This window comes from Plectropomus leopardus, chromosome 2 (assembly GCF_008729295.1).
Source record: "Plectropomus leopardus isolate mb chromosome 2, YSFRI_Pleo_2.0, whole genome shotgun sequence".
Classification (NCBI taxonomy): domain Eukaryota; kingdom Metazoa; phylum Chordata; class Actinopteri; order Perciformes; family Serranidae; genus Plectropomus; species Plectropomus leopardus.
In genome coordinates this window covers 18,548,350-18,664,542 of record NC_056464.1, presented here as the reverse complement: position 1 = coordinate 18,664,542, position 116,193 = coordinate 18,548,350, and the positions used below count along the sequence as shown (strand labels likewise).

The 116,193-nt window shown below is 40.0% G+C and overlaps 2 protein-coding genes across 2 annotated transcripts; one reads left to right on the top strand and one right to left on the bottom strand.

Moving 5' to 3' along the window:
* Positions 1–30,040: 30,040 nt before the first annotated feature.
* pfkmb (phosphofructokinase, muscle b) lies at positions 30,041–41,797 on the top strand. The gene is given in 24 exon segments (XM_042503714.1): positions 30,041–30,124; positions 30,126–30,177; positions 30,180–30,317; positions 31,653–31,726; positions 32,914–32,991; positions 34,228–34,417; positions 34,593–34,758; positions 34,842–34,886; positions 35,973–36,081; positions 36,184–36,279; positions 36,362–36,454; positions 36,568–36,693; positions 36,876–36,940; positions 37,043–37,106; positions 37,206–37,352; positions 37,434–37,504; positions 38,454–38,541; positions 38,643–38,795; positions 38,887–39,051; positions 39,128–39,189; positions 39,291–39,402; positions 40,393–40,492; positions 40,582–40,687; positions 41,557–41,797. Coding segments are annotated over 24 exon segments (2,511 nt in total). The 5' UTR covers positions 30,041–30,055; the 3' UTR covers positions 41,699–41,797.
* Positions 41,798–50,649: 8,852 nt separating this feature from the next.
* Positions 50,650–101,774, bottom strand: LOC121949076 (caM kinase-like vesicle-associated protein). The gene is made up of 11 exons (XM_042494678.1): positions 101,421–101,774; positions 63,652–63,759; positions 63,431–63,562; positions 60,806–60,880; positions 60,001–60,139; positions 57,047–57,167; positions 56,856–56,931; positions 56,517–56,653; positions 56,266–56,344; positions 52,958–53,045; positions 50,650–52,767 (listed from the first exon to the last, which is right to left on the bottom strand). Exons 2-11 carry the CDS (start codon positions 63,744–63,746, stop codon positions 52,417–52,419), a joined length of 1,293 nt encoding a protein of 430 aa, XP_042350612.1. The 5' UTR covers positions 63,747–63,759; positions 101,421–101,774; the 3' UTR covers positions 50,650–52,416.
* Between the last annotated feature and the right edge of the window lie 14,419 nt (positions 101,775–116,193).

Sequence of the window (116,193 nt, the reverse complement as noted above, 5' to 3'; positions counted from 1 at the left end):
TAAGCTTTGTGCTGCTTTTCTGTGTATGTTAATCTATAGTAAGTATTAAAACAGTGTCAAACAGAATTAAATTACATTTTGATGTTTATTTAACTCTGAGATATAATACAAAGATTATAGTGCTACCCTGCAAAACAAGAACAATGCTGTTTCTTTGTTTCTATATTTTTAATATCTATTAAATTTATACAATATATTCATATAAATATATCTATATATTTTTATGTCTATATTATATATTTAATATTTTATATCTATATTCAATACATAGACCATTAACTCATTTAGGCTGTTCTCATGTGCCATTTGTATGAAGGCTATACCTTTGAAAAGCAAAGCACCATATTTGTACATAATCCATACAATCACGAGCCAGTTAGTTGTGTATAATCCACTTAATCAGGAAGGTTGCAATCGTTTGACCTCACAGGAAAAAGAATTAGGTGGTACAAAGACCGAAAGTCTATATAAGGGGGGAGGTTGGGGTGGTCGACTGGTCAAACAAACACAGGACTTTCCCCAGGAGCCCTGTGTCTGGACTCGTGTGAGACCAAGTGAACTTTTAGTTATTTTAAGCTATGTTTTCTCCATGTTTCTTTCCCTAAACCCAATACATGTGGCTTTACATTAAGTATTTAGCTTTACATTAAGTACATAACATCATTTGGTGGGCACTAATTCATTAGATATCATATAAATGTGCATTTTTTGAAGATGTCTTATGAACCTTCACATGAGGATGCACTGACAGGTTAGGATGCAGTATTTTTGCTAGTTAGCTTTAGCATGTCTTTAAGCAAATTATGGATGTAGATATAAAGCGCTTATTTAGGAATCTTTTCGAACAAATTGGCTGGGGGTAGAAAATTAAAGGTCAGCCAGGAACGAAGTTGTCTGAATCAAATCAGGAAGTGTAAACATGTAGACACACTCTCAAGTACAATGTGTGTGGGGTTTTTTTTTGTTTGTTTGTTTGTTTTTTGTCTGTAGATAAGAATCCACATTACATACTGACGTTAACTAGCCATCTATCTTCCACCATTTGGCTTAAGTGTTCAATCCAACTGTGAAAAGCTATCCATCTCATAATCTGTCTCTCTCACACTGATCTATCCATCTGAGTCCTTAACCTGAAGCCTCTACCTGTCTTCACTGCTGGGTAAACAACTGCTCCAGACACAATTTCAGTAACAAATCCCCCCCCCCCTGCACTATTTCTATTTTCTTCCCACACAGTCTCAACCCTTCTCCCTCTTTTCAAGCTTTACCTTGAGCTCTCGCTCCCTTTCTCTCGCCACAAACGGCAGTGGCCTCATTTGTTTTTATCTTGTGGTTAACGATGTTTCATTTAGCCTGTGCCTGGGTGGGTTGGTAAACTGACACTCTTCATCTTTCTCTGCTAGAAAAACTTGTGCAGGGTATGATCATTGCTGGAGCTTATGTTATTCTGATTTCTTTGCAAAGAAGTTTTATTTTTTCCACTACTCTCTGCTTAATTGTGCGTCTTCATGTCAAAGCTTTAAGGATGAATGGCTCATGACTGGTTACTGATCTTTTCAGAAGATCAGTGGATAACGCCAACTGTTCATCGTGGTGCATTTCACTGAAGATAATGCTTTTCTGAGACTAATTTCATGGACGGATTGATGCCTGGTTTAAATGTGCCAATTTTTTCCAAGTTGCGTCCCCGACATGGACCATCTCTGGATTTGGGTAATGCACGTCTGACTGCCGCATAATGGGTTGCAGTAATGCCATCATTTAGTGACAATTCAGCGACAGAAAGGATCTAGTAGATCTCTCCCTGAATCGTCACTAAACATTGTCATCTCGTCTATGTTTCCTAAGCCATTCGACAGACAAAAGGACTCAACATTGAGAGACAGTTTAAAAACAAAAAACAAAACACTTGGTTAACCGTTGAGTGATGGGGAGTTTGTGCGGGACAGCTTGGTGAAAGTGGCCTTTCCTAAACCGGACCCCATCCACTCTAAGCCTGAGTGTAACTCCTTTTGTTGTCACCGTCGTAGCTAAATAAAGCAATCTTCATCACAATGTAAGGTATAAATACAACAGCAAACTTTGGGCCATATTTCCCTCTCTGCAGCTGAATGAGTAACTGTTGTAACTTTTCATGATCACGGCGAAAAAATAAAGCTTAATCCTATTTTATGGTTTTGTAGAACTTATACATAAAATCAGCACATACATATCAAATATATTACACTTTTTTAATTAAAAGAAATTATTAAATAAATGGATATAAACAGAAATTAATAGAAATTAAAAAAACCTTTGTTCCTTTTTAGCATTTGTTTTTCTTTTTTCTGTTAACAACTTCTCATTTTTCACTGATATTTATAAGTTGCTTGTTTTTTGCAAGAGTCCCTGTAAATACACAGCAGTTCACAATCAAATGGATTTGACTATTTTTAAGAGTCTAGAGAAGGGTATATTTTATCTTAAACTTGGAAAGTGAAAACGGAGTGTAAGTGAGTAGGCGGTGGTTTTGGAAAGGCCCTTTGCCCTGCACCTGTGCGGCCCTCAGTGATATGCATGGCTCCCTAAACTGGTACTCAGTCATCAAAACTTTGAGCACCCCTGATATAAAGAATCTGCCACCTTTTGCTTTACTAATGATCAAACGTATATTTTATCTGGCACGGTGTTATAAGGTATCACAAGCGATTTCAGGACACAGCCTCACACACTTACATCCACATAAACATAAAGACCCCTCTATGTCGGCACCGACACTATCGGTTTCTCTCTCTAAACACAGCCATCGTTTATTTTCTGATTCACTGATGTACTTTGTGCTCTGTAGGCATGTAAACATGAATTAAAATCTCTCCTTTGTTGGTTGACTGATTCATCTTCCTCAGACCTGCAACTACAGAATCTGCCTTTCACTCCGCCCCCTGACTCATTGGATGCTGTTGAACCTTACCATGCCTTGAAACATTTTCACTGAAGACCTTTTTCTTTCTGTGGGCCGTGGCGTACTTTGTCTTCGGTGTGAACAGGAGGTTGAATGATGTGTTGAAAAAGCAGAGACAAGACGGCCATGGATTTTAAGAATATATCGAAGCTGCTAAGCCGGTGACTTATTATTTGCTGCATTCACAGTCGAGAGAGTAAATCTCAGCTGACCAAACTTACTCCCTCTCTCTTTTTCTGTTCATCTATCTTTTTCAGAGGCAACAACATTTCTCTTGTGTTCCTCTTTGTCTTTGTCTCCTTATGCCGAATAATGACTTTGCATCACGATTTCAGGAAATTGCCACAGTCATTATCTCTTTAACCCCTCTCTCTGCGTTTGTCAGATTTTGCCATCTATTGCGAAACATTAATTGTTTGCTTTCTATCAACAGGCTAGTGAAATGCTGGCAGGCTGAAATTCAGCTCTGTCTTTGCTCAGTGTGAGTGAAAAGTGGCGCTGGGTACCAAAGGACCTGAATAATTCATGCTCGCTCCAGCTCCGTCCATGTGTTTTAAATACTGACTATAGACCAAGAAGCTATGAATCATTCATCAGAGGCGATTAAAGTCTGCTGTTAATTAACCCTTATCCTTTCACAGTAGTTCGGAGGGGGTCAGTGACTGGTCCCTGCCCTGACCTCTCAGACCACCTGCTCCCTCCCTCAGTCTCTCACTCCTGAATTTGTCTCCATCTCTCATGTCGTACTGTGAGGCAGCGTGCGAGTGTTCACCTTTTGAGGTACGAGGAGTTTTTCCCGCTCCGAATCATCACAAAAAAGGTAATTCTTGTGTGAGTGATGAGCACTTGCTGTATTGTTCAATATAAAAGACAGTTTGGAACATGTTTTGAGTGTACTGAGTATGTTAAATGTGTGTATGTGTGTGCGAGTGTATGTGTGTCTGTGTAATTGCCGTGACGAGACAAGATGTTGAGAACTCAGTGGTGCATGTCGTCAGAGCGCTTGAACGCTCCACGGATGGCCCACAGAGAGGAGGAATGAAGGAGAGACAGAAGGGGGTAGAAGAATGAGAGGAAGAGAGAAGGAGAGACAGACAGATAAATGAATAAACAATGTTTACTGTTTAAACAACACAGAACTTCACAGAGATATCAGAGGGAGCAGCTGCGATACTGTGTGTGATTTGTGTGCGAGGTTGTGTATGTGAGGTCAGAATAGTTTCATTATTCCCAATTCAAAATATCATAGACTGGTTGATTACTATACAAGAAAGTGAAATTATACACAAAATATATAAGCTGCGACTGTGGGTGTGTGTATTTGTGTAATATGTGTGCAGATTCTGTATTTAGACTCAGATGCATTCATTGGCCTGTGAATGTGGAAAGAGCATTTCTACTTTATATTTCTTCTCCAGTTTCTAAATACATAATATTCGCCCTAGCTGGGAAACAAAAAAAAAAACAGTGAAGCCAAGATTGTGACAAGATGAACTGAGACAATGAGTGAGGCAAAGGGAGAAAAAAGGTTTCTAAAATACAACAAAGTGAGTTAACTTCTTTTATCACTTATTATTAAGGAGTTTATAGAAAGCTGACGTTGTTAACATGATGCCGGTCAAACATAAACAAGAATATACAGAGAAAAATATGAGGCTGCACTTTGGCATTGCAATATTTTAAGCTAAATGCTTAAATCACCATGCTAACATCCTCCAATATATTCTCATAGAACAGCTTGTATGATGTCCTATGAAAATGCACGCTGTCTGTACAGTTTGTATGATATCATCCGAATTAGAGCCCCACGAATTACATTACGTCCTTAACACACACACTTATGTAATGAATGTACAGTTACAGACGTTAGGTTTAAGCAATAATAGTTACTATGGTTAGGTTTAGAAAAAGAAACATAGTGAGGATGTACAATGAAACTTAGAGTACACACAGTTCTAAACACATATCTCCAGGGGAAAGTCTGGTACTTTATGACCCATCAGACCCCATCCTGCCTCCTAAAAAAAGAGCTGATTATTGATTTTAGAAAGAAGGAGGCAAAGACATACACATCTGCCTACACCAGTGGAGCTGAGGTGGAGCAAGTGAGCAGCTATAGGTTCCTTGGAATTACTATCGCTATTACTATCTTCATCATCGCACATCACCGGCCAGGTTAAAGAAGCACAGAAAAGGCTTCACTTCCTACGGAAACTTAGGAAGCGGAGACACTTGGCCATACATTGGCCATCTTTTTTTTTGTTTTTTTTTTAACAGTTAATGGTTTAGTGCAGGAGTCTTTGACGTTTCTCAAACCAAGGACCCATTACATCAAAGAGAGACAGAGAATAGACCCCCTACTATATGTATATTGTATAAGATTAAGTAACACTTGAGAGAAGATACAGAAATAGCCAGAGAATGATCTCGTTCGCACTTGCTTGTAGCTGCTAATGCAGCAGGAGCTGTGGCATGGATAGCTGCATTAGCCTCAGCCTCTGCGGTTTTGCTGGTGGTTTCTGAGGTGGACGGTGTGTCACAGTCATTTGCTTGAAAAGGTACAAGTATTTATCTCTACTAATAACATGTTGGATTCATGTTAATGTGTATTTTCAGACGTATACTTGTATCAGCCTCTGGGTTGTCCAAGTCCGAGTCTGACAGGGATATCATCTCTCCTGTTTGTATCTGATTTCAGTTGTTAACAAACTATTCCAAATAAATAACTCTGGTTTAAATAAGCAGCAAATTTAATCTGCAGTGTATTTAAATGTGGCCACTGTGAGACTAGCAGTGACAGTAACCATCTTTGAATCAATTGATTTCCAAACTGGAATAGCAGGAGGTTTTTTGTTCTTCCTATTCTGCACACGTTGTGTGAATGCAGCATTCAAGTACAGCAGTGAGTCTCTCAGGAACTGAGGACGAGCTGTGGAAGACTCTTCAGGATATAAGCCAATAGAGCGGGAGTGGCTCAAACAGTGTTAACAATTTCAGTAAGAGAACAGCGACGGCATCAAAACACACCGTCGACATATGTCCTGTCACCAGTCTTACAGATGAAACGAGCGTGTTGTTTATTTTATTCCAACTGACTATTGTAAGACGATCTTCCCTTTCCCGTCTTACCCCCTTTTTCCTCAACAGACACTCCCTTTTGCTCATTTTGCAGAGGATTCATCTTTGAAAAAGAAAGGGGGGAGTAATGTCGGAAGAGGGAGGCAGGAGGAAGATGAGGCCTCTGAGGACCCCGCTGATTTCTGTCAAGTGAGCCGCATTTTAATTCAACGTGCCAAGGCCAGTAGACTGCAGATGGACAGACACACACAAGCGTGCTCTCATATTTTCATATGCACATTCCTTCGGTCTCTCTGTACAGTGTGTCTGTCTGATACTCTGAATACAACAACAAACACTGCACCACCACCAGAGCTGTTAACCTGTAACCTGTCTAACTGTATTCACCGTAACGTCCTCTTTGCAAAGGCACACGGTAGGTAGGTTGCTGATTCTATGGACAGTATATCGCTGACAGGCCCTGGGACTGATGGAGCCTGTGTGTGTATGCGTGTGTGTGTGAGTGTGTGTGTGGCTGGTGGTGGTGGGGGAGTGACAGGCAGTGACGGTGGGTACACAGCGTAACCTTTAGAGTGGAGCCACAGGAGCATGACGGCCAGACTCCAAGGTAACAGAGAGAGAGACAGCGCGAGGTGTGCGGGGTTGTTGGGAGGAGAAGGAGAAAGTCGACAGGTAGGGGAGATAGAAACTTCAATGTATTTGTGTCATCTGCTCTTCTGTCTGTTTGCTTTGCCACGTCCCACTGCGAAACTGCCAGCAGCCATGAGGTCACATTAAAAAAAAAGTTCAACACTTTAGAAAACCTGTGACACACATCTCGTCTGTGCACTAAAGATAGATTCTGATTCTTTTCGAGTCTGTCTTAATACACTGCTGGTATATGATAATAGAGTTATTGGTTGCTGTAATCATCACATACTGAATTCTGACCATGAATTGATCACTTCCTAAAGCTGAACATTAAAATGCCTTTTTACACAGAACAAGACTGTGGAATAATTGTCCCCCTTTTTCTAACTGTGAATGTGGACAGGAGGAATAATCACAATGAACTGGCTGTACAACTGAAGGCCAGTTCAACTGAACACTGGCTCGGCATGTGAGTACTGTAAAATAATTTTTTTTTAAAAAGTACCCTTTAAAGGTCCAGTGTGTAAGATATTTAGTGACATGTCTTAATGAGGACTGCAGATTTTTACCAGCTGAAACTTCTCGTCCTCTCCAAAACGAATGAACAATGTTTAAAAATGGTAAAAACACTAAATAAAGCATTTTCACGTTACAAATCAGCATTTCTCTGACATTCAGCACATCCCAGACTGGCCACTAGCCCAGCACCTGCAAATGTGTGCTCATCTTTATTCTCTGATAACTTAAGATCCAGATTTTCAGGAGGTTTTTTACATAGAGGAGAAATATAAATACGCAGGGGCCTTCAGTGTGCTGTTGTTAGCCAAAAGATAGTATATTCCCCCAAAACCACACATTTTGTGAGTGAAACAATCTGTTACCTTCTGAACTTTAGAGTTGTTAGAAGATGTACTTTTGAACTTAAGAGAGAGCCATGCTAGCCTTTTTCTACTGCTTTCTCCATAGCTTTAAGCATGCTAGAACCTGTTTGCATGTAATAAGTAGTTAAAATTAGCATATATGAGTGTCAAAGAAAGTTTGCCCACTCGTACGCATCAGTGTGATCTAATCTACCCTGTTAAAGACTGTAAGTGTTAAAGATCTGAGTGAAGTTCTCCTATTCCACCATGACTTAATTACTCAGAGACTTAATCATTCCTCTTGTCCGGCAGCACTGATGCTAATTAGTTTCTCTGTACGCAGCCCGCACACACGTACTTTTCAGGCACACTCTCTCTACATATGTGATGACATGGTGCCTATTTACACTTTACACACGCTCACGTGCACGCACTGACACGGCCGAGTGTCTCCCTGCAACATGTTTCTCATTAGGATCTCTGCCCCGTCAATCGAGGCTTGGTGAATAATTTATAGATATTGGAGAGAAGATAGTTGGCAGAGGATGTGTGCGTCCAGCCCAAAGTCCCTGGTGTGAGTTTTTGAGCTTTCTCAAGTCACAGGGGTCTTTCTGACAATACTGTCCGCTGTGCAGCTAAGATCTCCTGTTCATTCACACTGACAGGCCACACACACACACACACACACACACACACACACACAGAGTGTACACATAATGAGACACAGACTAAGTCACACACATGAAATAAATAGACATCTACTTCTCTATAACAACCCTGTTTTTTTTATATATATTTTTTATATACAACTATTTCTTCTGCTAAAGACCTTTTGAGAAAAACAGAATTGTGAAACTGCTGCTTGGATTTTGTTATGTTTTTCTTTTCAATGAAACAAGTCTTTTTTTCAAACATGGTTTATGTTACATATTAATACAATGAATACAGTGCTCATGGATAAGGACAAAAACAGTACCAAGGGAAATTGCTGGGGAATTGTAGTTTAGTTCAAGAGAGATACGACCACAGGACATGACAAAGCCATAAAAAAAAAATGGCAGAACGTAATGAATTAATAATATTATGAAAAGGATTCTCTGTCCAAATGTTTGGAAATAATGGCCTAACAGAGCACTATGTTAAAAGGTACATTATAACAAGCTCCACCGTCAACTTCTTAGCTGTTATCAGAAACTTTTGCGTCTGCTCTCTAGTGCCATCTATTGGCTGTATTTATGCTAGGGCTTTACTTTAAGCCCTACTTACTTTAAAACTGAACATGTGGTTTTTTGTAGAGACTTTCGCTTTTGTTTTAGATGCTGCGTCAAAACCGTCTTACTCGCGTGCCATGCTGTGTCACTTCTGCTGACACACTTCCACGCATAACGTGAAGTGCTCCCAAACTTTTGAAGTTTGGTATGAAATGTCCTCTCTGCTTCCGCCATGCCTCTTCAAAGCACCGGCTTCTCCTGTCTGCATGTGACGTAAACAGTCCCGCGACACAGCGAGTGACGTAATAATCGCGCGAGACAACAAATTGATTTGAATTGTATTTGTTGCCAACACATTTAGTATTCAATTATAATCAGTTTTATTGATTCGTTGTTGCAGCCCTAATTTATGCCATCAAAAAGGACGCATATGTATATGAGGACAGTTACATTTACGTTTAATTAAGGAATACCAGTGAGATCTGCCTTCAGGCTGGCATGCATAAAGACGCACATTACACATGCACACATACAAATGTTCAAACACATTTATATACAATACAGACTTATATGCACCCACACACACACACACACACACACACACACACACACACACACACACACAGCTTGGACCCAGGCCTGTGACTATGACAAGCCCTGCTGTCTGCCTCAGTCCTCTCCCAGGCTTTGGGCGAGGATGGGGAGGAATGCTAAAGAAACCGGGAGAAGCCAAGCATACAGTTCCACTGTGGGGGTGGAGGGAGGTGCAGGCTTGAAGTGAGGGAGGAGGGGGGTGGATGCTGCTCGCCACACCACACAGCTCTCTTTCTCTCTTTCCCCTTCCTTTCCTAGCATCCTCTCAGTCTGCAGAGACCCCATGTGTGTCAGCCAAGCAGCGGAGCATCCCTTCTGTCTATTTTACCTATTTTTGTTGTTCCTCCTGCTGTCTCTTTCTCATCCCCATTTTACCATTTTTCTCCTTTATGTTTTTTATACTTTCTGTTTTATTTGATCATTTCTAAGCATTTCTTGTTAAGGGTGGTGTAGAAAAAGACCTTAAGAGAAAGGAAAAATTAATGTCCACAGTTGGCAGTGCTTGGAGATAGGAGGGGGCAGAAATGGAGAACCAAGTGGTGAAGGGTGTGGCAGACTCCAGGGAATTGAAAGTACAGTGTGTTTTGTGCATGTGTTTACCACCCCCTGTCCTCTAAGAAATAGTGATAAACTATAATTAAAAACTATTATTGATTTGCTTGTTATTGTTTTAAGAGTAACGTAAAGAAAGAACAAAATTGTAAAGAAAGAAAGAAAGAAAAAATGGTCAAAGAGAAGCAGCTCCTGTCACTGTGTGTGTGTGTGTGTGTGTGTGTGTGTGTGTGTGTGTGTGTGTGTGTGTGTGTGTGTGTGTGTGTGTGTGTGGACTTGTTTCCTGCTAAACTTCTCCACAGCAGGTGTCAGCTGAAGAAGAAGGCTTGGAGGCGGAGACATGGAGGAAGAAGGCAATTACTGTTGTGGAGCGTTTTGTTTTGTTTGTGGAAGAAGCATTGTTTGGCCTGCTGCTAATGAGGCCCAGCGAGCTTGATAATAATGAATTGGAGAAAAAGGTAACACAGGGACTGTGCGTGCATGCGTGTGTGCGTGCATGCGTGCGTGTGTTTGGTGGCAATGGTTGGTGGGATCATCTCACCAGAGAGTGCTGACATTCTCTCTGATAGGCCCCCAGGCTGAATGTGGTATCACTGCACTGTTTGATATTGATCCGGCCGCACACACCGCACACATACACACACACACTTTTCTTAGAATTTCCTTTTTTTCTGGCTCAACCTCGCAGCTTTTTTTTTAAGAATCTACGTCCATGTCACTGTGCTCGGATCTACCTTTTATTGACTAACTTGGAAGGAGCTGTATACAACATATAAGTATATCTATGATTCCTGAAATGATTCTGCAAAGCACGGATATGTTATGTTTATATTTTATTTGTATCATATCAACGTTTCTAAAGCGATGACTATGGCATCAAAAGCAGGTATTTTAAGCCAAAACAAGATCTTTCCCAACCTCAATTAAGTGGCTTTTGTGGCTAAACAAAACCACAAGTTAACCACAGAGTTGTTGAAGCAGACACGTGTAGTGTAGTTTTAACATATCCATATAATGTATAGATGTTACATATCCACGATTTGCAAAAATGTACAATGCCAATATTTATGAGGTGAAAGCACTATGTAAACCTTTTTAAAAGGTGCATATAAATAAAATTATTATCTAAGTTATAGGGAAGCATGGATTTTGGACATAAATGCACCTTTATTGATTAGTAATTAACTGACCTATCAAAATGTATAAAATGTGAAAAAAGTGAAATTGTCTGAATACTTTTCAAAATTCATGTACATTGTCTATATCCCCATGCAGATGGTATTAACAGGGGGAGGTGGTGAACAAAATATTCACCTGTAATTTAACTTTAACTTTTAAACTTTTTTTTTTTTTTTACCATTTCAGGATATGGCCTGCAATAGACATGGACATTTCACAGGACAAACCAAATGAGAAAGCCGAAAGACTGCGTGAAGTAAATTTGAGTCAAAAATAATACTCGGTCTCCATCTCCTCAATCGGGGCTAAGCGGGGCATCAGTTGTGACTGTAACTATTTCTGGAGCAGGGGCAAAAAAATTACCCATTTCAGACAAGAAAAAAAAATCCCTATGCCCAGACAGTATGAGAATTAACCCCCTTGGTTACTCACTCTGGTTTCCTTGGCTACACACATGTTGATCAGTTCATGTGAAGCACCTTCTCTTCTCCTAATTGATCGTTGCTGTTTGTCTGAAAGCCTACTTTTGTCTCTAGAATTACATTTTCTGTAAATTGTGACAGTGCTTTTTCTCACACTGTTTTACCTTTACCTTTGACAGCTGAACTAATTTGATTCTTTTTGCATTTTTCTAAAGAGCTATTTCTATTTTTATGTCTGACACTGAGTGCAGGCACAGTTCATTATGGCTATATGAACCTGACACTAGCATTCAGGAATGAAGACTGAAGAAAAGAAATTAAGAACTGCTCTAATGAATTTAATTGAAGTAAGGAAGATCTAAGACAATGTCTGAAATCAAAAGACAAATATTGACTTTATCTTTGTCATTGTGACCACGTTAGCATGCTGAAGTTAGCCTGCTGAAGTTAGCCTGTAACTCAAACCGCTCACAGTCTTGTTATTTTTCCTCACTAAGTTTTGTGATGATGTTTACTCCTGTCTCCTGGCTGCCATGTACCAAACTTTTTGTTAAAATCAATACTTAAATGTCTTTTTTTCTTTTTTAAACCTTTTTCTAAGTGACCTCTAATTTGTCCTTGTTTTTGCAGCCTTCCTCCTCATAGCAGTGTTGTTTGTCAGCTCTGGGTTTGGTGACGAGCAGAGGGATTTGGGCTGGATCTGATATGAGAGATGACCACCGTGATAACAACACTCATTGCTACACACTCACCTGTGCTATATTGAATCTAACTGTCACCTCTGCCTGTGTGGCTCGATGTGTGTGTGTGTACATGTGTGTGTTTTGGCTGGAAGGGTGTGTCTATGTTGAGTGCAAGGGGGGGAATTATAACTGCCCTCACTTTGGTGTCCAAAGGAAGCCCCTTAGATTCCTCTAGACTAACACCTCCCTGAGGAGAGAGGATCAGACAGTCTGTGAGAGGAATGAATCGTGTGTGTGTGTGTGTGTGTGTGTGTGTGTGTGTGTGTGTGTGTGTGTGTGTGTGTGTGTGTGTGTGTGTGTGTGTGTGGGTGCGTGACCAGCAGCTATGTTGGAGGGTTTGGTTAGCATGGACCAAAGACCACTGACAGCTTGGCTTCCTCTTGTCCTCTCCTACATTTCCTCACTTCTCTTTCTACATTTCCTCGCCTCTCTCTTTGCACTCCAGCTCCTCTTTGTCGCTCTCCATTTTCATCCTGAATACGGCCCTAACGCTTCATTTCTCCTTTGAGTCTTTCAGTGTACCGTCCAACTGTTAATAGCCTCTGTCAACACCAGCGGTCTTTTCTCAGACTGTTTGCTTTTTTCCCCTCCTTACCCTTATAAAGGTGAATACTTTCAGCATCCTGCTTTTGTCTATGTAGCTGTCTGTTTTTGACACTTTCTCCCGCTGCTTTATAAACCCTCTCTCCTCTCTTGTCTCTCTTCTTTTCGCCTCCACTGAGACGGTGACCAAAATATACAGTCTTATGTAAAAAAAAAACAACAAAAAAACAGCACACTTGTACACCTCCCTCCAGCCATTTAGCTTTTCTCTTCTCTCATGTCTCCTTTCATTTCTCTCCATTTCTTTTACTCATTTATATCTGCTGGCAAGAGCGGGGACGTGATGTGCATTCTCTTCCTAACTTATTACTTAATGTATTTGTCTCTTTATTATCTTCCTCCCCTTCTCCGTCTTCTATCCATCCCACTAATGGACAGACATATATTTTAGAGACCTTTAAATCTGAGTTTTCTTATGCCATGCTTCTGAGTCATGCGTCTGCATTCGTACACATCTGAAGCTGTGACTGTCTGCTGTGGTCTCTTATAAAACATGTAGTAACCCGAATGGCTTCTTAATGTCTCTCTCTCTCTCCGTCTCTTTGTGTGATTCTCCATCTCTCTCTCCCCCTGACCAGCCTGTCCCTCTGGGGTGGGGCAGAGGTGAGCCCAGTGGACCAAGACAGACCTTGTCTATTTCCATCCCCCTCTCACCCGGTCCCTCTCTGACGACACGCCTGACGACGGCCCCCTGGTACCATGACTGACCCCTTCAGTCAGCTCTCATCAGCCGGATTGGCAGCTGTCAATCAACTGTCTGGGCTGCGTTGTGACAGGATGAAGCATTGATAGACAGTCGCTATGTTTGTGCGTGTGCTTGTGTGTTTGCACTCGCCACTAATACACTTCTATAATATCAGAGCTGTTCAAAGTTAATTACTTATTTATTTATTTGTTTTGATTTTTTTTTTTTTTTTTGCAAGGAGGATAATGGGGGCTTCCAGGGATTCAGCCTTTTTAGCATTTCTGTTAAAAAAATCAAAATATTCATTATTTGGATTGCTTGCATGTGTGTAAATGTGATATAAAATATCTATTCAGCTGAATTAGTTGTGTTTGATTAACATCCAAATGACTAAGAAGTCATTAAAGTCCATCAGGTGAGATTCGGCTCAGGCGCTGCATTTATTTAAACATGCCTCCTGTGTTGTGTTATCAAGTAAGACAAACATTTCCAGACATTTGAATGTTTTGTAGCCAGTGGCAAAAGAGAAAAGCAGCAAGGATTTCTCAGCTCGCCTGTCTTTGTTGTGTGGGAGCAGACACATCCATTGTTTATGGGCATTATTATTCTCCATTGCCACCAAACCGCTAATGACATGGCATTCAGATCAAACCCCTCTATTTATGGCAGTCAGGTTGGAACTTGAGCCATGTTCTGCAACTGTGTGGACGAATTAATGGTTGAACTGTGTGACACTATTGTATAAGGCAGGAAGAAAAAAATCCCTTAGCCCTTCCTTATTACAATATTTCTCTATGAAAGTATCACAGCTTACAAACATGTAGATGACTTAAGATTTAGCGTTAAAACTACACTTGACATGAGCAATATGTTCTATAAATAACAGTGTAAAAGAGGCCCTTTACAGTAGTTAAATGCATGAAGAAGTATCAATACCACAATATTAAAACTAGAGCCGGAAGAAGGATTTAGATCTTTGATTTCAGTAAAAGAAGTAATACTTTATATAGTAGTAACACTATGTATTCACCACTAATAATAGAGTAAAAATACTCTGTTACAAGTAAAATTGCATCAAATCTTCACTTAAGTAAAAGTACAAACCTATTGGCATTAAAATATACTTAAAGTACCAAAATGTTAAGTATGTATTATGCAGAATGCCCCATATCTGTATTATCCACACATTATGTTATTTGATTTGAATTATTGATGCAGTATTCATCATTTTAATGATATAGCTGGAAAAGGTGAAGCTCATTTGAATTATTTATATTTTGCTGCATTGCTTAATCTACAATAATATATCAGAATGTATTATTTGTTTAAAAAATTGTATAAATTATCTAAATGCAAAGTAATTAGTAACTAAAGCTGTCAGATAAATTAAGTGGAGTAAAAAGTACAATATTTACCTCTGAAATTTGAGTAAAAGTATTAAGTATAATAAAACGAACCTGGTTATATTACACCCCGATTTAAAACTCCATATTGGTTCCATAAAAATTAAAAGTCCAACTTTAAAATTTTCCCTTACTTACAGCTTTCTAATATTCTGAACATGTACTCAAAAGTATCAAAAGCAAAGTACTCATATTGTAAAATGGGCCCCATCATAGCATTATCATTATCATAAATATATTTAAAATATATTATGAATGATTAAAATGACAGCAGCATTCTCCTGTCAAGATAAAGCTAAAACTGATCATATTTTTGTTTTATAAAATTATTTATCTGAAAATTAACTAATAATGACTGTTATATTAATGTTGTAAAATGTAATAAAAAGTACAATATTTCCCTTTGAAATGCACTGAAGTAGAGGTTTAAAGTATCTTAAAATAAACATACTCAAGTGAAGTACTCAAGAACTATAATTAAATGTATTTGAGAAAATGTACTCGTTTCATTCCACTGCTGGTAAAAAAAAAAAGGCCATTATCCTGCCTTAAGCCTGATTTTTAATCTAAAAACAAAAAGAAAAAAAAATCCTAATATTTTAACTCTTATGCTTCAATGAACTCTATGTGGTAGCTACTTATATAGCAAATTACATCCAATTTGACCTTGTCTTTGCCCCTCACCATGCATCACATAGCAGAGGACTGAAGAAAGAAATTAAGAACTGCTCTAATGAATTTAATTGAAGTAAAGAAGATCTAAGACAATGTTTGTATTACGAGTATGCTGCATGTGTTACTGACACACAGCTGTCACCCTCAAGCTATTGTCCTCACATGCCAAAACCTGCAGCTTTAAGGAAGCCGTCAAAGTTATAGACGCAAACACGTAATGAGAAAGTTCCCAGTTTGATTTCCTGGATCATGTGGAAAAATGAAAATAGGAAAATGATGGCCTTCCCCCTCTTGACAGCTACTGTGGGGATGCACTTTAACCGAAACACCAAAATGAAGCAGCAGAAACACAATGTTCAACCTGGGAACCACACTGGTGTGAATAAATGTAAGGGAAATTGTAGGAGTGGCTTAACAGTCAGTTTAGTCTTAAAATTTGCACAAATAATAGAACATATCTGAAATCTGAATTCTTAGATTAAAAAAATATATATTAAAAAATGATTTCAATATTGTCATGTAGGGTTGCTGTTTTCTCAAAAAGAAAAAACAAAAAAAAACAAAAAATAATAAAAACTGGTGAATCACCCACTCGGCTGGCTTAACAATTCATCATTATGTGTAATGAAAATCTTATAATCCGAAGGCAGTACAATTAAGACTGTGATTTATATGACTGCAAATTAACATATCAATAAGCCTTATAGGAAATGTCTCATTAATTAGTCATCCCTTAATTGGCCCTGAATGCCATTAGCGCGTTGTGTGTGTTAACCATGCGTTCATTAATAACATTACTGTGCGACCCGGATCTGCATGACCAAGCTAAGATTAGTTTAACTGTTGTTGCCTCTTCAGCTGTTGCACGCCGCTGTTTGTGTGTGTGTTTGGCTGTTACAGTGCGAGTGTGAGAGAGAATGATATGACACCCATGCCCATGCTGATGTTGGTTCTGCTTTGATCAATGGTGCCTGGCATTGGGAGGGGGTGGCGGCTGGAGGTGAGCTGAGGGGTAAGGGGGGTCCGAACCTCCCACTGGTGCTGATGAAGACGAATGAGCTAACAAGACATGACGGAATTGCTTTTGCAAAGAGGGGGGCTGGATGGTGTGTCGTGATATTGTGTTGAGGGCGGCTAAAGGGGCAGGTTGATTTATTGTTCGAGCAGCAGAAAGCCACCGTTTTACCTCCCCTCCCTCCCTCCCTACTTATTCACAGAGACCCTTCGGTCTTTAATTACAGCCCCCAGCCTACTCCATTCTCTCATCCATGTCCTTATTAAAAGAGTCATACCACACATCATACATCCAGGCTGGCAGAGGACAACAGTATATATGAGACAACGCCTGAGGAGGGGGGCGAGGATCGGAGCCCAAAATGTCACATCCATGTTGATTTTGCATTCCATTACCACCTTATGGTCAGGGAAAAACAGGGAAAAAAGACAGAAATTGCAGGAAGAGTAATGAAGCCAGGGAACTGAAGGTCAAACGAAGACCTAGAAAAAAAACATGAAACAGGGAATAGATGAAATCCAGGAGAGGAGGAAAATGGGGCGATTAAGATATGTACATAATGGGAAAGGGGGATAGGGGGATGACAAATGAAGAAATAGAGCAATCCTCAGAGAGAGGAGGAGGGGTAAAGACATGTTAAATGGTTTGGGAGGCCTGTGAGTAAGGTGGAGCACGGCGGTCCAACCTGATGAATTCATAAAAGGCCTTTGGAGGAAACGAGGAGGAAAGGTAAACAATAAGAAAATGCAAAATTTCAGCTGGAAAAAGGGAAAAGTTGGAGCATAATCGGTGAGAAAAAGCTGCACCAGCAGCACTTATAGCATTGCTGGCCAATTAAAGATTATTCTGTTTGTTGTAAAATGAATATGAATAATCTAATTATATCGCACAAGACTCCCCTGCACCAGTAAGTGGACAAATAGCTGAGCAGGTCTACATTAGTGATTCTCTGCAGCGAAAAGGCGAGAGAGGGGGAGAGGTAAGGCACCCCACACAATTAATCACTGCATTGCCATTCGCTCTCTGAAATATCAGCCTATTAAAACATTCATTGAGATGATTAAACTGCAATAAAATCTAACAAAATTTGCACTGACACTTTCAGTGCTTGATTTATTACGGCCAAGGCTTTGCATGTGCTTCTCCATCCCCCGATAAACAGAGACGGGAAAGATCAGATGCTGCTGCCACCTGCTGGCTGACAGCGAGCTGATGGGAGCTCAGTCTGACTCGGTAATAAAGATTCTGATTTCTCTTTAGCAACACTTTTAATTCCATGCAAGCAATGCCAAGTCAGTACAAACTTGATTTGAAACCAAGCACTTTTTGTTCTTGTAATTTTAATATATATTTGATATTTTGAATCAAGATCTACAGCCAAAAAATGATTTCATGACTGTAATTCAGATTCTAATGACACAATGTCATTTTATGTTGTAGTCTGTAGGTAATATTATTAATAGTTGAAAGAAAATGAGACATTTTGGCTTTGTAATATAGTTCATCACAAAGAGAACCAACAAATCACTATTATTTTCATTATGGATTTGGCCAGCAATAGGGTTCACAATAAAAAAAGAATTTATTCACACTGGTATTTTTTATTATTATTATTTTTACTTGAATGTAAATAAAGTGTTGTTTGTATAAAAAAAAAGTACCAGGGGAGAATCGCCTGGACCCTCTGACAAAGGTCCAGGCTAATTATAATGTATTAATTATTGATGTTTGTTTATTAACTGGCCCCTGGCCTCCTGTCATTTTGTAAAAGTGGCCTCTGGGAAAAGCAAGTTGAGTGTCCGTGTACTAGACTGAATGTGGGCACAAGGGTGCAGTATGATAATTCTGTCACAGTGAGATTTTATTTATTTATTATTTTTTTTTTAAGAGAGCAAGACTAAGTTTCAACTATCCTCTAGAGCTACAGTATGTGACTCTACCATGCTGCAGTATGTGGAAAAAAACATGAATAAACAGTAAAGGAACTTGGAGCACTCCTTGAATAAGGCGGGCCGAATCAGTATGGCTCATTTGTAGGTGTGAAATTTCAGAAGAAATCAGTTATAATAAAGTCATAAAACCATCTAGTCTTCTGATTACAGTTGTGTGAGAGTGCAAGTGCATGTGTGAGGAGGACAGATAAGGAATGATGGGGATAGATAGAGAAAGAAAGAAAGAAAGAAAGAAAGAAAGAAAGAAAGAAAGAAAGAAAGGTCTCAATGTAATGTTAAACATGCAGCTTCATGTTTCTAAATGTCACAGCGGTTTCTTTATGCAAATTTGAATTACACGCACCCATTTGTAAACCATTTTTGCAATCATTGAGAGCTGTATTGCTGTAAGTGATTATCCTACATCATTCTCTTTCACACAGCAGGATGTTACTACTGTATGTTACACATAAGTGGAGATAGCGAGGGCTCAGACTGTAACAACATCCAGTCCACATTTCACTGCATTAGCTGAAATGGAAGTGTTTTGTGTTGAACTGGTGTTGTATTGATCCGTATGGTTTATTACAGGCTGTGCGAGTGTTACTTGATACTGTCTGGGAAGACAGGACGGGGGGATTACCTGGAAATTGTGCTATTGATCGGGGTTTGCCTCCAGAGAGGGCTGCACGTCGCTCAACCCACCGGGGGCGCACAGTATTGGAAAGATGCTGCACAAACAAACTGAGACGTGTGTTTATGACACGCTGCCCTTTGTCCAGGTGATGGATCTGCTTTCGAGGTCATTGTGCTGGTGGGAAAGTGGGGTGTTAAAGGAGAGTCATGACATGAGCTGATGACTCACATCAATATTACATTATGCCATTTAAAGCCTTTTTAACTTTAATGATGCTGGTGCTTGGTTAGGTGTAAGCAGTGGAAGTACATTTGTAAATACTCTGTACTTGTGCACATTCAAGGTACTTTTACTTGAAGTATTTCAATTTAATCCAATTTTATTCCTTTACTCCACTACGTCTCAGAGGCAAATATACTTTTTACTGCAATGCGTTTCTCTGACAAATTTAGTTACTTCTCCTGTTTCAGTTTTTCTTACCCTCCCTGTACAGTGAAAATCACATATCTCCCAAAATTGTAATTTTGAAGTTAATTTAGTTATTTTTATTTAAAGGAGCAGTGTGTATGATTGAGGGAGAATAAATGGCAAGGTGAGGATTGCAGATTGCAACCAGCTGAAATTGTTGTCAATTGGAATTCCCTCAGTGTTTGTTGTTTAGGAAGTTTTCACCAGGAGCCAAATTATCTGCAGTCTCTCCCTCTCAAAACAAATGAACCTGCACATTTGCACCAGTAAAAACGCTTAATAAAGCAGTTCCACAGTAGAAATAAGCATTTCTTTGTATGTCGGTGCCAGGTCATTAGCCTGGCTCAAATTTGTCTCAGAGTACTAAAGATTTGACTGCACAGTTTCTACTTTTCATACTTTGAATAGCTACATTTTGCTGATAATGCTTATACATTTTATTTAAATTTGGTATGAAGGACTTTTACTTATAGTGGAGTATTTTTACAGTGTGGCAGTGTTAACCTTGTCATTGATTTGGAACCTGTCCAGGGTGAAGCCTACCAAGCTTCTCGCCTAATGTCAGCTGGGATCGGCTCTGTAAAGGACAGGCGGTTACAGATAATGGATGGTTGAGTGGTGTTAGTCCTTTTATTTAGGTAAAGGATCTGAGTACTTCTTCCACTACTGGGTGTATCTGCTCTTACACTTTTTTCTCTGAGGACCAAATTGAAATTTAGACTTGGTAAGTAATGACGTGTTGGCCAATTCTCACCTTTTCAAAGGGCAGTTTGGGGGTTCAGATTTGGTGATAGTTATGACACTGTTAGTCATGGCATTGTAATGGCACAGGTCCAAGTTTAGATAATAGTTACTTTTTTATAGAGAACAATGCGCAAACATGTCTCAGCACTAGATTTAAAATAATGAAAATTAGTCAACCAATTATTTAATCAAGTGAACAAAATAAAAAAGGAAAAACATTACAGGATTAGGAAGGCATTAGCGGTTGCAATTTCCGAGCAGGTTAAAATTAGAAAAGAGGTCCAGAATCTGACGAGAGCCCTAACACCCAATAACTGCCATCTTTTAACAGGTTAAGATTATTAAAAAAGGTCTATGATCAGGTTGGAATAAAAGAGCTTTTACAAGCAACTATTATGCTCTCAAAAATGGTTAAAAAAAAGAGATCTCTGGGCACGTTAAGAGTGAAAGAGCTCCAACAGGCAACTACTGCAATCTCCAAACAGGTTAAGACTGGGGAAGAGGTGCGAGGTCATATTATGGTAGAGGACCTAACAATCAATTATTTCCAACTCCAAACAGGTCAAGGTAGGAAAAAGAGATCTAAACATTATATAACCCTATTACCATTTTACTTTATTTGTGGCTCAGTGCCTAATATGCCTTATTGATATGATATTGTCATTTAAACAGACAGGATGTACTGCAGAGTGCCGATCCATTTTTCTCCTTACTCTGCCATTGCGTTCCAGTCCATGTCATGTCACTTACATGTCCCATAAAAATTAGATATTTGTACAGGTCTGTAGATTTATTTCCTTTATGTAGATGGTACCTATGTTGACACATTCAGGTCACTGGTTAAGATAAGGGCCTCAGGCATTAAGTCAATGGGGTCCTCACAAATAGATATACAGTAAGCGTGTGTACCTGGCATGCATGGTGTGTGTGTGTGTGTGTGTGTGTGTGTGTGTGGTCACATTGTCAGGCTGCCTGTGCTTCAGTATTGTAATCTCAGTCTTCTCTGGTATGAATCACTCTAGTGTGTCAGCCACATTGCTACATAGCTGACCGTCTGAGTGGCTGCAGTGTCACTCAGCAGTGATTTAAATAACACTGACCCTGTATTACCTCGCACTACCGTTACATGTAAACTGTCACGTATAACATATGTGGAGACGACAGATTAGATTAGATAGACTGATGAAGTTTTTTTTTCAACTTAAATTTGACACTTGAGTCCTGTGAGACAAAACTGTAGTAAAGGGCATCACAGATGAATGAACACTGCTGAGTGCTAAAGGAATACTTCACCTCCCAAGTGACCGTTACTGTATGAGTATCATGTGTCATTGTGTCACTTTGCTGAATTAACCATTTCTACAAACAAAATCACATAAATCCAAAACATACACAAACTAACTGAAGCAGTGGTCGATCAATATCTTCCATGTTCAGCAAGGTAAATTACTGTTTTTAATCAATGGAGTCTAGTTTTGATGAGCACAGAAATAGGTTTTTTCACTTTTAGTTTACTTCCCTGTTGGAAAGGACTGAGCATACAACTGTATAAATAAGATGTGGTTTATACTGTACGAGAGTGGGACAGTTTATAAGCTTATGCTTTGATATGGCTTTGCTGTTCTTAAACATGGTCACTTTTTACGGCAATTCATCAAGAATTTATTCCATTTTAGGTTTCTGCGTTCACTGTGGAGGCAGCGGACCGATAATAACCGATGACGAAATGGCCATTTGGGAGGGATATTCCCTAAATATGTCAAACTAATATGAGAATGATACAAAGACAAACACTTATTAGATGTAATTGGTGTTAATAACAAATAGAACCATTAATAAATGAATATAAAGCTATCTATATTCTTGTACTATAGATACATTTATAGTATACATAATAATATAACAAAGTATATTATATCATCTATCTGCAATTTATACAATGTACACACACTAAAGGCTACCATAGTGTAGTAGAGAAAAATATAAAAGCACAATGGCAATATATCATTGCTACTTAATGTAATAAGTAAAACAATGGAAAATAAAATAGTGTTTAATACGTTACTATGTTTTATAATACTAATCCCATCACAATAATAACACTGACGATGTGTAATTTTGGATAAGGGCAGGTGTGTTTTTGTTACATTGTGCCAAATTAAGCCAAATCTTAACACCAGCCATCATACTGTACACTGCAGCACTAAAAATATGTGACAGGAGATTAAAAATGTCACAGGCTACACTCTATTGTGTCTACTACTCACTCTATTGGGCAGTGTGTGGACGACACCACGATCATCAGCCGTATTACAAACAACGATGAGTTCATACTTGAACCTACTGCTTAACGTCAGTAAAACTAAGGAGCTTATTGTTGATTTTAGAAAGAAGGAGGCATAGACACACACCCCTGTCTACATCAGTGGAGCTGAGGTGGAGCAGGTGAACAGCTGTAGGTTCCTTGGAATCACTATCACTGAGAACCTGTCCTGGTCATCATCACCACCCAGGTTAAAAAAGCACAGAGAAGGCTCTACTTCCTACGGAAACTTAGGAAGGCTAAATCCCAGAGCAAGATCCTGGTTAACTTCTACAGAGGAGTGACAGAAAGCACACCGACTAGAAACATCACTAACTGGCATGGTTCATGCACGGCCCAGGACAGGAAGGCACGGCCCAGGACAGCGGGTGATTAAAACCGCCCAGAACGTCACTGGTTCTCATCTACAGAGCACCAGTGACCTTGGTGAAGTGAGGTGTCTGCACAGAGCCTAAAGGGTACTGAAAGACAGCAGTGAGACTCCGCAACTCCTCCTTCGACGCCAAAAAGATGTAGCAGGATTTAGGGTCAGCTTTAATTTCAGTTCTTCTTAAACCACATGTAAGAAAAATTACAATAAATCTACCTTGTACCTTGTAATATTACACAATAGTGTGTTGTGTTATTTGTGTCACACCCCTCAGCACTATTGCCCTGTGATTTACAGACCCTGGTGGATTGTATCCAGTTACCCGCCATGCTTTAGCGATGCACAATAAAATAGAGATATCAAAGCTATTAATACAGATCAGATGCAGAATGGTTGCTACAGAGGAGAGATGTGGTACCCGGGCGTCCTCGCAGCCCAGTGGATCCTCTCTGTCACACTGCTGGCCTGCCTGCTTCTCTGGCTCAGAAAGAAAAGTAAAGGTACAAATTCAGTGTAGATATCTGCTTGTTTGTTTGTGACGGGTCATTTCAGTCTGTGCCCTTATTATATTTGAATGTAATTCTGCCTAAAGTCCACAAAATGCATTTACCAGAACATTTCTTGTGGAAACTTTTACTGAACCATGTCATTTTTTGTGAACTATCATATTCTGTATATTTGCCACTTCATAAATACACAAGTATAACACTTTTCACAAGTTCAGTTATTGGGATGACTGTGCAGTTTAACAGTAATGGCGGTAAAAAGAGGGAGGGGTTCCTGAGTGTTTTATAGATAGCAGCAGTGTGTCTGCATTCAGACATCTTGTATCTATTTTGAGACAACTCCAGTAAGCTGCCTGCAACTGACATGCCTCCCACTCTCACTGTTGTCCCATTGATTCTTTTTCTTTAGTCTTTAATCCATTTATACAGTCATACTATCAATGACTGACCACATTCTGCTGTAATTTAACACTGTTCATGTTGAGCTTTTCCTTTAATATGCACTGATATACTTATTTAAGAGACAGAAAATAAAGTCAACATTTCAGCATTGCTCATAGTTAAATTAAATCAGCTTCATTTGCATTAACTGAACACTTTAATAATCAGAAAACTCTCCACACACACACACACACACACACACACACACAGGTCCACATTGAGGTGTAATACTGCTGTATCAAATTTCTCATCTGATTCATAATTCCAGACATGAATAGCGGACTAACACAATATAATGTGTCTGCTGGTGGAAGGGGAGTAAATTAAGAAGTGTCTGACAGTCGTGTCATGAGGGTTGAATTTTTCTTCATATAGACATTACTCACACTAAGAAATTACAAACAAGTACAAAATAGTCATGTGAATTATAAGCTTTGTGAGTGGGAGCAATCCATTTACCATAAAATACCCAGAGGCCTTGCTTGTGTGCAACCAATTTCACCTTCTAGTTACAAATACATTAATCTTTATTGAACTGGACGTATGTGACCTGCTGGATCTAGAGAGGATGATTTATTTTAGAAAGTTTTGCAAAACATGTTTTTGTGGTTTATCCCCAGTCCGCATCCCTACATAACCGGCCTTTCAGCTGTAGCTCACATAAAGACACAATAAGGCTAGTGGGAGTAAAGTAGCCTGCAATGCACACATAGGGGATGTTACATGGTGATCACAAATGCTTGAAATGAGAGAAAACAAAGAGGAATAATGCTTTTGAGCATGCTGTGTTTTGTAGAACAGGTCTATCATGTGGGTGAGCTGCTACCTTGTGCTGTGCAGTGCCTTACGGAGAGGTTGTCTATAATAAACGCTGTTGTATCAGATGCAAAGCACAGTCCAAACAGAACAGTTGCGTGTGGATTACATTCTGGGTAATGTGTTACGGTTCTCCCTCCTCAGGGCGTGATGACCTCTCAGCATCTGAATGTGAAAGCAAGATGACCTCAAGCTCTGATCCACCGGGGGATGCTGGTAGGCTGGACTGCAGTGAAAGGACTATCACTAACAGCTGCAAAATGCAGTGTCACTAATACAGCAGTGGTAGAGACAGATCTAAAACTCAGTTTTAGAGACCACCAGGACCACAACTAACTTGATTGATTTGATGTACCACAGACCAAATACTTAAAATGCAGAAGCCGACACTTAGCTGAACATGCCGTGGTAAAACACAGCATACAACATTAAATCAACAAATGAATTATCCTGCATGTACCAAAACAAAGGTAATATCACAAAAGGTAAATAAAACGGACTTTTCCCTCTTTTAGGCTCTTAAAGCCATGTGAGAGATAATTAAGTGTAGACCAGTCAAGTCCAAACTCCTGCCTGGGGGCCAATTGTAGCCCGCAGACCAATTTTAAATGGCCCTTGGCTTATCTCTCAAAATGTTCTATATGAATAACAAAATATTGGCTAATGAAGCAAAATTACTTCTTATTCACCTCACAATGGCAGGACTATCACACAGTTTGTAGACATGCACTAATTAGAAACCACGCAGACAGAACTTATGCGCTCTCAAAAACAGATGTTACACACACAAATGAACTGTTACCAGCAGACATAGCCTGCTCCAGCATCTGATCTGTTTTTTTAAACACACTAACTACTCTATTATGAATGATATAAGGGGTACAGTAGATATATACATGATCTGATCATGATAAATGATCAAATATGCTCTCAGTGCTTCCACAATGCTTGTCAGTTTCGTCTAAACAGAGAGGAGGGAGACATGCAGACACAGAGACAGACAAGCACACTGAGACGCACATACACACACTCACAGACACATACACACAGCCAGAGACACAGAAGCAAGCAGGGACAGAGAGACAAGGACAGACTTTGCTGTGTGATTAGAAAGGAGCAGAGAAGGAGAATCACTGCTGGCCATCGCGGTTAACTGTGGTCCTGGTGTGAATGGCTAGGAGACTGCTTGCAGGCAGCTGCATGACAAATAACCTATCGGGGTGCTTCTGAGTCCAGTGTGAATCAGGGGCCAAATAGGAAACATGGCCACCACAAAAAAGCTTAAAGTCAAGAGCAGCAGCTGCCCCTTTCAGGGGAGGTGAAAATTTGAATTCTTTTTCACTTAAAGCTGAAACAGTTGTGTTTGTATGTTTTCAAAAAAGTTTGGACACTTCTGGTTTAGTCTGTCCATCCTGGAGGGACGGTCCCTTAAAACTGGTTAACCGCTGTTATTTTAGGTTAGAGCAGTTTTTAAGTAACTATCTTAACTTAGGTTTACAGTTTGTCTTTTACATTTACATTGTTAGTCTATTTATTTGAGTTTACTCTTTTTCTCTCTTTCACAGGTAAGAGAACAATAAATACAAATCCAAACTTAAATTATGTGAAACAGTATATACCATATCATAACACTGACAACTATGAAGGAATACAGTAAACAACATATAACACTTAAAATCCAGTTCAAGTCATTTTCAAACATTCGACTTCAGTCCCAGCTATTGTTTCAAACTCATTTCAAATTCAATGCAAGAAATCCAGTTCTGTTTCCAGGTCGCTTCAGTTAAAAAATAAAGTAGTGTATCAAAATCACTTTAGTTCAGAGGAAATAAAAAAGGTTCAACACTCTTACCGTCTGCCAGCGAGTTTACCAACAGTCCATCTGTGAGCAGCGGATCCTCTCACCGGCACGATGAAGAAGGATCTGTACAAACGTGGTCCATGGGTTTTGCTCACCATGTTGTTTTCCGCTGTGTGTGTTTGTCGTCCCACACACACACCATGGAAAGATCTTCACTCAGAGTCCAAACTCCAAACCGATACATCAAAAAAGACCTGACCTGTATGACAGGTTATAAAGAAAATAAATTACTTTTCCATTTAAATCATCTTAATCATCATTTCCCAGATGCACAATAATTTTTTTTTGCTACTGACAAAATGAACACGTACAAAAAAAAAACAAACAAAAAAAGTATTTTTCTTATTTTGCACAATGAATGAATATTACATACACTAAAAAGCATTGTATTTGATGTCTCCATCTGCTGGTCGACCATCACCATAAGAGTATGCATAATATGACTTGAGACTTGATCATCACTAAAATTACATGGGATATATCAATATCTCTGTGTTATTGGCAAAATGAGCCGTTATATATCAGCATATAGGATATCAGCAAAAAAATACATACATGTTGTGCATCCCCAATAAAATTAAAAGATCGCTAACAGAAAAATGAATGTAAATATAAAATAATGACATGAATTGTATCACTTAAAAGTAATTTAAGATAACTTTATACATGCGCCTTTGACTGACATGTTACAGAACGCCGTGTAAGCTGCAAAATAAATTAATAAAACAAGTGCAGTTGGCAAACAAAAACATTGTTTTCTATCTAGTTATATTCAACAATGTTTCCAAACATTTTCATGGACACAATTCCCAAACTTTTTCATTACTTTTAAAGAAATCATAAGAAAAGTTTTTTTTTTCTTTGCCCACTTTTTGGCATTTTTCAAACATTTCAAACTCTATTCAAAAATAATTTCAAGTAGCCTTCAAACAGGAAGGGAGAGACAAACCCAGAAAGAAAATAATGAAACGTACATAATCACATCACACGCGGAGGCAAATTAAAGCTACAGAAAATTAGTTTGCTGTTGTGCTGCATAAGGTGGGATGTCATCCAGGAAAGATAGCTGTAGCAATTGCACTACACAATAAAATTCCACGTCTTTTCCAACATTTAGAATTATCTTTATTTATCCCATGTCTTTTCCAGGCATGGAAAAAAAGTGATTGTGAAATTTCTTGACTTTTCATGTATTTTCGTGACCGTGGGAATCTTGATTTAATGTCCTTCTTATCATATTACCTGTCGCTGTATCAGCTAAAACTGTGTGAACGCCTGCTCTGAAGAATGCGTAAAGTATGCGCATTCTCGCCGCACATTCACACAGTTTATGTTGGGGGGGGGGGCGTGTGCATGCTGTTTGCGCGCACACATTACTTATGAATCAGGCCCCTGGTGTTTCAAATGTAACAAAGCTCAGTAACCCCCCCCCTTACAAATGTACATTTACACAAGGCCTCTTAATAAACCGACGGTATTATGTGCTGAGTTTGTGGTGTTATTTCCTTTTGCACACAGTTACATGCTCTTTGCTAGCGTTCAGTCACTCAGGTGTAAACATTACAGGCAAAGTGAGCAAAGTTTCAATTAAAGGAGTTCAAACTCACCAGAATCGTCGTGGTTCGTTAAGTGAAGGTCCTCATGAATCACCGACCAGGAAAAATGGTTTTAGAGGTTCTATATCAAGTTTTTATTCGCTAATTTCTGTGCTACTCCCCTGCCTTTGGCTCCGAGCTAAAGCTAAGATAGCACACAGGTAACGAGGTGCACCGCGGCTCTTAAAGGGGAAGCGTCACTACCATTTTTTGTAGGCAGACTTTTAATTGTTCCCATTAAAGGGCTATTACGGTGCGTTTTTTTTTTTAAACCGACCATAAACCCTGCGAAACCTTGATCTTTATCTCTTTTCTCGCACTAGTCTTTTTAAGGTCATTTCCTTGCTTGGTTTTGTTTTTACTTTTCTTCCAGTCATTTTCATGCTACTTACTTACTCAATTTGTTTGCAAAGTTTTGGGTAATGTCTTTTTGAGTTGCTTGTTGCCTTCTCTCCAATTTTTGAAAAAAAAAAAAATCAAAAAAGAAATCAAAACAAATGTTCTGTTTTTTTGAGGGTTAATCAATGAAATGTACACATTTGAACTATTTAAACGTATTTATGCATTTTAATGGCTTATTTATATAATGGTTTTCAATGTGGACTACATGTTACAGAGGAGTAAAGAAATCAAAAAGTGCCAAACATGTGCCAAAAAAACACATATTTGATTTGTACCTGCAGTTGCTTCAACAGTGGATGTCCATACATTTTTTTTAAATCAGATCAAAAAAGGAACAGAAATACAGGTAGAAAACAAAATGAACTGCGTACACATTTGCCCCCTTAACTATGGCACATCTTCATTTATTTATTGTTTTTAGTTCACAAAATAGAGACAGGCATCCACCACACGCACCAAACATACAGTACACACACCACCACCATTTGGTGTTCCTGAATAGAGGTGAAATCAAGGTTTCAAACAAACCTGAGGTGTAATTATCCAAAAAAGGTCATAAAGATAAAAAAAAAAAGGATGTATGCAGGGTATTGAATACTTTGCTACTATCTACTATGCAGATATAAAACAACTTATTTGACTGATAACTGATACCAATATTGATACATTCCCACCTAATTTTAGTGATCATCATGTCTTTTCTGTAGTGGACTTAACATCATATTATGCATTAAACCTTCCATGGCCATTCAAGGAACTGCAGGTTTCGGCAATTAAGGCCTCAGAGGTTGCAGCTTGCTAAGAATACACTTTCTTAATATAAGAAAATATGGCAAAGCTTGAAATGTCCTTCCATGGCAATGGCCTGTCAAGAGCATGCAATTTTCATGAAACAAATCCAAAAAAAATCCATGAGGGATATCTCCTGCAGTCTGCAAGAGAAGTTCAACCAAGAAGACTAATTTTCCTGCAACACCCAGTCCCCAAACATAATGCTTATAAACTTAACAGGAATGGGTTAAAAACAGCACATTAATGATCTGCAGTGGTCACTCACAGCGTCCATGCATCTTGAAACTGGAATAATTGACCAAATGTGCAAAGCCAATACCACCCATTATTGTAATGTATTTGAACTAAATTTAGATACTTTTCCAGTTAATTATATTTTTGAGGTTTTACATCCAAAGATTAGTGTGAAAAGACGTAGGATATCCACACTGATTCAATGCTGCAAAACAATAAAATATGAAAAATGACTAGGGGGTGTGACATGATGAGGGCCGTTAAATACTTTTAATAGGCCCCGTGTGTGTGTGTGTGTGTGTGTGTGTGTGTGTGCGTGCGTGTCTAAATGCGTAAGTGCAACTATGTGTGTCTCCATGTCTGCCAAGTGGACAGTTATGCTACACACTCTTGCAACTGGTATTACTTTCCATTAACAGGAAGGCTGAGTTAGAGGTGAGACGCTGCTTGTACTCCAGACAGTACAGCAGGATTTTTACACTCTCGGCCTCTTTCCCTCAGTCGGCTTCAGCTCCAGGACCATGGCACAAACGGCTTCCATCGACCCCACCAAGATGGGAAAGGGTCGGGCGATTGCCGTGCTGACCTCAGGAGGCGATGCACAGGGTATGTTAAGGGTTTCTAGAGTGGTATGTGAGTGCAGAGTGCCAAGACAGAGCATGTTTGCTGTTTGTTTGCCTCAGCAGGTGGTTGAGAGGATCTGGTGTGTGGGAGGTCATTACTTAATTCAGCAGCAGGGTTTAATGACGTAAAGTGAGTCAGAAACCTTGAAATATAGATTTCTTTTTTTTTTTCAGTGTTGGGCTTTTATGCCTTTATTGCATGGGAGAGCCTCAGAGTAAAAGGGGGAGAGAGAAGGGATGACATGCAGCAAAGGGCCATAGGTTACAATTAAACTCATGGCTGCTTTAGCAAGGACAGTCTTTGTGCACGGGGCTAGTTGAGCTGCTGGAATCTGAAATCCCTTTGGGTGGCTATAGTACCAGAAAAAACTCTGCTTTTTGCCTAAATTTTAGCCCTTTTTTACTCATATTCAATTTTGATTGCAGCTACCAATTATGAAAAAAATATGACAACTCATAATTTTTATTTTATTAGTGATAATAGTTAATGACTTCTCAATTGCAACAGAGCTATCTCAGCTATCTATCTCATTGAGCTAACCTGTGGAAAAGGGCAGCATGAATTCCTTCAGCTGAAGCTGCTGCGACCAAAGAGTGAGACAGCTTCTCCCTGACCTTTAACTTGATGAGGAATATCTCAACCATGACCTTTCGGTGACCTCACACAGCTCTGCAGTTTGTGCATGTGAAAGAGTGAGCTATCTGTCTGTCTGTTTTTCTGCCTCTCTGAACCATATAAGACTCTGGGGCAAGTGTGTAAATGCAAAACTGCACAGCTTGCTGACTGTTCTTTTTTAACTCACTTAAATACATAATCCTCATTAAACCTTACCTTTTTAGTCTTCATGATATCCTTTGGTCCAATTTTCTACCTCTGTTCCTTATTCCTCTCCCTCTAACACTGCTATTAGGGCTAATTTTAGAGGCATGACCTTTCTGTCATGAGTTTATAAAGTAGTGAGGTAGAGTGAGAGGGCCGTCCTTTACTTCGTCTCTCTCCTCTCTCCGTCTTTACCCTGTAAGTTGAGATGCTCTTGGCACCCTAAGCGCTAACCTATCCACAACTTGTCCTTTAAGCTACCCCCTGACTGTTGAGACTGCAGGCAGAGGCCCAGTTGCCTCTCCAGCAATACAAGCGTCCCACTATCACTGACAACTGAACTGTACAGTCAATTGAAATGCTATTATATTTTTGTTTAACAGGTGTTATTTTTGTACCACCAGACTCTCGTTATTCCACTCAATCAATTTTTCTGTCCCTAACAAATGGCCCTCATATAATTAAAAAGGCTAATATGCACACACACTGTGCCCACAGGTATGAATGCAGCTGTGAGGGCCACAGTTCGAGTGGGACTTTACACTGGAGCCAAGGTGTATTTTGTCCATGAGGTAAATGATATTCTAAATTTTCTGTTTTTATTATTTGATGAATCATGTTATCCGTACAATGTCAAAATTCACTCACGCATACACATACAAAAACTGGTCAAAATGCCCACCATAAAGTTCCCACAGCTCTATCTTGCTAAGCTGGTCTCACTTCCAACTCATCAAATACAGACGATTGGTCAGTGGCCCTCTATGTCAGATACCGATGCACAGAGGCCTCCTTGAGTGTCAGAATCAAATGCACCTGTTGTTGTGGCCTTTTTTGACACCCCAAGCAACTGCTCTGGTATAAAGAGAGAAAAGTCCCTCTATAGTTGATGGGAGGGTTGGTGGAGGGGTCAAACAAACAACAAACTGCTGTTTGTGTCCTATATAAAACCAGAAATCAGCTGAGTTATTATCAATATTATGTGCTTGTTCACCTATGTGTAGCACTCTATGTTGGTAACTTTGTGACATGATGTATGTGACACATGTCACATGATGTTACATTACGTTAGTAACAAGCAAACTTAATTAAAGCTAAATCGTGATGTATTTTTCTGACCCAAACCATGTGCTTTTATTGCCTAAACCTGGGGAAGTAATCCTTAAGTTTTCTTAACCTACATTCTAATTGTATTTTGAAAAGAGACTGCATGTATTTAATGAGCAGAAACTGAAAAGACACAACACGTGCAAAAAGCGTAAATTGACATGCCTTTCCTGACCATCCAAAACCATCGCTGGAGGGGTATCTAACAAGTCTGTGTTGTGCCAGAGACAAAGCATCGGCATTTGACGAGTTGGGAGTGACAAAGTGTTGCCATGTCTTTCCAACAATCCAAAAACCCCAAATTATTCAATCAACAAAATGAACAGAAAAAGTGATAACAAACACAAGTGAAAGGCTGGAGCAAGCAAATGTTTGCGTTTTTACACAAGAAATTTTTTAAACTATTAACTGATTGCAAGATGTTGCTTGCTTTTGATCAAGTAAGAGTTTTCAGCAGTATTGCACTGCCTATCACACATGATGAACCTTGCCTATAAATAATCTGTAAATCCCAATATAGTTAACGCACCACTTGCTAGACTGAAATAGCTGCACATGGCAGAGTAAAAATATGCCTGTATCATTAGGCCTGAAGCTTTCTCCCCAGCAATGACCCCTGTTCAAGGAGGTGTTATTTTGTTTTTGTTGACAGGGTTACCAGGGTCTGGTGGATGGAGGAGACCACATACGTCCTGCTACTTGGGAGAGTGTGTCTATGATGCTACAGCTGGTGAGAACAAGCACGAGGATGCAAAAGCAAATTAATCTTCATGTTGCTCATCTCCACTCTGGTTTTAACCTGTGATCAGTGAGGTTATGATCCGTGTAACTCTAGCAACTCTTTAGCCTTTACAGTGCAGCTCTGTAGGTCAAATGAAGGTCATTAAAAGTCAATTGAATGCCAAAGTTCATTTAAATATCTTAAGACTTAAAGGATCCGAGTGCTTAGGTTTCAGCAGAGCTGGACTGAGGCAAAAAATGACCCTGGCTTTTTGGCCCAGACTGGCCCACCACAGTCAATTACACATGACAAGTAAGTTATATATTTGTATTGGTATACAGTGAATTTTTATGCACCAGTTTGTGCCTTTTTTAGATGAATTTATGGGAAATGTCATAATACTTCTTGATTAAACTGTGCATAGTTGCTTTACCTTCTTTCCATTTTATGGCAGATTGTAGCCATTATTTTTGAGGTTACACACTGCCACCATCTACTTAACTGGAGACGCTGTTTCTATAAATTCAATGTTTTTATCAGGGGGACAAGTGTTTAAAAAATATTAGGCATCTGTCATGCTTCATAAAAGCTTACATTATGGCACACGTATGACAAAATATCAGGTGACACAGATTCCTGTAACTACGGTATATTAACCCACTACCTATAAGTGCACAATGAGAGAGGAGAGATTCTCTGCTGCGACCAAAACAGCCACCAAGAGCTGGCATGCAATCTAAAATCACACACTGGAGCGGAATAAATCAGCCAATGTTTGGTTCTGTGTAAAGCGATCATAAAGAAGGGACTTGACAGAGGTCAGTCTGAGCAGCAAGTTGCTTAAAGGGTCTAAAAGGCCCGAGGCTATTCATGAACCATCTGGGGTTGTAGCCTCAGACACCTGGCAATGCCATTCTGCCTGAAGGGCTATCTTGCTTCAACCTGACATTTTTGCACCTCTGTTTTGTTTTGTCTTATCCATTTTGGCACTCTTTTTTTGTGCTTTAGGCACTGAAACCAAAGGAGGGGGGATTGGGCCAGTCCAGTCTCAATAAAAAAAAAAATCAATATTACAAAATACACGTTTTATGGGACAGTCAGACAAAAGAGGAACTTTGGCCCACCGGAAAAGTCCCTTGTCTGCCATGTGTGTAGTCGAACCCTGGGTTTCAGATAATGTTACCCCGCCTCCTTATCTGCTTCATTGTGATCCTTGTTTTAAACCTTCTTATTGTCTGATTCCAGGGTGGCACTGTGATTGGAAGCGCCCGCTGTCAGGACTTCCGCACAAAGGAGGGACGCACCAAGGCCGCCTGTAACTTGGTCAAGCTGGGCATCACCAACCTGTGTGTGATTGGAGGTGATGGCAGTCTGACGGGTGCAAACCAGTTCAGAACAGAGTGGAGTGGGCTGCTGGCAGATCTGGTCAAAGCAGGTGAGACACGTTTCGATTTTCTAAGCAACACAACTTCAAATTAAATATCAGCCCTTTTGTGCTGATGTAAGGGAAAGTTGCGGATGGTTTTTATCATCTGGATACTTCAGGCTCCAGCCACTATTTAAGAATTACCGGTATCTGAGTGTGTTGTCATTGTAATCTGTGAACTCAGGTAAGATCACGGATAAGGAGGCCAAGGGTTCCTCCCATCTCAACATTGTCGGCATGGTGGGCTCCATCGACAATGACTTCTGTGGCACCGACATGACCATCGGCACAGACTCTGCACTGCATCGCATCATCGAGATAGTAGATGCTATCACCACCACCGCACAGAGGTATACTTGACACTGTTGATGCACTGATGTGATGGACAGAACTGCCTTGTCAGAGTCTTGACATGATACGTGTTGTTCTGCAGTCACCAGAGGACCTTCATCCTGGAGGTAATGGGCAGGCACTGTGGGTGAGTACAGTCTGTGTGTGTCTTTAAAGGAGCGGCATGGGGGTTTATTCATCTGTTAGGTTGTAAAACAATTTATAGAGTCACTGGTTATAGTCTACTTTGCCCCTCCTTTTAACTACATTTACATCTCAAGTATTAAAGAGAGTCTACAGCCACATTTGCAGGTATAGCTGTACTTGGGCTCAGTGGTGATTTGGGCTAAATGCTAACATGCTCACACAGATCATGCCATGGTATAAAAGGAGTTTATTCGGCATGGGTAAAGAGGTTTGGTAAAGAATGAGTGAGATCAAGTTTGGTGGGATATAGGGATCAAGGAGAGATAAGGAGAGGGATGAACTGTTTTTCAGGTTCATGTACAGTGCGATGCAGGGGTCATAGTGTGGAGATGAACGGGGCCAAACAGAGTCACAGTGTGGCCGGAGCATCTAGGAGCCCAGAGGTGGAGACTCAGGATCTGGTCACGTCTCGGTGAGGTCCTTGCATCGTCATCCTACTGGGGTTCAAATCCAGGACCTTCTTGTTTTGAGGCAATAATGCTAACACTGAGCTGTTGTGCCGAAGGGAGCGAGGACATGAAACAGGGTTTTGGAGGGTAGAGTCCTGAAGAAAGGATGGGATGAAAAAGAGGTGGTTGAATTAGTTCCTTAACCTTAATTATAATAACTTCATAGAAGTTTACCATGCTGACCATCTCGCATGTTAGCATTCTATCCATTGCTAATTAGCATTTAACACAAAGCACAGCTGAGTCTGTTAAGAGTGACATTGGTTTTTCAGGTTTTAATTTTGGTGTTAAAAACCAAAGCACTGGACAAAGTGTGACCTGATGCTGTTGCCTGAATGGGGGTAAGAATGGGATTGAGGGTTTACTAGATAAACTGACCTTACTGGTCTTTTCCCAATTTTTAACATACTCCCCATCTCCAATACGCTGTCTGATGAAATATTTACTGTGTTTTTGTTTAAATGTTGTTTCAGAGGCTTCTCCATTCTAACAAACATTAATAGCGTGAAAAAACAGAAATTTATCATATGAAAGGTTTGGATACTGACTTTTCAGTTCATGTGACTCTTCACCTGCAGTTACCTGGCTCTGGTGACAGCTCTGGCCTGTGGCGCTGACTGGGTGTTCATCCCAGAGATGCCCCCAGATGAGGGATGGGAGGAACATCTGTGCAGAAGACTGATGGATGTAAATGTCTTTTCTCTCATTGGCCTCAATGACTTATTCAAATCTAGCTTTTTAAAAATGAGTCTGCCTGTTCATCCTGACAGTTTTCTCTGTCCTTCTCAGCAACGAGGCCGCGGCTCCCGTTTGAATATCATCATTGTTGCAGAGGGAGCAATAGACAAGCAAGGCAAAGCTATCACATGTGAAGACGTCAAACTGGTCAGTAATGGTAGGAATCCAGTACACCAGCACACAGATAGGCTCTTCATATGACAAATAAAATCCCAATCTCTGTGTACAGCTGGTATCAAAGAAGCTCGGCTTTGACACACGCACCACCATATTGGGTCATGTGCAGAGAGGAGGAACCCCTTCTGCCTTTGACAGAATCCTGGTAATATGAGCACTGTCTGATATATAAATATTAAAATATTCAATACTATGTATCAGTCGTATACAAGTCTACCCTTTTCTCTCAGTGTCTGCTCTTTGATTGTCATGATTCAGGCCAGCAGGATGGGTGTGGAGGCTGTGATGGCCCTGCTGGAGGCCACACCAGACACTCCCGCATGTGTGGTCAGCTTGTCTGGAAACATGGCTGTCAGGCTCCCTCTCATGGAGTGTGTGCAAGTGGTGAGTTGAATTTTTCCCATAAACAAATCATTGTTCTTCAGGGCGACTCCAACAAGCAGTTTTTTTTTCTAAACTCTACCAATGAACTAGATGAGCAGCACTAATAAGCTGTGTGTTTGATGTGCATAATATTCTGATTCCATTCTCAGTTTCTGTTCTGTCTTTTCCGTCTTTCACACCAGACCAAAGATGTCACCACAGCCATGGGGGAAGGGAGGTTTGACGATGCAGTGAAGCTCAGGGGAAAGTGAGACGTGCACTTTTGCATTATCCATTTGAAATTATCCAAATGAAAGTTTTCTGTTCAGTTTCACATATTTGCACATATCTGCTTATTTCTGGACAATAGGAGCTTTGAGAACAACTGGAACACTTACAAAATGCTGGCTCATGTGCACCTCCCAGACAAAAAGGTCAGGAACTAGAGTTGAACCATCTAATAAATTAACTGTTTCATAGTCCCACTGAAAATGTTATCCTGACAAATGTTTCTGTGATTGTTCCTGTGCCAGAGTAATATCAACATCGCTATACTGAACGTGGGAGCTCCGTGTGCTGGAATGAATGCTGCAGTTCGTGCGGCTGTCAGGATCGGCATTCTCCAGGGCCACCAGATGCTGGCAGTGCACGACGGCTTTGATGGCTTGGCTCATGGAATGGTAAGTTCTACTTACGTGCACGGAGACAAGAAGGCTTTTACTTTCAGAGCATGAAAGAGTATGCACTCTGTCCCTGCACAGATTGAACCCATCGGCTGGTCTGGAGTGGCAGGATGGACTGGAAAGGGGGGCTCCATCCTGGGCACAAAGAGGTGAGATATTTCAATAAACCACTCTGTTAACTGGTACAGTAATAATAACATTGTATTTGTTGCAATCCAAGCCTCTCTGTGTGTTGTTGTGGTAGTGGTGCTGGCCATGTATGCATGTGAGTCCTATGTGTATCCCATTGTCTGGCCTTTGCTGCTGTTCAGTACTGCACTCATACAATGGTTACTGCTATTATTGGGACAATGACATTACAGAGGTGTAACATCCACCCTCAAATTTCCTGTCAGGTAACACTGTTGGCTCTGTCAGCACTGTTGCTGTTTGTTAACGCTGTTTATTGAGTTAGCACTGTTAGCTGCTCACTGCCAGTTCAACAACCTCCATACTGAGAACCTTGATTAGAAAATACTGCCCCAGACAGTGAGTCTTAGATATTCCCTGAATGCCATATACTGCCCCTGTAAGGGCCCTTACACACTAAGCCAACAGTTGGCTTTTGGTCAGTCTCAGGTTGTCGGTGGGCGTCTGTTGCTTAGTTTTGGCCTTATCATGCTGAATTGGCAGTGGGGCTGGTGGATCCCATCAATGAATGAAATAGTTCTGATTGGCAGTTCAGCTCAGCGCATGAGAAGAGAAACAGAGGTGTTATTGTTCACTAGCACATGGAAAATATTCTTTCTTCCTTCAACATTGGATTGTGTTGTCAATGTGCTAATTGGCTAACTAGCATCTTGATTCTGTCCTGTCAGTCTTTCTGTTCTCCTTTTTAATGATAAATATAGTCTACCACCGCCTGCTGGTACGGAGAGTTACTTTCTCTCACGCAGGCACAGAATGCACATGCTTGATGGATGTTGGCTGCAGTCTCTGCTATGTGTTCAGGTGCATCTTTTTGGCCAAGACATGGGCAAATAATGCTGATAGTGTTGCTTTTATTTTAACAGTGAGTATGTGGACGTAACTATAATTCTATATCCTTCCTGTTTAAAGGTCCTTGCCAAGCGTGTTTATGGAGGAAATCAGTCTGAACATTGCTAAGTTCAACATTCATGCAATAATCATTATTGGAGGCTTTGAGGTGAGCAGCTGAATTATAGAGGTTTTGTTAGTGCATAACACTAAAACACAACATGTACATGACATTTTACTAATTCCCTCCTTCCTTCTTGTCTTTAATAGGCATTTGTTGGGGGTCTGGAGATGGTGCAGGCTAGAGAGAAGTATGAGGAACTTTGTGTTCCACTTGTCGTTATTCCTGCTACTGTTTCCAACAATGTTCCCGGATCTGACTTCAGTGTTGGCACAGACACTGCACTTAACACTATAACCATGGTAAAATTCTTATAGAACATGAAACCAACACCAGAGGATTGAGAACCTAAATCTCACTCACTGTATTCTTTTACTCTCTCTCCTTTTCCAGACATGCGACAGGATCAAGCAATCTTCTGCCGGCACCAAGAGACGAGTGTTCATTGTTGAGACTATGGGAGGATACTGTGGCTACCTGGCAACCATGGCAGGCTTGGCATCTGGAGCTGATGCCGCTTACATTTACGAGGAGCATTTCAACATTCACGACCTCGAGGTCTGTCCCTATGAAAGTACAAAAAGGGAGGAAGTGATGACATAGATCAGTGGTCTGATAGCTGATTTGTTTGCAGGTGAATGTGGAACATCTGGTGGAGAAGATGAAGACAACAGTGAAGAGAGGACTGATTCTGAGGTTTGTGATACTTGGCATAATTTCTACTCTGAGAAGAATAAACTTTACACTCTGCAGTTCACTATGGCTTCATCTCACCTAATGTCCTATGTCTGTTTTAGAAATGAGAAATGCAATGCCAACTACACCACAGACTTTATCTTCAACCTCTACTCAGAGGAGGGCAAGGGTGTGTTTGACTGCAGGAAGAATGTACTTGGACACATGCAGCAGGTGAGCCATTAAATGAAAAAAATGACTGACCCGAATCCTAATGGACACAGGGAATTTGTTACGTATGTTTGAACCCAATAGGTAGAGTAACATGACTCATATCAGGTCTCTGGTCTGTTTTATAGACAAACCTGGTAATTAAAATCTCTACTAAAATTGTTGTTCTACAGCTAAAAACATTTTTCATCTCGAATTGTTTGAGATGTGTATTTTTATAAAATTCTGTCACTTTATTATTGTAGTTGTTGAACTATTATAAACTGGTCACATGCTGGTGACCAGTGTAAGATAATTCTAAGCTGCTTAAATCGAGCATTCAAATGTAGACGTTTAAACTTTGTAAGTATGGACATGCTCCACATCGTTCAGTCGTTTAGTTCATTTTACAGAGTCCATGAACACTTACGTGTAATTCAGATTTACTGACATAGTAAAAACATTAGAGACAAAAAAGTGCAGCCTTACTTTGTCTAAAGTGGTCGTACAATCAGAACATATGTTGAGTTCTTAAATCCAGAGTTTTTTTTGTTTTGTTTTTTTTTTCAGAAAATCAGTCCAGGTTGTGGATATTGTGGTGCTCACTATTAGTTTATCCTCTGCTCTGCCTCCAACTTACTGGTGCTGCTCCTAGACATTTTTTTCACATTATTTTCACTCATGTGATCTGATCCTAAATCCGCCTCATCATTAACCAAGTTAAACACACAGCACTTATGCCTCATGATCAGCAGTGATCATGGGCCTTCTCTGATCCACTCAGGTATGACGCATTCTGAAAGACAAACTCGGGTATCGCAGTAATAGAATGGGACCCCACACAGAACAAGTTGACCATAATAAAACCTGGACCCAAACCCATACAGGTCCCAAGTAGGGTCTTGGGCTCTAGGGTCAAGGTTGACCTGTGAAGAACTTCAGTGCAGACTGCACATTATTTTTGCCTCCAGTTTCAATTTCACAAACATGATGAAATCTATCCTCTGTTATTAGGGGGGAACACCAAGTCCCTTTGACAGGAATTTTGGCACGAAGATGGGGCTCAAGTCTGTGTTATGGTTGACTGACAAGCTGAAGGAATGCTACAGACATGGTGAGGACATGTTGTATACAGTTGTGATGTAATGAATCCTTTTGCTTCCCGTGCTAATGTATACTATATCTTTAATCCCTGACCTCCAGGTCGGATCTTTGCCAACTCTCCAGATTCAGCCTGTGTGCTGGGCATGAAGAAGAGGTCTTTGGTCTTTCAGCCTCTGGCAGAGCTTAAAGATCAGACTGACTTTGAGTAAGACAATTGATTTTTTTGTTACTTATTCTGTTTTGTGTTTAATGACATTTCACAGTTAGACACAGTGGGCCAAACCAGGGTTAGAACTTGAGTAAATCTTGTACTTGAGTTGACAGCTTGCTAAGGAAAGGGACTGTAATCTAATGCCCATGTAGACGTACTTGTGCTACATATGTATGTATGCAGTTGTTAGCTATAAAGCCTAAACCCCCTAGTTTACTTTGGACTCTCTCTGCCCCCTAGTGGTCAAAATTCACTTAATCCATCTTTATTCTAAGTATTTTACAGAAATTACTTGACTCCCTAGTAGGGGTGTAACGATGCTGTACATACATACATAAAGTGGGCCAGAAAAGCTTCTGCTCCCCAATTGCATAGAAATTACGTGTGTCTTATGTATTATAGCAATCCACATAAAGAAGGAAAACAACAGGGAAGTGGGCTTTATAAAAAACAAAACACTTTTAGTGGCAAAGGCACACCCTGGCACACCTGTGGCTATGCGCATGATTCGCACAAGTGCTATTAAATACATTTTACAGTTCCCACACATCTATTTCTATATGCAAATGTAAGTGAAATACTTTTGCTGTCAAGCCCTTACATAACAATGTTTGACGTGCAAAATACAAGGCACAAATTCTTAGTATCAATACAGTAGATTTATGCCTTGAAAAGTGATTTTAGATTGATAAAAGTCACACTAGAAGGACGACTTGCCATTTACCTATTGATGTGGTATGATCGCAGGAATATAAATTGATGCATCGATACAAGGAAGGTATCATTCAACCCCTACTGCCTAGGCTTTGAGAGAGTTGTTCCTTTTGTTTCCTCTTTGCACTGACAAATATTGTCCTCCACAGACACCGTATCCCAAAGATTCAGTGGTGGCTAAAGCTGAGGCCAATCCTGAAAATCCTGGCCAAGTACGAGATAAACCTGGACACCTCCGAAAAGACTGCGATGGAACATGTCATCAAGAAGAGAGGCTTAGTTCCACAGTAGCGTTTCTATGTCTGACCGTCTTCTGTTAACAGCACTAACTCAAACTTTATCTCTAAAAAGTGCAATATTAATAAAGATCATCACTGTATCACCAAAAAACAGGAGATATATGTATCTTTTTTTTTTACAGAAACACTCTGTCACAACAAAAACCGAATAGTCTAATTTATTGCAACTATCAAAATTAGTCTGCAGCTTTGTTTCGAACCCATAATAAATCACAAGAAAAGTGTAGGGTTTTTTGCATGTGGTTGCATGAGGCGAGTCAGGCTCACAGCACACAATGGGAAACAGGCTGTTGTCAATCCAACAATCCAGTTCAGGATCAAAGAGGCAGAGAAGAAGAGAGAAAGAGAGAGAATATGAAAGATCACAGGAGATGGGTATATGAAGCACAAGAATCTAAGAAGATTATGTCAGCACTTTATCCAGCGCTAAGGGGTTAAGACGCAAACCATCCTTACGTTGCTAAAGTGCATATTCAAACCTATTCTAAAAGTTGCTGATGTGCAGCATTTATTAAGATACCTTGGCGTAATTAACATATCAAAGAAATGTGAGAATATATAAGACACACAACTAAAGGTTGGGACACAGCCAAGAGAATCTAAAGGCCAGTGTATGCTTGAAGCTAACTGACATATAAGGAAGAAATGTTTCCACTTGTTCCAAATAGTCACATTTACAGCCTGCCATCACAAAGAGAAGTGAATGCAATGAATTGTTACAATTGGTGCATGGAGCCCAATTTCCATCAGTGTGTCCGCGAAGGCATTCATGGTGTTGCATTTAGGGATATAAAGGAAAATGAAGATACAACAGTATAAACACTTCTAGCACACTCAGTGGTGTTAAGATTTTAGGGCTGTACCCTACTCAGAATTATGCCAATTGAATCAGATTTGACTGTTTGATACGAATATTCGGCTATTTGTTTTGTTTTCCATACAGAGTTTAAAAAGTTTGAGCTCCGTGGGATGATCAGTGTGACATTGACATTCATGTAATATAGTAAACAAGCTAGCAGCACTAACAACAGGTCGTTAATGTGCATTTTTCGCCAACATCAGATATCAAACAAAAGCCAGAGACTGTACCATATTAAGTTGCAGTGAGCTATAAATGCAGCACTTCTAAACAGAAGATCTCTCTTCTCTCCTCCTTTGTGCCGTTGCCTGCATGTCTGCAGCTCTCTATTCGAGAGAGTAGCATGAAAGTCAAGAGCACCCACTCCACAGCAAAATCTGGGGAACAAATGTCCCCAGAAGTGCAATGCACAAAAACATGACTGCTCGACTTCAGGCAGTCTCAGTCGACTGAGGGTCTCCAACTGATGATTTAAATCTTCGACTTTCATGGGGCAGCCCTTTAGGATTTCCCTAAATCTATCAATTTATCGGTTTAGAAATCATATAAATAGCCTGCTCTTGAAAAAAGGAAGACGGCGTAGAATCAGTTTTTGGGGTCTCTATTCCCAGATTGAACCCAATGAGAACTGCATTCAATATCAAGATTTTGAGTGTTCAGTTTGGGATGTAAGACACCATGACAATCACTGATCACCTTTAACATCAATAAGGCCATCAATGTTTTCTGTATGAACCAAGTTCACTTTAAACACTGTGAACGTAACGCTAAATTAAATCTTATTTCTCTGCACCGAAATAGCAAATTCATTTTTCATAGAAACAATGAAATAGGCAGCTAACAAAGTCTCACATACTTGTTGACATCTGTCAGGTTTCCCAGCTACAAAATCCCTCTCAAAGAAAACAGGAAATCAGTAAACTGCACGTATATAACAGTAAAGCCTTTCTTAGGTGATAACTGGAATGAAATTAGGCCATACATTAACTCATTATTTCACATTAAAATGCATCAATTTCCAGGATAATGTGCATTCACACAAACTTGAGCATTCGTTTACCATCTTTACAAAAATCAAACTCTTCAATTCAGAGAGAAATCATTGACGCAAAAAAACACGCGTGGGATACGCGTACCGACGCACACCTCTACCACCCAACACATTTCCATAAAGGCAGGGAAACATTTCCGACCTCAGTGTTTATCTGTATAATATCAGTCTATCGTCACTTACACTGCTCAGTGTCAAACATTGCCCAAGAAAAATCTCTAAAATTACACACTGGAACAGACATCTGACACAAATCTGCACACATCGAACAAAAACACGCAACCATTTCTAAACAGTTTCAGCCTACGAGCTCAGTAACCATTTCTGTGTTTTATCAGTTATTTTGATGGTATTTACCTGAGCCTCTGGCTGTGTGGTTACAATTTAACTCCTCACAACTTCCGCTAACGAGCTGCAGCGTTCCTGCGCGTGACGTCGTGTGAGCGCGGCGCATTTTTAGTGAATTTCTGGATGTAAACAAACCTCTTAAAGTGACAGTGTCACAAATGCAAGCAAGTGACTAAAATACTTAAGTAATAGTAATAATAATAGTAGCAGTAGTAATTAGTAAAACTTAAACGACATAATGCCTCTGTTTCCATTTCCACCTGGTTACACACAAAAAAAATCTTGGCTTATAGTTATTACATTCTGATGTTTTCTGCTGTGTCAAAATAGCCTAACCCAGGTGATTAAAACAACTCCTGCACTTGGCTGAGCACATGCAACAACAGTTAAATTTATGAAGAAATTATGTGAAGAATGAATACTCAAAATATGATTTAACGTGCTGTGTACTTGAACTCTGCTTAAACTACGCTCATACGCACCTGCTTGCGTAGGGCGAGCTATTCATTGGTAAGAATGTTTTAAATCTCAGTAGGGCATGTGCTTGGGGTACTGAGCATTGTTTTCATATTGTTTTACTGTTATTATATGTGAACCCCATTTGCTTCAATTCATGTTTGGCTTTTTTTGGATACTTTTGGATACTGCAAGAAACGTAGTTTCACAAATTCAACATAACACACGGTGAGTAATTGATGTAGGCCTACAAGTGGTCATTTTTCAGTTTTCTTTTCAGAGGTTGTGAAATGAAAACAAGAAAATCAAAATCTAGCTAAACTCAACTAAATTGTATCCCCCCCAAAAAACCTCTCTTATTTGCTTTTTTCTGTGTATAATTTTACCTTGTTCAGGCCTCAAAATATAACATAACTCCTCCCAATGTATAAACATCCTCTCCATAAGAACAGAAGGGGTCCCAATAGACATGATCTCAAATTAATGCAAAAAAGCGAGTATCTGAGCCAGTGCCCCTTGGTACATCTGTGGTAGTGTTTGTGTCTCTTTTGTGCCACAAAATAAATTAAAAAATTTAACAATTCTTAACTCAGTGAGCACATTGCTGTCAGACAAGCTTAGGTGCTTCATAATTTATCTAAGTTCAAAATAAGCAAAGCAAAGGAAGCACTGATGCACAACTTGTTTCATTATTGATTCAACTTGCATAAATACATGCCTTACATGGACAACATGTAGATCCTTGTTTGGGGATCTGAATATGCTCTACATTTAATATCTGCATCACAAAGGTCATCCCACAAAAACAACATCATCTGCTCTACTTAACACCTGTCGCATGCTGTAAAAGATGAAGATGAGAAGATGTCTGCAGACACCTTTTCGTCTGAATGTGGGTTTGTTTCAGGACAAAGCAAATAGAGGCCAGATGGTTTGGAAAATCATCACAGGGCTTTCCAGGCATCAGATGACATCTGGGCTTTAGAGACCTGTTGTCCCCCTTTTTATTCCTCCCTACTGAGGGAGCTTTGTTCCCCTTGCTTGTCTAATGCCAAGGAGCAGCAGGGCAGATGAGGAGAGTCAGGGTTTGACACCAATATTCAGGGTCAGCTTACCTCTGCATAAAATGTTGAATTATATCTGCATCATCATCATCAGATCACTTTATATCCAACCACCTCCACATCACAAAATGGTTTAAAACCAAGAGGCTGATCCACATTTTAGAAACTCACAACAAAGGTTGACCCCTCAAATCTGATCAGACCTTTCTGGGCACTATTCTTCACAGCACAAAAGAGGTGTATTTCTGTCACATTTTATCTCTACTATGGCACATTGCATGACATAATGTCGAGCAATGGCATCAGTATCATCATGTTTTTCTGCTTTGTCTCCCTCACATTCAGAGCTGTCTGACACTTTCTGCATTGTCTGAGCAGAGAATCAAAAGTTGGATAGTGAGAGGCAGAAGTTTGGCAAGTCCTGAAACTTGTTCACAGACATCCTTATGAAGATCTACAGACTTGGCCGCTGTTATAGTAAACTCAGTCCACTAAATACATGATGAGCTGACATAAGTTTTTGTCACAAACAGGGTTACAGAATGTAGCTCTTACTGGCTGTTTTTTGTTTGTTTGTTTGTTTGTTTGTTTGTTTGTTTGTTTGTTTGTTTGTTTTTTTTGCATCACACCATATTCTGGCCTTGATTAATTCCCAGTTCTCATGTTGTTTCTCGTGCACATTCTTGTGCAGTAACCGTTTGCATAAGAGATTCTCGGAAAGCGTGAATAACCATTGTTGACCACAGTGCTTTCCAATAAACTGAGGCAGAGAAAGGAGGGAGCAACACTGCTCTCTGTTGCCTCTACGCAGTCACAACAGGAGTCCTGCTTACAGCAGTAATTCATGTTGTCAACCAGCAGGTGGCAGGATGCGACTGTGTGTACCGGCTGTTCATTTGAAATGATCAGCTTTGTCTGCTGAGAATTATTCTACTGTAAATACAAAATCTCACTTTAAATGTGCACAATAAACAAGCCCATTAGTTTGAAATTATGAGAATGTGTGCTATGATGTTGTATTGCTTGCAATATGTCTGCTGAATAATATATGGAAGCAGTCAGGATTTAGGGACATCTATTGGCAGAAATGGTATATAATATTCATAACTATGTTTTCATTGGTTTATTATCACTTGAAACTAAGAACTGTTGTGTTTTTGATACCTTAGAATGAGCTGTTTAGTCTACATACAGAGTGGGTCCTCTCCAACAAAGCTCACCATGTTGTTTGTAAAGTGGCCCAGAGTGGACAAAGCAAATAACAGCACCAGATATGGCCATTCGCTTTTGTGCGTCAGCCAGTGTGATTCTCCTACAGGCTCGGCACACGAACGAAGTTTCAGTTCTGAAACCTCACTGCAAGATGCTAAAATCACAGTGGTATTCTCAGGAAAATGTACTTCCTGTTTTTATGTGGAAGTACATCTGTGACTGATGTATTATTATGTATGCCATTATTAGATTAATGCTGACGCAAAAATGTTAATAACATTTTACTGTTTTAACTACCGGTACTAACTGTTTTATGTTCATTTGATTACTTTCCCTTATCTTATAATTATAATTATGATTTTGAAGATGCTTTTTCCTCTTAAGTCATTGGAGAGTTATACAAAAACCATCTGAGCAGTTTAGAAAGGAAATGTTTTTTTTTAATGTAATATCTTAATATGAAAGGTGACCTGTAATTAGAGCTGTCAAATAAATGTAGTATGGTGAAAAGTAAAGTATTTCCCTCTGAACTGTAGCAGACTATACATATAATTGCCTAAAATGAATATGTTCATGTACAGGAATCTCAAATGTGTACTTTAGTGCCTATGTTTGACTTTGACATACATGGAGGTGTATTATATTTATTATTTTGCGCTCACTAATTTTATTAACTTTGTTTGTCATATTTGTATTGTTGTAAACCCATGCAGCATGGGCACCATTTGGTTCAGGACCCTTTGAAAAACATTACCTTAGTAATTAGTTAATTTCCATTGGAATGATACAGTAATTTAAATTTCTTTGAATTTTTAATTTAAATTTTTAAATAAAGTGTTAGCCATCAATACTGAAATAGGTTCTGTTGTTTTTTGTTTTCATGTTGCACACATTTTGAAAGGCTTCATTACCACAGTTTAATGACACTATATATGTGAAAAAGGTTTTCCAGCATTCTTATGCACACTGTGTTTCCTGTAACTGACCTCATAAAACCTCATTTAACCTCCTCTCTAACAATACAAAACTTAATTACTGTTGGTTTTACCTCTATTGATGCTTTTGGATTTTTTGACATTTTTCAATATTGGTAAAGCTCTCTTCTACACAGCCATTGACCCTGACATTGATTACAGTTAATTACTGACTGCAACATTACAGGCATGTGTTTTTCTGCAGGGCCTCCTGGCATCATGCAGTAAGCTGAGGCGGTAAACTGATAAGGCGACTTTCTGTGATTGATTGCTACATGCCATTAAATCAATGCCACACACCACACATCCATTCATCACTGTCATAATTCTTCTCTTGGAATATTGTCATCGGCTTGCAACCGATGCCTGATCCGGTTATAAACATCAATAGATGTGCAGGGAAACACTTATTACGAGCAGAGCTCTGTCAAACTCAGTGAGTTCTGGAAGTAGATTCATTCTTGCTTGCTGTTACTCAAGTATTTCTGTATCGATTGCACTACATAACTCAGTCCACAATGTAGCTATTTTAGTTCACTTAGTGTGTGAGTTTGGTTTTGCTGGGGGGATGTGATATTTTGTAAAACTCTCTTTTCCTCCCGGCAAGGACAGACTCTGATCAGTAGCCTTTCATCTTGAGATTGCCGGCTGAGAGAAACAGGAAACTGACACTCCTCCAACCCAACTATTCTTAATGAAGTCATCCAACAACCGAGTTAAGATCCCCCTGAGCCCCAAAGAGTGTATGGATGGCTGCATACTATTGTACGAAGGGCATAAAAAAGAGAAAATCTCCTGAGAGGAGAGGCTATTGAAACCCCCAGAGAGCCCAGAAAGTGAGCTCTCTGCATTAGTATTCCAACAAGACGCAATTCAAGTATCTTCGAAAGTGTCACCAAATGGCACTGCTGGGATTTTTCCAGCACAAGTTCACACCCCAACAGGATGGTTGGTAAGCTTGTGCTAATTGAGAGTGTGTAACACAGATGCTCTCCTCCAGGTTAGGGGGAAAGCAGAGTGTGATGACGCAGGCTGTTTTTCACATTTTCCCTAAATAATCCTGCAGATCTTTCATCATTTTTCAAAGACCCTAAACACCCTCTGTCCACTGACTGTCTACGACGAAAAGAAATGATGAGGATTACAGATTAATTAGAATTTTATTACCATCAAAGTCATCAACTCAGTCAAGGAGAACGGTACAGAGCTCACAAATGCGAGACAGGACCCACAGGTGACCACTGGTCCTGGCAAACATCACATCTACAAATACACCTGGAAGTGCGTGGCAAAATGAACAGACATGGAAAACTACTAAATACAGTGAGAAATGTCTTGGAAAAAGCATTGCTTTAAAACTGTGTAACAGTGTTTCAAACAGTATTTATTTGCCATCTAAACAAAGAGAACGAACAACATGAAATAATCTATTCACATAAAAATCTGATACTCTGTTCAAGCCTCTCGTTAAAATATGCACCCTAAACAACGTAAGAAATGATAGAGTGGTATCGTCATAATGATTGGTGTGTCTACCAATCGAGCTTTGCACAAATTAAAAGGAGAAAAGACTCTGCGACGACAAAGTCAAACTTGAGATTCCACAGATTATAAATCAGTTTTCTCCAAAGCCCCTTTTTATCTGAAATGCACATTTTCATATAAATCGACAGGTGTTCACAGTTGACAACAGATTTGGTAGTCAGACGAACTGGCCGTGCACGAGCCATAACATGTTACACTTTTATTGTATCATCTAATAATCATATCAGCAATGTGGCTGCTGTCAATATGCAGCCCTGTCTCCTAAAAGTTACGCTAATTCACAACTAATGACAGTTTCTGTTAAAATAACAAGGAAATGTTGCTAATTAACATATCATATCTACCAAGGGCCCCTGTGGCTCCGACACCACTCACTGAAGGGCGTGTAGGATACCCAGGTAGGCACGTCCTGATTGGCTGGCTACATTAATGCAAATTTCGATACGTAAATGTGTAAAGTATAATCCATGAGTCCAGTAGAGGGCTCCACCTGTGCTAACAGAACTAGGTTTACATTGTCATAACCCTCGATATTTAATGTATCAGCAAAATGTTCACTTTTTCAGTTATTTTCCGTTGAAATAGGCAATGCTGCAACACAGTATTCTCTCATAGTGACTGCAATATATATATTTTTTCATTAACGTTTAACCAAAATCACAATCTTGCCCTAAACTTAACCAAAGTGCATTTGTTGCTTAAACCAAAGACAGGAGCCTGGACGTGAACCCAAAGTTCAATAAGGTGCTGCACTTTGTCAGGCTGTGGTCATGCACCATTCTCATATTTTCCTACTTAAAGAAATGCTCCAAAGTTTGTTAATATCCCACATAATCATGAGCCAGTAATTTGCATGTAACTAACATATTTTGGAAGGCTGTAATCAAATGAGCAGTGCACCGACGAACAAGAGGGGAGTGGTCCTGAGCGGTCCAGAAAAGGAGGAAAGTTGGTAGATGGGTCACAAACACCCCCCGGGACTTTCCCCAGAGGACCGGTGCTTGGAACAGTGAGAGACTTTAAATGGATTTTTAAGTTAAATCTAAAGATATGTCCTCACCATATTTCTTCTTCTACACCTAACCTTGGTGTCTTTACATTTGTTATGTTGCTGTATGATAAGGATGAAACGCCATACACTGAGTGCATATTTATAGGATATCGTATGAGGATGCAATGAGTTTGTACACTTGCCATCCTGTGCAAACACCTCCTTCTGAAGTCTGCTCACTACATGAATGTAGTGTTTGGTTACCTGAAAGAAACATTGTCTCTGAACATAATCCAGGCTGAGATTACGTTACGATGTAATATACAAACGCACTTTCTAGGAGACAGGGTTGCTTTATGTGACCAGGGAGTCGTGTGAGGATCTGCTGGCCAGAAGAGCAAATATGGTCTAATTCACTCTCCTCCCAACACACACACACACACACACACAGACACACACACACGTGCACACACTTATCTGACAGCAGCCGTGTGTTTGTTAAGTGGCCCTGATGGGACTGACAGCTGGCAAGGACTCGAGACTTCTACTTACAGGTACATGGACTGTATCGAAAGGACACCAGGAATCACAGTTTCTGCAGCCATTCGAATATTGCTCAATTTCCTCTAGATTGATTACAGAGAACTCTGTCTGTAGCTCATTATTAATGCTTGAGGGGACCAGACACAACAAAGGAAATATTGGTATTATTGTTTATCAAGTATAAGGAGAAAAATCTATGGAGTAAACATCTGTAAATCATACATCAGTAAACAACTGAAAGAGTTGAAAAAAAGTAAGCAAAAAATAAGATGACAATAAAAATATAAATAAATAAGTTAAGAAATGTGAAATAAATGCTTCCTACATTTTGTTTCAGTTCAATGCGGGTTAACAAAGCTGAGTTGTTGACTCTAGTTAGCACAAAGTCAAAATGTCTTCCCTTGAAAGCCGCATGTGGTCAGTTAATGCACATTTTGTTTTACAATTACAACAACTTATTAAGACATATGTGGCATTTCGAGTCAATATCTAACACAAGGAACATGATTAAACCAAAGCAGATACGAGTAGACTGAGATCTAGCAAAAAATTAATTTAAAAAAAATGACGCATAAAGATGAAGTTTCTAAAAAAAGAAAAGCTACAAATTAATTTGGATGCATAGAACTGCTATGAAGATGTTTTTTTTCCTTTTTTTTTCCTATTCGTATAACTTACATTGACGGCAGGGGTACCAAATGAACAGTGGTACTAGACGACATCATGTACAGTGTGCTTTTGAAAAGAACATTAGCCTCGGCATGGCTTGTGGCAAGAGGCGAGGCCGCTGTGGCCCGCAGTTAGACGAATTTTGGCGGTAGCGCATCTTTATCCACCAAGTGGCTGCAAATGAACAGCAAAAAGTGAGAACGCATGCTGTTTCGGCTACTTCTACAAAGGTCTCTATGTACAGAATCTTTACACTTACAGCTATGAGGTTCTTTCCTGAGCAGGAAGTTAGCAAAGGAACGTCGTGTTGGTGTGTGTGCTTATGTGAGAAGCTGCCTAGTTCAAAATACAGCACTGGGCATAACAGCTCCCAGTCACCATTCTCAGCATCGTTTGACGCACAATAACTGGTTAGTGAAGACAAAAACAGATAAGGACCATATTTCCTCTGTGACAGGAATAAAATGATCTTCTCGATGTGTGAGGACCAGCACTTACTGAGTATCACGGTACAAGGTCAAAATTTCAGAAGCGAAACTTTTCTACTGATTCTAAGAACAAATACTTTTAATTGCGAGACGGGCAGAGAGAAGTTTCCCTCGTCGGCTCATTAAAAAGGAATCAAAGCCATTTTCAGCACAATTATGTCCTCCTATATTCTCTTATCGCTAAAAGAAGAATAAGAAAGACGACTTTAGCTGTAAGCCACAGCTTGATAGCAAATCTGTTTTTGCCCCTAAAACTCAAGTGTGCGGAGACAGACAGGGTTTCTATAATCTAACAAAAAAACGCCGGAGGGTCAGTGAAAAAAGACACAATACATGTAAAAAGAAAGCCAACACAGCACTCAGGAAAGGTAGCACACAGCCTCCATGAGATGATACTAATGCTGCAAGTGAGAGAGAAGCAGAGTCAGTGTCACCATGCTAGCAGCTAATGTACAGTGTGCAGGAGGTGGTGGGGACTGCAGAGGTCACACAGGAAGGGGTGGTGGCGGTCTAACCCTGCTCGTCCCCGGCCTCGGCGGCTGCGTGAAGGGCAGACGAAGCCTCTCCGTTACAACGCGATGCGGGCTCGGCCTCCTGCGGCGCCGGGCTCGGTTGCTGTGGCTCCCCGGCTGAGGCTGCCGCCCCGGCTTCAGCCTCCGGCGCCGGTTGGCTTATCTCCACTCCAGCAGGGAGCTCTGTGACGGCAGCGGGCGCTCCCTCGGGTGTTGCGGCAGAGGCGTCGGTGGCAGCCTGGGGAGCTGCGGCGTCCGCTGGGGCACCGGCTGTGGGGCTCGTAGCCCTCGAGTCCTTCTGTTCAGGTGCTCTCAGTCTCTTCATGATGGTGGTGACCCGCACAGCTTTCTGTGGGAGGAGGAGGAACAAACTGAGGGTGCTGTAACCTGAAAACTCGCTCAGCGAACATCAACTCTTATCGAGCTGCCTTAGCTGTTACGCAATGCTGCACTACTACACTTCCCTGCTCAAGAACCGTACAACTACTGCTGAACGCTGTGAAGACGACTTTCCTGGAAGAGAGAACAAAAGGGCTTACCTTCCATTTAGCTCTGGCAAAGTTCTTCTCTATTTGTGCACACACATTTTCCTTGATGTTCTTATCTGAAGCTGCACCTCCAGAGATCCTGTTGCAAAAAAACAGAGGAAAAATATGACTTCACAACAGAGCTTTATGCTTGTCCTCTCTTTGGATGCCACGGGCTGCTGCACACAGTATTACTCAATTTGTTGTTCATTTTATTGACTGGCAAACTTTTGCAGGAACTGTTTAACCTTTAAGGATTATTCTGATTCTTTTTCAGCATGGGCCTTTTTCTCCTAGTTTTCGTCCCTGTGAGAATTGATTTGTGGTCAAAATGTACACCATAGTTTGCTGGAAGTACCTCTGTCAAATGTCTCTAAGCAGAGCCGACAATCAGACTGAGAAAGCCATTAATACATGCCTCTTTAACAGCGGCATCACCAAGGGATGATCAGGGGAGCCATGGCCACCCCGATACAAACGCTGGCAGATTGTGAAAATAATCGAAAAATAATTAGAGGCCTCTGTGTGATGTTTTTAAACTTCAGTGGGTGCCCTAGGCGTCTAACTTTGTTGCCTGTAAGAAGATCTGGTACTGATGAACTACCTACTCAGCAGCAAACAGCTGGTGAAGTTAGTGGAGTATTTAGCAGCTGAAGAGCCAGGGGCCATATTCACAAACATCCTGAGAAAACTCTCACAGAACTAATTTAGCCCAAAAACTTCGAGCGAGAAGTCCTATCATAGAGGCGATTTAGGAAAATTCTCAGTGCAACTGGTGGCAGAGAGGGGACAGAAACTTTGACCTCAGTGAGTCCAAACACAAAGCGAGTGTCTAACTGTCGCGTAGCATTGTGTATCACGAGAGCTCTCTGTCCAAGCTGACTCAGTTAAATATGCACCTCTGTTACTTTGTTTAAACTAACTTCAGAGCTTTCAGCTGTTAGCTGGAGATCAGACCAGAGATGTAAATACTTGAAAAGATGTGTGAGTAGCCTACTTGCCATCATCCTATGTTTGTAATGTTTATTTTTAAATCAGAAAACAAGTTTTATATTATGACATTTACTGGAAATTAAAGTAAAAAAAAAAGCCAACAGAAAGTAATGTTAGCTTGTTTTTAGCGATGTCATTTACCATGGTCGAAACTTTCAGCTTCCTGGCGATATCCTTCCAGCCAGCTGACTCTGTGTTTAGGTTTTTTTGCGTATAAAAACTCCTCATTCAACTTCATTAATCAGAGAGTCGTCTTCCACTGCAGCGCTTTCAAATCCAACGACAGAAATAGACAACATTCGACGGAAGATAAGAAGATTTTAGAATAACTCATCGCCATGTCTCCTCTTGTCACCTCAAAAAGAAAAAAACAGCGTGCACTGCTCTCGCCGCGCCATCCGAATTTTGATCAGTAAATGACACACAGCCTAAAGACACTAGTTGTACCATTAGTAACTTTGAAAACATGGTTTTAAAGTAATTATGCTACAGTAAATTTCTCGTGCCTCTTTGTCTTCCCACCATTTTGTCCTCTGCTTAAGAAACTCTTAAGTCTCTCATGAGTCCTCCTGCCTACTTCAGTTTTTCACCCTAGAAGCTCTCTTAACTGCTAAAATGCTTTGTGAATAACTTTTACCTTTATCAGGATCTAGTCTTACTTTTAAGGTGAATTTCTTAGAAAATGTGATAATTCTAACAATGTTCTTAAAATGTGTTTGTTTGTTTGTTAATATGGCCCCAGATATTTACCTCAGGAGACCAAAAACAGAGCAAAAAGAGCGTGAATATTGGATCATTCATCTCGGTGGTAAACATAACTCCTTATGAAAGCTTAAGTTTCTCCATAACTGCTGGATGTTTAAATACAAAACTGTTTGCTAACAAGTTAACAATATCAACTTAAGGTTGATGATATGTTGAAATTGTGTTCACAGTTTATTTCTGCTGCTCCAAAGTGACTAAACAGTATGCTAGTACAGGTTTAGGTGTGTGTGTGTGTGTGTGTGTGTGTCTGTGTGTGTGCATATTAGCACCAAACACTAAATTTCACCAGAATGTCATTTCTTTTTTACATATCTGGTCATAAATTAAAGGATTGGACAAATAATTTCAATTTTGACCTTATGGTAGCACTAGATAAAAACTCAAGGGATAATTTTTAATGATCATATCAGTAAAAACAAATTGCTGGTGGTAAACATGATTGCCTATCCAATAATTGTCAGGACAGTTCAATAGTATTTATAAAATGCTAACCAAAATAAAAGTCACTAAGTCGCCACAGTCAGTGGAATAACCTACAAATGGTTTGGGACATAAGTCTGTAATAACTTACAGACTTATAATATCCGAGCGCCCATTAAAAGCAGCAATTAGCCGTTCAAGGTGAACTATTACGTTTCTCTAGGGCTGTACCTGACTCAGATTTACGCAAGTCGAATAGGATTTGGCTGTTCAATGAGAATATTCAACGATTCATTTCAATTTCCATACAAAGTTTTAAAGTTTGAATGGGCGCTGCAGGGTGTTCAGTGTGTCTGTCCAGAAGTACATTGCACAGAAAAAAATGACTGCTCGACTTGAAGCAATCTCAGTCAACTGAGGGTCTCCGACTGTTGATTTGAGTGAATGCAGCATTTTCAGATTAAGACGTGGAATATGCCAGTATTTTTTAATTCTTTGGACATCATTCAGAATATGTGTCTCCATTTGGGTTTTTACTGCAATTTGCAAAACACAACCTCTTGCCTGTTTACAGTCGCCTCTCTCTGATTCAGATTCATGCCCAAAAGAAAAGCCCTCACTTCATGCAAACACACCTTTTATACATAATAAAAGCTTTTTATATCAACATGTTTTTGGATATGCGGTGATATCTTAACGCGGACCTTTTCATGGTGGTTAAAAAATGAAAGAGAGAGGCTGTGTTTGCACAGTCAAACAAGTCTGCCACTTGTGAACAACATTGAAAAAATCCTCTTTTATAACACAAAGACAAAATGACAAGTGTTTCCAGCTGATCCACTTTTCCAAATTCTGGCAGGCATTTTACGTTGATCGGAGTATGTGCAGCTGCATATCAACAAGATTATTAGTGCAATATTAATTTTCATTAGCCTTGTAAACAGTTAGTTTAGTTTTTTCAAAATAAGGGCAGTAACCTGAATTTCCTGTGCATGTAAACAAAGTCACTGTGGTTTTAAAGGATGCATCAAACAAGAAAGAAAGTCTGCTCTTTTGCAGTTGTTTTGATCACATGGATACAGTCTGATCATACTGCTCTTGTTTTAATAGTCTGCACAATATATCAAAGCTCTGCGGCTTACCATTCATGGTTTATCGCCTCCTGGGCTGTCAGTCTCTGGTCTTGATCCACCTCCATCAGACGAGCAACCAGACTCTTAGCTGTCAGAGAAAAATCACAGAGGAAACTCAACAAAAAAGGTTTTTTTCCCCTGTTATAAATATGACGTGTGTGGCCACTCTACGGGTACGAAAGGAGAAAACCTTGATTTGAAATGTTTACCCAGCAAGCTGTCATTGTGTTCATTCAGTGTTGACTTTATCCTGAAAGTACCTGAATCTGAGATTTCATCCCAGTATGGAGAGTCAAACTCATAATCGCCTGCCAGGATCTTTCGGAACAGGTTCTTGTCATGGTTTTCATAATCATCGTCGTCGGTTTCATCGTAGAAAGGAGGATTGCCTGACAGCCTGCGGTGGCAAAGGAGAAAAGAACACAAGGAGTCAAAAACAGCTACATATAATAAACAAGGCTTGTTTTGTAATATAACATGATGTATAGCATTTACCAATATCACCCAGTGAGTTTACATAGGGTGCAGAGCCTTCAAAAATGTCTGTCTTATGTTTAGAATAATAATCTTCTGTCTGTATGTCTCATGTCAGGACTCACAGTATGTACATGATGACACCTGTTGCCCAGCAGTCCACAGGCCGGCCATACCGCTGTCTGCCAACCACCTCTGGAGCTGCACAAGAGCACAGAAACATCATCGAAATCTCTGAGATTTAAAGCCACCACAAGCTGCCACATCACATTCTCCACAATGTCTTACTTGCTACTTGGCAAATTAATATTCTCACCCAGGTACTCTGGTGTCCCACAGGGGTCTTTGATTAGTCCGTTCTCCAGCTTGGCAAGATGGAAGTCGCTGATGACGATTTTAGAGTGCTTCAGGCGATTGTAGTAAACCAAGTTCTCCAGCTAAAAGGTAGCATATTACAATGACAACACTTGATATAATATTCATGATTAAGGTCTTTAATTCTCATAGTTAATCATCTGGTGAACGTTCAGGAGGTCAAATTTCAGTTGTGAGGTCATTTTCTGACAGAAATATAATGAGGAGACTGAAAACATCAAAAAGTTTAATTATCCAGTGAAGAATGAAAGAAACCACGAGCCACATTCAGTTTAGTTTTGTCATTTCATTGTGATGGGACGAAAGCTAAATACCTCAACCAAGTTTGACGTATTGCATTTATTTTCATTTATGCTGAAATTTCCATACAGGGAGAGAAGTAGCAAGATGAAGAAGTTAATCCACTTTTGCCATGAAAAATAATCATACGGCAACCGCCTTTTCCTCTATTAGTTGTTTATCATCCTAAATCTGTATATGTATATATGTATATGTATGACTAAGGGCTGTATTTACGTGAACCCTGTGGCGCAGATTGCAAACACGTATGTCCTGCTCTGTGTGTCGTGGTGTGCTGAGGTATTTCCGTGGCTAGGCTCCTGTGGCGCTCATGAGTACAGGGATCAGAAAGAATATATCATCTGCATCACAGGTTGTTGTATCAGAGGGTGCGACACTCACAACCAATCACATTAACTACTTCTACACATGGGCAGATTATGAGACAATATGATATGACAGATATGCAAAGGGCCCCACCATCTCTCCTGCATAGGAGCGAGACACAGACTTTGTGGGGGTTTTGTGTCTCTTTGTAGTCATTATGCATCTTTTTGTGCTTTTGTCTCTCTTTGTTGTCATTTTGTGTCTCCTTGTCGTTCTTTTGTGTCTCTTTGTAGTTATTTTGTGGCTCTTTGCAGATCCTCTACATCTCTCTGAGGACATTTTGAATCTCCTCCTGAGCAGTATGTGTTTATTTCAGGGACATTTTCCAAGTGAAGGCCTGGAGGCCCCCAGGCACTTTGAGCCCCTGGGCCCATGTCTAATAGGCCTGTTCAGTAATTTATCCACGCTTCTTCACTACCACTACGGAGCTCTACAAATCACGACGCACTGCCAGTTTGGGAATCTTGTGGAGAGTTCTCAGAGAAACGTATTATTTCGTTATTTGCAGAATTTCAAATAAGAGTACAGCAGCTGCATGATGTCCCCTTTGAAGTGAATTCACTTTTTTGGACATTTGAAGTCATATGGTCATCAGGTTTTCAGTGTGTGATAGTAAGTGATTTTATTTTTTTAACAATGGTCTGTAAAATAACCATCTAAATACAATCACGGTGCCATCTATAGTCCCAATGATGAAAATGTAAAAAATGTGGTCTAGTTCCTTTACGTTGTATTTCTTTTGTCTCTGTAATATTTTTTTTCATTCGGTTAGTTATCAGGGTTTTACTCGCAAAAATAATTTCTGTGGGAACAAAGTATCTGATCCTTTAATCTTCATATTAAACGCGACATGAAAGTGATTCTGGTAATGATCCACAAATAAATGAGGTTTTTTAAAAAAAACACAATTGGTTTTTGTTTCTGTGCATGAGGAAAAGTGAGGATGTCTGTATAAACTTTCAAAGCAATTTATCCTGTAGATGTTGAGACATTTAAGTCTGGACCAAAGATGTGGACCGACAAACAGACATCACAATCCCTAAAAATGAAAATCAGCCCAGACAGATTGTGGCCAAACACAATATTAACATAACACTTCTGTATGAGCTTTTGTGAGCGTGCTGTGTAAGTCACGGCCGACATTATCTGCTAGTTTATGATCTTAAGTTATTTTTTCCCCCCCAAACTGAGGTTTATTGTTGAAGCAGCTGATCACAGCACAGAACAGTAAGAGTAGTTTTGGGTTTCTGGTGAAAAGACATTTATAGCTGTCTAACAGCTTAAATTTCACTGTCAAGCTTTTCAGATTCTAAAGTTTCTTTTAATGACATTTTGAACACTACAGTTGCAGCATATAACCTTTTCTTGTTGACATTTTTTTTAAAAAATAAAAGTGGCTAAATAAATTGAACTCCTCTACATAGAGATCAGCTTTTTTGCTTAGGTTGAAGCTGTGTTTTATGAAAATGACTTTGGTCAAAAACTGCTCAAACTGTAACTATATCCACACAGAATTGCATGAGACAAATGATCTGTTAATAAGACCCGCATGTGAACGAAAACAACCATTACGAGCCTAAGAGTCTTTGACACAGCTGTCAATCACTGCTCATGAACTGTAGTCAGACTGTCAAACCAAGCAGCACTGATCAATTATTGATCAAGATTCAGTTGCTGCGTTGCCTAGTCCTATCTCAAATGTTTTTAGAAATCTATTTTAGTGCACTGTTCAGCTGTAAAATAAGAATGTTTGTGACCTAGATGCTGTCGGCTCACCTGCCAGAGCAAATGTTCTCTTTTAATAGCTTAACAGAGCAATAAATTATATCTCTGAAAACATTTGAGGTGAGAAATAGGCAATGCAGTAACAGAAAATTAATTCAGAATTATAAAGCACTACCTTCAGTCTGACCACAGTTCGCAAGCAGTGAATGACATAATTGACAGCTGCACTAGACTCCTTGACTCTGATTGGTTGTTTCCCGTAACCACAGTAGATAGTGAATGCCGTCAGAATTACAAGTGTGGGAAAAGGAACCTGATTTTTTTCCCACAGAAAAGTCTCGTGCATTTCTGTGTTGAAATAGTGACAACTGAAACTGACACTGTGTTCTCAACAGAGTAGTGACAATTTCAGCATATATGACAAAAATTAACCAACTATATATTTAGCAGTGAGGCGTCTTGTGTACTTCTGCCTGCTAATCCTGCACCGCTGTAGCGCGTTACCTTGAGGTTTCTGTGGACGATATGCAGGGAGTGAAGATAGGCAACAGCCTCCAACACCTGGCGCACCACGTTGCTGGTGTCTCGCTCCGAGTAGTAACCTTGGTCCAGGATCCAGTCAAATACCTCTCTCCCTGTTGCGCTGTGGTAAAGGAAGACCAATAATGTGTTATGTGTCTAAGTGTGTGAAGGCACACACAGTGAAACTGCACTGTTATCAGTTTAAATCTGAGAACTTTCTGTCATACCCTATTCTCTCCACGCGTCCATCTGCTTTCTACTGTCAACTACTCAGGCAAGGGCAAAAGAAAAGAGGTATAATAGACACCTCGAATTGTAATTTCACATGCATGTTTATGGTGAAATGTTAATGTTCCACGAAAAAAAAACCAACGTTTTTTTACGAGACTACACAACACACCCCACCTGTCAAAAGGAAATGGTTTTAATCATTTCCCCAGAGATGTTTCGCTTGTGTTTCATCATTTTCTTCCCAACCAGAATTCCTAAACCCACAAATCAAGTGTCCTCGAAGGACGAGAACAAGTATCGCACATTTAGCATATCCATGGAAATGGATCAAATTCCCCAAGAACACATGCTGATGAGAATGGAGCAGCTAGCAGGCAATGATATCTGAATACCAAATGAGTAGAGTTCAGAGCCGTTCTCATATCTGCAGGGCCTCAGGCTACAACAGCTCATTCCCCACGAGTGTATAATCAACACATACAGTTCAGCAGGCCTGAGCTACTGCAGAGACAGGCAGAGAGCCTTTTCCCCCGGCTCATCAGACATCTGAACTCACAGTTCAAGGAAGAGGAAGTACTCTTTTTTGGTCTCGAAGACATCCACCAGTTGAAGAATATTGGGATGCTTCACCCTGAGGAGATGTGGCACAAAGCACAAGACAGAGAGAGAAACAAAAACAGAGTCAGGAGTCATACAGGAGGTGACGTCAGCATCATGCATTCAGTTAGGGAAATAATGTAAAGACCTGCTTCAGTGCTCATGAGTAACACACTGCTGTCGTCACGGAGACGGAGAGAGGACGCACGATCAGTTACCTTTATTTCACAACACTGAGATCTGCATGTTCAACTGGCCATCCATAAATAACCAGATGTGTGTAATCTGATGCATCCATGTGGGCATAAAAACAACCATACAGCAGCAGGAACATACATGAACATTCACGGAGTAGCTCAACAATCACAGCATCAGCTGGGAAACTGAAATGTGAATTTGGTCCATTAAGGTACATTATGTGAGTGTTGTTTTTGCCTTTAAAAAAAACAACAAAAAACATCCTGCTTTCATGACTGTTCTTACAAAAAAAAAAAAAAACTGTACCGGACATGTAAAAATGTCCAAAAGGACTAAATCTGTGTCTGAAAATGTCTCTTCATTCATAAAAGGCTCAATAAGTCACTTAATGACTAGAAAATTGAGATTTGGGCATTTATTTGTTATCATTTTGCGTCACCGCTGACAGGTACAGTGTTGCATAACTATAATTTACATGTGTGTTACATCAGGAGCCAAGGACGAGCATTGCACTACGGGGCTTTTAGCAAAAAAATAGTGCACATTCTTTCAAGAAAATTCAGACCTTGAAATAAAATGGCAGAATGTAAATGTTGCAAAGCAGGAAGCAAATTCAGAGATTTTGGACACACAGTAGCGTTGTTTACCACAGCTACATGTGACAATGGTATTATTTCTCTACAATCAATCTGGTGTTTTCTGCTGCAATCACATATAGATGAGCAGAGCACAATGTCATTTTTTGCAATCTCACAAGTGTGAGTGCACTTCTGATAAACACATTTTTTTTCTTTCTTTCCCAAGGGATTGAACTGTTAATTTAAGTATTGCCTGTGTAAAAAAATCTTGCACACTATTAAAGACTCCCCTCAAGACATATTTTAAAGGAATAATTTAAGATTTTTAAGACCCACAAAATGACAATCTATTAGTAATGCTGTGTTACCATGAATTTATGTTTTTCTCAAGCGCCAGCAAAACTATATCAAAACATCCGTTTACAAACTCTCACACAAATTCTGCAGCACAATCAGTCTCACTTATCCAGTCGCATGCTCAGTACTTCCCAAACACAAGCACTTTCTCTAAAAACGTACTTTTTAAAACTGAACTGAAAGTTCAACTTATCTACGCTTTCCTAAAAGCCAGACTACAGTACTAAGATTTTTGTTTTTTGAACAAAAAATGCACGTGAAAATCAGCCCAGATACTGCGGGATAAATGAAACTTGGCTGATGCTGCAGAATTTGTGTGAGAGTTTGTCAAAGGATGTTTCGATAGAGCTTTGCTAAATTTTCTTCATAAATTCATGGTAACATGGTTTGACTAATTGATATATAAATGGTCATTTTGTGGGCGAAGTATTCTTCTGAGATGTAGGAAGCCTCTGCTTGGGAAAAAAAAAATAGTGTCTCACATTTTTACATCATAAGAAATTCTTAAAATAACGCACTTTACTGTGAATATCTTTGCATTCAACTGAGATTTTAATAGATCTCAGGTAAACTTTTGCCTTCAGCAGAGGACTGTGAAAACAGCCTTCTAGTGTTAAACTCAGCACATAAACAACATCCAAGTTAATGAAAAGAAAAACACATTTAGAAGTTGGGGGGGGGGTCTTTAGATCAATGGTAAGAAAAACTCTTGACTGCAAAGAAACTAAATTGTCTGTACAAATGATTGACAGTGAGCAGGATTTTTTTTGGTTCATTCCAAGTAACAGCCATCAAAAATGTATGGAGATTAATACTTGAATAAGCATCTCTTTTTTAATGGCTGCATCCAAGCATTTTATATTCAAGACTGCATTTGATGTTTTTGCCCGCAATTATTCACAGCCTTTGACATGTCATCATATCTGATTATTCACTCACACCCCCCACTGATGATTAAACCATTAAAAACAGGAGCAGTGCACATCCCTGTTACTGAGGTGTCTGAAGTGTAATTTTCAGAGGATTATGAGTTCATGTTTTGAAAGGCTTCTTATAAAGAAATCACACTTTCATATTCATCTTGCTCCCCTGCCTTTGCTGTCAGCCACAAATTGTTTGATAAGGGCCACGTTATGCTAATGTGCATTTTACCTGAAAGTTAGATCATCACAGAGAAGTTGAGATAAACACAGTTCTTAGAAATAGTGGCTGTGTGTGATCGCTCAGCAAAATGAGGTTTGCTCGCTTATTAAAGCAAGCATCACCATTTGTTTCCTCTTCTGTTTTTTTGTTTTTGTTTCAAATACTGTTGTTGTCTGTGAAATTAGTATTTAAGACGATGAAATAGGGAAAACAAAAAAGAACTTGACAGTCTCATCACAAAACTGATCGTGCACTATTTTACCAGAGATTTAGACTCCAGAGAACATGAACCACAATAAACAACTTACATCTTTAAGATGAGGATCTCATTTTTCGCAGCCTTGCGGACTTTCCGTCCATCCTTTTTCAGGAACTTTTTACACGTGTACATTTTCATCGTAGTTTTGTCCTTGGCCCTGAATATCTCACAGAACTCCTCCCTGAAAAAAAAAGCATTTTATGGCAATTAAGGTTTATTTACAACAACACAAACACAGATCAAATGTCAGGAAGCTGTTGAGATACTCACGATTTAACAATCTGACCCAGGTCATATTTATCTGTCACATCCGAAGGATTGTTATAATCCTTCTTCTCCCCGATTGTTAAACAGCCAAATGGCATGGCCACGACTGACCTGCGGAGACAGACAAGGAGAGAGTGGATGAATAATAACACTTTCATTAATCTATCAGGGTGTGATGTCCTGGCGTCACACCTAGCTGATGATTTCTCTTCAATATGGCGTCACACTGTGCCATAATATTACACTCGATGATGACTTGGCAAAAAAACACGGCCCTCCCTCAGACATAAAGAATAGCTCCAGTTGTGCTGAGGAAGCCTTTCAAAAGTTAAAGAGCCACCAGAGGCTGTATCATTGCAGTGGATTGTTTCACTTACTGTAACTCAGCCTTTCATGGTCTTGCGTTAATAAAGGGTAGAGCCAAAGAGGGATCTGCTGCAGCGGCTCAGCTTCATGCTAATATCTAACTTATATAAGTAAGAAAACAGTGAGGGGATGTTTTTGCTGTGAAGCAGAAGTTTGGCCTGGATGTGTCAGTGCTTCTCTGCGGGGTGAAAGTTGCAAACCATTAGGGTCAAGGAGCAAAAGGAGAAGCAGCTAATGTGGTCCGAGAGCCCAGCGAGGCGACCGCAGCAACATGTGAAGCATTTCCAATCAAGAGCAGGAGCCAGTAATTACAGGCACAACACCCCAGCACTCTGAGAGGATTTAGAGTGCTTCACAAGCTCTGCAACAACACTCGAACACCTAATTGTGCTCTCTGTGTGTCTCTCAAATATATCATGGAGTGAAATTTCAGACCAGCCTTTACTGCAGTTTTTTTTTTTTTGTACTCGGAATTAAAGGTATTTTTATTCAGCTTAGTTAGAGTCATTGTTATTGTGTTTCAAGGGAAGTGAAGAGTTTCTTTTTTTCCCCTGTCCCCGTGCTGTCAAGTCAAAAAACAGAGACATCAAAACATGTAGAAAACGAACAGCTTTTGGAGCGTGCAACAAGGCAGCATTCATAGTCACCTGCAGCGTGTTTGTGTGTGAGTGCACTGTGTGAATGATTCGTGTCTAACAGTACAGTCTGTACAATGCTGATGGAGAAATCCACACGCTTAATGTCTCCGCGGCTTATTTATATGTTTGAGTTGGAAAATCTAATAACAGTATATCAGCTGATTTCTTTTGTTATTTTTATTTTTTATGAAATTTCTTAAAGATCCACTCAAAATATGTTTCTCATGTTTACATCCCCCCAAATGTCTGACCTGAACATATTGACTTGTTTCTTTGCAAAGTTTGTCACTATGGGGTTTTCACACAAAGTCCCAAAGATGGTTTCTGTCAGTTTAGGTAGTTCCTATCACCGTGATTGTGTTCACGTGTTTGTTTTCCTTGTGTTTTGTTTTAATCAGTTATTTGAGTGCTATAAAAAGGGGATCTAACATACTGATTGGCAGCTGTGTGTGCCAATCGATGTGCTCACGGTGAATTGCATTTCTCTTGACTGGAAGCTCCATTTTTGATTGTTACAAGTGTCTTAATATTGGCAAAAAAAAAATTGAATGTGGAGGCTCATGCACACCTTAAAAAACATGTAGACAGGTGCATAGGTGAAGAAAAGAGAATTCCTGCACACTGTCCTATTACTTTCAATAAACTTTGTTAACCAAAAAACGTTTTGTTCTTCAGACCTTCATCTGGTTAAGTAACAAAACAAAGAACACTTGAAAACACGTATAGATAACGCCTACTCAGGCGACAGCAATCAGAGGTCATGAGCTGAAATAGCAATCAGTCTGAGAGTCTGCATGCTTTTAGCCTAATAGAAGCAAATGAATATTGGCCAACTACTGATATCATCAGATTCAACACTAAACAACAAGGTGTAACAACTGCCTTCTCAATGTGAGTAAATTTGTTTTGGAAGAAAATCACTTGCAAAACAAACAAACAAACAAACAAAAAAAGCAAGTAAAAGGCAAGTGGGATCTGATACAACAAGTAAGTGTGTGATCAAATGTTCTGTTTCAAATCCCTGGACAGATTTGGGAAATCTGGAAGGAAAACAGTTGTTGCATCTCTCAACAACTACTGATGTGTCCCTGTATAAGGCACTAAGCCAATAACACTGCTCAGGCGGGTACAGTAAACACTGCAGCCTCACTGACTCGTTCTGAAATGTGAAGCTGCTTTAAAGGTAAAGCAGGGCAGAGTGCTAAACGACGACTGCACAGCAAAATTTCTCCAGATGAATAAAGGGTAAAAAAATATTTATTTCCCAGCCACACAGCATCCATCTGCGCCAACAGTCTGGGTGATAGATGTCAACACGTAAATGAGAGCAGCATGCATAAGAAGTATAGCATTATGTGTAAGAAGGGCAATCTGTTCACTGTAGCTCCACAAACGGACTCGTAATCCAATCTAAGTGGACGTGGCTCTGCGCTGAGGCGTCTCAAATTGCCGAGAGAAAACTGTGCTCGCTCTGAACTTCTTTTCTCATCTGAGTCTGTGTTGTGTAGTCAGTGTGAGGAGAGGGGCTGACCTTTCCTGGCTGTGCTCTCACTCTCAATATACTTTACATGTCTCTCTGTGGTAAGTACTTTGGCTCAGTGAAGTTATGCTGCAAAGAAGAAAGGAAGGTTCTGCAGGGCCAGTGGCTTAAATGGAGGTAATTCTGTCTGGCAGAGGCAAGGCATTAGGAAGCATGTCAAGAAAAATCTATATCACACTCGAAAACATTCATATTCTGGAAGTAGCTATAACAGTCCACAAGAGAGTCGTTGCATTGTGAAGAGGGGAAATAGACCAGAGGAGAAGAAAGTGAAAGAGCAGCTCCGATAATGATGAAATCTAATAAATCTGATGAAGAAATCCATCTGATAACAGAGCCTTTGTGGTTTTGGAGAAACTCTCTGAGCCCAGTCAGTTGAGATCTTTTTTTTTTTTTTACAGGATCATGATGAACCTATAAAATAAAAGGCAGAATACGGAGAGAGGAATATTCACAAAGAGATCCAAAGCCAGATCAGTTCAGAAAAATCTGAAGGTGCGAAATATCTGTCTGCTGCTATATTAAAAAAAAAAAAAAACTAAACAAAAACGTGTGACATCCTGTAATGGATGAAGAATTTGTGAAGCATTTCAAGTGGAAAGAGCAGGATGCAGGCAGGATCATATAACGGAGGCTGCATAATGGGCCCATTTGGACCCGACCACCATTAGCAACATTCAGGCATTATCACTCCATATTCTGACTGTTATCTGCCCTTCCAGAGCACCGATCGATGGCCCTCGGTGCTTTATGGCCCACTGTGTGACCTGGGTCTGCCAGTCGGGCCACCCTGCCGTATCATCACTGATTTAATGCAGACGTAGTGAAGATTTACAGGACAGAAGATGGATAGTGATAAAGATCTTGGGCTTAGGCGAGTGCAGCGCCTCCCCCAACCGGGCGAACCGATGAGCAAATTAGGTTTTCCTTGTGCTGGTTAAAATCGATGAGACACTCTTGTAGTGCTTGTGTCTGGGTGAAGCTTACGATAAGGCTAAATGCACTGTGTCAAGACTTTTTAACGTAGCAATAAGGGGGATTACTTTAGCAGGTATAATGTTGGGCTACAGCTCGGGGAGATGACTGGATTCTGTTTGGTTTGGTAAGCTTTTACGTACGTGAGTGAGCAGCCGTTTGCACTAATCCCACCATGAAATTCCTCAGTGACAGAGAAGTGATTCCTTTTTTTTTAGAATCTTTCATTCACTCTTTAGTTTTAGACTCTAGTAATGACACTCTTTTAGCCCCTGTCGCCCCCCCCCGCCCCCAAGTGCCCCCCCCCCCCCCCCAGCTTGGCAGACATTAAATAAGGATGCACAGTGAAGATCAGGCCCCATGCATCACACTTGTGCTGACTGTAGGCCATTACAGATTTACTGAGGTGAACCTAAGCAGTGCTGAGCCTCAACAATTATGTACAAACTATATTTTACATGGACAACATCAGCAAGATATAAAATATGATGAAATAAAATATGCCTTATTAAATGTGCAGTACATCATTTTGATGGATGATCAGTTTTCACTACATGCTCTTCATCCTAAGGTACCATTAAAGCTCGAGTGCGAGACAGCCCTCGCCAAACAAGTTCACACGATGCTGATCAAGGCTATCGTTGCAGGGAGAGCTCTCTGTGTTAGCAACAGCAGTGTGATGGAGTTTTGGCGTTTGGTGTCTACGGCGACTTTCTCGTGCAGGCGCACCGAATGTGGTGTGTTTTATATCAACCAGACAAAGCAAGTGGGAAGAGGGATTTTATTGTCTTTGTCTTTTTACTTGATTTAAATGTCTTTTTACTATATCTTAGTTAGGAATCTGGCAATATGAAAGTTACTTATCTTGAGCCCGTATAAATTATCCATTGCAGCGTTTACAGAGTTAATGTTCAACTGGCAAATTTTCTGTATTTGAGTCCAAGCCACAGTAATATGGGCTGCTCTAATTACAAATCAGAAATCCTAAATGTGGCCTTCTACAATCTGAAATGAATATTAGGCCAACGGATGAACACTGAAATGATTATTAGGGTTTGTGATGGTGCACAGAATTCACAGTTCAGTTTGATGCAACATTGTGGTGAAAAAAAGTAGAAATGCCAGAGAAACGTCCATATTTTTTTAATTGTTTATTGTAGTGTAGTTTAATTCATTTATATATGAAAACTAACATCATAAGGTATGATCTTTTATTACTTTGAATAAAGACTGAGTCTTTTTAGCAGCATACAAAACAAAAACAGCTCCTTTAACAATATAAGTGGTGTACTGTAGTTATAAACAAATACAAAAAAAGAAGCAATTCTTTTTTCTTCTATTATACCAGAGAATGTTTTTTTTGTTGTTTTTTTTTAAAATCTAAATATTTTAAAACTAGCATCATAATTTGTCCTTTAGGTTTGGGTTTTTTTTTGTTTAAACAAAGAATTATAGTCTAGCTGACATGGGTCCAAGAGGGGAAGTTGTAACTGGGCTCTAATACATTAAGCAGGTTCGTAAAACCTGTGTTTTCCACAACAGAGTTGGGTTTCATTTCTGCGCCTCTAAATGTACCAATCGTCTGAATCAGTTGGGATTGAAAGTATTTTTCCTTTAGAATAATCAACATCACAACTCAAGAGGCTGGAAAAAAGAAAAAGAGAGTCACAAAGGAGAAAAAAAAACAACTAACAAACCAAGACCCAAAAGAAAAATAAAATAAAGAAATGAATAAATAAATAAGTGAAGTAGATAAGGGGAGAATTGGGAGACTTGTCAGGGAGTTTAACATTGTTATTTATTGGAGTAAATGTACTGATTACAGAGGAAAACATTATTTTAAACACAATTTAAGCTGTATGTTTTATTTTCCAAATATAATAGGACAGTTCAACGCATGGTGCAGTTTGTAAAGCGTGCCTGTTCAACATAAATAAGTAATACTGTTACACTCCTAATAATTATCTTGGATTTCTTTAGCTAATAGCAAAGATTTGGGGATTTTAAGAAACATTCAGGGCTGAAGTCCCAGAGGTCATGCCGCTGCTCTGCCTATGCTTTACTGTTTTGGTTTAGGCAGTTATTAAAAGCTCTGACTGTATGTATTAATTGGTAAAGTAATACTAATAATCATAATAATAATAATAATAATTGTACTTTAAATTTGATGTGAGCATTTTGTCACACTGCAGCTCTGTGTTGACTCCCCTGAGCACTCTCCATTCTGGAGTGTTTTGAACAAACTAGTAATTTTGTTTTGACAAGGCTCAGCTGAGACATCTAAAACACCATCTCTCCCTCTCTGTACAGCTCAGGTCTGGGGATTGGTTGGAGCCTCAGACCCACAAGGACAAACTCACCAGCTATTAGGAAATAAACATCTTTGACATTCATCTTCTTTCATCCCCGCTGATCTCCTGGAATTGCTCAAGAGACTGCGATAGCACTTTGCCTTGAGCTGAAAGGAGGAGATAAGGTCAACCAAGATGGGCATGGTGACAATTCTGAAAGTCTTAACAGAGATCAGTGCGAGAAAGATGCTCAAATGGTTGCCTCTTGCTATCACTGCCTGCAAGGAAAGTTGCGAGGAAACAGTGCAGGGATGCTTATTAAAGTGGAAGCCAACATGAGGACTGCAGGATGATAGAAAACAAGAAAACAAGTTCCTGCTGGGCTTGTGCACATCAGCTCTGTCTTGACTTGAAAGCCTTTAACTTAGGCGACGCTGAAAGCAAACTAGGGTCAAGTAATAGAGCTTTTAAATAATACATGGTCTACAGTCACACTTTGAGTTTCAGTAAGGTTTCAATCGCACCAGGATGTTTATGTAACAGGCTCGACCAGGCTCTGCAATCTGATTGTGATTCTGACCGTGAATGCAGAGCTGACACTATGTTCAGACAGCAGACAGCTTCCACCTGTGTTTTGAAATATGATTTATTAAGATGTATTTTAAATTCCAGCCACATGGAGGACTGTTTGTGGCATTTTCTGGCTGTTCACAAGATGTTTGTCCAACAAGATTTCAGTTTATTGGGGAGGAATGAAACTCTATCATTAACTCTGTCTTTAGTATTTGCTTGTAGCGTCTCCTCAGTTCTAATTTATTTATTTTTTTATGATGACATCAATTTGTAGCGTAAAAGGTGAACATTTGACCCTGATCTGCGAGGTTAGACTGAGCTGCAATGTTAGCGCTTTGTGTATTGAGACACAAAAATGTACCAAAATGATGTGAATCTCATTTAGCATGACTTAATTTGATGTGAAATATCGAAAGAGGTGCAGGTATGAACATGGCATTTTGGAGGCGTGATTTTAAAGACACCATGATTTTTGAACAAATCACTTTGAGGTCAAATGTTAACACATCAGAGAAGTGCAAGGTGTAAAAGATGTGCAGGCTTTGGGAATGAAGCCACAGTCCAATAAGTCATTTAAATGACATAGAGGCAGCACAGCATACAACTGCAACACAACTATGGAGCCATTATCGCAGCAGACTATTTGCACGTGTGTGAAGAGTTGTATAATTATATCTCAATCCAGGAGTGCATTATCAGATTTTTAAATGTGTAAAAGTCTCTAAATGCAAAATGAACTTTGTGAATGTGTACAGGAATCTGCAAATGTGTATTCAGAATCTGTGTGTACATAATCAGATTTAGAAATGTGTTAAAAAAAAAATATTTAAAAAACTCCAAATCAGATTTGCAAGTGTACTGAGATTTGTAAATCAGCGCCAGATGAGAGACAGACATCGTGCACCCCAAAGCTTCTCCACTTACAGGCTGGTACCAAAAACAGTTTTGGTCTCTATAGCTAATTTCTCCATTCTTGACAACTGTATGGGGGTAAAATTTTTTTATAACTCACCTGTTTACATTTTATAAAAGCCTCAAGTTATGCAAAAATAAGGGTGTGGCCTCTTTGAGTGACAGATGTCTGCTGATTTTGATCTCAGCTTCTCAGTCAGACCCCGCCGTGCTCTTCAACAGCTCCAGCCTATTGTTTAAATATGGTCATTTCTAACTCCAACATTCAAGATGGGAGCGGCCAAATGCCAAACATTAGGCTTCAAATCCAGAGTCCACATCGCAGTAAGCTATATCCATTTTTATGCAGTCTATGTTGTCCCCACATGGACTGAGATAAAGTTAGAAAACCCTGCTACAGTTCTGCTACAATAATGGCCCCATACACATCTGTGTAACTGATTTAGATATATGTAATTCTGCATTTGTAGCTATTCTGCTCAGAAAGTACAACAAGCAAATAATATGAATGTGCTAATGAATGTTATTGCTTTCCACACAGTAACAGTAAAACCCCATTAATCTCAAAGCTGTCCAACTCTGAGTGAACTTTTATGGATGAAGGGCTGAACCAAGGGCCAAAGGAATCCATTAGTGCCGAGATTTGCTCTATGAAACGGTACACTCAAGGTGCTATATTGATGTTATGCAATAAATCTAAATCTGTCTGTGCATGACCCTGGCAGTGCCTCTGACAACAGAGCACTGTTCCCTGAATATTTCTGTGTAATCAGTAGAAACTGGCACTCAGGAAGACCGAATCAGAGTGCTTTATATGTATATTATTTCACAGTATATGGCATAAACTGCATTAATTCAGTGATGATTCAGTGTATTCATGAAAGCACCTCTCAGGAACTCACTGGGGAAGAAGAAACATTCTGCAACATCACCGCATCGCCTCATTACTACAACTCACAAGAATTACGTCTTCTTCCATTTGACTTTAAGGGGAAATGGCTTCTTGGAAATGTTGACATAAAAGTTTGCACATGCTGTCTCAGAGGGGTTTTACCACACTAATTAAAGTTGCATTGCAGCATATTAGGCTTGCTGTTTCAACCTTTGCAGGGCCAGCAGAGGAGCGGGGAGCTGAGAGGTCTATAACAAGAGGAGACGAGCGGGAAGACAACAGCAGTATGGAATTAAATGAAGAGAGAGGGAAAGTTGCACCAATCGGCAGCATGTGAATGGTGGCAAAGGTTTTTTAAAAATGGGTGCATAGACAATTCAATTAATTATTCATGGCTGACAGTCTCCTTTTCCACAGTGTGTCTCACTGGGCCTGCGGTTCGTGTCTTTCTTGTATCGAGGAATCGCTGTGTCCCCGGGCGCTTTCTTAACAGTGTGCTAGGAGCAGAAGCATGCCAGCTCTGGCACTACTGTAATAAATACCAGCCATCTCTCCTCAGCCCTCCTCTAATCCCAGTTCAGTGCACTGCACTGCTTGTCCACGTCAGCCTCACACACAGTGAATCTCTCAAGAATCCATTACATTTGATTGCCAGACATCGCTGAGAATTGGAGGCTTTGCAAACTACCTTTTTCGTGCAGACTTATTCAAGGCCAAGGTCCCTAATCATTCAGCCTCCTTTGGAGAATGATCACAATCACGCTCTATGGGCCGTCATTCATTCAAACAAAGCTCTGTAACTGACTCATTGCCGCATTCGTCACTGAGTGAGAAAACACTGCAGTGGCTTCTTCAGCAGCTGAAGTGAGCTTGAGAAAATCCTCTTCTCAGCTCCGCTTCCTTCCCAATTCTTTCCGTCTTCTAGTGCCATCACTCTCTCACAGTCACACTCGGAGCCCCTTGATGGCGAATCACTTGCCACAACAGCACCAAAGGCTTCACCTTGCTCTTTGCAACAATCACAGGGAAAATGACAGCCCCGTCTTACAACAGCTTCTAAAGTGGAGGCGACACTGCAGGATCATGTCACACATATTGTACAGTCTCAGTTCCCCTCGCTGGTATTTCACCCGCCCTCCAAGGACTAGCAGACTGGCCTTTCTACACCTGCTGCCCATTATTTCTCTGCTCCAGAGCGGGGGACACAAAAAGCACAGCCTTAATTAGGCAGGGCAGTACACAGGAACTTTTGTTATCAACTATACTCGTGTGATTACAAAGCCAGTGAACAGCTGCTCAGAGCCTGTGCGCATTACGACCCCAGGAAGCATTGTCTGAGAACTAACTAACAGGACAGCAACACGCAGTAGCTGCTCGTAGTGCCTTTGCTCAGTATATTTTGGCAAAAATTACAGATTAAGTACAGCTGACAAGAACTGACTTTAAAACTTGAAACACAATTGTCCACTATATGCCTATGACTGCAAAGAAACAACAATATTTCTCCACATTTAGCTCTAAAACGTGATTAAAAAGAGGTGTGGATTTTTCAAAGTACCTTTTTAATCACTTTGTCAGATTTATTCTTTTGTGAAAAATATGTTCAAGAATATGTCACTGTAAAATAAAAATGTTCAAATCTAGATATTAAATGTTAAATCTAAATGTTGGATATCAAATTTAAATGTTGAAAGTTAAATGTAAATGGTATATTTTATATCTAAATGGGTCTGTGTATCATCCGTTCATTCAATTCTGTCTAGCAGTAAAGCAGTTAAAGTTTTTGTTTTTCTGTAGAAACCAAATATTGAAAAATAAATAAATAAACTAAAACTAAAAATAACTATTCAAATTTAAGTTATCCTTTTTTATTTATTTTTTTTCTTAATTCTGATTGTGTCATTCTGCTGCGACTCTGCACTTCGTGCACGGGCCGTTAGAAGAGTGATGCTTTAAGGATTAAGGAAATGATTATTGAGAAGATTTAAGAAATATTTACAGTATTACCAGACCGAGGTCACCAACTTTGCGTACGCCTGGGTGTAACTTTTATGCACAGTTTGGAGCAGCCGTAAGCTGTAAAGTGAAACAAGTATCCATGGTAACGAAAGCAGCACACACCCAAAAAAGTGAAGAGGATGGCAGTACGTCGTGTGTATCTCATTAAATGGATTGTTGTGGATTTTTGAAGTGGGGCTGTATGAAATACTTATGTACAGTCAGTATGTTATGTAGGCTACAGTAGCTGGCGGTCGTGCACCCAACAGCGGTTATTTTTAATGTGTTTTAGCAACTTTAAAAAAAGACCTACCTAAAAAAAAATCAATATCAGTCTAAGTGGATGTTATATTTAGAGTATTTTCACCACTTTACCCCACCGTCACAGTCTTTTACTTCGGCACGACATTTCTCATCCCCGCCGGTGTCGTGCCAAAAAGTGATTGTCTGCCAGAAACTGACTGCAGTCTGTGGGAGCAAAACGGTGTAACGCCCAGTATTCACGTCTTCAGCTACTCTCACGTGGATCTAACAGTCGTAGCATGTAAATATAAATACCTTTATGTTCATGGTAAGAGCATAGGTATGTCTTTTAATGTTTCTTGAAATCCAATTTTCATGTATTTGCAATTTATAGTTTCATCAGGCATGACATTTATGCAATTACAGACAATTTGTCGTTCCCGTTGTTTGTATGTGTTTAATATGTCTAAAATCTTGTTTAAATTTAGTCTATCATATTTTACAGATGGGTAATGTAAAAATAAAGGTATTATCTGCTATCATCCTTGTGAGCTTGCATTATATTACCTGCTCTGTGAGTATAACGACTCCAGTCCTTTTTACCTCATTTTACCTGTTGAAATACCTTTGAAGCCAATACAGCACATGCAAACCTGCCAGAAAGTAATTGCAGCTCCTATCTTGCTTCAAAATGACTTGATTTCATTCATAGTGATTGTATTTGACAGATTATAGCTCACCCAGTCCCCTTTCACCTGTGTAAATACCTTTAATAGACCAATGCAACAAATAAAATGCAATTTTCAACATGCCAAAAAGTGATTGCAGCTGCTATCTCACCACTGAAAGGTTGTTTCTGCCTCAAAATGTCCAGATTTAATTATTAGGGGGTATATTTGACTAATTGTAATCACTCCAGTCATTTTTACCTGTGTAAATAACTTTAAAGGGCCAATTCGATGCATAAAATGATATTTTCAACTTGCCAAAAAACTGATTGCAGCTGCTATCTCGCCACTGAAAGGCGAAAGGCCTGGTTGGCCTACAAAAATACATCTACCCTTCTCCACTCTACTCAGCTGCTACAGCAACTCTGTCTCTGCCTCCTGAGGTGCAGGCCACTCTCCCCACGGCAAAAGTTTCTCACATTAGCCAGGAGTGAGGCAGAGTTGAACCGCGGAGTGAAAACTTGTTTCCCGATTTTATTTTCTCATTTCAAAATAAAAATCTGTCGGTCGGTCGCATGTACACAGAACATCAGTACATCAAGCTCTTATTTTGGTACTCCGCCAAGCGGCAGTGTGAATTTGCATATTAGCTAAATATTTAGAATCATGACAAAAAGATTTAAGATATAACATTTAAGATTTAGATTTAAAATATAACATTTAGATTTAACATTTAAAATTTAGACTTAACATATAACATTTACATTTATTATTTAAGATTTAGATTTAACACTTAACATTCAGATTTACCATATAACATTCAGATTTAATACTTAACATTTAAATTTACCATTTAACATTTAGATATAACATTTAACATTTAGATTTAATTTTAAACATTTTTATTTTACAGTGACATTATCTTGAACATATTTTTTCATGAAAGAATAAATCTGACAAAGTTCACAAATATTGCTCTAAATGTGATTAAAAGGTGACTTTGAAATATCCACACCTCTTTTTAATCATGTTTTAGACCAAAATCTGAAGAAATATGCACCATATGCACCTGTCTTCTTTAATCCTGACAGCAGCAACAGCATTACACGTCTCCTCCACACAGTTGTATAACACAGATAATCAGCAGAAGCACCTCGCTAGGAACTATAATACTGTGTGCTCCACTTTTTCTGTTTAACCTGCAAGTCATGAAGACACTGTGAATATAAGATGCTTAAAAAGATTCAAGCTAGTGGATAAGCTGACGCTGCTAATAGTGCTTGAATAGTAATTTTGGGTCTGCCAGGGGGAGAGGTTTCATTTTCTGCATTTAAAATTTGCTGTGTGGAGATTTTGGCACATGATTTAAAAGATTTTGCTCACAACTTTTGCCCATTTACAAATGTCTTCAAAAATAGTAAAGTCTATATAAATCAATAAATTCATGAACAACACAGGAAGATAAAAGCATAAATGTCTATGTGTGAGATGATGAGAATAATTGTAAACACAGCAATTTGATCGTGTTATTACCAGTGCGAGGAAAGTTGAAACTTGAAAGCTGTAATCAATTACATTACTCATTTATCCTTGCCCCTCAGGGTCTGCATAGTTGTGACAGGTGAAAACCAATCGCACAGAAGCCCGGCGAGGTTGTTGGCTGTTCGGACCACTGCAGAAGCATAACTCAAGCACAGATAAGGGCTGGTTTAGCTGTAGCTATATTCCATTACACCATAATAAAAACATTAAAACTCAATTATGTACAATTATGTTACTACCAGAGAGATGTCTTTAGCACAGACATTATTTTGTCTTTAGAAAAGACATTTTTGCAAAACATTGAGTTTGAGGGGACTTAGGCCGGTTTCTTACTGGGTGCGGAAGCGCTGCAGAGTGTTAAGATTTTCAGTGGGGCGCTGCCAGCTTTCGCCTCCCATGTTGAGCAATGAGGCTGTTCACATTGGACGCACCATGGCCTTGAACTACTCAGCTGGCTTGCGATCTGAAGCGGTAGTTTGGGGGGCTGGTCTATTTTTTACACAAGCCTATCAGAATCAGAATCACGTTTATTGGCCAAGTTCAACAAATGAGGAACAAGGAATTTTTTCCGGGTTTGCAAAGCTCACAGTACAGGGGAGGGAAATAAGTTAGGGATAAGAAAAATAGAAAAAAAGACAGACATAGACATGTAATTGTATTCACAAAAGGAAGAGATAGAGAATCTGGCAGAATCTGTATCTGGCAGAAAAACACAGTGCTAATCTTTTGTTAACAATATAGAGGATATATTAGATATGACGTAAATGATGTGATTATGATACATTATAAAATATGGATCCCCCACATATTTGACAGTTGTGTCCGTACTATGGTTGTGTCTAAACAGAGCGAGAGAGATGAGTAGATACACGCAGACAGTCAGACAGACACACACACTGACACACACGAAAACAGAGACAGAGCTCTCCATGTGATTAAAACCGTGCAGAGGTTTACAGGCTAATTAAAAATGCAGCCAATGGTAAGAATCATATGACAACCTGCTCTCACTATCTAATGCAAGTAATTATGTTCACAACAAAACAGTGACACTTACTGTACATCGATGGCTACAGTTCCAGTCAATTAAGCAAATAGCTAACAAGCAATTAAAGTGATTAAATACCAAAGTAATCAGTTACTCAGCAGAAGCAGCACAAAAAAAAATATCACGACAACTGAATCCTGCTGACGCTGAATTGTATGTTTAGAATTGCAGTCCACCCACAGCTGCATGGCCACTTTTGACCTCCAATAAGGCTGCCTGAGGGTGCTTCAGTGTGACCTGGACAGCCTGTATATACAGTTTATTACTGTTCAGGTGAAATGGTTTATAAGTGCTTTCCCTATAGACAGAGTGTGTGAGAAAAACTGCAGGCTTATTTTGATCAAATGGCTACAGACAATCCATCCTGAGGGAGAATAGTGTGTGTGAGAGCACAGACATCAGTGCATGCCTGAATGAACACACGCATGTGTGCATTACAGTGTGAATCCATATTCTGCACTGTACTATGAACACTTGTGTCCTTTCCTATTTGCAACGGATACAGCCACTATTTCTTATTTTAGCCCAAGCGATGTCTCTGCTGTCAAAACCCCTGTACCTTTGTGTCATTTTTAGCCCCATGCAGGAGAGTCTTGGTGTGAGTGTTGTGAATCACAACATAAGGCGGTGAGAGCACATTTTGAATGCCCTAATTGCAGAAACAGCTCAAAAGAGTGTATGTTGAAGTCAGGTTCACAGAGTTGGTGCAGGAGTCCAACCAACCTGACACCATAATTCTGCTGAGAAGCTTATGACTGTCTCAAAACAGTAAAAACAACCACACACGTCTGCATTCGGGCACACATCTACACAAACACAGACACTTGGGTCCACATATATGCTCACATCATCTACTATGCATGGTGCCTCCATTCCTATACCGTAAACAACAAGAGACCTAGAAATTCTCAGATGCCGTACAGAATCCAAAACTTTCAACCTGAATACGTGACAGAGCAACAGGTTATCACTGCTGGTGTTACAACCTATTTTTGCTTTGTGTCCTAAGGTGCTGTTTTTATATTTTGTAGGGGAGTACATGTGGTTTCATACCGTTCCCAATGAAAAGGAATGCTTGTTTTAGTTTGTTTTACTTTCGCTCTTCATTATGAAGGGCCCCTTTTCTTCACTCTGTTTATTTTGTATTTTTGCTGTACATGTAATTTAAAGTGAAAAGTGAATGCACTAATAATTTAACAATTTGGAGCTAACGTTGTATGTATTCCATGCAAAAATATGCTAATTAGAAGTGAGAAGCAGGGTGACCACTGTCTCATATGAGTGGGTTCAGTGTGAGTCAAACACATTTCGATTAGAGCCACGTTGTACTCTCGTTTGCTCTCTGAATGGGGTGTTATAATATAGGCACTCTTTTGTAGCTTTTTCATGTGCTGGCTTGGCTTGATTCAGTTTAACTTGGCGTGTCGGTGCCACTGAAATCTTTGAAACCACCACTTTAAGGTTGGCAGCTCTGTTTTACTTCTCGCAGTAGCCACATGATCATCTAGGTTTCTTTGTGTCTATCACACAACATAAAGTAAAGGGAGCACAATGTTGTCTTGACTTCAAAAAACATGTCTCTTGTTTACATGCAGGTATCCAGTGCTGCAGCGCTGCCAGTCTTATTAGCTTTCAGTTACTCTGTGCTGCTTCAGTGGACAGAAACTTTAATTGCCACGCATAAAATCGACATTACATGAAATATTATCATCTAAAGGCAGGGATAAATAAAGCAGGCTCAGTTTAAATGTCGAGCTCACACTAATTGAAAGTCCCCTCAGAGTGCTGACTGTGAAATTGATAGCGCAAAAGCGACACGAATTATGAGCGGTAAATTCAAGAAAGCTCATTAATGAAACAGACAGGAGGAGACTGTAAATTGATAACATTTGAAAGCAAACAATAGTACACTGCAGTGAATGAATCTCCATTGTAGGATGAACTAATTCCTTTGATGAAATTGAGGGAAATTGAACTGTAGCTGAACCGCAGCAGAAGGCAACCTTAGCCTCAAGTAGACTGTCCCAACGCCATATCCTCCAACATGTACGTATAGCTCACATTCATGACATTTCTATATCACAACTGGTCTTACATCATTATCTTGTTCACAGTACAATAAAGTCTTCTTCATTTTAATGACGGCCACTCCGAGTCCCTGTTTAATAGTGTGTGTGAAGGGTGTTAAGACTGCAGATACATCTTGTAGGTTATTAACACAGCTAGATATCCACCTGACGGTCACATTACGCTGTCCCTGCTGCCTGCCTCCATACAATACAAGGAGAATAAGTAAGAGATTTCAGATCACCAGTTTTCTGTCAGCGATAATATTTGCATTTCTCTTCGTAACTAATAGCTCTCGATGTTGGGGAGATACAAAACCACACGTAGAAACTACGCCAGACATACTGTATGTCTCGGTCTCATACTCTTGGGCTCCATTAAGTCCTCACCTGCAGCAACAAACACCTCTGACTATAATCTTATCTGCTTTCCCTCGTCTCGGCTGTGATAGCCCGGGAAGGAGAGAAGCTCAAATCTAGGATGTCAGTACTTTATGAGCTCTAGTAACTGCACATTTGAAAATGTTTCAACTAGGGCAAACGATTTGCACTCAACCCATGGCTTTATGAATCTGCTAAGAGGGAAAAGGGAGGGAGAAAATAAAAGGAGCTATGGTTAGTTCTCAAATGATTCAAGGTCTGAGCTTACAGTTACCATCTGTACAGTTGGTATATTGTTTTTTCGTGGGGAACAAACACAAGTTGCATAAATGGTCCAGAGCACAAATAATTCAAGACGTACTTTTATTAAGCTTTCTTTCAGAGAAAAACACAAAACAAAACAAAACATTAAAACTGCAATAACTGTTTGTTGTTTTAGTTGTTTTGGCCACTTAGGAGCAGAAGAATTGTAAACAGACATGTTTAAAGTTGATATGGAAAACTTGGCAAATATTTGTTTAGTTATACATCCAGTAGTTATGGAGTAACATTAGCATTCATATGGAGTCATGTTTTGGACACCTGGTGAATGCAAGTCCAATATCCACTCTCTTTTAGCTCTAATTTTGGTCTCTTCCAACTCCTAAGGGAATTATCTGGTATTCCAGCTGCTATATACACCACTATTTTCACCAGCTAGTCTCTTACTGTGTCTGCTGCTTGCTGCTGAGCTGATGTAATGTACAACTGGTCTTTAGAGATTTGTTGCTGAGTACAGCTGCTTTGTGCATCCGAAAACAATGCTATGGGAGTGGTGAGAGTGAACCAAAAACGTACAGTTCAACAATGAGCTGAAACTTGCTGCAAAGCTTCATAAAGCCGAGAGAGGCTGTAGATCCAGCAGTAGCTGTTTACAGTAGCTTATTTAAGGATCTGTAGCCATGCCTCCTCTGCGAGTGTGAACTTTGAGCCAAATTTTAATGTAAGCAAGCTAACATATTAACGATGACAATTTTAGCACGCAGATATTTAATAGGTGTAGAGTGCTGCAAGGATGACATTTTTCTTGAGACCGACCTGAAAGCCTGTGGATTTTTTCCCATTGGATTTTGGATTATTACAAAATGTAAAATATGTGGCAAATGGAGATTATGGTACTTACATGTTTTGTTTAGCAAAATAATCTTCCCTTATTAATACCATCTTTATGATTTTTAGCGTAAGTAATGCGTAAATGCAATCGCCAGAAGTAAAAGAAGAAGTAAAAAGCAAATGCTAGTCGATAAACTAACTACACCACGATCACATCACTTAACGTTGCCACCACGAGGCTTTAAAGCTTTGTTTGGCATGATGAAATCCTGTAGAATCATTTAACCACTTGTTAGCAACTGTCTTATTTAGGGTAAAGGCTTCAAAATTCATGAGTGGGGTTTTTACTGATGTATTTTATGTCATAGAACAAAACTGTGCATTAACCACAGACCTTATTTAAGGCTTTTAACTAAAAACCCATTCAAATAACCCATTGACTTTGAAACGAGGGAACCAGGAGTGCTAAAATGCCAACTCATTTACGGGTGTGAGGACCCATTCCTGCAGCACTATATATTTACAATCTTCACCTTCTGAGTACAGCTGAGGCTGGGGGAAATGTCATAAGTTTGGCAGGTAATAAGTCCTAAACCAAAATATTGGACATATAAATAGTTCAACCTTATTGTGGGGCTGAATGGCAAGTCAGAGGACAATTAAAGTTATTAGGAGTCATCCTTTAGCAACCATAAATGTCTGCGCCAGTCCACTATCTAGAAGTTAAAATATTTCATTGGGTAAGAGAAAAAAACTGATCAGGGGTTAAGTCAGGAAATCACCAAGGCCATCAGACACCATGAATGTTGTCATGAATTACATGAAAATCCAAAAATAATTCAAGACATTGCAGTAAAAACAAAAAATGTCAACCTCATGGTAGAACAAGAAAATATTTCAGAGGGTCACCAAAGTCTACAGGATTATTCCTCCTGAACAACCTGAATGTTTCCAAAATGTGGTGCTAATCCACGAACAAGACACTTCATTGGATAAGTTTAAATTTAGACCTGGTGGTGGCACCAGATAAGTCAGGGCATCAGCATATTCATCATGATTCATCTCCTGAGAAGCATGAATGTGTAAATTTTCATGGCAGTCAATCAAGTAATGGATATATTTCAGTTTGGACTTAAATGGTGTACCAATCAATCCACTTACGGACAGACAGACTGGCCGACATTGCCATCCATAAAAATGCAACAGTGTCTCATCACAGAGAAAAAGACAGCCATAAAAGGCTGACATCATCTTTCTGGCAAAGAAACCAAGGTCCTCTCTGCAGGCACAAAAATAGACCACGTTTTTCCTAAACTCTAATATGACAACAAATTCTTCCCAGCACCCTCGTCCTCGTGCTCTCACACAGTTGTGATGTGTTTTCCCTCCTCTGTGTAAAGTAAATAGATTGTGTCTAATGCTCTCATTAGTTTCCGCTGTATCTCAGCGTAGCATTGCGTGCTGGCTCCATCTTTTATTCTCTCTTCTCATTCAGTTTGAACAGCTCTATTCTCCATCGGGGAGAGGAGGCTTCTTATATCATCGTTTCACTGAACTGAAAATAGGAAGTTCAGAGCATGAAAATGCCTTTGACAGAGGGTGGGAGGGGCTGAGGCTGCTGCTGCTGCACCCGCAGCCTGATGTTTAAAACAAGGCAGATCTGGAGGGTTTTGTCTGAAGTCCAGCACAACTGAAACCAAATGCACTATGATGAATACACTGCTCAAAGGCAATGCATGTGTGATGAAGATGTGGGTATCTGCACGGTTTAGATTCATTCTATGTGATCTGTTTTTGCTAATGAAATAGCCTCAAACTGCAGGGACTGGGGCAGTGCAAAGGCTGCACTTTTTAGCAAAATCTTCAAAACATGTTATGCAGAAGATTGAATTATGCTGAAACTTGTAATGAAATATGCATAAGGAAAAGCAAGCTAACAATAATATTTAATTGTGGGGATTCTAAATTCAAGTCAGGTCAATAATATCAGGCGTGAAGCGAATCTGCTTTTCGTGTGACTAACTGCCGTAACTCGAGCTCTGGAATAGATTTTGATATTCAGCTAAACCAGTGAGTCAGCAAAACCAGGAACACTGCAGTGGAAAGTTTAACGTTGTTGTGAAAAGGCAGGGCAAACTCATGTGTATGAAATCGACCTGGCTTAACTCCACTCTTTTTTCCAGCTGGAAACCAGCATCAGAGCAGCACAGTGCAGTGTAACAGATGAAAACCAGTTTGGAGGTAATGATTCAATCTTGTACACCTCCTTATTGTTGACGAGTTAACCCGTTTTAGCTTTGCATCCAAGTCCAATTGTGAATGCCATCCGCATGTTCAGTTAAATTCTCTTTTATTCCCAGAGAGCAAATAAAACTCAACAGCATGAAGAGACTTCATGGCCAGGGCACCATGCCGCTGCTTGTTAGAAGTGTGTTACTGTATGAGGTTCTTGGAGGGGATAGAAACTGATGGGTTGGACTGCTGCAGAGCTGTTGTTGTCTAAGGGCTTGGTGTGAAATCAAAGAGAAGTTTCTCTCTAATGCTTGCTGCTTTGGAGAGAAGCCTAGAAAACGGAACAATGATATTGTATCAGTGTGTGTTAGTTAAAGTGATGCTTGCCTCAACTCCTTCTGCTGTTTTTTTTAATTTGTGTTGCAGCCCAGTTAAAGATGGAAATCTAAAGCAGTTGTTGGATTGAGATTTTACAGTCAATACCTTCAGGACAGTCAGATCATGTTCTTTATTAATCCTTTATTTTGAAACATGAGAGCAAAAACATAAGTGTCGCATTTATATTGTTGTTCAGCGTACATAATTCATGGAAAAAAGCACTGTTGTCTAGAAGGATGAATGCAGAAGTAGGCTTATCATGAGTTAATGATATTTACAATTACAATGATTAGCTTAAGAAAATGAGTGGGCATGCTTCAACAATAGTCTGTGTGTGAGTAATTTACTCGTGTTTGTAACAGTGTGTTAGAAAACTGCAGTAAGTTTAAAAAAATACAGTAGAAAGTAATTTTTGTGAAAGTCAGGAAACATTTAATGAAATTCAACTACAGTAACCTTGACCTCTTTAAATATTTAGAGCACTGGAAGAAGTAAGATCATATGTCTTTGGAAAATATAAAGCATGCAGTATTGCTAAGGGGTGTCACCGCTCTTACATTCCATGATTTAAAGGTCACAATTTGAATATATTTTCGATTTTAAAAAGTTTTCCAACACCAATGGCTATACCATTGTTAGACAATCGAGTATTGATTCATAATGATCATTAAATCATTGGTTTTATGCCCTGAAAACTTTTTTTTATACTTTAAAACCTGAATGGGGAGAGATTGCAAATCCCACCGATTAACAAAACTAAATGTTCATTTTGACCGAGTTTGATTTGAACCAAAATTGCGACAATCCTAGTGTTGCTCAATCATGTGGATTATAAAATGAAATTATATTACGGTTATAAAAAGTCCAGTGTATTCTCTAAAACATGTTTTTTTTTATTCCCTATGTAAAGGGTTTCTATTTAACTAGTTTTGCATCTTAACAGGAATATTGTGTTTAATGGAGGCTGATCTGTTTGCATGTGTTGCCAACAGAATTTGTAATAACTGTGTAAAGTACAGTACCTTGATCTGACAGCCACATTCTCCCCTGGCGCAACTGTGAGTAAGGAAAGCATCACATTTTCAAGTACGTGGCTCCTCTGTGTTAGCGTATGTGCAGTTGGGGTGGGGGTGGGGCGAGGGTTGCTATCGTAGATGTACAGTACATTTCCCGCGTGGAGCTCAGTGAGAATAATCAGCCATGCTACTCTGACTAAATACTGTCTATGATTCAACTGAATAAATAATACACAGATAGCTGTTTTACCTACACAGTCATCACAAAATATAACGTATGGGCTTGAGTAGCCTTGTGCAAATGAGCCATTGGTAAATTGCTGCAAAGCCATTAATTAGATCAGATACAACTTGACAGAGGCCCTGCAGAAAGAAAGCTGCAAGCATAAATATTCAAGATGTTTGCAGAGGTTTTTAAAATGTTGTCATCCCCTGATGATTTTAGACATGTGCAGTGAGAGCAGGTTAATTCACTGGTTGTGTCACATTTGAGAATACTAACTCTCTTAATGTTCCTGGATTTTTTTTATAAAGCTTTGGCTGCAAGAAAGACAGCTCCAGTGGGATTAATAACCACACTAGTGCAGTGCTTAAAATTGGGATATTATAGTAATTTGTGTCTCTTTTTGTCAAGAGCATAAAGAGTTTACTGAGCTCTAGTTTTTACCTTAGCTTGATATGTAATGTTAAGTCAGCTCTGCAATATTCTCCACAGCCTCTTCATATTTACATGCTATTCTCTCTGGGGGAGAAAACCCAGCAGGATGAGGGATGCGTAATCTCTCTTGACAGAATGTTCATGAAAATTAGGTTTGTGTCGCTGCTGTGTGCTTTTGGATACTTAGCAAGAGAAGCCAGCTTGCACTGAATTTTAGCTGCTTTACAAATTACAGCAGAGTGAAGCAGCTGTCTCTGTGTGCAGGTAAGCAGATGCTACTGAGCACCTTGTACAGAAAATCCAAGTCATAAGTGAATAAAGACTGAATAACACTGCAGTGGCTTAAAAGTTTCAAATGAGTGTAATTGCAGGATAACAACCCAGTCTCCATGGTTACCCGACGAGGACCGCCTCTGTCTGTAAGAGATGACATGTTTTTGGCGTAGAAAGAACTTTGCCTGCTGAGAGGATATGCTCTCAGACCGCCGAGAGTACACTACATGTGTTTAAGCACAGGCCCAGCGAGGGCTGGTGAGCTGTCTTCCATATGGCCTTGATGGTCCTAGTGAAGTCACAGCACCGCCTGCCCACCAATCCGGGCCACAGACCTGCAGACCCAGGCTGGCCACATTTCCCCATACTGGCTACAATGACTGTCACAGACATGCAAACACCAAGCTGCTCATAAAAAAACATCATCTGTTTGCATTTCAACTAATGCTTAAATTGTTGTAGGCATGCATGCATGTTTCACATCCTCAGTGTGACCACATTTGTCCTTCTCAAAACCTTTACTGTACTTCACTGCAGCGCTACAACTCAGTTTTACTATACTGTCCTGTAAGTGTGTGTATGTAGTATGTAAGTCCATGCGGTACATTGACCCGTCAGGAGAGTGTCTGGTCTGCCAGATAGCCAGTCCAGCCCTTATTACTATACATACATTTTATATATGGTATTTACATCATACAATATATAGAAAAACCCATAGTGTTGCATGAAGCATTTATGAAAGCATACCAACACAACAGGGTACATTTAGTATCTGTGCTAGAGCTTTTGATTATATCACATCAAATTTTCATTCACAGATGAAGTTTGTTCACTTGTCATTGATTTTAAGATGTTCAGATTTCCCTTTTAAGGATCACAGTGTTTTTCTGTTGGTCCAGATGTTACCCATCCAGTTTGATCCAGACTGAAATAACTCAAACAAGACTAAATACTACAAACATTCATGGTCCTCAAAGAATGAATTCTTCTGACTTTGGCAACAACCAGTGCCTGAAATTACCTATGGTGCCACCAACAGGTTAATGTTTCTTGATTTTGAGTGAAAAGTCTGTGCAAGCACTGAAGGATGCACTGAAATTTTGTGCAGACATTCATGGAGCTCAAAAGATGAACACGAAGGCCGAGGCGAACAAAGAGACAAAGAGGTCCATCAGCTGCCTTGTGTCATATGTGACATGTGGCTCTGTTCCTGTTTTATCTTCATGACGACAACGTTCCTGGCAGAGATAACATGCAACTGCACGAGCACAATGAAGCCAGTCTGATCCCACTGACTAATTTAAATCCATGTCGGCAGCATAAATGTGCGCCGGGAAAATTGGAGTCATAACATAAAAAGCCCATGGGGTTGGTACTCTGATGCATACTTGGCCTTTCTTTTGTAAGTTGACGTAGTTGGAAGACCAGCTCCACTGCTCTACAAAAACTACTATCCACCACATGCTTCTTTTCGTCCCACGTGAATGAAAAAAGCCCATCTCTGAGGCCTTTCTCCAGTCAATAGTAGCAGTCTGTACCTAAATATACTTTCCTCTGTTTTCTTGCTTTGTCTAGGCAGTGATACAGTTAATCTACTCTCAGTGTGTTGGTGTGCTTCATGAGGAGAGCGCGAGAGAGAGAGAAGGAGAGAGGCTCACATACCACGCTTAGAGAACATGAAGGGAGGAGTGGCGAGGAGCCAGGTGACTCAGAGCATGTGACAGGGGGTCAGTGCGGTGGGAGGTGGTGAGATGAATGACTGAGGTGTGAATCCTTGTCGGTAATGGAGGCATCCACCTCCACCGAGCTCTTTTGCTGAAGTGTGTGTTTAGCTCATTTCCTGCACTGTGTTCAGCTACATGCCTCTAGCCTTTGAGCCCAGCGTTTAAATATTCCTCTGTGAATTTGTACTCAGCATGAAATCTTACTACAAGCACCATAGAGGCTGCATGTAGCATCTACCAAGGTGAAAGGGTTTATTTCAGCTATAACACGTTGTCATGATGTAAGGCAGCTTGGCTGTTTTTGCTTTATGTAAAATCTGAAATGCTTCCTCTTCACACTTCACTGGCTAATCTGACCATTCTCTGTGCCTGTTGTTAGTTGCCTTGGTTACAAAGTCCTTCAGTGTGGCATCATAGTAGCTACAGTGCTGTCTCTGCTCAGAGCAGAGAAAAGCATCATTCGCTTTGGAGGATGCTGTATGTTGTAAGCTGCTAAATTTAGAAGACTCTTTTCTCTTGTCTGTGTTTTGGAGGTCCAAGAGGTTTCTTTATGTCTTCAAACAGCAAGTAGATAAAACATTCATGTGAATTACCGCATGGATGAGTGTCGCGATTGTGTCTTTCACGCGAGAAGAGTAGGAACAGTTGTTTTGAATGATTTTTACTGGATGAGCTCATTAATGTCTACCACCTGTTCCCTCAGCCCAGTTTCCCTCCTCCTTATCTGTTGACAAAGATTTTGTAAAGTGGATCTCATTCAATGTGAAATTGCAGCCTCTCATTAAAAAACACTTTAGTCTAATTAATGAATCACCTTCAGGGGAGTAACACAAACTTGTTTCTGGTTCTTATGAACAATATCTAACACAAATATCCTCCCTCCGTCACAACACACACAAGGACAGACGTAGTGAGAATGTGCCCAGGGTTTTAACAGTCTGCTGTATTAACTGTACACTGTTGATCTTGGGATCTTTCCAGACTGCCAAAGGACTCAGCTGTGGGACAGACTGAGGCAACGAAAGGTTACAACCACCTGCAGTGTCTCCCTCAGAATTTGAGTCTACGTTTGGCAGTAGCTGGTGCACTGGGCCAGCAAATGTTTTGTTTTTGCTGTTACAAAACCCAATGCCGGACTGCAGGATGTGCAGTTTTAATGGGAATGCAGCCGGTTCCATCCATAGACTGTATTAAGTAATAGACATAGCTACCATGACATCAAGTTTAGCATTTCAGCTGTTGCCATCTTGGTTTTTTGGAGGAGAGGGTGGAGCTGTGGAGGAACAAAGGGTGGATCTGACCGAAAACCCAAGGTGACGCCTCACAGCCAGATTTTCAATCAAAGTAACTTTAAGCTTTGATAAAATGGAAACGGGTGAGTAATTTGTGCTCTGGATAACTGAACAGTATATATTCCAACAGCTTTCTGAATTAAGAATAGTCCAGTTTGTGCCAGAGTGCGCTCTGAGTGAGTATTTGAGTAAGTATTTATAAAGGCAACCAACGTGTTTGTGTGAGAGAGAGAAAGCAGTGCATGCAGCTCCAAAAATAGAAAATCAAATAAATGAATGAATGTGCTGAAAATCCTGTCCTTCCAAAAATCTCTAAGAACAGTTTCTGTTAGCTGTAAAAATGTCTTTTCCTTAAAATGGTAATAATTACATTTTTTATCATTACAATTAAATGACAATGTAAAGGATAGCATAAAAACAATCATCGCCTAAATCCATATCTCCACAGCAGTCCAACCCACAAGTTCACTCTTTCGGTTCACTCCCACCATTCTCATTGTGCCAATTTCAACCACAGCAGGCAGCTTTTTTCAATAAGAAAGCTAAAAAAAAAAAAACAACACTTCACGATTCACAACTTGTTGGATGCAGTGGAGCATTTAGCAGCTAAGAAGCAAGATATTTTCCTGAATTGGTAAAGACCAAACAAAAAAAAAGAGAGCAAATATTGGACAAGCTCTTATCAGGTGGACAGAGATGTTCATGCTGTTGCTCCATATCTACTAGAGTGAGCAAACATTTGCTAAAAGGTTCACTATATCAACTTAAAAAAATGCACTGACATGTCAATATTTTGTTCACAACTTGTTTCCACTGCCCCAAAGTGGCCAAGATCTAATTTCTTGCCTTTTTAATTCTTCTTGTACCGAGGCAATGAAGACACAGGCAGATTCCTTTAAATGTTCTTTGTTGTGCAAATAAACTGTGATTAAACAGTTAAATCACCTGTTTCTTTTGGAAATCACTTTATATACAATGTAGTATGAGTGATGAAGCCTGGCAGGCAAACATGACTCATTTGTGTTTGTTAGAAATAATTACTGCTTTTTGCTCCCTCTGGTGAAGCAGACCTTTAAGATTTCGGATTAAATTGCATACTGTCTGCACAGAAGTTGCCTGCTCTATTACCAAGGCCCTTCTCCCCTCCCTCCTCCTCCTCCTCCTGTTTTGCCAGAAGCCAAAGCTGCACTGCTATACCTTTCTAAATTGCAAACTGACAAAGCTGGGCTTGTCATTGTGCTTAAAATACGGCTCAGAACAGAACAGAAAACAAGCTTTCTATTAAGGTGTCGGTAAACAGGGCAGCAGTCAGTCATTAAGTCACAATTCAAGGGTCAACTGAAAGCACATCTCCACCTGTGTCACCACGGTGACAAGCTACCAAAGCGCAAGGGAGCAGCATCGATTGTAGTCATGCAAGTGCTGGCTGTCTTCAAGGTCTGCCATGCAACTTTAATGAAAATAGATTTCCCCTGTCCTTCACCTGTGCAACATGAAGTAGAGACCAGTACAACATGTAGAGGAGACCATATTAAACGGGACTGAGAATTCAATAACAGGACTGACACGTGAAACATGACAAACAGAAGCTGGAAGCTTTCATTTCTGTTTTTCCCCTCAAAAAATAATCACATTTCCTGCAGTACTTCTACTGCAGGTCGAGTGTTTTTGCACCAGTTTTGGTTACAGGAGATGGCAGTGAAAATTTCAACTCATTTCATCAGTTTCTTGCACAGAGCAGAACTAGAGTCGATGAATAAAATGTCACCTGAGAAATTACTTTGCGCACTCTAAATATCATGGAAAATGCCATCTTATTTCTTCAGAACGCAGTCAGCAAACATTACAAATCAATAATAATACCTTCCGTCCATCAACAGCCTTCATCCTGCCGACTCTTGTTACCTCCACCACTGCTGTGAATGAGAAAATGACAGAGCAGGCAGCTGGGGTGACAAACTAAGTGGTGATGACAGCAACGCTCCACACTGGAGGCCCATTACTTCTAATGCACAGTGGAAAGAAGAGAATGTGCCAGATCAAGACTGCGGTATCATCACTGCATGCCTTTGCGTAAGCGACTCTGTCTACAGTGGCAGCATGAATCAATGTTGAGGTGAAATATTAATCCACTTCCATTTAAAATTCCCCTTCAAATTTTCTATTTGTGGATGCTCGGCGGGGTGGCTCTTTGAAGCTACATGGCGCCAAGTAACCCTTTCACTAAAGATAAGGGTTTGTGGGCAGAAAACACTCCTTCTGTTTGATTTTTTTTAGTGGTTCCACTGTCTTAATCATGACTGATTACACTGATTTATTTTAAATATTTGAGACTAATTGTTTCCCCCTCATACATAGTACAGACGGTGCCACACGTCATCAAAACAGAACTGCTGTTGAATACAACCTGTAATCACTGATGAGACTGGCGCTTCAACCGAGGATATTCACTGACGTCACTTTATCACAACTCTACCTGTCTCACCAACGCTGAATAGCAAAACACACTCTGCAAGTCTGCAATGAACCAGTGGAGCTGCCATACGCCATACCAAGAGGAAAACACAGTCAACAATGACGCATTAGTCATTGACCGTCAAGTTGGAAGTTGATGTGGCCAGAAACTGAAATTCCTGTTACACTCTGTGTGTAAACAGTTATAAACCAGGAAGCCAAAAATAAGCAATCTGATTGGTTCATAGTTGTGGTATGATGGGCAAATAAGATGGTTATGACGTCGAATTCCTTTGTACTGATCTGTATTACTCCGCGACGGAGGAAGTAACATTAGCATGACATATTGGCTAGCTAGTGGTTAGCTAACAAATGGAAGTGCCAAATGTAAACTTTGACTTTCGGAGAGGCTTTACTATGGAGGACTGGCTTGAGCAGCCGCTATCCCCAGAAAAAAAGTCACCAGTGAAATGACATGCAGAGCTGACTAAAGAGGAGGTCTCTAAACTTGAAAAAATCTGAAATTAACTGTGAAGCAAAGCAAGTGGGCAGTGAAATGCTTAGAAGAGTGGTGTAAGCACAAAGGTGTAGCAATAGACTTTCCAACCACCTCAATAGCACGTTTTAATTAAAATTTGGTGAGATTTATATTCCGCTGTTATAAACGGTAAAGGCAAACTATATAGCAGGGGAAATGTGGGCAATCGACTGCTCAAACCCAGATCATTCACAATCAAAGGAAGATAAAAACAGACTAAAATATGCCACCCTAACTTGCCAGCCGATCCTCTCTGCCCTGTTTCATCTCTAGAGAAATACATCTCCTGCCTGCCTCCAGACACACCAGCCTTTTATCTTCACCCAAGAAGAAAAATTTGTGCGCTGTTGATGGCATCTGGTAAGTAACATAAAGATCTGCCATATTTTTTAGGTTTTCACTAGATTAGGACAGCTGCTAAAAATGCATTTTCTGTGTTACGGGAGCCAATGGGCATCATTCACTTTTCAACTATGTTGCCACGATATGCAAGCAAGCAGGAATGCGGTACACTAACCACTGCCTCCGCAGTACCGCAATTCAGAAACTATCCGATGGAGGTCTTGCAACGGGAGATATAATGGCCGTAAGTGGCCACATGTGCGAAACCTCTCTTCAGAGCTACTGGCAACCAAAACTTGGGAACCGGAAAAGGTGGAGCAACATCCTTGGCAGCGTATCTGGAGCAGATGACCATATGAAGAAATCCGTCATGAGCCGTAGTCAGCTTGTGGCAAAAGTAACTATTTTCCTATCCTGATAATGTTGAGAAATACATTAAAATTAGAGAGAGCAGATTTAAGCCAATTACTAATTGTAAGTGAAAAAAATGTGTCTTTTGCTCAATAAACAGAATCCCACTCACTGGCTCCCACTCATCACAAAATGGCCAAGTTAGCGCACATTTCTGCACTTTTTGGCATGATTTTTTATTGCCCCCTTAATAAATTATACAGGGCAAAATTATCGTACAAATATCATGATTATGGCGATTGGCGATTAGCTAGCCAGTGGGATACACACACAGAGACCTGCATGCACTAACATGCACTTGCAGCCAAAACAACAGAGAGGTACTGTGACTTTATTCTCTGCTCAGAACGCCATTACTCCACTATATCCTTACATAGCAAATGTGTTAATATTAATGCTTTGAATGTTATATAAAGGACCTTAAAAGAAAGATTTGTCAGCTTTTTTTCAAAGGATATTCTTGTAATCTAGTAATTTCACTCAAAAAATGATGTTTGGTTGGTTGACATTACACAGCATCACAAAGTATACAGTTGTTTTATTTTTCTCTTTGGCCTTTTTGAGAAGACTTATTCTTCGAGTTGCCTCTAAATCTGTTTGCACAGTTGACTGCACAACTGCTATTTTTGGCAGGATTTTTCTGTTTTTTTTTCCTGCATGTGTACCACATGAAGGGTGGGGGGGGTGTGTGAGGGACTGTGGCATGGTGTGAAGACATCACATGCATTTTTTCAATCGGCAGATCAGGAGCTGTGACTAGGCCCCACCTCTTTTTGACCACCCACCAATGAGAAAAATCTTAAAAATATCTACAGAAAAACTGCTGTGAGGTGTGTTTGCATAGAGGATGAGTGATGGCTTGTGTTAAAGCAGTGACATTTACTGACACATAATGATTTATAAGAAACAGGCAGAGAACAAGTCACTACGTGCATGAATGAGCTCTTCTAACAAGGATGTTGACAGTCAAGCAGCAATGTATGTAAACGCTGTATATTTAGTGGGTTCACTTAAAATGCATCCATCATCCCTGTCACAAATGCGAGCATCTTCTCTTTCATATTGAGATTATCGGCTTAACGTCAGATGTTGCACGGCTCGACTGCTACAGGTAGCACTGCAGGATTTATTCACTGTAGTATCCAGCTCATTTTACTCGCACTCACTTCTCACAGCTCGATATTGATCCACTGTAAATGGAGAGAGCGCACGCAGGGCTACAAAAAAATAACCCATATGTTTTAGCAGTTAGTCTCTGGCTTCATGGTGTCACTTAATTGTGCCTGGCAGCTCGAATCATGTGAGGACAGCGTTGGCCTTGGTTTGATGGGTGGACAGCAGCAGCAGTAAAATTGGAAAAGCTTCAAATGGAGCCCATTAACAAAAATATCCTACACTGAATCAGAGATAATGGCAGTGGCTTTTAACATGTAGTATGGAATGTCTTGGTGATTTATTTTGCTAGTTAACAGAATGTGGTTTGCTCTGCCAAAACTGATATTTAAAGTGCAAACAGACAACTTAGTGTAGCGCTTGCTCAGTATCAACTCCTACGATATGCAGCGCCCTGGGTTCTTCGACGTTAAAAAAGTAACGCCTCATCGTAACACACTACAAAGAGGATTTCGGGTAATATCATTACATTTAAAATTTCATGTCATGCGTTATCACCCGAAATAAAGTGTTTATTGATTTCATTTGTTATTCATCCACACCGCGCCCCTTTCACCAGTGTGCCACTGGTTCTTGTGCACTGACATAACATTGATAGGTGATTGGCACATCAGGGTGATGTCCTTAAATTTCTGTTAGCATGTTGGATGTTTTTCTATTCATATTTCCTACAACACTAGCACCGATGGCCCCCATTTTTTTTTTCACGACTCTCCCTCCGGGAGGGGAAATGTGGGCAATTGACTGCTCAAACCCAGATCATTCACAATCAAAAGAGATAAAAACAGACTAAAATATGCCACCCTAACTTTCAACAAGCAGACGAAGAATCACAATGACCCCCAGGTGAAGAATAGAAAGAGCACAAGGGGATTCATGTATGAACTGCCAGGCGATCCTCTCTGCCCTGTTTCATCTCTGGAGATGAAACAGGGCAACAGATTAGCGTGAGAGATTAGCGTGAGAGTTTCCCACGCTAATCTGTTGTGCTAACCTCAGCGTTTGTTTATTATGTTTCATATGATAGGCCAACAAATATTGATCGCTATCTCTTAACCAATCAGACTCTAATCCTCTGTCTGCCTGCCCGTCCCTGTGTCAAAGGCTATTTGTTTGTTTAAAAAAGGTCTAGCCTGTTGATTTATTCTATATCAAGTGATTGTTAATATAAAAGGGTGACTTTAATAAAAAGTGGTAACCACTGCATGTATGAATGATTCAGACCTGCGCTGTAGAGGAGAGCTTTTATTGGACTGTACATTATCAACCACTATTAGATTTAATCAACCGCAATAAAGTGGAGCTTTCTGCACTTTGATTACCTGCTATTTGGCAAAATAACCCTCTTCCATTTTCTGTCGTCTAGTCGCACTTCTCATTACATATTGCTGAAAGTAATGCAAAAGTAGTGTAACGCATTATTCTACAGAGTAATAGTGTAATGTAACTTATTACTTTCAAATGAGGGTAACTTGTAATATACAGTATTGTAAATTTTGGAGGTAGCTTGCCCAACACTATTAATAAAATGTCTTATGTTGACTTTAATGAACTAAAAGTATGTTGTATTAACTGTGTATTTTAATCCATGATTTTACTGTGATCCCTCAGCTTTACACCACCTTTATCACTAGACAAACAAGACAACTGTATGACACTATTCTAATTATTTACAAAACACAGAATGAAATGAAATCAAAATCACAATTAGTTTAGGCTTCACTTAAGTTCTCAAAACGAAAGCTATACACCACAGCGATGCTTAAACCACTAGAGACAATCACAAGGAAACTGCACCTAAACTCACTAGTCCACTTCAACTCCAAAGCTTATGGCAAAGTCAAATTTGGCCAAAAATGTTCCATTTAACACTATCAACACACACAACATAAAATGCATTACCCAGGTAAACTCGTTGAAAAACAGTAGCATCAAACAACAACAAATATATTGTTTTACTCTTGTGGGCCCACACAGAAAATGAAAAACAAAAACCGCCGTTAAAACACAAAATTAAAAACCCCAGATGCAGGTCTGAAGGCAGTATGGGAGTTAAGTGTGTGTTAACAAAGCTGTCTGAGCGCAGTCTTCACTCACCGGAGCAAAGCGACGGTGGGATACTCACACTTCAAAAGTCCTCAAACGTCAACGGAAAATGAGTCCCAGTGGTTACGATGAAGCGCAGCTGACCTGGTGACCTGGCGCACAACGCATCCAGCGCGAGCTAGTCTTTAACGAGGGGCGAACAGATATGCTTGCATCAGATAATATCTGACAGCCAGCAGAAGCACTGTGCTGCCGAACACTGCACTGTATGGCAAACAAACTTTAAGCTACATCAAAAACTTCTTGTGAGGGAGTTAAACTATCACAAAATAGTAAATTAACTCACTTTTGATCGCTAGTCGCTACCTTTAAGGAGGAAAAGCACATCCAGTGCTGCGATGCCGTGTGAACTCCCTTACGTCACTCTAACCTCCTTAGTCCCGCCCAGCGTGCACTAGCCCCGCCCATCACCTAATCATAAATTCAGACACGTGACGTTTCTCTATATAGACCAATCAGAGGCAAATACAACTACACTAGCAAGGTAGGTCTGTCACATCCATGGACTGTAGGCCTATATAAAGATATATCTTTATATATAACTTTTTATACAGTCTATGTATGTATGCTCAAAACAAACTACAAACAGGTTACTCTTAAAGGGAAATACCCACTGTTTTTTGCAATAGTTTTTCTACAGATATTAAAGGGATAGTTCTTTTTTTCCAGTTGGGTTACTTACCCATGAAAAATATATTAAATACAGCAGATGTCAGTCTGTCTGCCCCTAACCTGGAGAAGTAGGCATGAGTCCAACACAGACAGTAAACAATCTACTGCTGTGGAGGAGTAAGAAACAAAGCATATGTTGGCATCCTATAAAAGTTCCACCTGAAAAAATCAGAATCGGTTTAAGTGCACGCTATATTGAGAGCATTTCCACTGCTTAACCTTAATGTCAGACAGTGATTTACAACAGAAAAACATGTAACCATTTCATCATCTATTGAGAAAAACATTGGTGAACACAGGAGCTGTTGGTCTACTACTGCCTCGAGTAATTGTTTTGTTTCTGTTATTGTGTGACTCCGGCATTTAAAAGGGTAAGTTTGGATTTAAACTGATAATGATTTTTTTAGGTAGGAAAATTCATTTTGTGTCTGACCCCCATCAACAGCAGTACATTGCTTAGCTTTGGTGTCAGACTCCTGCCTGCTTCTCCAAACTGGGTGTGTGCTAACTGACATCTACTGTATATAACACACTGTCTATGAGTAAGTACCCGATACAACCCCACTTAAAATAATCCAAACTGTCTCTCTGACATTTCTGCCTACACTAAAAATTAAACCTCGGATTATTTACAACAACATTTCTGCTTTTGGGGATAGTATACACTTTTGTAATTGGGGATAGCTACTGATAGCTACAGGGGAAACCAAAAGTGCTACCTCTTCCCACTTTGGTTTTGCAATAGTTGATGAACTTCCTTTGTGACGTAAAACAAGCCTTCATTTTCCTAGGAGATCGTACCTGATGGCAGTCTAGGGGCTGATGAGCGGAGACGCCATTCCCCTTGTTGACAAAATGTCCATCATGGGTCCATGTTATTAACCTGCCATCCCTCTCCATACCAGCTCCCCCGGAGGTCAGTGATAGCCCATTTTTTACTCTGAATCAGCTCTATTTCCTAAACCGGTCCTGTTAGTGGTTCTTGGATCCTTGGTGTTCCCAAGCAAGCCTATGTTTCCACCAGTTTTGCACGTAACCATTATAATCAAGGATGTGTTATCAACGGAGGTCAATGCAGAATGCGCAACAGAAGTAAATAGTTTAGTAGCAGCAAGATGGTGGATTAAACCGATTAACTGCAAACTTTTGTTCTGTTATATCTGTTATTACAGATATTTGTTTTTACCCAAAAACCAAGCAAGAAGAATCTGTTCTCAAGACCACTGCATGTTCTTTTGTTTCTGACAAATTCTCACTTGACTTCTTTATTGTTGCCCTTTCCATCCTCTCTTTCCAACCTGGAGAATATGAAACGCCCACTGATGTCGTCACAGTTCACACTTCAGGTTGAGCAAAATTTGTTAATTTTGGTGTCAGCTAAGAGCCAACTTTTCAGGTTCTGAAGCACATTATTTTTGGTTAAAATACTCTGAATGATTCAAAATTAGGTGCAGGAACCAGAACAACTGTTCCATGTTGGTGAAAAAGGGGTAAAATAAGCACTCAGTAGCCCTATCCAGATCAATACGCCATCCTTATCGGACCAAGACTTAGAAATGATAAATTATTGTGAAGTGTTAAATTTTGACCTATTCATTCATTCATTGTCCGTAACCGATTGTCCTCGTAAGGGTCGCGGGGGGTTGGGGGGGTACACCCTGGACAGGTCGCCAGACTATCGCAGGGCTGACATATACAGACAGACAACCTTTCACGCTTACAGTCACACCTACGGGCAATTTAAGGTCACCATTTAACCTGACCTGCATGTCTTTGGAATGTGGGAGGAAGCCGGAGAACCTGGAGAGAACCCAAGCAGACACGGGGAGAACATGCAAGTTTTTATTTTACCCGCCGCAGCATTTCTAGTTCTTACGGCACTGGTTTGGTGACCCAGGAAACTCTCTGACCAGTTGCATGCATTAAACGCCATCTCTCATAATACTAATCAGCAAATTGAATATGTGCATTCTGATGATGTCTTGAGTCAGTCAGTGAGATACATACGCATGGGAGAGACAAGAGACAACAGTCGAAAAATAAGAAGAGAGTCAAAGTAATTTCACAGGGTGTGTTTAGAGAGAGAAAATGAGACTGCGAAAACAGATTTTCATCAAGAATGGACAATTCTTACATGATCATTCTTTCCATGGGCAGTTTGAAACCACTATGTGTCACAATATGAGCAAATTGCCCACTGCTTATAGGGAACCAATCTCAACGCCGATGGTGTCATTATGCTACAGCCATTACACTGTGCAATCAACATTAACTTCATCAAAATAAGTTAAAGCAAAAAAACTATTTATACTATTAAGCAATCATTTTCATGTTTGCATGACATCACAATTATGAAACAGAATACATCTGCAGGCTGTTTGGAAATGAGTAAGCGTGTATCACGTTATTCAATTTCCTCTGTGCTGCAATTGGCATTTTACATTTTTGGTTGTTAAGTGTAGAAAAGGCATTAAAAAATACGCTGTTTATATGGCAAAAACTCTGCATTTATGGGGGTTATGTTAAGTCAATACAACAGTCAACCTCTGCAGTGGCTGAGTATCCATATGCTTTTGATTCTCTTCTTCAAAGCAAGAGACTCCACTCACAGTCCACACACTACAGTTCTCATAAGGAGAGCCAGTCCTATCTCATTACTTTAGATCTAACCCTTCTACACTTGAGGGAAGTTGTCTCTGACTTAAGTCATTAAACTCCCTTCTCTTGTATAATACAGGTCCCTCACTCATACTCAAAGGCCTGCTATTCTTATTTTCTCCCAACTTGGGCGACAATATAATGAAACACCACATTGGGAGCCTCTCTGGCACTCCAATAATGTCAGCAGCAGCGCCTCCTCCTAGTGACGATTCCTGTGCTTTAGTGTCAAAATGTGCACTTCACTCTCCATAGAGAAAATGACCCTCCCACTCAGGCTCGCACATTAAAGTTAGGCAAACAAACAGCATCACTGCATCCACACTCCAAGCTTATTAGAGTGTTTTTGATAAATGAAAAGTGGAGTATCTCAGATATTGGATAATCTCTCTGGCCCTTCAGATATCTGTGCTGCAGTATGTACCAATTTATGCCCCAATATTGCTTTTAAGTGTGTGCTTTCATCTAGTGCAAGTCGGCATAGTACACCTCTTGGCTATGTAAGAGCACACATGGTGAAGTTAGTTTGTCGTGTGGCTCCTGCACTGGAGTATTACTGGCTGCGGACTCACAAAGGTCCCATAAAAATTTTAATGAGCACAATAAAGCCACATGCAAGAAAGAGAAAGAATATATCTGCAATATCTTAGAGACAAAGGAAACATATTCACAGCACAATGAGTACTGCAGAGAACCACCACAGGACTAGTAAAGGCATAAGGTAATAAGAACATTGCATACTGGGATGTATTTGGTGCAGCACTTCTAGAAATGCACAAATCTGAATGAGCCGACTTCCAGAAATTTATCCCACAGCTATTTTTGTACAGCAGAACCTACTCCACTGTCCTCCGTTATTTCCATTCATTCAGAACATCACCATAATTATTTCACCAGTATTCGCACATCTGCAGTCGCATTTTCAAAGCAATCCTCACATCTCCACATTCCTCCATCATGCCAGCAGCTCACACAGAACCAAGAACACATACAGCACAAAGTTCGAGCGTCTCTCCCTGGAGATCTAATTGTGTGCAAATTGTGAGGTTATGAGGTAATGTGTGCTGCGATTCCCTGTAGCTGCTGCTGCCACGGGGCCACCTGGGGTCCACCGCAGGTCTGAACCTCTTCTGGGACTGAACATATCATTACCTACAGCTCAGTGGTGACCCAGTGTGCATCCCTCATCTTAAAGGGCCTCCAGGATGTGACACATGGATGACTGGCATTAACCTCTGATAGAAAGGCTCCCACAGTGGGTTACATTTCCTCTGTGTAGATCCAAGTGTGTGGCTCAGCTGAAAGGTACAGACCTGAATTTCTATCTTAATAGTAAATTAATAATAATAAATGTCAAGAGGCAGATTGAGACTTGATTATTCTAAGTCTTATTAAATCCTAAATGTCAGAGTGTTTGCTCTCTAATGTTCTTCTGAGGCAGGGAGCATGCAAGGGTTCAGAGAGATTAGTGTCAGTGTCTCACAGGCTGTTTCAGTAAAACCTTATCTATTCACTGCATGCTGATGGAGTTATTCCTTGTGAACTGAACCTTTCCAGTATGCAAAACACTAATTATGGCACATTTCCAAAAGGCTAATTAATTTTAATGTTTACAAAGGTCATCACTGTGTGTGTGTGTTTTGCATAACAAAAAATGTGCATGTAGTAGACTATTTGGTGATCATTAACCTCGAGATATGCTAACATCTTGAGTAAGAAGTGCATTCATTTTTTGTCAAAGTCATAATTGAATTTCTTGCATTCATACTCAGAGGTATTGTATCATCAGCCAATGAAGTTGCTCAACGATGGCCTGAGGTTGCCCTTTTTAAAGGCATCTTTAACCCCAGCCCCTTCTCACAAGACATGAAAAACCACCACAGACAATGTCAGAAAGCATCACTGACCTTTGACATGGTAGTGTCTGCATGGTTTTTCACAATAAAAGTTGGCTTTGTGGCAAGCTAAACATAAGTCACTAAAAATGATCCTTGTATGCCTTAATGTTGTGGCATCAGCAGCATCCCCACAGATGCAACATCAGCATTTACATAGATGTGTGCCTGTGGAGCCAGTGAGGACTTAGTGCTGGAAAAACTCCTGGAATAACTAAAATGCTGCAAGAAGTCAGAATACTGAGGAGGTCTGATGTTTTGTATTTATTCTTAATTCCACATTAATGCTGCAGCTATAAAGTTTGCCAAGTGTCATTCAAAAACACCTCACTGGTGTCAATTAAGTGTCAATTTCGAGAAATTCTTCATTCTCCGTTTTTATGGATATTTAGATTAGTTTTGGGACATTTTGTTGCAATCTGTGATGCACCTATATTAAGAAAAGATTTACTTCAACCCAAATGGTATAAAAATGCATTGAAATGTTTTGTTTGTTTAAGGTATGAGATGCAATGGTGGGTTAATTGACGCCAGAGCGCTATCTAATCAATCCATTGTTCTTCATTCTGTTAAATATTATGTAACAAACTTAAATGGTTGGAGTTGGTGTCATAAATAGACATAGATGCATCGATAACGGAGAAAAAAATATTCAAAGTCATCGCATTTTGTGCTTTTTGTTCATTCCGAAATCTGATCGTCTATTCAGAAACATCACAACTTACCTTGGCACCAAATTCCGCCTCTAAACGTAGGATCCAGTGACTGTCAAAGTCGAGTTTGTCCGCGGAGAACCCCCCCTACTCCTATTACACTAAACGTTCCTGTGAAGTTTGGAAATAAAAGTACTTCTACATGAAATTCTTGCGCTCCTGCAGCCTGTAGTACCGTACCATCTGTTGTGCCTGTGCGCGTCGAGCTCTGCGCGGTGAGGAGGAGAGGAGCGGGAGGGGAGGGAGTTTAGTGTCCAGAGCGCACAGCGGATAGGACGGCGCACACGGGAGGAGAAGGGTCAAAGATGATCTGAGCGCATTCAGATCTGCCCAAAATGCACTGTATTTTATGGTCTAAAGAAGCAGCGTGCGATGTGCAGCCTGTAGGCTCTGACTGATAAACCAGCAAGTAGTGGAGGATGCACCTGCGCTGTCACTTTACCCACCATTTTAACCCGTGCAGTAAAATTTAAAGATGAGCCTTAGTATTTCACATTATATAAAAAGATGTGTTGTGAGAATAATCCATTTAAGAAGAGTTGCTGTGTGAAAGTTTCAACATTCTGGAGATAATAGTTCGCCTATAGTAGCATAGTTACCTGTACCTTATTATGCTGCCTGCCATTACATACTCATTCCACTGTAGTCTGCTTCAAGTGGACATTAAAAACAGCCCTGGAGGTTGACCAAGAGCTGCCCAGCACAAAGCTGGCAGAGGGCCCTGTTTTTTCCTCTCACAATATGCAGTAACAGTAACATTCATCATAAGAATGAAAGGAACGCAATGAGCTCCACATAAAAAGCATCGGGTATAATACAAGAGGTAAAGGGAGGCAAAGGAAAGGGCAAGAGATTTAGTTGATATTATCCAGACCGAGGTGAGGGCCAATGTGTTTACAGGGCCAGACTAAAAAAAACAGCTGGCCAATGGTAAGCTGCTGCTCTGCCGGCTGGCCTTGAGGAATAATTTTATTGTAATATATTAAATGGCAAATCTAATAGTCTTTGTGCTGGTTTATTCCCGGCGATGTGTTTATGAGCTTTAGATACATGCGGACATGTGCTTGCAGGACTGTGTCTTGTTGGATTGATGTGTGAGAGCCCCCTGACTTACTTAGACTTCTGGTTTATCGAAAGAAAAAATAGAAGAAAGACAATGGACCGAAATAAAGTGATGAAAATTTAAAAATAAACTTTTGTTATGTCCCCTTATTTAAAATACACAATAAAGAAATAATAAATATCATTATAATAATACATAAAATATATAAAAACATTTTCCTTTTTTAAAATAATTTTCTAAGAATCCTCCGCCTTTTTTTAAAAAGTTATTTTCAGGTCTTTTGGTCTTTTGTATTACTAATTTATCACAATTTACGGAACAATTCTGATTTTGCAATTGCAACTTGATTTGCAATATTTAGAGGGAATTATCATCTTTATAAGCCCGTTCTCACACCCAACTCATCAAAACACGTCACTTTGTCAGGGATCCTGGCATCAGATACCAACACACAGAGACGTTTTTAATGCCGTTATGATTTATGTCAAACAGCAGTCCACAACCCAACTCTTCCAGTACCATCGTTTGGTCAGTGGACGTCAGAGTCAGATAGCGACGCACTGCTGCACCCTTTACACACCGGCGAGTGGCAGGTACTGTATAGGGTGGGACGGAGGGGTCTAACAAACTGTGGACTGTTAGTTTCCTGTGGGAAATTAATGCTTTTGAAACTTTTGAAACATCTTTTTCCTTAAAAGGTGTCTGAATGTGTGTCAATTACAGCCTGGACTTCAGTGAAGAGAGAAATCTCAGCGATATCTCAAAACCATGGCAAATTAAACACAAATCAGCATGACTTAATTTCAGGCAGTATGTGAGAATATGTTGGGGTTTTTTTTGTCATTTGGATGAATTTACCCTTTAAACTGATATATCAGGCATCTGCAGCTGGCCTCTGATTGTTTGTGGAGATGAAATCACGCTCTAAGATTCTGCGATTTATTCAAACCCTCAAGGGTCCACACGTCCACACACATCATAAATGAAGCTTAAGGAGAAACATATACATAAAACTGAAAACGGCGGATGCTCATGGATTGAGACACTGGGGAGCAGATGGTTTTTCCACAATGTGACAGATACTGTACGATGCCCCACATATGTTCACAACGATAAAATCAAAGGTCAGAGGACTCCAGTTGCTACTGAAGATACTGGAATCAGTTTTTTCTAATAAGGGCTGCTAGTCCTTTATTTTCAAACTGCGTCCCTGCTGAGCAGCAAATGGCACAAAAGACAAAGCCGTATCAGTTCCATCACGTCCTGCAAACAGGAGTGCATCGCTCCTCCGAACACTGCTGCCTCCTCACCCACATGTGCCGAAATCTGCTGAGGCAGGTTAAGATGGAGCCTCCCACCTGGGATTATTATTTTTGGCGGGGCACAGACAGAGCGTTGACCTCAGTGTCGCTGGGTGCCATCTGCAACCACTGAGAGGAGCCAAGCTGCCATTCTGGCCATCTACAGCTCCTGCCAATCTAGTTCAGGCTTCTTCAGCTGTTCATGATGTGCTCGCCAGGCTTGGTCACTCTCATGATGGAGTGGCAGGAGAGCGTTGAAGCACAGCGCTCACTTCTAAGGGGCAGTAAATCATGTTCAGGAAACTTATAATCCAACTTCAGGGAACCATGTGATGGGACATAGCGCAGGTGATTTCCATTTTACACCTCAAAGGTGTTTACAGGAGTTGTTCGCCTTTTTTGGGAAACAATTCTTTACCTTCTTGCTGAAAGTAAGACAAAAATAATGACACCAGACTTATGCCTGTGACCTAAATAGAAATCTGCAGACAGTAGCTGCTTAGCTTATCTTATCATACTGGAGACGAGTTCAAAACCAGTGTACAACCAGTTTTTTTCGAGTTTCCCATTGCTTCCAGTATAATTGGGTAAGCTAACCAGCTACTAGCTGTAGTTTTATGTTAAGTACAGTCAAAGTCTTCACAGGTCTAGCTGGACCCTTGGACCTGAGAACTGATCCACGACCCATACAGGTTCAGTCCCATGTTTTATCATGGTCAAGTGGGTGCAGGGGGGGGTCCTATTGTTACCACGGGTTCCAGGTCTATAAAACCCGAGTGGATCAGAGAAAACTCGTCATCAGAGCTGAACAGGCGTCATGTGTAACTTGCATCATGATTAGGCTGACTTAGAGTCAGATTACAAGAGCAAAAGTAAGGTGAAAACACACTGAGCGAGCTGGAGGCAGAGCAGAGGAAAGATGAATACCTTTTTCACTGAGGTGAAAAAGAAGCTCAAAGAAACATATAATAATAAGGTCAAACCTAGCAGAGGAGGATACGGAAAAAAACAAATAAGTGACAAGTAGAATATAATAAAACAAAAATATAAATCCGAAACATTATTAAACACTGTATACAGGAAGATGGGCAAGAACAGTATGTTGTATCTGACATGCTAAGAGCAATTTTAATTATTAGGTTTGCCTGAGTGACTAATCTGATCATCTAATCAGGTTTCACTGTCCTCGTGGTTATCTCCTCAGCTGTGATTGAAAACTAAAGAATTCTGGTCCAAATCATATCTAACAACCACATTTTTTTCAGATTGTGGTCCCTGAAGTGAAATCTTATCAAATGGGGGTCTGTGACCTAATGTGTATCAATTTAGGGGTCCTTGACATGAAAAGGTTGAGACCCACTGCTATAGGGTTCGGGTCTGTCATTTAGGACTCATGAAGACACGACAGTGGTGTTAATCTTTTCGTTAAAAGCTTTTGTTGAACTGTTTCTTTAAAAAGTGATGATTGAGTCTTAATGTGCATGAAAAGTTTCATCTGTATTCACTTTTTTAAAGAGATCTTAGTGATATTTTAGTCAAACTTTGGTTTGTTTGCATACATCGGAGCGATCTAAACTCATTCACAAAATTAGTAGATTCTTGATCAGACACTTTTATGAGGTTAATGATGATGCACTGCAATTAAAGCACTAAAGATACCGCTCAGTACTGGCTGTCCAAAGACAAGCTTGAATATACAACAGACTGGCAGAATTTTAAAGTGTGAAACAAGGCAGGATTAGATTATGCTGAAGTGCTTGGGAACAATTGAAAAGTGTTCACAGAGCGATGTCTTATGTGTTCAACACTTACAGTCAGTCACTTTGTGTCCTGTCACGACGATATCAGTGATGTAATGAAGCAAGCAGTAGTTATTGCACAACGTCGACTCAGCTGTCATCTCTCAGCACCGGGACAGAAGAGACAGCTGGGGATCTGTCACCAGGATGTCGTGTTCTTCAGGACTGACCCGCAGTTCCTCATCGTGTCTCAAGTGTTCAGTGGACAACCTGCGATTTCAACGATCACTTCTTCCTCTATGGTGGATTGTGGATAGAGAAGTCTCTCTGTGGCACACGATCTAAGAGATACAGCAAAGGATCGAGTTACCTATCAGAATTATGGAGCTGGTGGTCAATGAATTGATGAGTTCTTCCTGTCAGGGGTGGCTGTAATGTGTGATTTATCTCCTCTCAGCGTCTACATATGGCTCTTTGTCTTCACCAGAGATTGCCTTCTGATTAATGCACACATTCTGCAGTCCTCACATCACATGGTTTAAACATGCCGTTTATCTTTTACCTGAAAACTTTTTTTTGTTGCATTTCCATCTCTGACCATTTCCTGATGCGTTTTTTCTCCCAGTACTTTTGGTCACAGACAGACTGTGCTGTTTGACTGCAAACGCCTGATATCACAACGACATCCATGGCCTTGTAGCATCTCAGCGCTCAAGCTGGAGTTGCTATAGCAACGGGTGATCAGAGGGGTTATTTTTCTGTGTTTGTGAACATATTGAGGAGATGATGGGGAAAAGATGATTTCATAATCAGTCACCAGCTAGATAACGTCTGGTACTCTCCAGCAGTGGTGGGATGTAACTACGCACATTCACACAAGTACTGCACTAAAGTACAATTTTGAGGTATTAGTATTTCCATATGATTCTATGATTCTATGATTATTCATGCAAAATATAAATTAATGTGACAGTATAGGTTAGGATTCCCAGCAGTATTTAGAGTAATTCTAATTAACTCCTTTACCAACTGCAACATTTAGGTGATGTACACATAAAAGTATCACTAATTATAGTCCAGTGATATAATATATATCATTCTAAAATGTGCCATTTTCCATGAACACTTTAACTTAAAGGGTGTGTCCATATTTTCTGTGTTTTTTGTTAAGGGAAAATCCCACTTCACCGCTAATAAAAAGCACTGCTGAAGGTCACAGCACTCATCCTCACAAAGTAAAATGACTGTTTCTGTCAAAGGAGTCTGGTGGCTGTAGATGGAAGCAGCAGCAAAATGTCAGTCAGTCAGTCAATTTCTGTAACCGCTTGTCCTCGTAAGGGTCACCGGGGGGGCTGGAGCCAATCCCAGCTGTCATCGGGCGGAAGGCGGGGTGCACCCTGGACAGTTCGCCAGACCATCGCAGGGCCGACACATATAGACAGACAACCATACACGCTCACAATCACACCTAAGGGCAATTTAGAGTCACCAATCAACCTAAGCCGCATGTCTTTGGACTGTGGGAGGAAGCCGGAGACCCCAGCAGCAAAATGTATGTTAGCTTTTCAGAAACAGGGCCACCTTAAAATAAATCAACATCAATTCAAGTGTACGCTATTATTTTATAGCTCTACCTTTCTGTAAGACAGCCCCGTGGGAAACTGAAGCTGTCATTTCATCCACTATCTCTTCAAAGCTAAAAGACTCTACTGACAGCAATTTTCCTTGTAATTTTACCTCACAGCACACTGGGAGCTGCCGGTCTACCTCAGATTTGATTAAGTTTGCTGGTTATTGTGCGACTTTTTGAACTGAACTAGCTACATCATGTCATGAAGGGGATAAGGTTTTTGGAAGGGAAAATATCATTTTGTAGGCAAAAAAATACTACAACTGAAATTTGAATTTTTGAATACATCAGGAACACTACTGGAAAGCTGCCTAATGATCAACAAAAATAAATAAATAAATGAATACAAATATTGATAATAATAATAATAATAATAATAATAATAATAATAATTGGGTATTTTTACACTGACGTACTTCAACTTTTACTTATGTAAAAGATCTAAATACTTCTTCCACTTCTCACCAACACCAGAACTCAGCCTTTTTAAAAGCCTGTAAGAGTGATAAATGTCAGCCTGTTACAGTTTCTCATTACAGAAACCTGCCAGAAACACTGATGTAATCACTTAAATAAATCCCTCCTCTTTTGGTGACCCTCCATGAATGGATGGTTCCTCTGGCAGAAACCAACTGCATGACAGCGTCTCCTGAATCAAGTTTCTTTTTAAGAGGAGCCGCTCTGAGATGTGAAATCATGAAGGGCACAGCGTGATTTGATTTCACCCCTACAGAAGGAGTGCTGCTGACACTTCACTGACACGTTTAAAGGTCAGAGCTGGAGGCATCAGCAGCAATAGAGGGACTGAATTACAATATATGTGGTAAATTTATGTGAACTGCAGATACTATTTGAAAGTACTGCAGATACTATTTGACTTCTAATACAAGCAGGACATGTTTAAAGAAAAAAATGTTCATTTAGAAGTGTGTGTGTGTGTGTGTGTGTGTGTGTCTATCTTTCACACATGCATTATCACAGTCTCTCAGCTCTCTGTTCTGACATGTTTGGGGGGCTTCATACTCACCAATAGCTGTTCTGTCGTCCTTTTCTCTTTATGTCTCGGCCAGTATACAGAATCTTGTGTCATTATTCCTGTGAGAAAAGGGGCGTACAAATTTATATGATTCCGTGACATTGACATTGTTATTGCGAATCCATGCAGAGGATGGATAAATGCTTTCCCATCACAGTCCATCACAGCACTCACAGGCCTCTTTACAGCCTGTAGATCCATCCACTTCCCCGTTGGTAGGATTTTTTTAGCATCCTGCATCATAGCCAATGGTGAAATTGAAATTAAAATTAGAACAACGGAGAGGCAGGAGATAGTAAATGTAGGATCGTTTTTTTTACCCTGTTATAAAATACATCAGAGGAGAGTGCTCCTGAACTATTTTGGTGGCAAAAAAATGGCAGTAGAAACACAGAGTGGTAACTGTAGGTAGAACTGGCCAGTTTATCCTATTCTACCTGCTATGAATTTACAGCAAATACAATGTAAGACAGTGATTATTGCAACTGGACTTAGAATGTAAAAACAGAAATGCGGAACAACAACTGTGTCATGTTTCTAATTTTTATTTCTTCAAAAGAATTCGACATGCCAACTCTTAAATGTCTCTGAACACTGAACAAAGCCCAGAGTGTCCCAGGATATTTAATATTTCCAAAGAGATTCTGACTTTGGATGAATGATGAATGTGTAGAATTGTAATATTAGACTGTTACGAGAGACAGCGTTTTGTTATGCTAAAATGAAAAGCTGATCCAAGGGAGTATTCCTAACTATTCCTCTCTTATAAAGCTGATTACCCTCCAGCAGGTGGATCTGTTTATATTGAACATTTGACTGCCCGAGCTCAGAGGATTTTTCAATGCAGGCATACGGCCAAGTCGAAAAGCTGTTCCAACGTTCAAATGTCTTCATGTCTGTTTATTTATGGCAGGTACTGTATATCGGTGCTTGCCAAGATTCTCTGTGCTATTTCTGGCTCTCCTGAAATAACACAGTAAGCTCATTTTTGTCAAAGGCTTCGAGGGCTTAGTTTAGATTACATGAATGAATACCCATGGTCACTGTGATGATAAAGCTTCACAGATTTACTTCTTCAACTCCTTTTAAAGAAAATTATTAAACTATGCTAAAAACATCACAAATCAATTGTAATGCTAATAGGAATACTTCTGCATTTTGGGAAGTACACTTGTTCACTTTCTTGCTGAAAATGAAATGAAACAATTAATTTGAAGCAACAGCCAGAAGCTGGTTATAGCTTAGCTTAACATAAAAACTGTCCAAAAAGAGAGAGAGAGAGAGCGAGAGAGAAGAGAGAGAGAAGAGAGAGAGAGAGAGAGAGAGAGAGAGAGAGAGAGAGAGAGAGGGAGCATCTGAGAGTCGCTTCAGTTTGCATTAAACATGACAGGTAATCTACCTGCCAGTGGCTCAAGACAAAATCCATGAATAAAATGTTTCTTCATGGGGTATATTATGTATACATGTGTATTCGTGTATATTATTATCTACCAAAAACACTGTTCAGATGCATTTATTGTAGCTTTATAGTTAAAAAAATTTAAGGAGTTTAAGTCTTCCTCCATCATTTCATTTTAGTACAGAGCCCCCTCCCAAATTGCCAGGACCCCCGCCATGTCCTGATGTTAGGCTAGATGAGTCATGTCTAGATTTTGAACTCTCCCCTGCAATTCTGCTGAGCTACAAAAGTCAGCAGCAGTGTGTCTTGCCAGGCTCTTCGGGTCCATCTGCCAGACTGAGATCATACCACCAGATCGGACGGATGCCAACATTGTTGTAATCCTGTTGTGTGCAACCAAGTAAGATTACAAAGATGATTGCTTGCGTCACATATTTCATCGCAAAAAAAAAAAAAAAAAAGCTCCATTTACATGATCGTTTTATTGACCAAACGCTTCCAAAATCAAAGCTGAACATGTTGAATGCCCACAGCGAACACCCTGGATATGCACATACTGTGTTGTTGTACTGTACAACTCATTATCTGCTGTTCTGATTATGTAATCAGGCCCTTAATCTGTTGACTTTCTCGATCCTGTGTGGTCAGTTCAATGTTTTAAACAGATCTGCAGACCCTCTTCCAGTTTCATCATCTTTTTACTACCACATGAATTTGCAGATCTGTGATAGAGCCCCTTGGACCGAAGCATAATCTGAAAAAAAGAAATGGACATAGCTGACCGTGATGTCACTCACTAGTTTTTGGACTACTGTTTTGAAACCTAAGGTTTGGCATTTTGGACGTCATCATCTTGTTTTGTTTGTGGAGCCAGAAGTGACTCTATTTGGATGAGAGGGTGGCGCTGGGAGGGATCGAGGGGTGGAGCTACTTGACAAACCAAGGACACTGCCATGGTAGTAACTTGTTAATCACAAGGTAGCATACCATAATGCACAGCCTGCATTATCATCTATCTTACTCTACATGGGACCGTCATTTACAAAATGAACGTCATGCTGAATTCAAGAAGACTTGAACCTAGTGACTGAGACCTTTCGGAAAATGTTCACAAAGTGAGAAGTAGGTTCATTTACTCATAGACTTCTATACAATCAGACTTTCTTTGTAGTAAGTGGAGTCGCCTTCTCTTGGTAATTAGAAAGAATGCAGGTTTAAGTAATGCACTGGAGTTTATGATACTTTTTCTTCAGCATGATAATCTTCACAGATGAGCACCAATTTTGTATGTTTTGAAACGTAAATGAAATCGCAAAAAGCTAAAAGCTATTGTTAGGCTTTACGCGAACTACATCGCGGTCGCACGACTTAAACGTCACAACTACATCTTAAAGCACGATCAAAAAATATTATAAACAGATAAATCTAAAAGTTCGAGCGCAACTCTGTAAAGCTGTAAAGGCGGACATGTGGGTTAATGAGTTTCTGTGTCCGCTGTGATGACGTCTGACGTCCCCGACAATAACTGTTATCCCATTTAGCCACTTATTAGCAACCGCCTTTTTTAAGACAAGTAAAACCATAAAAGTTCAAAAATCGGGTTTAAGTGGACTTATTTTATGTTGCAGAACAAAACTTCTAAATACCTTTAGCCTGTGTTGACCACAGACCTTATTTAAGGCATTTTACCAAAAAACCCATTCAAAAAACTCATAGACTTTATGATGAGGGGATCGGAAGTGCTAAAAGGCAAACAGACTTCCACATTTTAGGACTCACTACTTCACCACTCTAATGGCTTCTGTGTTCACACATGGAGATAACCCCTTGTACAGGAACAAATAAATGTGTCGTTCCTCTGAGAGGGCTGGTCTGTGAGGAGGGAGTAGTGCATATTGCTGGGAGGCGACCATCTGCAGGGCCTACGGCAGGAACAGGTCAGCCATGTGGTAATGGTTGCTTCTCACAGCCATTCTGCTTAAGCGCTGCTCAAGGCAGAGAAACACATGGAGCTGTTACTTCCCAAGAGATCAGGGGCTTCCTGTTGGCAAAGGAGCAAAACACCCACCTACCAAGTTTGATTCCTGGCAACTGTACCTTCAGCTTGGTTTTCTGTCTCAAAGAACACAATTGGCAGTGTTTGCGGTTGGGAAGTCAGTAGGGATCATGACCTTCTCCCTCTATTAACAAGCATTCAGAACAAAATCAACCCCTGTTTGTGGGGGCGTGTTGATTCAGGTACAGATATGAAGTTCAGTTAGAGCAACAGATCCAGGAGTTTGAAGACTTCTCAAATGCGGTTTCTGAAACTACGAGATACGATTTATCTTCACAACTCTTCTCTTATAAATATTTCATCTTTAGTCACGATAATCAGGAGGTAAATAGTAGATACAGGGTTCCCACACATTTTCAATGACAACATTTTAAAACTGCTTCATGACTTTTCAAGGACCCATATTGATTAAAAAAAAAAAAAAAAAAAAAAAACCTCACCTGCCCTGCAGAGTCGAAATCCAGGGAGAAAATGAAGAAACATTTGTGATGGTCAACAAAACGTCACACATTAATGCATATTAAAGCTATTTTACTTTGGCAGCTACAGAAAATACATTTGCTGTGATGTTACCTTACGTGGAAGGCTATCTATGAACATGACTGTAACAATCTCATCACACACAACAAAATCCATGACTTTTCCAAAATTTTAGATTATTTTTTGAATCAATTCCATGACTTTTCCACACCCGGAGTATGTGATTGTAATATTCCATGACTTTTTCATGACCATCGGAACTATGTATATACAGTACTGCGTTCATGTCACAAAGTTATCAACCAGAACTGTGCGCTTGTATGTATGTGGTTAAACTTTTTGTAGCCAAATTCACCTCATTCAAATTAATGAGGGTTCTGTGTTTTTATGCAGGACTACAGTTAGTCTGAAGGTAGCCTCAGTGACTCCTGTCGGTTGGTCTTAGGGCCTTAGGGACGGGGTCTGTGGCAGAAAGAAATACTGATAAAGTGGTTTAGGCAGCCTACAGTAAGCCATAGCCAGCCATAGTTCTCCCACTGGATTTTATATCCAGTGCATCCTTTTGGTCATGGTGTATTTAAGATGTTAGGGCTTTACTCACCTTTTTGCTGACTCACCACTCTCCTGAGAGCTCTGCTGACACTTGCTGCTCTTGCATGTAGCCCCACCTTCACCGCAGCATCCACCTGTGAGTCAAGGGAGGAAAGTCATTATCATCACTCCCTGCTGTGCTGAGCTTGACGCATCCTTGAAGGAGTGATGAAATCAAAGCCTATGCTAAATATGAACACTTTAAATATCTTACATTCATATCGTGATACATTTCACATGAGTTTGCTGATCTGAGCACAAAGGCATCTTTAGTTCTAGTTATGATGACTTCAGTTCGTGATTGTGGGTCTGTGCTGTTCAAACACCAAACAAGTTCATGATACATCAAACTATAAAACTCTCAATAACAGACTATTGCCTGATACACACTTTTTCAAATCTTAAATGACTTTAAAAACATTACAGACGTAACCAAATTTTGTGTTTAATCCTAAGAATGAACACACCAGACAATGCACTTTGCATTTATACTAAATGGTTTCAGGGTGGTGTTCCCAGGGACTGGGCATCTCACAGTAACTCAAATGATCAAACGTGACTTCAGAAAAAAAAGCCAACATATGGGCGGACTGTTGTTGTCAGTTGGTTGCACTTTTGTGTGCTACGTTTTGCACCAAAAAATGGAGAAAAAAGAAAAAAACTATAATGAAGTCATGGCTGAGAAGTTATAATCAGCATGGCTTATACATTTTACAGCACAAGCTGGAGGTGACTTGGAAATAAAGTTTTATCTTTAGGGATCATTTATGCTGAAATTTAGATACAGAGATGAATAGAGCCTTCCGTCCTTACTCTGGAGTGGAGCAGAACCACAAGAGATTGTGAGGACACTGTAGCACAGTTCAGACGAGATACAGACGAAGGAGACGTCAAAGGCATTTAAGAAAAGGCAGAACAGAACAAAGTGATAATATAGTGAAAAGAATTCTCCGTCCACATGTCACAATGTATTTAATGGCCTCACAAACCACCGCCGCCTACAATACTCTTCCGTTAAATGGTACATTAGTATGACCACCTCCACCGCTCCTCACAGGATTTCAAGGTGTCAATATCTAACATGTCTGATATTTACAATTTGAAAACTGGGAGACTCTGATCCAGAGGGTAACATTACAATTATGACTGTTAAACCCAAAAACAGCCCTTGTATAATTGTGTGTAGGGCCAGCACAGGAGGACATGAAACTGTTATTAACGGTGCTCAGTGGGCTGTGTGATGGCAGCATTATCATGAAAGCTGATGTGACAGGTGAGATTTTGATATAACTTGAAGGGAAGGTACAACTTATTACTATCAAGGTAGGTCAGTCATGACCTGTCAATTTAAGATCATCAGTGTACCAGTGTACAAACCTATTATCAAACCCTGAACATGCAGCTCACATATGCAGAAAGTCTGCTGTAGTTTGGCTCATACCTACTACAGCAAACCTGAGGTCATGTGTGAATTTAGATTTGGATGATCTGAGTTGCCCTGCCGTGAACTACTTTTGAATCACAGCTGCCTCACCAACAGAGGTGGTTCACAGACAGATGGTTTCCATGACAACATTATTTGATAAGCTCTCTGAAAACGATCAAAAGTGAGGAATAAAAAGCCACCTACTCAATAAGTCATAAACTGGTGAGAGCAACTCTATCACTGCTTTGTGCAATTTGGACGTTTTTACACAATGATGAAGTTTTCTTCAGACGGGGGGCAATTGTGTCTTTAGGAATCAAAGTCTGATTGCATGCGGTGTACAAAGCATTCATATCAAGGTGCTGCCACTGATGTGCTGCCGGAAAGTGTCATTAGAGATAAGGAAGAGTCAGAGAGAGTGACAGGTATCTGAGATGAATGATAACCTGCACAGAGAAATGTGATAAGAAGTGATAGTCAGCCAAGCTTGTTAGACGGAGGAAGTAATTTCAAAAAGTAAATATTCTATCTTTACAAAAAAAGGGGTAAAGATTAGTTTATCCTTTAGATACAGTTCTGTTAAGTTCTAAAGTTGTATTAAGTGTTATTTAAGACATTTCTCAATAAAATACTTGTTCAGTGAAGCCCACCTCACCTGTTTACTGACCTGACATCTGAACTCTGCACTGCATCATTTAAAACATTAACACAAGTCTTGAGATGCAGTTTGCATGCTCAAAGAAATTACACACTTAATGTTTATATACCAGCATTCGTGATGATTCATTAGCGTCAACAATTACAGTAAAAGCAACGATCACAGATTGGATGACACAACGTAATGATGCAACCATGGCAACCTAGAGAATAGGATCGAGCACCTTGATAGGCTGTCGCCGCTGCATGCGACTAGGCAGCCTGGTTGCATAATGCTCCCAACCTTGACTTTGATGTGTTCCTCTTTATATCTTTGTACCTGCAGTGAATGTTCATGCAATGTGTTTAGACTGATAAAAAAATATGAGTGCATTTAATGGAGAGTGTGGTGGAAGTGATACAGGAGAGCCTAAAGGAAAAAGGGCCAAAGATCAACTGCTGTTTCCACTTCCTAGAGGCATTACTCTGCATATAAAATCTGCATTAATGATGTTATCCACTTCTCATACAGCACACAGAACACAGCAGTGAAAACAATTAGCACACAAATTAACAGCCTGTTTCTGTCTGCATGTTTGTGTGTGTGTGTATGTGTGCAGGGTGGATCAGCCCCAAAACTTTGCAAACTACTTCCAGCAGACTTGAGCAGCAGAGAGTTTTGCTTCTGTCAAAGCCATCTGGTGCGCCTTTAATGAAACGTGTTTGAACTGTGTCACTTTTTTTTTCCGACTGGTCTCTCCATTTACGCAATGCCGCGCCGCATCTCTATAGAAGAGAGAACACAGAGAGCAGCAGCATGAAGAGAACAGAAAGAGAAAAAGTGGTGTGTGTTTGAGTGTATGTGTGTGTGTGTGTGTGTAAGAGCTGGTGGCAGTGGGTGGGCGGGTGTTGGGGGATGGGGTGCAGAGAATGAGAGTATAAATGTCACTTCAAAATGCAGCGCCTTCCCTCTTACACATGACCGTCAGTTCACCCATTTCAAATCTGATAATCGTGTCGCTCCTCATTAAAAGACACTGCATGGATTTTATAATAAAGGCTGTTATAAGTCATAAAAGTGGACAGCCATATATATATATATATATATATACACATTCATATATACAATATATATACACACACACACACACACACACACACACACACACATATATATATAAGCAGAATAAGCAAATGATTCTTGTTGGATTTATGGATTTATAGAGTCCATGCACAGCAAGCTGTGGGAGATGCAGTTATTAAGAAGCGAGCCTCCCCGTGTGTGTGTTGGAGTCGAGATAAGGAGGGGGTTCATTGGTAAGAGGGAAACTGAGAGCAGAGGAGCTGACCTCGGAAGAGGACACTTTCTCTGCTCTTAATTACCAGCGATTCCTGAGAGAGGAAGAGATGTTCATCTGCGCTGCAAGC

Coding starts and splice junctions, on each gene's coding strand:
- LOC121949076 (XM_042494678.1), bottom strand. CDS start 63,746: ATGCCATTTGGCTGTTTAACAATCGGGGAGAAGAAGGATTATAACAAT. Junction 56,654..56,855: donor GGTGTCATCATGTACATACT/GTGAGTCCTGAC, acceptor TTGCCACCGCAG/GCTGTCAGGCAATCCTCCTT. Junction 53,046..56,265: donor GAGGCGATAAACCATGAATG/GTAAGCCGCAGA, acceptor TTTTTGCAACAG/GATCTCTGGAGGTGCAGCTT.